Source organism: Pezoporus wallicus, unplaced genomic scaffold, assembly GCF_028554395.1.
Source record: "Pezoporus wallicus isolate ANWC-B61680 ecotype Strahan unplaced genomic scaffold, APGP_CSIRO_Pwel_v1 contig_6217, whole genome shotgun sequence".
NCBI classification, from domain to species: Eukaryota; Metazoa; Chordata; class Aves; order Psittaciformes; family Psittacidae; genus Pezoporus; species Pezoporus wallicus.
The window spans coordinates 1,632,543-1,771,994 of NW_026637336.1; the positions used below are offsets into that span (position 1 = coordinate 1,632,543).

Here is a 139,452-nt window from a genome sequence, read left to right on the forward strand (position 1 = left end):
TGGGATCCCCTCAGCCTGCTCTGCTCCAGACTAACCAGGCCCAGCTCCCACCATCTCTCCTCATGAGAGATGCTCCAGACCCCTGAGCATCCCTGTGGCCTCTGATAGACCCTCTCCAGTAGTTCCTGGTCTTTTACAGAGGAGCCCAGAACCGGACACGCTGCTCCACAGGTGGCCTCACCACAGCTGAGCAAGGGGGGAGGATCACCTCCTCTGCCCTGCTGCCACATTGCTCCCAATGCACCCCATGTATTTGCCACCTGAGTGAACTGAAACCTCTTGGGGTGTGACGAGAAACACCCGATACACTCAACCCTCCCAAACCCGGGTGCTGGCGTGTGTGGAAAGCACAGCTCAGCGCACAGGAGAGCCGTGATTGTGGACGGTGCCATGACTGGAGCGTGGCTCAGCACCGCACGTCTGTCCTGCTCCATGGCTGGGACGTGGGACTGTGCAGAGGCGGTCCCGGTCCACGGCTGGAGCGCGGGGCTCCGCAGAGCCGGTTCCGGTCCATGAGCGCGGGGCTCTGCGGACCCGGTCCCGGTCCATGGCTGGAGCAAGGGGCTGTACGGAGCCGGAGGCGGTCCCGGTCCATGGCTGGAGTGCGGGGCTGTACGGAGCCGGAGCCGGAGCCGGAGCCGGTCCCGGTCCCAGTCCACGGCTGGAGCGCGGGGCTCCGCAGAGCCGGTTCCGGTCCATGCGCGCGGGGCTCTGTGGACCCTGTCCCGGTCCATGGCTGGAGCGCGGGGCTGTACGGAGCCGGTCCCGGTCCCGCAGCAGGACACCTCAACCACGTGCCGCTCTCGCCACCGACACCGGAAAATCCCCGGTGTGGGCGTGTCCCGGCACGGGGGGCGTGTCCGGGGCGTGCCGGCGCGGGGGCTGCCGGGAAGGGCCGGCGGCGGCGGCGGTGGGGCGATGGCGGCGGAGCGCGGCCGGGGCGGTCGGCGGCGGCGGCTGTGGCTGTGAGCGGCGGCGGCGGCGATGCGCGGCGCTCCCGGCGAGCATGGAGGACCGGTCCCACAAGGTGCTGCTGGCGCTGGTGATGCTCTTCCTCTTCGCCGTGATTGTGCTGCAGTACGTGTGCCCGGGCACCGAGTGCCAGCTCCTGCGGCTCCGCGCGCTCAGCCCCGCCGCCGCCGCCGACCCGTACCGGGCGGAGGACGAGACGCCGGCGCGGTTTGTTCCCCGTTTCAATTTCTCCGCCGGAGACTTGCTGCGGCGGGTGGACTTCAACATCAAAGGGGACGACCTGATCGTGTTCCTGCACATCCAGAAGACGGGCGGCACCACGTTCGGCCGGCACTTGGTCCGCAACATCCAGCTGGAGCAGCCGTGCGAGTGCCGCGCCGGGCAGAAGAAGTGTACCTGCCACCGGCCCGGCAAGCGGGAGACATGGCTCTTCTCCCGCTTCTCCACGGGCTGGAGCTGCGGGCTGCACGCCGACTGGACCGAGCTCACCAACTGCGTGCCCTCCGTGGTGGACAGCAAGAAGGAGGTGCGGCTCCGGCCCTCCAGGTGAGGCCGTGCGGGGGGGAACCGGGTCTTTCCCCCGGGCGGGGGGGGGGGGGGCTTCCCGTGGACCCTCCCTCCGCTCCCCGTGCGGCGGGACGGGTGATGGACACGGCGGGTGCGGTGGTGGCGGGGATGATGCTGCGGTGTGCGGGGTGGGACGTGAGCCCCGCCGGTACCGGGCTGCAGCGGCGGCGCCGGGAGCCAGAACACCGCCGGGTCTGCCGCGACTGAAGAGTTTTAAACGATGTCCCATGGGCTGTCGCGATTGTAACTGCTGGTGGGGAAAGACCGGAGTGACAGAGCCCGGTGACACCGCACAGGCCTGGCAGCCCCATGGCTCCGGGACCCCGGTGTGGCTCTTGTCCCTCTCATCCAGAGGCGAGGGTCCCCCAGGACCCCTGCCGTCGTCCCCCCCCCCGCCCCGAGCTTCTCCATCTCTAGCAGGTACCGAGCTCCCGGGGTGTGCCGGGAATTAACGTTGTTTTTGGGGAGCGTTCACGAGCGGCTGCCTCTTGTTCCACCTGAAGTTTAGCTTACCTTGCCAAGTAAAGGTTAACCTTGTGGCTGAATTCCCTGCCAACATTTGCATTGTCCTTCAGCCCTAACCTTGTTTACTTTGTGTTTGCGCTTTGGGTTGTAGTCACACCGCATCCCTGCACCTTGCTTTTGCAGTCGCTAACCTCACCCGGCCGTAGCTGGGTGGTTGCCTTCATGCTGCCGCTGCCTTTCTAAAGCCCTTTCCCTAGGCAGCCAGGAGCCGCTGGCTCTGCTCCTGGAGCTGTTTGGTTACAGCCTGCCTTCAGTTGGAGCAGAGCGAGCCGCTTGTCCGCGGCGTTGCACGCAGAGGTACCCTGCAGCAGAGGTTTATAGTGCCTTTTCATACGGCTTCGCTGGGAAATGAGAAACTAGGGTATCACTCCTACTGCACCGTTAGACTAATGGCAGGTCCCCTTACAATGAGGGGACTGTGATACATCATGCTATCTGAAGTCAAGTCTAAGCACAGATTCACTTGAAATAGAAAGCAATTTCTTTCTAGAATTCCTTTTATATAGTGTGACACTACACTGCCATCTAGTAGAAAAATGGTTAGCGTCATTATCTGCCTGTAGGCCAGCAGCAGCTCTTTGAGACTTGGCTATTGTGATTCCTGCTCTTTTGTTTTCCCGACTGCTTTAAAATTTCATCGTCTCCTTTTTGTGACATCCCATTTGCAAACACCGGGAAATGATTCCAGCCCCCTTTGGGCCTGTTAGCCTCCCGTTTTCAGGCTGCCCAGCCTGGCAGGCTCCGGTGTTTATTTTACCTGTCCTATAAATATGTTGTTTGTCAGCAGAAATGGAAATTGCATAACGTGCACTCTCTTTGCGGAGCAGCTTCAAGTGATCCTTCTTTCTCTTCCCACAGAGGTGGGCCTGGCCTGCAGGGTTGTAGCTGTGGGGCAGGGATTTCCTTCCTTCCCCAGGGACAGGTCATCTGTGCTCAGCCTTAGTTGTGTCTGGAAGAACGGGAGACTCCTTGTCCTGATCCCACCACCTTGGGCAGGAGGGAGCGCCCGGTTTGGGGAGCTGAGATTTTAGTCCATAGCTTTCGGCTTTGTGGTTTTTGGTGTGTGTTCCCAAAACCTGCTTTTCTGAGTCAAAATCGAAGGGCTGCGAGTACCTGTCCGGGAGTTCAGAGCAATGCTTCCTTGTCCAGCGATGATGTATGTTGTCAAAGCTAGCTTCTGAGAGGTCACTGGGACTTGGGATTGGAGCCAGGAGAGAGGAAGCTGTGTTTATTCTGTCTTGGGTAGAGATCTACTCTCTCAAAGGCTTCAAAATGATGTTATACTTTTAATAACCTAATTACACAGCTTGCTTATTCTCCAAATAATGTCTTGACAAGCAGTTGTTTGAACTGCAGCTTCTAAATGTTGAAAAGTACAGGAAGAGAAGTTCTGAAATGAACAGTGGCCCTTCAAGTCTTCCTTGCCCATTGTCATACCTTGACTTTAATTTTGTGGTCCTGATTCAGCAGCATTCAGCTGACAACTGATAAATTAGAAACTATTCCTAGAGCCAGGCACAGGTGCTAATGTGGACAGAGAATAGATGCTTCCAGAGCAGGTGTGGGATGTAGGGGGTCTGGGTGGAGTAGGTGTGGGATGAGGAGGGCTGAGTGGAGACCAGTGGGGCTAGCCCCACTTCCAGCAGTTGGGTTTTGGGGGGACCATGCTGTGTGTGTTGCTGGTCAGCTACACGATGCAGTCTGTAGGTGCTAGCTGTGTAGCCTTGTCTGGTAATAGCCAAATCGGTGGTGGTTGTGCCAGCAAGCTTTTTAGCTTGTACCTGTGTGTGTGAGTACTTTGCAGGGGTTTGCCTTCTGGGGCATAGAGAGTTTACTTGTTAGATTGCTAGTTAGCTGGGGCCTTCTCTTCTGTTTGACAGCTGAGCCTTTGTTAGTCTGGAGAATCCCCTGGCCTGGACCTTGTGATGCTCAGCACTAGGTACAGAGCATCACTGTGATAGGATCTGGAGGCTATGCTCATGAAGAACCCTGTTGCCTGCAGCATTTATCCTCCAGTTTGTGCTCTTCATCCCATCACTGGTCTGGGTCTGTCTCTGTTTTCTTTGGAAGTTGCAGGCCTGAAGGCAGATTCCTTCACTGGAGCAGTAGAAATACTCAGGATGGCTGTTGTGATAATTGTCTTGGATTTAACCTAGAGATGTGTTCCTGAATATGAAAGCATATAGGTTCCTAAAACTTGCTTTCCTTTGTAGTAGTGGCTTTTGCTCTCTAAAAGCCAGCTAAATAGCTCTCCCTCTCCTCCTTTAGTCCTTTGTTTCCTAGAGAAGCATGAATCTCTGGGTGTGGGGAGAGGGATTTATTGGTTTTGCCTCCTTGGGGCCCATCCGGGTGTGCTTTATGCCCCCTTTCCTGCTTGTCTCCTGTTGCACCAGTGCTGCTCATCCCTGGGCATCTCGAAGTCTTAGAAGAGGAGAAGGTGCAGCATAGTTTATGCATTGACTGCTCTGGCTTTGCTGCTTGGGAGGTCGGTGGAATGTGCTGCTGGTGGTGGCAGAAAGGAGAGGTTTGTCTGGGCCGCTTGGCATCAGCGGTGAGAAAGGAGAAATGTGCCTTTTCCTAGTCATGAGTGACTGACTTGGGTCACTTGATTGATTGTGGAAGCCTCAAAGCTCTTGGCACACTGAACGGAGGCAACATCCAAAGGAATTGTGCATGAGAGCATCACAGAACTGAGGTTTCGCTTGGCTCTGGCTAATTATTATGGGGAGTATCTACTGAACTTGTCTATAGCAATAAATCCAGTGGCACCATCGCAAGAAACAAAAGGCCTTGGGGTTAGACTGGAAAATGTAATGAGACACGGGAGCAGATACAGATACCTACGTTCTGAAGTGGTGTCTTGTCTTTTAACCTTGTTGGGTGAGAGAGTTGGCTGTGGGTAAAGGTCGGGCTGTATTTGGGGTGCCTCCTGGCTAGCATTAAAGGGAAGAGATGCTCTCTGTTGAGAGGCGAATGAGCTTGCAGAGCAGCCCCTGGAGCCAGGAGGTCTGAGACTGGAAGAAAGCTTATGCTGCTGGTGGTACAAGCCTGTTGGATCGGGACCAGGGATGGTGCTTACTGGTTTTTGGGAGATCGGATGCTGGCACCATGTTGTTGTAATGGGACAGAAGCCCCTGGCGATACATAGGTGTTCTTGTCTTGTCCCTGCAGGTTAGTTAAACTCTTCCAAGTTAAGCCTTAAGAAAATCTGAAGAAAAGATGCATTAAGACATTTCCCAGCAAACTGGAAGTGTTTACTGTGTGTGGCTCTGTTGGCTAAACAGGTTAATCCTCATGCTTTTGGAAGCGTGGTGGGATTTGCATCTGCAGATCTCATCTGCTGTATTGCTGAGATGAAGTTAGTTCTTCCCCCGCCAGCCCTCCTAGTGCTCTGCTTTGTATTGGTAGCTGCAGAGGTGCTGATAACACAGCAGTGCTTTGGCTGCTGCTGAGCAGTGCTCCCCAGCATCAAGCCACATCCAGCCTGGCCTTGCACACTGCCAGGGATGGGGCAGCCACAGCTTCTCTGGGCACCCTGTGCCAGCGCCTCAGCACCCTCACAGGGAAGAGCTTCTGCCTAAGAGCTCATCTCAGTCTCCCCTCTGGCAGGTTAAAGCCATTCCCCTTGGCCTGTCCTTATGTATCCTTGTAAAAAGCCCCTCTCTGGATTTCTTGTAGGCAGGAGAGCTGCTGCACCCCAAGGCTTGAGGTGCATAATTAAGGCTTTGGCAGGAGGTGGACAGTTTAAACCCTCTGGATGTGCTGGTGGAGCAGACACCATTTCCAAGGATGGAGTCCTCCAGCGTGGCCAGGGGGGATGCTCAGGGCAGGGAGGGTACCATGACTGCTGCAGGGTGAGGGATGCAGTGAACATCACCTGCAAATTCAGCACCAGCCCCTGCAGGGCACCTCGTGGGACTGGAGCTGGGTCTGGTTTTGGGATGCTGGAAGCAGTGGGCAAGCCTGGAGAGCAAAAATAGGGGTGTTGAGGGGAAAGGCAGGGGATAATCTTCATGGGTACAAGTAATTCCTTCACCTAACTCCATCACAGGGCCTGACCTTGAAAGTCTTTGTTCTGAACTTCATCTCGTGGTTAAGTGTGGACGATAGGACTTGCAAAGCTCCCTAAATTGATATCGCTGCTTTTGCAGATAAAGTGTTGGACTTCTTAAAGCACATCTTAAAGGGATTAAAAAAATCACTTTCCAAATTAGGTCTCTTCAGTTCTCCTTTAAATCTTCGATACAGCACAAATGAACTTAGGGTTATTTAAAAGTATATGTTTCCTGCTGCCTTTTACTTTGCATGTGGAGATTTTTTCCCGTGGGTAGAGAGATATTAATTGTTGCAAAAATAAATCCCAGTGATCGCAGTAGAGCAAGAAATGAGGAACAGACGTTATCCCTTGCACTCTTTATTCCCAAGCGTCGGTCCTCTCTAAAGAAGAGAGTGGGAACGTGAGCACTGGGGCATGGTGCTGTTGTACTGAGATGTGATTGCTTTTTCTTCAGAAGGTGCCTTTCTGCTATCTTTTTTTGGGGGAATTTGTAAATATTAAAATGAAACTGTAAATAGGTGCTTTAACTGCATCAAAATAGGCACAGATTGTGCCTTGCAATCCCTCTTTGTCGGTTTATAGCCTTTAGTAGAGGCTAGTGAAGAGACTCGGGAGTCAGGCATTGCCAATAGGTGAGTTATTTTTGTTGGAAGGCAGGTTTTTAAGGCGAACAAGTTGAGCATCAGTTCCGAGGCGTGTTAACTGGCGTTAATTTGTACCTCATTTATTTAATCTGAATTGTCAGGAATCGTGTTCTCTGCTGATGGGAATGGCGGCAAAAAGGACTTATTAGTAGATTTGATTGCTTTTTAAATTTAACTAGCAGAGATGCGCTGGCGTGGCTGAGAGAATTGGTCTGTTTCTTGTGAACAGTTCAGTGCCTAATGAATCACTTCAATGTACTTTTCTGAAGGAAAGCAGAGCAATTTAAATGCGCAATGCATTGATTTACCTCAAATGGATTAGGCCTCTGTGTGCAGTCCTTTGCATTAATTTACTTTCTCCACAACTGTAATAATAAAGGCAGCGTTTCTGTTATGGCTTCAGCCCAAATGAGCTCCCGTAACTTGCTAGAAAGCAAAATAATTAATATGTGGCTGAAAATGGGCTGCGGGAATGGATCTTTCCGAGAGGACATGGGTCACGGGAGGTGCCGCTGGGTGCAGGATGCTGCTGGGAGCTGTGCCGAGGGCAGGAGCATGGCAGGGACCGGGCAGTGGCTGGCTGCGTGCCCTGTCCTCCCTTTACCTCTGATGGAGTGTCAGGAGGAGAGAATGTGTCTGCCCTACTGATGGTTTATTGCTGGACTTTATTGGGGGGGGGAAGTATTTGTGATTTGGGCAACTTTGATTTTTTGATTGATTTTTTTGTTAATTCTCTTTTTGGATGTGGCCAGGTTTGCGTGTTAGGGTGCCTGCGGAAACAGCACTGAAGTCTGTAACTGCAGCAGATTCGAGCGTCTTGTATCACTGTAGCAACTTTTCAGTCCCCTTTTCCTTTCCCTGTGACATCGGGTCTGCAGCGCTGGGCTGGCTCTGTCCTTGCTGAGCAGCCAGGACGCAAAACTGGGTAATTCCTTAGTTAACCACTTAGCCGCAGAAACGGCACCAGGCTTTGTTTCACTCTCGGGGGATTACTGTAGCCGAGCAGCCTTTCTGGAATTACCCTTGTAGGCTTCTTACATACTTGTGAGGATTAATTCCCCTATCCCTTCTCCACCGGTGCATTCCCATCGCTGGGCAGCTGTCTGCCCAGATGTAAACCTGCAGGGAAGCCAAGCGATGGAGCATCCCCAGCCGCTGCCTTCCTCCCTCGGGAGCCCATTTCCCTGCTCCCAGTCTGGAGCTGCTTGCCTGATGGATGGAAGCAAAGCTGGCGAGGGCAGGGATGGCGTTTTCACGTGGGAGGATGAAGGCAGGACGGTGACAGGGATGGGGAGGCAGTGCTTCTCCTGCCTCCTTCCTCCTCTTCATCTTCCTTGGCAGCTGGGACCGGAGCGTGGATCATTGTTTGTGATTGATTTGCTGATGCTGGCAGTTGCACGCTGTGTTCTGGGGCTAACAGGGTAGCACTGATTATTCAGGCGTTAGCGAAACGAATCACATTTGTGATGAGCAATAAGAAGCAGACTTTGGTATTTATGAATAATTAACACAGTAAAGTTTTTCTTGGACGTGAAGAAATGATTTAATTTCTGCTGTGAACGCTCTGTAAAATTAATGAAAGATTAATTTTGCCTTTGCTAATGTGAGCCTGAGAAGCCAGGTTTCAGTTTATACTGCTGATGTAAACAGGGAATGTGTGATTCCTTCAGTGGATTTTCCCTGGGTGGGACCTGTGTTTAGCAGGGTGGGATGTTTTCTGATGGAATAAAAGGTCTATTGGTAAACATTTCACTCGCTGTCACGCATTTCCATCCACTCACATTATCTGAGTGGGTACTGAGTGTATGTGTATAACAAGAAAGTGCCTATTAATGGGTGGCAATTAGGAGCAGCTTTATTTTTCTTCTCTGACTCGGATTTCTTCCTCATAGTTTTAAAGCGAGAATCCATTTATGATATTGCTTATATACAGCTTAGAGTGTAATCTGCGTTTATTTAGTCTTGGAGGAAAGAAAATCATTAGTCTTTAGAGACCTCTAAATCATAAGATTCATTGGGGTGAGACTCCAGCCATGTTACTCCTTGGTTTTCAGCTGCTTATCCAGCTCTAAAGGAGCCAAACTTCTGATGTGATATAGCTAAATATATAGAGCTATGAGGGAGATAATCTCGCAGCATTAAATGATTTTGCACATTTCCATGAAAGCATGAGGACAGCTCTGCCTTTCAGGAGATCCTTGTACCAAATGCGCCTCGTTTCCCATAGCCAAAAGGACTGTGAAGTTCTGATGCTTTTTCGAGCTCCAAGTTGCTGCATGAGCAGTTCTTCCTTCGCTCCGTTTTGTGTTGGGCTATATGGAAACGTTGGAGTCTGCTGTTTGAACCGTTTCAGTAAATGCCCAAATCAAGTGACCAAAGCACTCGCAGGCACTGATTTTTCTCCAGCTTCCTTGTGTCCAGAGGAAAGCAACTGTTTTAACCCGTGTCTATTCAGGAAAACATTTCCTTGGTCAAAGCCAGAGAAGCTGCTTTTGAGAGTTGCTTTTTCAGGGTAACTGAGGGGAGAGCATTTCCTTTGGCCTGTGGGAAAGCTGCTCCCTGGAGCATTCCCAAGCCCTTCGGAAGTTGGAAAGTGGCTTTGGTTTGGTTTGGTTTTTGTCTTGTGGGTTCCAAGGAGCGTATTGGGAATGTGCTTTTGTGTCCTGCTGGAGAAACGCCTACCAGGTACTGACTCCTTCCCTTCTTTGGCAGCAGCTAACTCATCCTGACAGGGGAGATGCTGCTGGAGTCATCCTCCCACAGTACTCATTGCCCAGGGGGGACTTAGATGGGGCTGGATGTGGGTGAAGGCATCTGTCTGTGTGATGCTCCCAGAGGAGCGTCAGGCTTTGCTCTTCCTGGAACTGATGTCACCAAGTGTGGATGGTGAAGAAGATGCCTGTGTGGCTCCTGCCTCTCGCTGAGCTGTTTGTTTTCCTGTGGGGGTGTTGAATCTAATCAGTACGGTGGTAGCATGGAGAAGTAAGACAAAAGTGCTCAAGGAAATGTCAGACATAACAGGATGCGTCTGCCTGATGATAGCTGAGTGACTTGCAGAAACATAGATGGCATAAATTAGGCTTTAACTCCTTCAGTTCTTGTGTGCTGCAAGTCAGTCCCTGGTGAGAGATAAAGCTTTAGTGCTGGCATGATCTCCCTGTGACATTTTCTCTTTTCCTAACCGTGCTTTGGTCTGGGCTTTTGTCAGGGCAGGTGTACCTATGTGAATAACATTCCTTGTCTGCAAGCATGGAGAAGAGTGTTGGACCTGAGGTTTGGTACCTGGAAAATCTGCCCTAAATATTTAATGTATTTACTGGGAGGTTGAATTGAAGGTGCAGAACTGGGAACAGGGCGGATATTTCTGGGAAAGGATTGGAAATGGGTTGCCCATCACTAGGTTTAAGATGTGCGCAAATGGTGTCTTGTCAAGCCTGAACTCTGTTGTGTGAACAAAAGTACTTAAATCTATTGCTTAAGCATATAGTTATGGTGTTTAAATGTACTGCAAAGCACTTTGCAAAATAGGGGTTGGTCTAATGGCATGAGCACCTTTTGTTAGCCTGTGGTATGACGTTTCCTGCTGTGCATAGCTGGGATTTCATGTGTCTTTGCTTTTGATCGTGTTTTCCCTGCTCTATTTCTCCTTTCCTTACAACCTGGAACTAGTCAGTGCTGTAGCTGTGTGTGCTCCAACGTGAGCAGAGGGTGTAGGGGCTAGAAACTTGCTGAGACAGGTGAAGAATGAGATTCCCTGTTCCAGGACCCAAAGACCTAGAGAGCAGCTTTGGGTAAGTGGATGCATCCCTGTGACAGTGTCTGTCCTGGCTCATGTGTCAGGTTTGGGCTGGGGACCTGGGGAGCCAGAAGCAGCATCTCTTTCAGACTGCGTAACAGCCAGGCCTCTGCAGGAGAAGACTGTGGGAACAGATGAGTTTCCTGGGTGGGTTTGGTTTGAGGATGTAGGGAAGAAGAGGGCTTTAGATCTCTTTTCCACCAGCGTTGGCAAAGCGCACTCAAAAGGCCGGCTCCATCTGACCTGAATCCGGACCTCCCGTCGGACAATCCCCGTTATAAAATTGGTCAGTGTATCAGGCAGCACAGAGGGGAAAACCAAGCACACAGAAAGGATTTAGGAATAGCAGAGCTCATGGTGAGATAAAAACTTCTCAGAGCCCGGATTACGGAAGGATCCGGCTATTCGTAAACTGTATAAGCAGATTCTGTGTTGGCTGCAGCGGCTCGGCAGTCGCTGAGGATTTGATCGGGTGCTCAGCCTGTCCTGCTGCTCTCCCACATCCAGCTCGGGTCTGGAAACGGAGGTTTAAGGGTGATGACAACTTGTGTATTAAGTGTTGCAAATTATCTGTGCTTTGGAAACCGCAGATAGGGGCTTTCTTAGGCAACCTAAGGCTCTCTTCTTTCTTGTCTAAAAGGTTGGTTTTGCTTCTCCTGCCATGGAATTAGCAGGGCAGTTTTGCTTCTGCTTTTGCTCACGTATCACCTGAAGTGATGAAGGTGAATTGCTCCCTGCAGTAAACCTGTGTATTTGTGGAAGAGCGTGAGGTACAGGATCTTTATTTAGTTCTTCCCTTAAAGTAAAAATATTTAACGTCCTATGTAACATTCTATCAAGGTAAGTGGAATTCTGGTCTCTTTACTCCTGTGATCAAAAGATCCTTTAAAGGATACTTGTATGTCTCAGTACATATTGGAATCCCAGTACTTGCTGCCTACAACAGAGGGTAGGTTGGTTAAACCCAAGATCTAGCTTCTGGTGATGGTGGGTACTTAAACTGAAATCTGGTCATTGAGAGAAACTAAAAGAAGCTGTGATGCGAGTTGCTCTCTTTGGCATTGCCAGCCTGCTTCCCTGTGACTCCCACCTCTCAGCTTACCTAGAACCTGTTTCCTTAATGAGGGCAGCTTTGGGGTGGAAACCTCATCTCCTCCCTCCAAGCACGGAGCAGGTAGAAGTCACTGGGCATGCGAGCATTTGCAGATGGCTTTTCCTGTCTAGGGCTGCATCTCTTCCAGTGTGGCAAATCGCTTTGGTTGTTGCAGGGAACTGACTTAATTTCCTATGGAGAGGGAAAGCGGGTGTCTGGGATCTGATGCCAAGGCAGCAATTGCAGTTCTGGGCTGCCAGAAGCCATTGCCTTTTTGTATTTATGGGAGTTTGTGTTGGGCTCTGTTACAGAACTTGGGAGACATGCTGTCTTTTGCAGGTGGGTTGTGGTAGGATGTAGAGATGCTGAAGAACATTTTGTGTACCAAGGGCACGACCTCTGCTGGTGTAAGTTGTCCTAAAATGTGTAGTGTGGGAGCCAGTTTGGGATGTTTGGAGAAGAGGGGAGCAAAACAGGCTTTTTAGCTCATACGAACACCACACTTTTACTTTACAAGTTGTTTTTCATCTTCATTCGAGCAGCTGAGATGAAACACCCCTTTCTGTTGAGAACAAAAGCAGAAGCCTTCTTCACTTTGATGCAGGTACCAGGGCTGCGATGTGCTGCAGTCACTCATTGCATGGCTTGGCTTTGATCCCTGGCTGTGCTGTTGGAGTGCACACTGCAGCTCAGGAAGGGGTTTGGAGTCCCTGGTCTAGACTGACGCCTTTGTCCCTGGCCCAGAGCAAGTGAGCATCACTCCAGCAGCACCATCAGCTCTTCAGGGTCACCTCCAGCAGTCGCAGGGAGGAATGGCAGGAGCCTGCCTGTTCTCTTCCCTGGTTGAAGACTGGACTCTTACTGGTCTGTATATTCTGTAGGTGTTCTGTGTTAGACAAAAGCCTTTTTGCAAGCTCCGCTGCTCTTTGGGCTGGGAGTATGGTGAGGATGTGCCTAGCAGAGATTTTTGTGGTGAAATTGGTTGTTGCTGCACTTGAACACTAACCTGAGGGTCTTTTTTTTCCCTCTCTCTCTTTAAAGAAGCTATTTTTTTCCCCCACTAATGGAACATTTCGACTTGTCTTCCACTTCACCACAATTGAGGCTTTTTCCAGGAAAGCAGAATGAATCAGTAACCCTTCCCTCTTCTGCTGCTTCGTGTGCTAAGCTAATTGTGCTGTTTTCATTGTGGGGGTTGATTGCATAAAGGCCCTTGTCTGTCCCCACCAAACTGCCACTGTTTTCCAGATGAGAGGACAGCCAAGATCAGGTGATGGGGCTGTGTTGCCCGCAGACCTTCAGACTTTGGAAATCATGGATTTAGAAGAGGATGAAGCTGAACAAGGGTGGACAGACGCTTCCTGCAGCACAGCACTGTAGTATGGGCTGAGGGTTTTCCATTCAAATCACAGAATTTCAGACTGGTTTGGGTTGAAGGGACCTCAAAGCTCCTCCAGCTCCAACCCCTGCCATGGACAGGGACACCTTCCACTAGAGCAGCTTGCTCCAAGCCCCTGTGTCCAACCTGGCCTTGAACCCTCACAGGGAAGAGCTTCTGCCTGAGAGCTCATCTCAGTCTCCCCTCGGGCAGGTTAAAGCCATTCCCCTTGGCCTGTCCCTACAGGCCCTTGTCCCAAGCCCCTCTCCAGGTTTCCTGCAGCTCCTTTAGGCACTGGAGCTGCTCTCAGGTCTCCCCTTAAGGAGCCTTCTCTTTTCTAGGCAGAACACAATGTGCAGGATGAGCATGCAGGAGCACAACCTGGATCTTACCATCTGATGCAGGGAAAGGCAGCTGCCAGGCAGCCTCCTGGTGCTGCTCAACTCCCTTGATGCTGCTCTCTTCTTGCAGCTGCAGCACTGGAGGAGTCCTAGAGGCTTGTTCTTGGTTGTTTCACCTTTCACATAGACTAGATCCTCTCTAGGCTGGTGTCTTGAAGCATAGCTTTAAAAATCAAATAGCAAATGACTGCACTGGAATGGATGTTACTGCGCTAAGTGTTGTGTTATAGAAGTCACTGTGGTTAAGTGGAGTATCTCTGAAATCTTGGTAAAAACAAGATGTTTGTGCTCCCCTCTATTTTTGTAGAGAGCCGTTTAGATGTTTTCCAGATTAAGGCATAATGGAACTGCTAGCTATAAATGCCCAGAGGAATCCATTACACATGGTGATTTAGTGGTTAGTCACAATTACTTTGGAGCCACAGTGTCACATTTAACACCGACCTTCAAAACCATGTATTGTTAAATCTGGTCATCCTTCCTGCGAGGTGCTCCTCCAGCCTCCCAGAGAAGGAAAAGACATTTTGTACAGCAAGATACAAAGGCAATTTGGAGGGGACCGGCTGGTGCTGGAGGAAGGACTCAGTGTAAGTGGAGGTAGCGATGGATGGAGCTCGAGCAGGACAGTCCATACGCTGCCAGCCTGGGTCTCCTCCTGCTCGGGACAGCAAAGAGCTGGTCTGGTCAAGATTTAGACTGGTGTTTTAGTTAGTGGAGGTGTTCCTGCAGGTTCACTGCAGGCACCCTCTGCTCTAGAGCTATAGCCCATAATTAGAGCAACTTCTGCATAACTGAAGTATTAGCAGCCATTTTCACTTACACACAGGCACCTGCTTTACCCACAGCCTGTGAGCAGAAGCTGGTACCCCTGCCTAGCTTCCAGAACACCACGTTTTCCCTGCGATACCTACCTGCTCGCTGTAGTTGGCTGCCCGTGCCCATGTCTCATCCAGTGGGAGTGATGTGCTGCACTTGAGCTGCACCTCCTGGGGTGGAAATTACTGCTCTGGATGGAGTGAGCCGTGTTTTGCTGGGCTGTGCTTGCTGAGCAAAGGCTTCATGCCCTGCAGGGCTGTGTGTGTTTCCTTGTTCTCAGCTTGTGAGTTGAAAGCGAGTTCATCTTCAGGCTCCTGTAGCACTCTGTGCCACAGGTTTTTAAGCCCAGGGTGGAGGCTGTCAGAATGGAATGTGTAAACCTGGGATTTAGAGGATGAGCGAGGAAATCCCGTTAAATTTGTGTGTCTTTGGAGACTCGGAACAAGATATGGATTAAGGGACGAGTGCAGGTTGGACATCCCAGAGCTCCTCAGTTGTCTTTATTGCCTGAGCATATTTGTTTCTGCAGTGGTTGGTGTTAGAGGTGCCTGCGGGATACCTGGAAGTGCTTCACTGCCAGTATTTCAATAGCAATGATTTAATAGTGCATTTAAAAAAGAACATTATTTGGGATTGCTGAAGCTGGGCCTTGGGTTGGTTTTCTTCTTGATACCTAGAGAAGAGATTGGATTCTAGGTTTATGCAGACTTGAAGGTGTCAGTGCCCTCATCAATAGCTGAGTTTACCAGTAAAGCCTTGTAAAACATCTAGGAATTTAGAGCTATTTCAGGTCAGGAACCCCCTGCTTCTTACCAGCTGCCCAGAAATGGGAACAGTTTAAAGCCTGTGTAACACACAGATCATCTAACCCTTCCATCCCCTTTGGTTTAGAATGGTCCTTTCATTCCTGAGCGCAAGGTAAGCTTTTAGAAGAGGTGATGTTGGAGGACTTGTATTTTGGGTTGAAATGAGAGTTTTCTGGGAGCTGCAGCGCAGCAGTGAAGTGAGGTTGTCGGGAGCCTGAATTGCCTGGGGAAGGAGTCTGGACTTGGCTGTCGTGCCTCCGGCAGCTCATAATATCATAGAATGAACTGGGTTGGAAAAGACCTTTAAGATCATCAAATCCAACCATTCCCCAGCACTGCCAAGGTCACAGAGACCACCTGGGCATTTTCAGTGCCCTCCAGGAGCAAGGCAAGGACGAGGGCACTGGAGCTGGTGCAGGGCCTTGTTTTAGCTGGCATCATTAGCAATTTGTTGGGCTTTGTTTTGGGGATGGGAGAGCGTTTTGTGATCTCCGAAGCCTTCTGTAGCACAGCAGTGTATAGAAGTGATAGTGCAGAAGCCAGATCTATAGTATTGCTTTCTCAGTGTATTTTCTTAATATCTTCTTCTAAACTGATTCCCCTTGGCATCTCGAATGAGCAGATGCATCATTGCCAACATTCCCTTAACACCAGATCTGGTACCTACAGTTTCTTACCGTTCCTTTTGAAGGACTAATGTAACTTTTGAGTAGACTCTGCTCATCCTGCTCTGACTACTTTTTCTTGTGTAATTGCTTTAGCATTGCACTGCATTCTGCTTCCACATTTTAATTGGCAATCAGATCATGCCCATGGTGGAGGAGAGAGGGAATGTCACCGTGGAATTGGAGGCAGAGATTTGGACCACTGTGTTTTCATTTAATGGGGAAGGTACCTCGTACTTCTCTATAAACTGTACCTACTACAACAACAAATGCTGTCTGCTGAAGAGAAGCCTGTCAGATGTATGATGCACACTTTAACTCTCTTTTTAAAGAGCAGTGTATTAGGGCATTGATGGTGACTAGTGAAGACTTTGTGCTGTGCACAGCCAAGGAGGAAGGTTGGTGCTGGTACCACAGTAGGGGTATGACGCTGTGGGTGGAAGGGATGTGGTCAGAGGAGCCTTTCCTCCTCTGGTTCCCAGCAGGGTGGGTGAGGAGGGTCTTATCTTGGCTTATGGGTTGTTCTGTGCTCTCTTCTGTGCCCATGGGCATGGCAAACCGGTCAGCCTGACATTGACACTGCAGTGAGATGAGTATGATCAAGGTGATTTCAAGGTTAAAACTTCTTTGCAGTGGGTTGGGATGCCCCCTCTGCACTTACATTCCCCAAGCGTGGATGCTTAGATGCAGCTTTCATGTATTTGTTTTGCACTGGGAGCTGGCTCAGTGTGGAAGGTGCATGTAAAACCAGGCAGCAAAACTGCCCATGCTTCTGCCAACTGCATAGAAACCCAGACTCATTTGTGTCAAAAGGACCTTAAAGCTCCTCCAGCTCCAACCCCTGCCACGGGCAGGGACCCCTTCCACTGGAGCAGCTTGCTCCAAGCACCTGTGTCCAACCTGGCCTTGAACACTGCCAGGGATGGGGCAGCCACAGCTTCTCTGGGCACCCTGTGCCAGCGCCTCAGCACCCTCACAGGGAAGAGCTTCTGCCTAAGAGCTCATCTCAGTCTCCCCTCTGGCAGCTTCTTGCCCTGGGTCCTGTTTAATCCACCCAGCCAATTCTGTTAGCAGATGAACGCTTCATCTCTGCTCAGTTAATATATAAATAGCTTTTGATATAGGAGTTTAGCCTGTGTAAATGCCATAATGTCTTGTCTGTGATGGTTCCTGCACTTAATATTTTAGGGTTCTTAGGGTATGGCACAGACTACTATTGATTGCTTCTCATAGGTGCCTGTAGTTAGCATAAAACAGGAAAGCACAACTTGTGGGCACTTACTCATAAATATCTTGGAGCATCCAAGGAGCCTTGGAGGGCACAGTTTGGGTCCCTCTGTGTGAGGGTCTGTCCTCAAGACATCCTAGTACGTGAATCGGGGAGGTCAGAGCCAAATCCTCTAGCCCTGCCTGGTCAGGAAGCACCTCTGGAGCTAGCTGCAGTGGAAAGGAGGCACAAAGGAACAGCAAAGCCACTTTTGCCTAACAACTGAGAAGTCTCATCCCTCCCAGGCATTGTCACTTGGAGGTCACATTGATGCAAATGTGCTGTGCCGTGTGCGAGGAGAGCATCCATCCTTCCTGCCACTTCCCTCTTTTGATATGCACGCTGCACAGCCCTGGAATTCAACTTCATTGGAGGCAGGAATGTTTGTACCGAGACTGGCTGATGTGTTTATTTTACCCAGCGTTAGTTTATAAACTCTGCCTTTACCTCGAGAAGTTTGAATAGCATTAGAAACCCAGTGCATGGTGGATACTGATGGAATTTGATGTGGGAAGCCGAAGGGAGAATTCCGATTGGAATTGCAAGGCTGCCTGTGGTCCTGTAGGAGCTGAAGTTGGGAACGTTGTGTCCCCTGGAATAATGCAGCCTAATTGGGATTTCATTTTTTACTTACTACAGGTATCCATGTTTTATTGACTACAGGCATCGAAAACATGCTTAATACAGCATCTGTATACGTCTTAATGGTTTAGAGGTGGTAACAATAAAAGTGCTTTCTTAGAAAAAAGGCATAAATTTTGTTGCTAAACTGCAGGATGTTTCCTAAAACCATGGAATTATCTCCTAAAGTGACCCATGGAAATGAAAATAGAATTCCCACCAAGCAGCTGGGATTGTGGATTTTCGTATCTGTGGTGCATAAGACTTTTAACACCCGTTAGAACCCAACTGATGAAACCATTCCCATGTGGATGTGTCCTGCAGGGTGATGTCTAAGATATGGTCAAGCTTCTTGGGGCCATCCTGCAACCACGAGCAGAGCTGCTGCTTGGAGAGTTTACTTGTGACGTTCAGAGTGCTGGGGTTTTCCTCCAAGGGCAGCTTAGGGAGCAAACGGAGATCTTTTCCTGAAGTATTGATAAAGTTTGTGATTGGAATTGATTGTGATGCTGACCTCTTTGAGGGCAAGGGGCGTTTGTGTGGAATGCTAATTGTGGTTTTCTGTGTTACTCCCAGAGGTGCATTGCTTGGTGCAGCTGCCTCTAGGATTTTGGAGGCACTGGGGAATGTACTGGTCTGATTTTGGTCGGTTTGCTTTCCTAGCTCTAAAGGGGTCTTGTAACCTGAATGGATGAAAGAAGGCAGCTAGAGGGAGAGAGGAAGAAGCGGGGAAGTATTTCACGCTGCAGTTGCAGTGGATGATTTTGGTGCCCGGTGAGGTGGCAGGAGGCCATCTGCTTGTTCCTTTCCAGTTGGCCTCAGCTTTGTTCTTGATGGGTTTCTCTCGGAGTCCATCAGAGTCATCATGGAGAGGGAAGACCTTCCCCACAAACTGACTCACAGGAGGTTACTCCCTTGTCTCTTACCTTGCCCTTCTTGTACCAGGTTGCTGAAGCCACTCTTGCATCATCTGTCCTTATCCCGGAGCAAACGTTAATGGACGCAGCGTGTCGGTACTGCTGACGCAGGCAGAGGGTCCTTGAAAGCAGGCAGTGACAGTGCAGAGCTGGCATTTTCCACTAGCTCTGCTCATTCATTAAGGTCACATGCTCCAGCTATTAGTTTGGCCATGACTTTTCTTCATTAAGCAGGCACTGAAACACCAGGGAAGGGGACGTGAGGAGTTCTCCCCTCCACAGAGCATCATTGTGAGACCCTGGTGATGGTGGCAGGGTGCTGTTGAGCTGTGGGCAGGCCAGCCTGTTGATGGAGCAGTATCATTTCCTGCTCCAAATGGCAGAATTTGCTTTAGGTGGCAGGAAATCATGAGAAATTGATGCATGCTGGAGTGTTTGCTTGATCTTTCAAAGGGTCTGCTAAAGTAAAAGCTTGCAAGAGAGCAAGGTGTTCCTGGCCTGACTTGGGAGGTGTATGCTGGTGATGCTGAGAAGCAGGTTTTGGTATCTCAAAGTGTCTAATCATTGCCTTGCTTTAAAAGAAAAACTAAAGAGGAATTTAATCTAGACTTACTGCTCAAATCTGGGGTTGGAACTAGGTGATCTTAAGGTCCTTTCCAACCTGAACTGTTCTGTGATTGTATGATATTCCAGTGCAGGCTACATCACCTCTGCGATTGTCTAGACAGGTTCCCCGTGTCCCTGTGAAGCAAGCTCATTGTTTATTTATAGCTATTTATTATAATAAATGTGATTGCCTGCAGTAAGATGCTAACTCGACTGAGTCATGTTTCAGTTCACACAGCTGTGTTGGTTGGGTCTTCAGGATAAATAACACATTTGCAGCTGCACCACGCAGCAGCCTCTGACTCACGGGGGGCTCCGGTAGATGTTGTTCTTGGGAGAGGTACAAGGGGAGGAGATGCTCGGGTTTGGAGAGGAGGAGGCGTCCTTCAAGCCTTCACACTGCCTGCCCTTGGATGACGTCCTTGTGGGGTGCAGGAGCTCTGGAGTTTGCTGTCATTGCTGACTTCAGCAGGGCTAAGGCAGTATCCCAGGTGCTGCATTTAAATGCTTTTAATAGTTAGGAAGCATCCAGTCTGTACCCAGCACCAGAGGTTTTATGGATTTGGTGTGTCACCACAGGGATCATGTTCTCTGCCATAGGCCCAGTGACTTTGGTAGAGTTATTTATGATTTGCCTGTCAGGGACTGTGATGAAAATTTGGGGGGGGGGGGTTGTCTTTGTTTTACCCTTTCCCTAGAGTTCTCTTGTGCAGAAGCAGCTTGTCAGCACCCCAACAGCTCTGCTTTACTGGGAGACACCAGAAGCTTGCAGGTACCTGACCGGTCCAAAGTGATGACTTCCTTTTTGACCGGTTACCCAAAACTTGAGGTCCTTTGAGCTGTTTGGCTGAGGAGAGACCGACAGTAAAGCCAGAGATGTGTGTCCTGTCTTCAACACAGACCCAAGCCTTATGCAGAAGACAGCCTTGTACACTGCCCAGGAGCGGTGGACAGTTTATCTAGTGGTGGATTTTATAATCCTGCCACTCAGAATACATGCGTGGTGGATCTGTTTTGGTAGGGTTGATCTGATGGCAGCATATGGTCAAAGCGGTTGGGCTTGGCTAGATGGATGTTTTCTTTCCAATAGAACTTAATTGTATGAAAGTGTGAAAGAACATTAAGTTGGGTGTTTTATGCAGTTACTTGAAGGGGTTGAAGTTGGTTGTTCCCTGTAGCATTTGATAGAATACACGGAGGCCAGAAGGAATGAATAATTTACTTCTCGACTGTCAGCTGTGGTGGAAAAGAGGAGGTGAAGCTGGATTTGTGATCTGCAAATCTGTTCCTCAGCACCGGAACGTGTCAAAACATCATTTCAGCTTGTGAAGTTTAGTGAGGTGTGGACTCCAAAGGAAATCGTAAAGGTTTGTGGAAGGAGAGCAAAACAGTGGTTTACAGCGAGTGCTTTAAACCTTGATGCCCCTTTTCCTTAAGGAAGATTCCCTGGAACTTCCTGCTGTTTGAAAGTGATCGTGCTCTTGCTCCTGTAATGGCTGCCTCGCTGCAGAAGTTGAGGTTTAATCACACACCATCAGATTCTATTCTCAAATTTAGAGTTAAAGCAGCCTTTCAGGCTTAAAGTTAACCCGCTCGCTTTCATTTCAGTGCACCGAGTGGCAGGTGATGATTGTGCGTGCTGGGTTTCTCTCATTAACATGAATAGGTTGGTACTGCAGCCTCTGCCAGAGCACATGTAATTAAGGGGTGCTTCAAGTGTGACTTTAAACAAAGAAATAGAGATTCCAAGGAACTGCACACAGTGGGGGGATGAGTGTCTTGCAGCAGAGACCAGGTAAATGACTGAGCGAGCCCACATCAGCTGATAGTCAAACATAAAACCTTTCCAAGCCTGTTAGCTAATCTCATCCATAAAACTAACTGCCTATTCTTCATGGATGTTAACCCGCTTATACTAATGTTTTAAGGTAAAAAGCCTACAAAAGGGGAAATGTTGCATTTGAAAAGGAATAATACATGAGCCTTTCTGCTGTAATTAAGCAGACCCATGGGCTGATTCAGACACCGATGTTCCCGGTGTACAACTGGTCATGATCAGTCACTGCTGTTGAATGTGGCTCACCCGCCGCATCCTACGTGAGCTGTTGGGATGGGGACTTCCAGATTTCTATGCCAGCATGTGTATTTTACTGTTAAAAAAGGAGTGGAGTCTTGGGATCCAGCTGTTCTTCCCGTTCCTTTTGGAAGGGTACAACATGGAGGTGCTTGTGGACACCTCAGGCCACTCTCACAAGTGTTCTTGTATAAGGAGGGAAGCTGCTTTTGACATGCTTTTCTTTAATGTTATGGAGGGGCTTGCTATGGGAGAAAGCCCAGATGTTGACTCTCATAGGAATCAAATCCCTGGCAGTGCTCAAGGGCAGGTTGGACACAGGGGCTTGGAGCAAACTGCTCTAGTGGAAGGTGTCCCTGCCAGTGGCAGGGGTCGGAGCTGGAGGAGCTTTAAAGTCTCTTCCAACCCAAACCAGTCTGGGATTCTATGCATGATTGGCTTCCTTGGCTTATGGATGTTGTGAGTAGATTAGAGGTGGGAGTCAACTCTTCCTAGCAGGACTGGGAGATGGCAGTCAGAGAAGTGTGGAAAGGGCCCTAATCTGAACCCAAACAGCTGGTTTGGTAGAGAAGCAGGGGTGAAGGAATACATGGATGGAGACATACATGGATGGAGGCACAGCTGAGGTTGCTGGCTAGGAGAAGGCCCTTTCTCCTCAGCATTCTGAGGGGGTATCAGCAGGGCAAGACGCCTTTGTCAAGGTCAAGGAATGTGCTGTAATTGAGTTGCAAGACGAGTGTGCCTGGGTGGGAGCTGCTGCGTGTGGCCGGGTAGGAAAGGCTGTTCTTGAAATGTGATGCAGGAAGAATCAGCAAACCTGGCTGCGAGGATCTCCAGTGGTTTGTTAAAAGCATGTTTGAGTGTATAGAGATGAAGGGAAGATGGGGAGACAGATGGGGAGGCAGCTGGAGAGACAGGCGCAGGGAGCCTGGGAGAGAGGTGTGTGTGCAGGGCAATGGGAGCACAGGGTGGGCAGGAGATCACAGGCATTGTGGTAATGGACCTGAAGGACTAATGTGCTGCATTGCTGGAAGGAACAAAATCCCAAGTAATTCCCTGCCTTAGAGGATGCAGGGGGCTTGCACAGAGAGCTGGGAGAAAGGCGAGGGCTACGCAATGAGAACTTGGTCTTCTGCTTGTTCCCTCCCAATGGTTTGCTGAATTGCAGGAGGGCTTCAAGAAGGGAGGAAGGAGATACTGGGATCAGTTTGCTTTGCAGTTATTTTGGAGCTGCTTTCTGGTGGCTGTGGCAGCAGCTGGGGTGGGTGGGAGCTGGGAGAAGGCAACTTTAACAGAGAGATGCTCTTTGGAAAACCAAATCAACCTCCCTGGGTGGAGCCGGCTCTTCCTCCCCGTGTCCCGCTTTCAACCTTTGATTGAACTTCTCTGGTTTTAAGGAGGAGGCGACTTCTCAAAGTGGTTGATGGTGTGTTAGTGACACCACTTGGAGTGGGTGTTTCTGCTGTTTGCTTTATCAGTGCTATTGAGATGGAGCTTTTCTGTGGTTTCCTTTCTCAGGCTTTGCATAGGAGTCATAGGAGCAGGGGAATTGTTCACTGCTTTGCTGCTACTTTACCCTGTAACATCTTCATGCAATTGCTACTTGGCAGGATCTTCAATATGTATAATCTCTCAAAGAAATACTCTTGAGTTGGAGGTGAAAAGCTGCAGTAGTAATTTGGGGTGATGCGTTTCTCCCTTCTGCATCCTTTTTTGTTGCTGCTGTTAAGATCAATATTGAGTAAGTGTTCTTCTGAAAAGATTGATGTTGAGGTGGCTAGAAACAGTCACCAGCAGACAGCAGTTGGAGCAGTCCTGACATGGCTGGGCAGAGGAAGGTGAGCATCCATCATGCTCTCAGTTCATTACAAAGATAATGTTTGAGGAAATTAAAGCGCGCTGCGGAGTTGCTCGGGGGTTCTTTCCCATGACCATGCATATGTTCATGCTTTATTTGCAATTACTGTGCTGTTACGTATGTTTGGCTCCTACCAAGCACATGAAAATCTAGTATCGAGCTCAAACTGTGCCTCCTTTATTTATAAACAGCTTTTCTTTTGCGTGATGCTGATAGAGCATGCGACAGAGACATCTTGCGAGAGACTATTTCAGGATAAGGTGCCAAAAATGAAGAGGAAACATTTCATGTGATTAAACAACTGAGACGTTCTGACAGATGTTTGCCTGACAGAGTTTGCTGGAGGAGCAGCGCTGCTCAGATCCCGTCGGTGCTTGTGCATGGCTTTGTGCCTCGGATGCAGGAGAGGCGTTAGCAGCTGCTGGCTCAGGCAGTCCTGTAGGACCCCTTCCCATATCTGTGGGCTTTGTGGTGTGCATTGGACAGTGCCTCCGGGTGCATTTCATGCAGTGATGGAAGGGTTTGTGTTGGAAGGGGCCTTAAAGCTCATCCAGTTCCAAAGTTCCAGGGATGCCTTCCACTAGAACCAGCCCAGCTCTCTCAGCCTGGCTCCAGAGCAGAGCTGCTCCTGCCCTCGCAGCATCTCCGTGGCCTCCTCTGGACTCGCTCCAACAGCTCCACGTCCCTCTTGTGGATGCAGGACTGCAGGGGGGGTCACCCCAGACTTGCTTTTGGATCTCTGGCTCATGGTTCTGTGTTTCGTGTTGTACTTCAGGACATTCGTGCTTGTTTCAGTGAAGGCTTTTAACATACAGCTTGCCAAAAGAAAATCACAGCGAAGGTCCTCTTGCCTTTGGCTTTATGTGTGTCCACTTTAATTCCCAGTCAGATGTTTCTGTGCTTTCAGGGCAGTTTATGTTGGGGCTTTGACAATTTTTGAGGATTAAAATAGCTTGAATTTGAAATTTGAATTCAAGATAATACAGGTAGGACTTGAAAAGTTGCAGTTGGTTATTGCTTATTCGCACAGAAGTGGCAAAAAGGCCCTAAATATTCTGAATTTGTATTTGGAAAAGAGAGAAATGCATTCAGACCTGTCCGAGCTGCTCTGTTGAGTATTTGTTTTTTTCTCTCGGATTAGTAGAGCAGGACGGACCCTTTTGTGGTATGTAATCAAGTTGGAAACTTCTTTTGAGTCAGACTGTAAAGGTGTAATCCCCTTCAGGGATTATGGTGCGCTTTGCATATTGCCTCCAAGTGCTTATCCAAGGATTCAATGGATGCTTTAAGCCTGCTGCAATCTATAGCACTTTGGAGAGCATTCATTCATAAAAATGGGTTTTAACAGCAGCTTTGCAAAGACCTGAAGGAATGCAAGAATGAGGAACGTCATCAATTGCCCGGGAAGACATCATGATTCTGGCATCTGCGGTGATGAAATACGACTGCACCCACCTCGTGTGCTGTACAGCCGGGGCTTAGCTCACCCCAGAAAGGAACAGCAGGGTGACTTTGAAGAACGACTGCAGGCTACTGAAGGTGTGGAACTTGGGCAGTTCTCACTCGAGTTTGCCCCCTTACATGGTGCAGGTTTGGAAACAGGGTGGGTTTAGAACCAGAATACCCAGGGATTGCATCCCACGACTGAGTCAAACAATGGAGTTTTCTCCTCCCCCAGCCTGTGCCTCCCTCGCCTCAGGAGCCTGAGCACTATTAGCTCTCCATAGACTCCCGCTGCATCCTTCTGTTAAGCCATCTCTCCGGCTCATTGCATGCCCTGGCACGAGTCGGTGCGCTGCTCAAAGAAGGAAGAGAGGGTGTATGTGTCATCCTGGAGCATCCTGCCAGCAACCTGAGCCTGGATTTTGCTGCAGGAGCACTAAGGTGAAGTCTTACTCCAGCAGTGTGTGCCAGGGATGCTCCTGTCCAGGAGGCAGAGCTGTTCTCTCGTGGCCCTGTTAAATTGCCAGCTGCATTGACACAGCAAAGTTCAATGCGTGTGATGCTGTCTGCCCATCTGCCCGGTCAGACCCCAGACCTGTTCGGCCCTGAAAGCAGATGTTTGGGGACAAGTATGAAAAGGAGCCCTGATCTTCTCCCTTCTATGCTTGACAAAAGTCAGCAACTCGGTGTAAGCTGTATGGCATGGCTGAAGTGCCTTTTGATATGTGTCTATTGGCAACTGTCTGATTTTCATCAATGGGACTCAAGATTTTAGCAATGAATGGTGAGATTGTGAGTCTTTGCTTTCCTAGGCCAACTCTCTGCTTGTAAGCAGCTGCTTCTGTTGAGTAAACCAATCATGGTTTGCCAGTAAATCTTATTTAGGTAACAAAAGGCAATGTGTTGCATTAGATCTATTTAGTCTTGTTTGCATGGGGTGGAAGGTAATTCCTTCTACATCTTACTTGTGCTTAAGAGGATTAGATGTGGCCCAGCAAAGGTGCGGGCAGGGTGGTGGGGAGCTGGGAAGGTGGGACAACGTGTGCTTGTAGCATTACTTATGCCATAAGCATTGATACAAAAGAAATCTCTGCCTTTATCCCTCTGTGCTTATGTTGAAGGAAGCACACTTGTTCTTTTGACTCGGTGGTGGGAGAATGCTGAATTATTGCTTCATCTTACAAAGGCATTTGGTGCTCAGAGTGGCGAGATAACATAAAGGCTAAACAAGTGTAAAAGATTTAAGTGTTTCTAATTTATGGCACAGTGCTCCCAGGGGAATGTTGCTCACAAAGACCTGCAGCATCTTTTCCTATTGAATGAACGGATTAATGATGGCCAATTCTGCCGTGGTAGGGACGTGTGTGAGGCCACTCCTCGTGGTTGGCCGGAGGAAATACTTCAACTGGAAGAAGCCACCGTTTCCTTGTGGCTGCTTTGGATTCTGCTTTTCCAGTTGAGAGAGCAGGGGCTTTTTCGGGAATAGTTTTGGAAAATATTTAATTAAGCGGCTCTAACGAGGGGCCGTTATAACTGCAAATGGAATTATTGTGATCATCATTTCAGCTGTTAACATTTTAAGGGCAGTTGTTCACAAACTGCTCAGTAATTAGGGCCCAATTCACTGTGGAAAAATCAGAGCTGAGCTGCTGCTGCTGCTGCTGCAGCAAGTGTAACGTGGAGAGGAAGTCATCATTCCCGGGATGGGCAGTGGACAGCTTTTCCATGACATTGGCTGCGTTCAGTGCAGGCTCCAAAGGCTGAGATCCTGGAGTGATGTGGGTTGCTGTGGTCTGTGTGTAATGGGCTTATTTGCCATCAGGAGTAGAGTGAGATTATGTCACGGTCCTTTAATTGTGCAGAGCAGAGGTTTGGGACAGAGCTGTGGAAACTTGTACTTGTGGCACAGCTGCTCTAATGGTCATTGTCTCCAGGAGTTCTGTGAACGTAGTGGTATCATTACGTTAATGGCCAGGTGAGCCTCCTAACCTCAGAGGAAATTAAACAGCACAAGGAGGGGGAAAGCGCAAATTGCCTTTCTGTTCTTGGTGAGAAGCAGCACCTTACGCAGCTGGATGCAAATTGTTTCTAGTTAAGGAATGTCTTAAAACGCAGCTCTGCAGGGTTGCTCAGCTGCACCTACACTTAGAGCTGCGGTTATAGATAGCATTACATTTATTTAAGTGCTAATAAAGTGAAGGTTGGCTTTTCCCCCCGAGAGTTACTTTAGAGCGAGTCCGAGTTGTTGCACAGCTTTGTGCACCTCAAGTTAAAGCTCCTTCGCAGTACTTAGGCTGGGCAGGTTAACGTGGAGCTCTGTCAGTGTTTGACAGAGCAAGTGCTTTGCTTCTTCAGCATCCCCTTCCATGGCAGTGGGTTAGAGCTAGATGAGCTTTAAGGTCCTTTCCAACCCAAACCGTTCTGTGATTAGAGCACAGACTGTTGAGCAGTAAATCCTCTTTCTAAGCCAGGGACGTGATGAATGTACAGTGCTGGACGTGCAGAGGGCAGGTTAAGAGCTTTAACTCAAGAATGGAGCTTGGTGCCAGCACAGAAAGAGCTCTGGGAAATGTTTGATGCCACATCTAAGCCCTGAGACTCTGAACGTTCTTGTATGTTCTCTTCAACTTAAGTAAATATCTTCTCAAATTGAATAGCTTCTATTGGATCTATTCTATTGGATCTGGGCAAGCCATTTCCTAGTTATTAAGTGGTTTGATCATGGCAGAGAACATGGTAGGAAATCATTAGGGGCCTCAGAAGAGGCTCTGCCAAATGGCCATGATGGTGATTGGATATCACAGCATCCCTATCCAGTGACTCAGTGGGAACGTGTGGTCCTTTGTTCCCTCTTGGAAAGCGGGCCTAGGGGTTGGGGTTAGGGTCAGGGACCCTAGGCAGGCTTCTGGCTTAAGGGCTGGCTTCCCACAAAACCCTGCTGTTCTGCAGAGCAGCTTTCCCATTTTACATGTAGGAACCATGGATAAAGTAGAAATCTGGTCTGGCCCCGTGTTGCAGCTGTGGGAGAGCCAGGTAGTGAAGTGGGCTGTAGGTTTGGTCTGGAAAACAGTGTTTTTATAAGGGCAGGGAAAGTTCATGTCTCATGCCACAAACAGTAGCTTGTGATGTACCTTGGGCTACTGCAGAGACAGGATTAATGATGCCTTTGGAGACCTGTGAGCCAGCCAGGGGTCATGGTGCCCCCAGGATGTGTGCTGGGGCATGGTGGAAGTCAGCAGTGCTCTGCCTCCTCGCAGGCTCATTCCTGGAGCTGTAAAAGCTGGGTCAGGTGGCACTTCCAGTCCAGGGAATAGCTGTCCGTATCCTGGAGCTAAAATCATGTTGCTTTACCTTTGGGATGGAGCTGGGACAGGTTGAACCCCAGTGAGCAATGCGTCTTCTCGCCACGGGCAAACTGTTGTTCCTTGGGCATCCCTCAAGCAAAGGGCAGTCTGAAGGTGCTTTTGGGATGGTTTGAACCTCAGCTCCTCAACAAAACGTGATGAATCACGTACATGCTCTGCCTCAGTTTCTCCCTCTTGCGCATAGAAAGATCTGCTTTTTGCCTTCTCTGCGTCAGGTGCAAGCAGACCTGCAGTGCCGAGATTCCAGCTCTGGAGAAGCTGATGCTTCCCATTCTCACCCTGCTACCAAAGGAATTTATGATAACGAAAATATTTCTTGTGCAAAGTGCAGTACCATCGAGCAATAAACCCCTGTAATTGCGGCAGGAATATTCCACATTAACCCAAACTATCAATTAGAGTTTGCATAGAGGTTTGCCAGATGAAAAAAGGTGGTGCTTTCATGTGAAAAAATATTCATTATCTTCTTTCAAACACACCTTAATTGCCAACATCAAAGTTATTAATTAAGCAATACATCTTGCAGAACTGGATGGGCTTATCCAGTGCCTGTGGAGTGTGGTAGGGAAGGTACAGGAGAGCACAGGAGCCTTCCAGATCTAGCAAGGGAGAGCTGGTTCGGGTGAATTCATTCCTTGTTCTGTGTACTTGAGGCGTTTGTATTTCTCTGCTGGCAGTGGTCTCCTGCTTGGACAAAATCCAATTTTAAGAGTGCAGGTTGAGACCTGGAAATTGAATTTTTTTTGGGGGGTTCTGGTAATTCAGTCCTTGCTCAGAAACGGCTCTTCTGGGTAATGTGGTTGGTCAGCATCAGCATCATATCTGATTAGTGCAAGGAGGATCTCGCATCACCTCTCGTGTATCAGATGCTGCTTGTTTTCCTTTTGTTTTTTCTTCCCTCTCCTTTGGAGACTGAGATGAGCTCTTAGGCAGAAGCTCTTCCCTGTGAGGGTGCTGAGGCGCTGGCACAGGGTGCCCAGAGAAGCTGTGGCTGCCCCATCCCTGGCAGTGTTCAAGGCCAGGTTGGACACAGGAGCTTGGAGCAAGCTGCTCCAGTGGAAGGGGTCCCTGCCCGCGGCAGGGGTTGGAGCTGGAGGAGCTTTGAGGTCCCTTCCAACCCAAACCAGGCTGGGATCTGTGATTCAATAACTCACCAAAATGAATGGTGAAAGCTATCACAGAGAATAGATCTCATGGTCCCAGGGCCCTCAGTGCAGCTGCATTGGTGGGTCTCCAGTTCGCGCTGTGCCAACTGCATCTTCCCCTCTGGGCACCTCAGTGCAGGGCAGAAATTCCTAATATGCTTAAAAGCCCTTTTTGTGCTTTACCCTGATTTGTTACAGGTGTGAACTTGCCATGATAACAGTGAATATCTCCCCCCCCCATGTGCTTTTAGAGAGTATGAAGTTCTGTTTCCCACTAGCTCTGGAGGAAACCATACCTCAAGCATTTTGCCTCATCAATTTGCAAAGACATCTTTATTGCCCTTGGTGGATCATAAAGACTGCTTTCCAAGAAGGATGTTTACTGTGTAAGCTAATGAAGACATCATTGCTTTCCGTGGCACCTCGTAGCTTGTTCTGCAGAAAGAGTGCTTCACTCGTTATGGCTGTATTTGAACTTCTCTGGGTGTGTGTTTCTGTGCATTCCATTCAGGTTGTTAATGGTGAAGTTGAGGGATCAAAGGCAGCGCTGTGGAAGCTGGCAGGGCTTGCTTGCAGCGGGCAGGGAGGATGCCTGGGAGCTCCGTTAACTCTCCAGGTTTTCTTCCAATATCGTGTGCATCACTTCAGATTAGACATTTAATAATGAAACCTTTTTCTGGGGGTGAGATTTCCTCTCCCTCACCTCGGTGCGAGGAGGAAGAGTGTTCCCAATTACTCTTTTATGACTATAGATTTTCTACCTTGTGTTCTCGGGAGCATGGAAACATGATTAATGTAGGAGATTGTCAAACAGCATTAATCACTGTTGATTTCTTATCGATTCCTGCCCTCCCTTGTACTCACAGAGCCGGTGTGCTTGCACTGGCCGCTCAACTTCTGTGCAGTGAATAAAACATTGCACCTTTGCTGGTGCCCTCTGGCCCTGTGGTTTGAAGAGCCAGGGAGCTGCTGATCTGGGATTATTGGGAAGCTTTAGTCACAGCAGAGAGAAATGATGGGACGGGAGGATAAGTGTATTTCATTTGATGCCGTTGCTTGGCCGTTACGTGCTCTAAACTATGCACGCAAGGCAAGTGGTTTTACATCTAATGTATGTCTTCAGCCAGGGTGGCCTTTGCGAGACAAAAGTGACATAAGGTGAACAAACTGCTTATTAAGGTAAGACAATGAAGGCCCAATTTTAAAAGGTTAAGATGTACTAGAAAGTATCAGTGCATCCTCCAAGTCATTAATGCTGTACAGAATGCACAGCGTGTGGTATTTTGAAAGGCCACTGTAACCTTTTCAAGCATGAAGCATGCTAAAAGGAATCTATTTCCTTACTGCCTTGAAAAGGGAAATCAGTCTTTAAAAGCTTTAGTTTTTATTTGTTTAAAAAGAAACCTTTCCTTGGAATGTAAAAAGAGAGGGAGGCTCCTTAAGGCAAAGTGAGCAGTGAGCTGTCTGCTGAAAAGGAGCAGTCCTGCACATCCGTAAGTGGTGTTTGGTGTGAAATTTGGGGTTTTTAAAGAGAAAAACCATCTTACGGTTACAGTTTTTCCCCAGAACCCTTACCTGGATTTTGAACTTTGCACGAGCTTGTTTTGTCTCTATTCAAACCAGCAAAATGCAGTGGGTGGACAAGTGGGTGGTGTGGGATCCCTGGGCACCCACGTGCAGCATTAGCAGCGGGGAGGAGACTGCAGAGCGGAGGAGCAGGAGGCAGCTTCATCCTGCTGCATGTGAGTGATGTCCTGGGCTGCAGTATCCCAAGTATTGGAATGGCAGATAGAGATGAACGTGTTTGGAAGTCTTGTGTTCAGTTTGAGGGTGAAAAAAGGAGGGGAGAGGAGGAATCCAACAGGCAAGTTTTCAGGCAAACAAGCTGCAAAGACCTGCAAAAGGGTTTCTGTATTCCTGAAAGCTTGTCGGGTATTTTGGGTTAGATTGTTTGGTCTTACCTAAAGGCTGACAGCTCCCTGCAGAGCGAGCCTTGCTGTCCTGTGCTGTCATGCAGCAGCACCACCGCTCCCACTCAACAGGTCGCTGTGCTTCAGAACCCATCACTTCTCATTACCTGCCAGTGCCTGAGAGCAGAGCAGCCTTCCCTCCTGCCCTGCGGATGCTGCAGCCCTGTGCCCAGCCCCTTGGTGCTTTGGGGGCACAGTAGCACCTGAACAGACAACAAGTGACTGACCTGCTGCCCCACATCAGGTCTGTTAAGGTAGGTTGGCCAGGACCATACTTTGAGCGCTGTGTGAGTCCAGTTGTGTCTCCTCTTGTTTGCATGGCACAACTTGAGGACTGTTTTTTAGGGGGTATTCTCTTGCATCTCCATTTAACAGAGAAGGTTGTGAAACCTCTTCAGACTCGAGGAAGCCCCTGCGTTGCCTTTTGCTCAGGTCAGCTTGCCTGTTGGATGGCATCACCGATAGAAGCAGCTGAGCTTTGCAGCAGGCATCTTGCTTCTGGTGCTGAGAAGGCCTTCATGAAACAAGTTAACCAGATGCAAGTTTTGATTTAAGCCCACTGGGAAGTATTCCTAAGAGAGCATCTTGCCGTAAGTTAAATATGAGCACTGTGAAAGAACAATGCAAGCGCTGCTCGGAGTCTGTCCTTGGCATCTGTTGGCTAAATGGCCTCTTCAGATATACACTACGGCTCCAGTTCCACTTAGCTGAGGCAAAGCTCCTAATTGCAAGATGCTTTTTGCTCCTGACTGTTCAGCCTTCGACTCTTGCGGTGTTGGTGGAATTAAAGAGCAGGGTTTTACAGTCAGTGCTGCTCCTTGTGAATCCTGAAAGCTGCTCAGGAAAAGGAGAGGTTTTGTGTGTGGAGGGAAGAGATGAATTCAAATATTCTGTCTCCTTTTGAATGCGGAGAAAGAAAGTCCTTATGTTTGGATGGTCTCATTCAGCGAGGGTCTGGAGGCTGGGTGAATGATGTGCCGTGTGCTGGGGGTTGCAGTGTGTGTGGCATGGGAGCCGGCTGGTTTGCTTTCCTGGTGGGATAGAGGAGATTTTGGTCTATCTGGGGTTTGTCCAAGTGTTGGATTTGATCCACAAGCTGGGTTGTGCTGTTGTTGCCCGTGTTGCTCCTTCCGGACATTACAGCTCCATCGCCCACCTTGAGTTCCCATTTTCCTGAAAACCAATGGCAATTTCAGTGACCTATTTGGGACTCCTGTGGGATTGCTCCCGATGTGACACGTTCAGTGATGGGATCATAAAAGGGGAGTCTAGAACATGCAAGGAAGGGACAAAGCAAGGATCTTGGCAGCTCACCAGCCTTGCTATCTTTCTTGGCTGAGGCTTGCAAGCATCGAGTTGCACTCCTGTGTGGAGGAACAGTGGTTTAATGTTTGATAGTGATCAGATCAGGAGGAGAGCAGAGCACCAGGCATCCGACAGGTTGTCAAACCTGTCACTTCCCAGCCTTTTCTTCCCCTTGACAAGGTTAGCCGCTGACTGACAAGGGTATTGCTTTGCCGGGATAGCAGCAGAGCCTTTAGGAGGAGGAAAAAAGCTCTCGGAAATGAGTTCAGCTGCTTTCTGTGTATCGTAACATCTCTGTGCAGAGCTGCATTCTCAGATGTGCCTTTGCAATGACTTTGAGTCTTTTCCGTTCTCCAATTCCCCGTTACTGGAAAAACAAGAGCACACAGCACCTTCTTCCCAGGCTGCAGTCTCTTGTTGTGTTAGACGTGGTTGGGCTGCAAGCAAGGGTCTGCAGCATCCGATGCAGTGGCTTCTGGAGTGGGATGGACATCTGCAGCCTGAGGTCCACGTACACCCAGCCATGCAAATACGCCTTTGGTGATGCTGATGTTACAGATAAGGAGACTTCAGGAAGGGATGAGTTTCATGGCTGGACTGGAGAGGTTTCTCGCTTGATCCCTTCCTCCCGTACCCACCCATGCCTCTCTCTTTCAGCATCCTAAAGGGGTGAAAGTGCCACAGTCTGTCCATGTGTTTGTTGTGTACAGTGCTGGCTGCTGTGTTGGTAAAAACAGTTATAGCCAAGTAACAAGCATTCAGTACCCCCTCACCAAGTGCTTGATTCCATGTGCCCTCCATGTTTGCTGCTGAAGGAGAATCTTTTCCCAAACCATGGCCAACCTCAGTCCTATCAAGACTGTAGGTTTTCAAACCCGTAGTGGAGTCTGCATTCACTGTAGAAGGATGTTTGTTAATCCTTTTCCCATGATGCACTTTATACTACCTTGGGTCTGGTATCGTTTTCACACTTTTGAATCAAAATCATAAAGATGATCCTCATAAGGCATAAAAAAGTTAACATGCTCTTATCTGTTTTAATTTGGTTTGAATGATGCCATCTGCTTTTCTGTGGCGGGGAGTTGGAGGAGGAGGATGTACCAGTTGGGAACTGCAGAAACAAAACAATAGGGTATTTCTGGTGGCTGATGGATTGTTAGTTTATCTTTCTTGTTTCTTTGAAACATGCTCAGTCATGAGTGAGGAAACAAAAATCAATGTTGGGGAGAAACAAACAAAGAAGAAGAATTGAATTATCAAATTAGTTTGGGTAAAGATCACAAGTGAAGAACTTGATAAAGGGAATGTTAAGCGAGAAAGCTTGTCCCTGTAGGTCCTGTGTGTGGAGTTCATGCATCAGCAGGTCAGAGCTCTGAGCTCTAATTGCAGTCTGGTTTCAATATCAAATTGCCAGGTAATTGTAGCCGTGTGTGCTGTTGTAAGATAGGTTAGCTGCACCGATTTCCCTTTGTGGGGTAGGTTATACTTGCACCCTTTGTTGGTTCCTTGGGAGGACGAAGGGATGAAGGCTGCTCACCTGCCCCTCTGCTGTGGGAGATGCTGCTGGGATGAAGCTGATGGTACTGCCTACCCAAGTGAAATAAGCAGCTTTGGAGGCTGAGAGGATACTGGGCCCTGGAAGGTGTTTGCCATGAAGTTGGGTAATGTCTTTGTGAGTGTGGAAAGCACAGGCATTTCAATGAGGTTCCTGGTGTCTCAGTATTGCTGGACTAAAAGCTCCCATGTTCTTGATGACTAAACGATCTAAGAGACTTTAGTTACGAAAGGAAAAAGCCATATTTCATCCTTTGACACGGTGTTGTATATCTACCATATGTCTTCAGAATGTATGAAGACGTTCTTTGACCTCCACAAATATCAGAGGTCCTTACAGTTGCTTTAAGGTCACTTGAATAACCCCATCGAATAATATGCTGGCATTGCCTTTGACAGATAGCCTGGAGATTTGCTCACTGAAGGCAGTCTTCAGAGCCGCGGTGTCTTGGTAGCAAAGACTGTAATAAAATTGTTTGGTTCAAAACAGATCGTTCTTCATTGTGACTCGTAATCAATAACTGTCTGTGGCTGGTGTCGCCTCGGACTCTGTCTCACGGGGACTTGGTGTGCAGTGAAGTCCTCTATGCTAATATATGGCTATAAATAAAGATCCCTGTCTGTGAGGTCTTCTGCATCCTTCTTAGGCTGATGGAGAGCCGGGGGCTGAGAGGGGAGCCCTTGTTGTTTGGGGGCTTGATAGACATTGGTTACTTTGGATTCTGGATCTGCTTTTTCCAGAAGAGACACAGGGTTTAGTATATTTAGCTGTTTGAGATTACCATGTCTTTGGCAAATGTCTTTGCGTTCCTCAAGGCTGAATAAACCGAGACCCGCAGTGTTTCTGGGTGATGTGCATGAAAGCCAAGTGGTGGCCAACCCATTTTGCTCATGATGGAGTAACAGCGTGCATGAGACTTGTGCCCGCAACCAGGGATCCTGAGTGGGTTGAGCCCCAGTGCTCATCTTTGGGTCAGTTCTTGGTGGGTGCACAGGGATGGGGTCTGGGAGCAGGGCAAGCCTGTAGCAGTGCTTCCTTAGCCCGTCTGCTTGACCAGGACCGTGTGTCACAGTGAGCTGCTGGTTGATGATGAGGCTTTATTTAGGGACGTGGTTAAGCGGCACAGGAGTCTGGCTGGTCCCACATGTCCCACTTTAGCAGTGCAGATGCCAGGATGGAGCTGTGGGCAGAGCATCCTGGTTGAAACTTGAGGCTGGTGTGGGATCTGCTGACTTAAAATTTGCTCCGCTCTGCTGGAATGGTGGAATCGGGTTTTTAAAGGATTCTGGCAGAGGGATCTGTATCTGGGTATCTGAGGGAGGGGCTGGTGGCACAGTGGGAGGATATTGAGTTCCTTGGAGCTGCTGTGGGATGCAGTGTCTCTGGAGCAAGCAAGTCTATTTATGTGAACAGCCGACGGTGGGTGTGTGAAAGCTCTGGGGCTTCTGCGCTAGGTGTTGTCTGTGCTGATGTGAAGCAGCAGATGGGTGCTGGGGAGGTCAGAAATGCTCTGCGTTCCCAAACTGGGGCTGGACGTCCTACCTGGTACATTTGCTGTCACGTTACTAACTCCTGCTGCAGCACGTGCAGGATGAGACATAGCTGCGGTATCGTTAACGCCATGGTACCCATTGGAGATGCAGAGCCGTGATGAGCAGCAGGAAAAGGGATGCTGGGCCATGGTGTGGGGCTGTTCCTGCAGCCGTGCTCCCTTAGAACTGTCTTAAAACTTCTGTCGAGGATTGCCTGGGAAGCAGAGGGGTGCAGGGGGTCGAACAGAGCCCAGCAATGGGAAATGCCATGTGCCAGCTGGGAGCTGTGCGCGGCTGAGCTCCAGGAGAGCAGGGGGAGCAGCGCGTTGGTGGCTGCTGCTGGATGATGATGAATATGAAATAGGAGCTGGAGAACATGGATCTAACTCAGTGCCTGCCCACACTGCTTCAGACCATGCCTTAAAGAGCATTTCTCTCAATCAGCTGAAGCTGCCTCTGCTCCACTGCTTTCCCCGCCGTGGATGGGTGGTGAACCTGGAGGGGACTCAGTGCAGGAGGAAAGCAGTGGAGCTGGGACAGTGTGGCTGTGGAACACCGTTCCCCACAGAGATGCTTGCTAAAGTGTGTCCACATGGGCACAGCAAGAACATGGCACGTTTTGAGTCTGAGGTGGCACACTGAAACCAGCCGAGAGCAGGTTTTGGTTTTATACTGGCTTTTGCTGCTGTTGGAATGCTTCTTCCTTTATATGAAGTGTCTTAGGATAGAGGAGAGGCTTCAGGCTGGTGTGTTGAGGTGTCCTGGCCCTGCATCGTTATTTTACCCTGTGGGGTGATGCTCCCAAATGTGCAGCTTTGGAGTCTCTCTCCCTTTGGCTATCAGCTTAAATTGCATAGCTGGCAGTAAATGCTGCCAAAATGTCATGCAGATGAAGCAGCTTCCTAAGAGCTTTAGTGCCACCACCTTTCCCAACCCCTGCAATTACAGTTTAATTCAATATTTCATTGGAGTTTTCCAATAATTTTAAATTAATAGGGACCAGATTGTAGGGGGGAAGAGCTGGCATCGCTCTCTGTTTGCTTACAGAGTCTTCTGCACTGCAGATACCTGATCAATACACACAGCTGGGAAACCAGGGTTGCTCCGAGGACACTTGATTCCTGGTGCAGTGAGAAACCAGAGCCCACCCAGAGCTTAAAGCCAAAACAGGTCCCGAGGGAGCTGCAAGGAGGAGGTGTTACACGTGGAGGGGTAGGTGAGGGGAGGGAAGGCAGAAAGAAAAGCGCTGTTTTAGTTCCCTCCTTCGTTTAGGAATGTCATTAACAAGCAGCAAAGCAGTTGGCACAAAAACCCCTCTGCTGTGGTGCCTGGCTTCAGGCTTTGGCGTTGTTGTGAGCAGGCACATAGCAGTCTGGGGGACAGCTTCGTTTTGGGTGCTTGAGGTAGGCATGAGGTGTGCGGTTGGCTCTGTGTTTGGAGAGGTCCTTGTGCATCCACAAGGATGTGGGCGGCTCCCCCTCTTCCTCATCCACCACAATGGCTCTGGCTGGCTGTGACAGCTTTAGCTTAAACCATCTCCTTGCCAAGGGGCTGTGTTCGTTCTGATGCCAGGGGCTGGCTGCCATCTGGGTATGGCTTGAGGCTGGGTCACCAGCTTCCCAGGCAGTCCTTGGGCAATGGGCAGGAAAAGGATGGCAACAATCCCACCAGCTCCTCCAGAGTCAGGATTCCACCCCTTTTGCTTAGAACCAATCAGGTGAGGAAAGCACAGCGATGATGGGCAGGCTCGCATCAGGCCTCTTAACTGTGTTAGGCTTGACTTAAGCCACTGGATTTAGCCATGGTTTAGATCCGCGAGCAGCAGCCCCAATATAAATAATTGACTGAATCTTGGGGTTTTTTGCATTTTTATTTATTAAAGTGATTTTTGTGAGCTGACAGCCATAAAATATAGAAGAGTGGCTGGGTCGCATTAGGCTTGGTGTTCCTTCTTTTTTGGATGGGAAATACTTGGGGTCCGTGCGTACATATGAAGTTGTATAGATCTGTATGTGTGTTAGGATTTGCAGTGTTCTTGATATATTAATTGCTGTTGCTTTCCTTGCGACTTTGTCTCAAACCCTTTTCGGAAAGAAACTGGAATTCAATTACTGTGCACAAACCAGCATTTTCAAAGCTCTACTGAAATATGATGATGTGAAGTGTATCAGATGCACAACAGAAATACTGTCCCTTGTGATAGGACTGCTCTGCTAATGAGAAAGTTTAGAATGTGAATACTTTGGACGGACGGCCTGTGTGTGCCATGCTGCTGTAAATCTGGGTAGTGGATTAGTGAATGTGAGAGAGCTGGGCTGGGTCAGCCTGGAGAAGAGAAGGCTCCTGAAGGGGAGACCTGAGAGCAGCTCCAGTGCCTGAAGGGGCCGCAGGAAAGCTGGAGAGGGGCTTGGGACAAGGGATGGAGGGACAGGCCAAGGGGAATGGCTTTAACCTGCCCGAGGGGAGACTGAGATGAGCTCTTAGGCAGGTCCCTTCCAGCACAAACCATTCCATGGCTCTGTGATTTCATTGTTCATAAGCAAGAAAACCCAAGCAAGGTCCCTGCTTTAGCTAATTCCGGGTAGTTTTTAAGTGTGAGAGGATGAAGCTGTTTTAAAAGCCTGGGTTTAGGGTAGTACATCCCTGCAGGGTGCATCTGCTGAGCTCCTGCCTGCAGAAATCGCCCTCATGGCCCAAGTCAGTGGCTTGAATGATGTAAGACTTTTGTCACCAAACCTTTAATAAAGACGTTTTCTCATTATATTTTATATACTAAAACTTGCAGTTATTGCGTTCATGGAGGAGCCCCACTGGAACATTTGTTTCCCGGATTAAGTGCAGGCTTTTAGCCGCTGAAAGTATTTCTAATAAATTCACTTTTGGGCAGCCAGGGGAACAGCAAGCTTATATTAATAATCTGTTATCTTGCAAAGTCAGTTATGGAGATACCATCATCAAAATGTGTAAAAACAAATTGCATTTTGAGCTTTTACTAAGGGCCAGAAGACAAATCAATGTTTCTTTAAGACGGAAAGACAGGAACTCTTGTTGTGAGAGTGAAGAACTGGCCATCTCTGGGCTGTTGTGGTTGCTGATACAGGAGGCAAATGCATTAAGTTCATTCAAAAGGGAGACTATTATGTTTTCATCCTATCTCTAAGCATTTTCATTAACTTCTCACAGTCTGTAGACTGTGAAAAAGAAACAATAACTGTGACTTTGAGGTCAGTATTGAGCTTAACTTCTGTGGGAATAAGGCGACTAGTTCTACGTTGATGTGGCTGGACATTAAGCCTGACATTGCCAATAGTATTCAAAAACCTGGTAATGTGATTAATGATTTAATGCTGACTTTACATAAAAGCTTTCTTAATATTTAATCAAGTTAAACAGAGCTTCACTCGTTTCCCTTTATGGCTTAATTTTCCACCCTGACATGGGCACTTTGCAGGCAGTGGTGATGCGAGGCCAGTGCGAGCTGGTGACAGGTCTGAAGGGGCACCTCTTGCTCCTGAGAGCTGCCAAGTCCTGGTCCTCCTGCAGTTTGGTTGAGCAAATGTGATCTTTGATCTCCATCACCATTAGAGATGCTCCATGGGCATCTTTGTGTGGCCCTTTCTGTGTCGGCTCTGCCCTGTCAATCCTTTCGGCTGCTCCTCCCTGGATGCTTCCTACCTTGATGGTACCTTTGTGATAACTTTTATTTGCACTCTAGCTGATCCATCCCATTTTCCCCCCTCATTCACTCCGTTTATTTGAGATCTCTGATGACTACTCAGATCATAGAATCCCAGAATGGTTTGGGTTGGAAAGGGCTATAAGATCATCCAGTTTCAACCCCCTGCCATGGGCAGGGACACCTCAAATCCACGTGAGAGGTTTTAAATCAATCTTTTTCAAACTTCCAAGTTAGGTGGAGTTTTATTCACTTTTATTGGTTATTTATTGATTTTTATTGGCTTTTATCGATGGGTAGAGGTATTAAAACATGCAGTTTACAGTTGTCAGTGCTCCACTTGCCTCACAGGTACACAGAGCACTCCGAGCTCACTACGTGGCTTAGCACACATCCTTCTGCATGTATTTTTATGTTGGGAACGGCAAATGCCATGGCTCATGTTTACCATGAGCTGCTTACCTTGGATGGGCACCAAGCTGCATTTGCATGGAGGTTGGAATTTCATTAATACGGAAACGTGGGCTTAGTTATTTGTTTCTAATTGGTGCAATGTCATTAGTGTGCTAGATGTCTTTACAAGTGTTTAACCATTAGTTTCTGCTGATTTCCTTAGCGAAGGAAAGATGGGATCAGAGATGTCACTGGAGTCGCTTCTCAAGGGACGTGGGTGCCAAGCCCTATTTGTTCCAGCTATGTGAGGACTGTAGAGTACTCCTCTGCCATTGGTCCCAGTGCTGGGTGCCTGGCTGAGTTTTAGGATGCTTATAAAAATCCACTGAGCTCCTTTTGACATGATTTGGATCTAAGATAGCTTTTAATGTTTCTGTGGCTCATGCTAGGTGCCCAGAATGACACAGGACTGAGGGACTTGTGTGTTTGGTGGTCCAGCCCTCTGCCCGCAGGGATGGAGACCAGGCTCCTCTGATGGTTTTCTTGGTGTCTGCTACATAGAATTCATGTGCTTGTCAGTTAGGCAGCAGACTTGAAAACCTGAGCTACCATTAGCACTGTAGAATCTTAGCCTGGTTTGTGTTGGAAGGGACCTTAAAGCTCCTCCAGGTCCAACCCCTGCCACAGGCAGGGACCCCTTCCACTGGAGCAGCTTGCTCCAAGCCCCTGTGTCCAACCTGGCCTTGAACACTGGCAGGGATGGGGCAGCCGCAGCTTCTCTGGGCACCCTGTGCCAGCGCCTCAGCACCCTCATAGCATTATATGTATTATATATATTGCTTAACTTATTACCAGCCAAAAAGTTCCCCGGTCGGAGTTGATTTGGTGGTGGGTATTCACATTTCAATATGAAACAGAATTTGAACTTGATTTTCCTCCCGGAGCTGCAGCTTGCAGTGGCCCTGGGGTTGCTGCTGTCTGAATGGATTCTCGCCTACATGGTGCAAAAAAAAAAGGTGTGTTTTTGAACTGAAGGCTCCCAGACAGTGGGGTGGACTTCCCTGGGATCCCCATGCTCGCTGTGTTTGTATCCGTGCACCATGGCGCAACGGGATGTAGCTGAGAAGAGAGCTGGAGCGGAGCATCAGATGCTTTAATATCCTACCTCTGACTGAAACAACCTCCCTGTGTGGGAGATAATAAACATTTCTTGTCTCTTAAGGGAAAAATCATGCACAGAGAGAGACAAGCACATATAAATAATTTACAAAGCTGTAATACACTGTAAATAACAAGCCTTCCTGAATAATGAATTAACCCAAGTGCTGATTCATAGGTAAATATCTCTTGTGAAGCAGAATTTTTATAGATTTTTACAGCTTAGTTAATATTCCCGTGTACTTTATTAAGGCTGTTCAGGTGAAGTGTCCTGGTAGCCACATCTATCACTCTGGAAGTGAGACGGTGTGGTTGCGGGCTGCAGTGCTGGCGGCAAGCCTGGCATCCCTCGGCACTGAGGATGCAGAGCCTTGCTGGGCCTGGGCTGGCTTTTGTTAGCTGGGGTTTTTCTTTCCCTCTCAAGCAGGCAGGAGGAATTTTGATGTGGCCAAAGAATTGGAGAGTTACAGGGAGGAAGGAGTCTCAGAGAATCTCTTGTTTTTTCCTAGTGATAAATAATGCATTTGTTCTACTTTGGCTGTGCTCTAGACATGGTGAGATTTCTCCATGCCTTCGAGGACAGGGAAAGCAGCAGAGCTGCTGGGCTGGGATTGCGACCTGCCAACTCCCAGCCCTGCCATGAACACGGCATCCTTCCTGCCTCTGCGTATCCTTAGCCCCTCTTGTCAGCCACTCGGGAAGAAGCTAAACGTGACATTTGCTTCCCCTGTGCTGCTTCATCCCCCTCTTGCCCCTCTTTCTCAGACGAGCCTTAAGAAATAAAAACAGTTGCTAAGCTACCGGATAGGGAACGTCGCAGTGGTTTTTTGCAGTCCTGGTATTAATGTGCTTCTCGGAGCACCGGGGAAGTAGGATGGGCTCTCTCATAGCTTGAATTGTTTCTCAGTTAAAGCGCTGTACTCCTAATGCAGATGATATTGAACGTGTCAGTTTAATTTATGCCTATCTAGATGGGGGCTTTTCTCCCTCCGCTTCCTCTTACTCCTGTTTAACGTAGGCTGATGGGGGGGAAAAAAGGTATTATCTGCTTTCTTTTTCATCTGTTTTAGGGCATGTCAGTTGTCAAACACGTTGCTGCTTTGTTTTATTTCTGGTAGCTTAAATAATTGCTTTCATAAAAGATAACTAGATTTCTTTCATCTGGAAGTGCATTAGTTGTAAATTGCATTTTCTGTTCAAGTATAGATGTCAGCAGTGTACAGCGAAGGTGTCTGTGGCAAGGGTGCATCTTTAAGGTTGAAGAGAATACTTTATGAATGAGACTTATTCCAGGATGATGTGCATGGGGTACCCACTTGTGCTAATCACGTGATTTTAGGGTGCTTCCTTCTAAAGATATGGACAATTTGTTCAATATGCCAGGCTTTTGTATAAAATAAGTCCCATACCAGTGTGAGTCTAGAGCTGGAATATGCCAGCATGAAAAGTATTTCCACCCCTTAAATGCTCTCAACCCTCAATTCTGGCCTGCATTAAGCACCTTTCCCTGTAAGAGGAGAGTAGATCCCAAGATGTTCATTGCAGGAGAGGATGCTGCTGCCCCTTCCTCTTTTAGGTAGCTCAGGATGGGACTATCATGGAATGGTTTAGGTTGGAAGGGACCTTAAAGCTCCTCCATCTCCAACCCCTGCCACGGGCAGGGACCCCTTCCACTGGAGCAGCTTGCTCCAAGCCCCTGTGTCCAACCTGCCCTTGAACACTGCCAGGGATGGGGCAGCCACAGCTTCTCTGGGCACCCTGTGTCAGCGCCTCAGCACCCTCCCAGGGAAGAGCTTCTGCCTAAGAGCTCATCTCAGCCTCCCCTCGGGGCAGGTTCAAGCCATTCCCCTTGGCCTGTCCCTACAGGCCCTTGTCCAAAGCCCCTCTCCCGGTTTCTTTTCGGTCCCCTTATTACATTATCCTATACCCGAGTTTAAATCTCGTTTCCATGAGCGCAGCTCTTCCATGCTAGTATTAAAGAAATATATCTGATGTTAAAAACCCAGCCAGTGTCGGGAGGGGCACGGTTTCTATGGCTTATAGTGGAAGTAAATCTGAAGTAGCACGATATTGTGGGTTCCCATTTCCTTTGCCTGTCAGAACACCCCACGCAGCCCTTGCCGCGCCTGGGCGGTGTATTTAATTGAGCCATCAATCCCGCTTCGCAGCGTGCTCGCTTCGTTCCTCCCAGCCCAGGGAACAAGGGGACACACTAATTGGTCACACACAGCTCTCCTCGTGCTGCCATCGGACCCCAATTAATGGCAGCGAGTTGGTGCCCGCGCATCCTTTCCCTTGTTGCCCTTCTGCCAGGAAGAAGCTGCTGGATCTTCGTGCTTAAGAAGTCATTTAAATAGCCTCAGTGAATTACTGGGAATGTGACTTGAAGGGGGGGGGGCAGTGAGGCTCATGAGGAGGTGCAGGTTTTCATGTGTTAAAGATGTTTGTGCAGTCAGGCTGGCTGGAGGATGTCGGCGAAGCTCCATGAGGCTTCAAGGTGCAGCAGTGGACATCATTTACGATGCAAACAGCTCCTTTTTTCTATTTGAAAGATTGGCAGAGCTGGATTTGGAGGAAAGAGAAGTGTGAAATGAGTTCTCTCACGTTTGTAGCTTGTTGATACTTAAGTTCTTTGTGATTAAGAGAATATAAAAGTGCTGCTCTAGTGCTGTGCTTATTCTTTTGCCCATGAAGCGTTTTCCTTTGTTCCTATTGTTCTGTATAGAGGGATTTACTGGGGGCTGAGGAAAACTTTGTTGTAAGGAAAAGAGAAAGAATAACTACTGTGAAGGCTTCCAAATTGCTGTGGAAAGACATAAGAGCGAAATACTATCTCATGAAAGGTTATATATATAATATAAACATACATCTAAATAAATATATATAATATATAATGATATATATCATATAAATAATAAATTATAATAATATATAATCTATGTTATTTAAACTGCTTTATATATATATATAACAGAACTGTCAATTGGGTATATTTATATTTCCATATGAAGAACACTGTGCTGGGAGCTCAGCAGAGGTCTGACTGCCCCAGCCCCAGCTGTGTAAGACCCATCATGCGGTGCTTCCCAGGAAGTATCCCGCAGAGGTGGAAAAATGCAAATGGTAAAGACCAAGTCATTAGTGGAAAATCCTATTTAAACCTTTGTTCCCACCGCTCTGTATTTCCTCACTGCCTTCTGTTTTCCGATGGAAGCACCGGACTGTGAGCAGCTCTCCTGGCATTATCTCTTCCATGGAAAGCCTTTGAGACCTGTTGCCTTCTCCCCTTGGGGATGTTCATGGTGGTTCCCTCTGCACAGTGGCTGCAGGTTGAGATAACCTGTTGTGGTTTAACCCCAGCCAGTAACTGAGCACCAGCTGCCACTGGCTCATTCCTTGCTTCCTCCCTACCCAGGCGGGATGAGGAGAGAGGCAAAAGAATGTAAACCCTCAGCTTGAGATAAGGACAGTTTAAAGTACAGTGTAATACTGCTACTGCTGCTACTAATAATAATGATAAGGCAGATAACGCGGAGGGAGAGCATAAAACTAAAAGGGGAAAGGGAAAACGAACACTGACCAGCAGTGGTGTCCACTATAATTGCTCAGCACCCACTGACCGATGCCCAGCCCAGGCAGTGATCGGTCTCTTCCAGGTGACTCCCCCCAGTTTCTGTCCTGGGCAGGATGTGCTGTGGTATGGAACATCCCTTTGGATAGCGTGGCTCAGGTGTCCTGTCTCTGCCCTCTTCCGGCTTCTTGTGCCCCTTCTCACTGGCAGAGCATGAGACTGAACAGTCCTTGATCAGGGTAAGTGCTACCAAGCAGCCACTGAACCCCTGATGCGTTACCAGCGTTGTTCCCAGGTTGAAGCCAAGCACAGCACTGCACCAGCTACTAGGGAGAACATTAACTCCATCACAGCTGAACCTGCAGGAAGTGGTTCCGGATGACTCTTTATCATTATGGGTGCTCGAAGTTTATAGGAGCTCAAAGACTGGACAGATTCACTTTAGGATGCTGGGCTAGAGAGATCTTTGGCCTAAGCAAGTATCACAGTGCTTATGTTTTAAAGAGGCCTTGTGCTGAAACCAGCTGTGCTTCCCTGAATCCTGCTGTGGGAGAGGCAAGCTGTGCCTTCAGTGATGTGCAGCTTCCCGGGCAAACCCAGGGATAAGAAGAGGTGCGTTTGTGTTGTTTCAGTGATGCTCTGCAGTCATGGTGGGGTCTGTCCCTGGCACATCCATCCCAACAGGATTTCATTGAGGATGCTGGTGCTGGGTTCAGAAGCGTAGTGTAGAGCTCTTGCACAGTGCTTTTTGTCTGGACTTCCAGTACTTATGTCCTGGAAAAGAGTGCATCCAAGTTTTGTGGCGGCAGTAAAGTAAGTTCAGAGACTTGCTGTGGTTTGAACTGGGTTGATGACAGAGCCAGGCTTCCATACCTCCTGGTTTGACTCCCCTTCAAGTGTATTGGAATCAAATGTCTTATAAGAAAACTCTGTTGTTAGTGCTGATGGACGAGAGGTTAAGAGACAAGGAAAGGCTGACAGCTAGGACTGAAAGGGTCAGCAATTGAGAGGTGCAGTTGGGTGGGAAAGGCTAAGTGTTGCTCTAGGCTTAGGCATCAACAGGTCAGCAGGTCAAATGGTCTCACAGGATCCTTCAGCCCTGTCTTCTCTCATTTCCTGCTGGAGGTTGCTTCTTCCTCTAATGAGAGGCTTTGCTCCCTGGGTGAGCTCAGGTCTAGGCTCATTTCTGTACTGCATGCTCTTGCCCTCTGAAGGTGATGAACAGCGAAAGTTACCTGTCAAGAACCTTAGCAGCTGGAAGATGAAAGGGGTGAAGAGAGGCGGGGTCTTTCCTTTGAGGCTTCAGACACTTTTTCAGCTGTGTATGCTCCAAAATCTCCCCTCTGATACCAGCTCAACCAGTGCAAATCAGGAGCTGCTTCACGTGCAGTTCGTCCACCCTTGGTACTCAAAGAACTGTGGGCTAAAGATGTAGCTATGGTGTCTCTGGGGGTGATTGTAGGTTGTGCCTGTGCAAAAGCTCTTTGATGTCACTGGGGAATGGGCATGGGAGGATCAAGCTGTTGCAGGGAGAGCCATGAATATGGGACGGGGGCACAGATGGGAGGTCTTGGAGCCTCTTTTCAAGATGAGGCAGAAGTATCCAAGTTGTAGAATCAGAGTGGTTTGTGTTGGATCTTAAAGCTCACCCAGTTCCAAACCCCTGTGTCCAACCTGCCCTTGAACACTGCCAGGGATGGGGCAGCCACAGCTTCTCTGGGCAAAGGTCCTCAGTTGAGTAACATTTCCATAGAGAGCTGCATTGGACCCTGGTATTGTGCCGTCTCCTGCTTCCTGTGTTAAATGAAACAAGTGGGCATTGCTTTGTTTGGCCTTTATCATGACGAAGAATGAGTTTTCATCTGTTCTTGTGGCTTCCACTTAGACTCTTCACCAGGAACTCACAGGGCAAACACTTTGAAGTGTCAGAAACCAGTGGCATAAGGTCCTGCTGCTTGGACACCCTAGCACTTGTCCTACAGAAGGGGGTGTGTGGAATGGAAAGGGAGCAGGAGGGAGAGCGCATCTCTTCACATCACTCCTTGATTCTGACTTCAGAGCTTGAGGGCTCCTTTCTCTCGATCACGGGATAATGAAGAAGTGTGTTGGGAAGCAGGCTGGTGCACGGATGTGCTGATGGATGTGACAGTCCATGGGAACCCCCTACACCAGCTTTCCACATGGAGTTTATTAAGTTTAACCTTGTTTAATGACCTTATATTGCAACTGACTTTAGAAAGATTAATGTGCTGTCTGGAGCCTCCTCAGCATCGTTGTTTATCTGCAGAGAAGCAGATGCATCATCTGCTAGCAAGGCTCCAAACCTGAAGCTGTATGCTTATGGGTAGCCTATTGCTGTGGAGATGAGCTGGCCAGAAATAGGTTTTAGTTAGAAACGGGGAGGTGGAAATGTTCATTAGAGCGAGCAGTTGTTCACAGCCTTCTGGGAAAGCAAATCCTGATTATTTCCAGGATAGGGCTTCACTGGTCTTAGGGGCAGGGATGAAGCCACGCAGCTGCCTGGGACAGAGATCAGTATATGAGATGTTTCCAGCTTGGTGACCCAGGCTTGCTACAGCATCCAGGGGCAGAAGGAGAAAGAAACAGGCGGTTCCTAAGGGTGATGAGGTAATTACCCCTTTAGTTGTGTATCATGGCTTGGCTGTGGGTGCTGCTGAGGGTGAGTGTGGGGGGCAGCCCCAGCCACGGGTGCTACCTGGGGCTCTGCCTGCACCTCACAAACCCCACAAGCCTCCTCTTTCCCAATCCAACAGTGGGTGCAGGGGGAAGCTGAGCAGGAAACTCATTTGAATACCACAGTGAATCTGCTTTTCATTTGCATCATTTTTAGGAGTTCCCGAGACTTTTCCAAATCCTCTTTATGTTGTTCATGACTTTTCTCACTAATTTGACACTCTGGGATGTTGTTTTACATTTTGGTTTAGCTTCTAATCACAGCAAACGATAGCTGGCTGCACATGCTGGCTTTGCATTCTTGCATCTTGTTTATGTTCGTCTGCACTAAGGGCCAGCACTCACTGGGGCTGCCCAATTTCTCTCCACAGCAGCAGGGATTTCCAATGCTCTGGAGCTTCGTTACCATGTGCAGGAAACTAAATTCCAGGTTATCTTATGTGAACTTTATGACTTCTCGGTGTACTACATGTTATTCATTTATTTATTGAAGGTTTATTAAACCTGTCCAAAAAAGCAGCCCTTTAGAAGCGTGTGATGTGCAGCTTCGGAAGAAAACTTCGAGATTTAAGGAGCTTGCATTATGAATGCCCCAAGTGTTTGATTTCTGCCCTGAGATATATGGAGGAGATGAGCTGTTGGAGCTAATACCTTCATTCCTGGTGTTAGTGGCAAGCATGTTTTCAGAGAGGGATGAGCACAGATTTCTTCTAATGGCTCTCCTTGGTGGTGCTTTTGAGGTCTCGCTTTAACAGTTGGGTTTTACCCCCTTACCTCTCAAAACCTCCCTTTACTGATGAGTAGAAGGTACAGATTTGTCCCCCCGCCATGGTTTGGTCAATAACCATTTTATGAGTCACCCTTCCTGCAGGCAGCTCTTGGCTGTGGGTTTATTAACTGAAAGCCTATTTCTTAATTCCAAACACACTTCTGGTGATCAGAACAACACCTCCAGGTATGTTATAGGCTTGTTAACACAACCTGTTGGCTTACAATGTGAAACCTCTTGGATGAAAATCCCCATGAGGTGGGTTTGTGCTGTAATGGTTTCCTTCCACAGGAGATGCTCCTTTGGCACTAGGCTTGCCTGGGAGAGCTGCAGCCTGGCAAGTGGCTTTGAGAAAGCAAATTAAAAGGTGAGGCTTCTGACTACAGGAGGTTTTCACCCATCCCTGGTGTCAATCATAGAATCACAGAATGGTTTGTGTTGGAAGGCACCTTCAAAGCTCACCCAGTTCCAACCCCCTGCGATGATCAGGGACGTCTCCAACTTGACCAGGTTGCCCAGAACCACGTCCAGCCTGGCCTGCAATGTCTCCAGGGATGGGGCATCCACCACCTCTCTGGGCAGCCTGTGCCAGTGTTTCACCACCCTCGTTGTAAAGAATTTCTTCCTCGCATCCAGCCAGAATCTCCCTTTTTTAGTTTAAATCCATCACCCCTCGTCCTGTCACAACAGGCCCTGCTGAAAGGTCCCTCCCCATCTTTCTTATAGGCTCCTTTTAAGAACTGAAAGGCTGCAATAGGGTCTCCCTGTAGCCCTGTCTTCTCCATCTGAACCACCCCAACTTGAGGGCTGTTGTACGTAGCTGTTTCCTTTCTCTCTCATCTAATAAGTAAATGGCAAATAGAGCACTGAATAATGCTGCTTTCAGAAGAAGCCTCCAGCATCTTCCTCCTCTGCAGGGATAATGCTGTCAAATATTCCAATGGATGAGTTTATTTTGGTGCTTTGGAAAATGACTTGGGCGCTGGCTGCTGGGGGGTTGTGCTGGAGTGAATGGGTGTCTTGTGGAGCCTGTTGAGATGGGAGCACAGGGACTGATGCCCCTGTGTCTGGACAGCAAGTGCAGTATGGGCAGTGGCTGTGGGAGTGCTCCCGCTCTCCTGCCGCATCATCCTGGGCTGGAAACACGGGTGGTTGGGAGGAGCTGGGAACAAATGGCCTGAGAAGGAGGGATGAGCAGCATGCTTAGACCCCAGGGGTGGGATTTCTGATCCCCATCTGGATGTATAGTTCCTGTTGGAGCTACTGCATAGAACCCCAGCCTTGTTTGGGTTGAAGGGACCTTAAAGCTCCTCCAGCTCCAACCCCTGCCACGGGCAGGGACACCTTCCACTCAAGCAGCTTGCTCCAAGCCCCTGTGTCCAACCTGGCCTTGAACACTGCCAGGGATGGGGCAGCCACAACAAGGTCCTGTGCTTGCGTTACCTTGTTAGAGAAGCCCCCAGCTTCTTTCCTCTGTAAAATAACCAGCCATTTCTGAAGGATTAGTGAGGGGTTTTAATTTAGCACAAATAATTGGATTAATTTGGAACTTGCTTCCTGTTGCTTTTAGATTAGCCAATACAAACAGCTGGAGCTCGACTTCAGCCTGCTCCACGTGTATGATGGAGCTGTTTCAGGAGCTGCCAGCCACTGCTGATCCAGCAGCTATTGGTTGCCTGATTTGTGTGGGGCAATAGTGGGTGGTTAGGGATGAATAGGATACCACGTTGTTCCTTGAGGCATACAGCCTTTGGGTGCACTTTCTCTTCATACTAATCACTGATGATAGTATATATTTATATTACTCAGATTATATATTATTATTATATATCATTATATATTATTATTATATCTGATATGATATTATATTACTATTATATTATTATTTATTATATTGTATATATGTATTTATATTACTCAGGTTCATGACTGTTGGTTTGAACTCCTAAGGAGAAGTGCCATGGATTTTTCTGGTGTTAATTATATTGCTCAGAAATTTGCTATTGGAGGGGCTTGAAGGAGAGTGGGAGAAGTGCTGGATGCAGAGGATTCCCATCATCCTGCCATGGCCCGCGGTGTCGGAAGCAGGAGGGGATTTCTGTGCTGTGTGAGCACAACCATCACCCCAAACATTACCATGCAGGAGCAGACGGGCTTGTTCCATAGTGCCGGGGATGCGGTGTGTTCATTAGTGGTCTGTTCGTGGCTATCTCATCTCTTTGCTGCTATCTTTCCTCTTCTAAACTTCAGTCTGCTTGAAGGCAGCTGTTGGGCTCTTTGTAGTACCACTGGGCTGCTAATTTTTGCTGAGCTGCTTCAAAGCTCTGCCTGGAACAGTCTTATTTGCAGTCCGCGTTTGTCCTAGGGAGAGATTTGTACAATGGGTGCTTTGTAAAACCAGCCAGCGTGTGGAAGGTCTTAGGTTTTTCCTTTAAATCTTTGTGATGCACTGCTTCATTTGGGTGGGTTTTTTCCTCTTATCATTCCTGCTGAAGGGTTTGTGAACTTATCCCTTTATTTCCAGAAGAGAATACCAAATAAACAGTGATTAGCATGAAATATGACTCATGGCTTCCTAAAGGATGTGCTTTACAACTGGTAAACAGTTGTAATTGCTGTTAGATGAAAGTAGCAAATTGAATACGTTCTCATAATAATTATGGAGATAGATAGATTATTCTTGCTCTCAAATCTAATTGGGATTAGTCTAATGCTCAGCTCTCCTTGTAGAGGATGATCTGTATAAAAGTTAAATCTAGTTAGAAATGTGCTCGTGAAAGCTGGTTTCTTCTCGGTGGAAGAAACCTGCTTCTCTCCAAAGGCCAAGGAAGCCTCTGTGCTGTGTTTCTTCTGAGGGCAAAGAATTGAATGTAATATCCTAAGGCCTGGAGACCATCACACATGGAGTGAGTGGTGTTACAGCTCTGCTGGGATGGTGCCGGGCTACTGAGGGTTTTGGTTGCAGGAGACCTTAAATGTGAGGCTCTGAAAACTCTTGAAAGCTTTTCCATTTCTGCCAGAGTCACAGCTGAGAAGGAGGGGGGAGGCATTTGGGGGATATCATTATGGAATCCCAGCCTGGTTTGGGTTGGAAGGGACCTTAAAGCCCATCCAGTTCCAACCCCTGCCACGGGCAGGAACACCTTCCACTAGAGCAGCTTGCTCCAAGCCCCTGTGTCCAACCTGGCCTTGAACACTGCCAGGGATGGGGCAGCCACAGCTTCTCTGGGCACCCTGTGCCAGCGCCTCAGCACCCTCACAGGGAAGAGCTTCTGCCTAAGAGGTCATCTCAGTCTCCCCTCTGGCAGGTTAAAGCCATTCCCCTTGGCCTGTCCCTACAGGCCCTTGTCCCAAGCCCCTCTCCGGGTTTCCTGCAGCCCCTTTAGGTATTGGAAGTCTAATTTAAACCAGAAACCTTAAAATATAATACTGAGTAATTCATTGCAGAAAATGTATATTTTGTTAATGCAGCTCCATACTATTTCATAAATCATTGGTTGCTTTGAATCCAGTTAAATCTTGGGGAGTAGCCTAAGGTACCCACGTAGTGTGAGCATGCATCCATCAGCATCTCTGCAGTGTGTGAGGGTCTGTCCAAGAGGTGCATTCAAGAGAAGCATTGCGTATGTTCACACTTGTCCTTTGGGCAGGACTTGTGGCCTTTCAGAACATGAGGGTTGGCTGGAGCTGGGATGCCCCATGCCACCCATGAGGGATGTGCCATGGGTGGGCCTTTGGGTTGCCTCCATCTCCCAGAGCTGGCAGCACCCAGCTTCTTGCTTTGCAGTGCCAAGCAGTGGCCGGAGGCTCTGCAGTCAGCTTCTTAACAAGGAAATGATTTTAAAAGAGCCAGTTTTGTAGCTAAACTTAGTACACTTGGATGTCATCCAGCAACCGCAGCAGTAATGCAGCAAATACAACTGGTTTAAAATACATTAAAGCCGCAGGTTGGCTCATGGTAGCTGAGCCCTGGCAGATGAAGCATAGGTGAAAAGCACTAACTCGTGTCGTCTGCGTGTATGGGATGCTTCATCGTTTGCAAATAAACATCCAAGAGGGGGGGAACAAAGAGTAGAGCAAACCATCAAATTGCAATGTCACAGGAATGTGTTCTTGGCACGAGCTCTTTTGGTTCTAAACTGGAATTCTTACTCAAATGTGAGCTGTAAAACATACCAAAGGAAAAGGGAAAAAAAAAAGCCTGTTTTAGTTAAACAAAAGCAATGGATTCAGCATTTACTGGAGGCAGATTTTGAAGAGAAACTCAGCTTGAAACTAGCACAGGAATCCTAATTAGTGCGTTTTCCTGACAATAGCATCGTCTTTCCAGATGAGCAGAGGCACATAAATGAGGAACTTTTAGCAGAGTGATGTGTTGGGTTTGAGGCCCAGTTTGATGAGTTGGCAGTTACAGTGTTCCCTAAAGTACGTCCTGATGTGGATTTCCAGATTTCACCTTCTTAAGTACATGTATAGCAATCCCAGAATGGTTTGGGTTGAAGGGGCATGGGGAAGAGCTTCTGCCTAAGAGCTCATCTCAGTCTCCCCTTGGCCTGTCCCTCCATCCCTTGTCCCAAGCCCCTCTCCAGCTTTCCTGCAGCCCCTTCAGGCACTGGAGCTGCTCTCAGGTCTCCCCTTCAGGAGCCTTCTCTTCTCCAGGCTGCCCCAGCCCAGCTCTCTCAGCCTGGCTCCAGAGCAGAGCTGCTCCAGCCCTCGCAGCATCCCCATGGCCTCCTCTGGCCTCGCTCCAGCAGCTCCACGTCCCTCTTGTGCTGCTGCCCCAGAGCTGGATCAGGGCTGCAGGGGGGTCTCCCCAGAGCACAGCAGAGGGGCAGGATCCCCTCCCTGAGCTGCTGCTCACGCTCTGGGGAGGCTGCAGTGATGAGCACTGATTTACCTGAGTATGCAAAAATAGCAGCAGCTGGGCTCAAAGTGGTAGCAGGCAGATGATTCATGTTTGGGAAGGTTATTTGTATGAGCATACATAATGTTTTTCATAGAGAAAACACCTCAGAGCTATTGGTCATTTCTGAATGTGGCTATTAATAGAGGTCTGAATGTATACTTTCTTAACAACATCAACAAAAACCCCACCATGAACTCCCAAAGAAACAGCCCCTCAGCCCAGCTCAGACATTGACAGGCTTGAGCTGAATGCAGTCTTTCAGATTGATTTAAGCAAGCAGTGTGCAGCTTTGCTGTATGCTTTTAATGGTGCTGAGATGGGGCACTGTGTTTTAATCAAACAGGGATGAAGCAGGAAAATAGATGGATACATTTCTAGGCCAGCTCAAACTGTGTAAATGGGAACATCTTGTGCAGATTTAGGTGTCTTATTTTCAGTATCAGCTGTGGGTTATTCTGGCATTTATGGTTTTATAAGATGTCATAGAGCTGATGGGTCAGGATCAGAAACTGGGTCAACAAGGGGATATCAGCAGTAGGCAGGGGCTGAAGAGAGGAGGTGGATGAAGCTTGCTCCTAGTTGAAGACTCCTTATTGCAGCCTGGGCTCTTGGTGGGGATTTGGAACACGTCAATACCAACCAGGCTGTAGTCTTCTGTAGTATCCTGGTAGCCAAACTGAGGAGATGGATGGACCATCAGGTGGAAAGGAGAGATGTTAAAGGTTCTGTTTGAGTTAGTGTTCATTGGCGGATGGATACAGGGACATTTTGCATCTCCGTGCTAATACGATGGAGATGTTTTGCATTGCCATGGTTATAGAGATGATGGAGGCGGGGAATGTTCTGTTCCTTTTGCCCTGGAGATCCAATTGCTTTAATTACCTTTGTCAGCTTTGCTAACAGGTACAGAGAGAACACTTGCTAGTTTGTCTGTTTGAAGTTAGGAAATTGTTTGGGAGCTGGGAACAAAGAGGGAGTTGATGGGGTGGTGATGCATATCCCTCCTCCAGCTCCTTCTCACAGCCTTGAAGGAATAAAATCGAGCAGCAGAAGACCCAGCCCGAGGCTCTGCGACCCAGCAGGAGCAGGGTCCCATCTTCAATGTGGGGATATGTACATTGACTTGTGGAGCAGTTGCAGTGGGCACCTAATCAGATCCTGTATCAAGCTGCAGCTTTACACACCTTTCATTAAGGCAGTGTGAGATGCCGGTATGGTGGCTATAAACTGACAGAGGAGAGATTTAGGTTAGATACAAGGCAGAAGTTCTTCCCTGTGAGGGTCCCCAGGTTGGATGGGGCTTGGAGCAACCTGCTGCAGTGGAAGGTGTCTGTGCCCATGGCAAGGGGCTGGAACTGGATGAGCTTTAAGGTCCTTTCCAACACAGACCAGTCTGGGATTCTGTGCTTTTGAAAGGTTGTGATTTGTGCTTTGCTAGGCTTCAAATTCAGCTGCCTTAAAGGATGCTGAGTCTGCCCTCTGCTATTAATAACTTGGCCAGTTGAAGCCGTTGCCTCTGTGGTTTCTGTGGGGTGACACAGGTTTGCTGCTGTTCCATTTTCTTTTTGGCCTGTGGTCGCACTGTGGCAGGAGCAGTGGTTATCAGCTGAGTGTAAGTAACGTCCCTTCTTGCTCCAGACCCAGTTTTCCAGGCAAAGACAGTTGCTGGTGGTGGAGCTGGGGTTTTGGGAAGGATGCCATCTCAAAGAGCCTGCACTGTCTTGTCCAAATGTGCTCTACCTACCACAGGGATGAGGACAGGGGAAAGGTAGCTTCTCAGTGGAGGTATCTTGCTGATGCTTATGCAGGTGCTGTGCTGCAGTATTTTGAGGCCTGAGTTTCTGACGTTTGTTCCAGGCACCAGAGAAATCGGGATGGAGCAGGCCATGGGTGCAAGTGCTCGGACAGGTCCTTCAGTGTGTTACTGGAAGTCTGGCTTATCTGTCGATGGCTTTCCATGCGAGCAGGTGGTTGCTGAAGCAAAAGGGAGGGAAGAGAAGAGGTTGACTGCCTAACTGCTGTCAGTCGCAAATTAGGGAGTTCATTCTGTACATTCAGCTTTGGGCTGGGCTTGGCTTCTGCTTTTCTGACACAGCTTTTCTGTGTCCAGAAAGAGACCCCACAGCAGTGGTTTCCCGTTAAAACGTTTTCATTTAGACAAAAAACAGTTTGCTTGCGTAGAAGTCAAGGTTTTGCTCCCTGTGGAGATGCCTGTTAACTGGTTACAAGATAATATGTGGTGGAGGCGTGCTAAATAGCAGTAACACAGTAAATGCTGCAGCTGTAATTGAACCGCACCAAGAGTCACCTGCTTTTAAGTTATTAATGAGTTTGAACTATTTATAAAAGAAAGAATAGTGTGAAGAGAGAGGGCTTGTTTGGTGTCTGGAGTAAAGCCCTTTTAAGGTCTTGGAACATGATTTGATGTTGTCTATTCTGACAATGCAAAGTATAGATGGGACGGCACCGTGGGCCTGGCACTCAAGCATCTGAGTAAAGCATCTGGCACCAGAAGAGCCCAGCATCCGTCGTCATCTGAGCATCCTCCTCTTCCCTCCTCGCTCCATAGGAGGACACACAGCCTTTGGTCATCTCATGCAGTGCTCAGATGGCCCCAAGTGGCTGGTGCAGGGTGGCCCTGTGTTCCAGTGGCTGTGGGAGCATCTCTGGTGTACATGTGTACTTCCACCTTCTGCAGCCTGAAGGAGCTGGGAGGGAGGCATTAAGAAATGCCTCTTCGTGTCCAGAACTTACCAGTGACACTTGACCAAGGGAGGAATTCACAGGTAGTAGTTGCAAAGAGTAGGTCAGAGTTGGCTTCCGAATGGGAAATCAAAGGGATGAAAAGACAGTGGTATGGATCAGATTCCAGGGCAATTAAACAGACTGCTGTCGGTGTTCTGGGATGTGGTTTGATCTTGAAGAAATAAAACAGATCTTCATCATTTTAAACCAATTTCATGCTCTGGCAGTTCTAGCCAGTTCTGTCACCTCAGCACCACGGGTCACAAATGGGACCTGTGCAGAAGCTGAGGCGTTACTGCACATACCCTTCCTGCACTCAGCCCCCTGGGTTCTCCAGAGCTCTGAAAGCCAGAAGAAGTTTCTTTTGATGTCCCCAAAATTGAGACCTTAAATTGGGCCGTTTGAAAGATTGCAGTGTCTTATAAATGATGTATGGGAGCAAAAATAGAGACTGCTTGTCTGACTTGGGGGATTTAACTGTGAGGCTGTGACCTCTAGAGGCTAAAAATGAGCCAGCATCTTTCCATCATTCTCCGCTCCGGCAGCAGTGTGTTCTTGGGGTGACACATTTCCATGGCATCTCGTGCGCTCCTGCTTTGCACGGTGATTCCTCTAGCTCTGGAAATGCAATTATAGTACACTGTAGATTTTTCACTTCTGGCAAGATTATTAGCAATGGACAGCTTGTTGGCAGGGGTAGTTTTTATAACTGCTCTTAAACTAATACCTTAAATAAGTAATGGACATCTAGGCTCTGGAGTACTTGTGCCTGACTCAGTAATACTTGTGCCTAAAATACCGCATTGATTTGGGGGTTTGCACGTGCATAGTTAAGTGCAATGTTACATTAGATTTAACTTTAACCCCTGCTACTGCAGTGGGGTTGCAGTCCCATGGCTAATGGCATTCCATGATGGGGGAAGCAGAGGATAGCTTCTGGAGTCAAAAGCACGATGCCCAGTGAGGCTTAGCTGGGGAAAGAAGCCATGTACACCCTAAGTAAACCAGCAAAGTGGTCTGCATGGAGTTGGAAGCTCACGGAGTTTGCAGCAGAACATTGTGGAGTTTCTCAAGCAGTGTGTAGTTTAATGTCTGGATCTTTCAGTTGTTTTCTATGTGTTATCAAGGTGTAAGTGGGACACCCCACGCTCACCCAGCAGTGAACAGAAGAATTGCTAAATAGGATCCCAGCCGCAGTGCTTTAGAGGAAAGTGTGGATAGACCATAGCCTAAACCAAGGAGGATGAGTTACAGGCGAGGTCTGAAAGCGCATTCTTTGTTGCCAAGAACATTGGATTTTATGGCAATGCCAGAGATGCTGGTGATGCCCACCAGTGGCACATCCTCCTCTCAGACCTGCCGACATCCCTGCCTCGCCTCTGCCTGCAGTTCCCCTGTAACCTTCACATGCTGCAAGGGGGAAAAGGATGTGTTTTCTTAGGGCTGTGGTTGCTCCTGGCTGACCTTGTTGCTGCCACAGGACTGAGCAGGATGCCTCTGAATGGACCCTGAGGCCGCGTTCGGTCTGCCCTCTTTGCGAGGGGGAAGGTGGTAGAAGAGGCGTTGGAGAAGGGACTCTGTGCCCTGGGGAAGCAGGGACTTAATCTTTAGTTGCTCTTCTGGTTCAGTGTGGGCAGCCCCTTTCCCTGGTGAGGTGGGGAAGGACCTCTTCCTCCTAGGGAAGGTGTGGGCTTCATAAGGAACCCAGTGTTAGAGAAGCCCAGCGTGGTTTGTGTTGGAGGTTGTGACTCTGGGGTGTAGGGAGCAGGACATGGGTGGCAGAGCGCACATTTTCCTTGAAACAAAGACTTCTCTTGCATAAGCAGTGCTGCGTTTGCCCTGTTGCTTCCTTGGGCCCCTGTTCTAGCAGATGGCTGTGCTTTATCATCTGGTAATTGTCTAGGAATGGTGGTGTTGATTTGGTGAGTGTTTCTTCTTCTCCTCTCTTGATTTATGCTTGTGAACCTCTTTTGCTGTCTGTTTCTTCTCTTTGTTAATGATCTTAGCCTTTTGTTCTCAGTCTATTTTAAGGCTTAAATTGTTCCGTGTGCCACGGTGGGAGTTTCACAGAGCATTGCAGCATGCTGCTATTTTCTCGACTCCCTTAGCTGAGATACAGAGCATGATCTTGCACTTCCATCTGCAGCCCCTGGCACGCTGGAGTGCGGGTCCCCTCCCCGGTGGGGCAAGCAAAGCTTTCCCGATGCAAGGGTTTGCTGCACAGTTTGCAGAGGGCTGCGTGGATCACAGGGGTGCTCTTGGAATAAGTGGGAATTATGGACTGAGCAGGTTTAGGAGAATTGGAAACCCCCAATGAGCATCCCAATAGCTTTGTGATACTGTGTTGCCATAGAAACGTAGTTCCTACAGCACCTCATCCTCGGAGTTGTGCCAATACTCTCTCCTACTTCACCCAGTTGTAGAGCTGTTTTAAGCAGCTGAGAGCCCTTGGCTGGAGTGCCATGGGGGTTTTCCATGCACGTTAGCAAAGCTAACACCCAGCTGGCCTGAAGTTAGCAGCCAACACAGGGGAGCCTCCGGGTGCTTCCACTGTGGGGCACTGGGGCTTTTGGACAAGGGCCTGTAGGGACAGGCCAAGGGGAATGGCTTTAACCTGCCCGAGGGGAGACTGAGCTGAGCTCTTAGGCAGAAGCTCTTCCCTGTGAGGGTGCTGAGGCGCTGGCACAGGGTGCCCAGAGGAGCTGTGGCTGCCCCATCCCTGGCAGTGTTCAAGGCCAGGTTGGACACAGGGGCTTGGAGCAAGCTGCTCTAGTGGAAGGGGTCCCTGCCTGTGGCAGGGGTTGGAGCTGGAGGAGCTTTAAGGTCCCTTCAACCCAAACCAGGCTGGGGTTCTGTGAGTGCAGGCACAGTGCAGCGAGGGCAGGGACCCCGCTGAGTGTTGCCGGTCCCCCCCGAGTGCAGGGTGGGCTGCTCGTGATGTGGGCTTCTGGATGGCTCCTTTGGTTCCCGGGACTACAAGGGACACAGCTCATCCATGGTCACGCTGACGCAGTGCCCGTACCTCAGAGCACCAGTGGCTGTCGTCATTACCACCGTGTGCAGACGAGGCTGGGCATTTTCTCTGTGCAAGTGCCCCCATGGAGCGATGCAGCTTTTAATTTTCCAGGCCGTGCTAAAATCATGTTGTTTTCCCACACCCTCCCTTGCTTCCCTGCCTCTGTTCGGGCTCGGCGCGAGCGGTCGATGGAGGAAGCAGCACGCAGCCCCGTGACAAAGGGGAGCATCAGCAGTCTGTGGAACGTGCTCCAAGTGCAATATTCAGCCTCCCAAAATAAACCGGGAAGCAAGGCGGCGAGAGCACAGCCCCATCCAGACATCTGAGGAGAATCAAACCGCTGCCTGCCGGGGCTGCGGAGGGGCTCAGCACCGCAGGAGCGGTGCCGAGCACCCAGGGCCCCTCTTTCTTCCCGAAAACCAAAACAACCCCCCCCATGGACCCCTATGCTACAGGGACTTAATTAAGCAGCAGCATGTGGTTCTTGTGCTTCCTGATGATAACCACGTGCCGGATGATGGGATGTAGCAGAGCTTTTCTCACGTCTGTACTAGTATTGTGCTGCGAGAATGAGACTGGCATTGAAAACAGTCCTCCTGGTTAACGCGGGAAGTGGAGTGCGCTGGGTTCTTGTGTATGAAATTAAACATTGATGTAAAATGCTTGCACGACAGGTAATTAATAACGTTAAAAACTAATTAACTGGAAGGCCCGTGTACCCGATGACGACTACGTGAGCAGACTTGATGTGCACATCGCTCTGGATGTGGTGGAGAGAAGTGTTCTTCTCTTACGGGCTCCTGCTCCCTGGGGACAGCCCCAAGCAGGGACTCGGTGCCATTCCGGGCTTGGCGTGACCCTCCTCTTCCTCACCTGGAGGCGTACAGATGAGCAAATAAGTATGTGCTTCCGTGTTTTCCCATCCGAGGGATGGGGATCCAGTGGGGGCTGGCAGCTGGGGATGAGGATGCAAGGCTCAGACTCAGCCTGTTAATGAGATGGTGCTGCCTCAGCCCGTGCTCCCCTGTGCCCAGCCCACGCCGGGTGACGTCTGCCAGGGCCAAGCTGTGCCTTGAGTCTAATGAGCCCCGAGCCCTTTCCCAGCACAGGGGTTCTTCCACTTCTCCCATGCTCCTGCCTCCATCCAGCAGCAGCAGCAGCAGCACAAGGGTGGACACGGGTGTTCTGAGGTAGAGCTTTCAGTGACCCCTTGTCCTAACAGCACCCTGTGGTCCCCGTAATCTGTTCCTGGAGAGTTCCTGCCTTGTTTCTCCATTGGGATCAGCACTGGTCAACTCAGGGTGGATTCTGGGGGGAAGAAAAGCCTGAAGTTGGCAGCTCTGCAGTCCAGCTGTGCTGTGTCCCTTGCCCCTTGCTGTTTGGCAGCATGGTTTAAAGACCAAGCCCAAAGGCTTGGACGTGGGCTTTTGGAGATGCAGTGGGTGGCAGCAGGGAGATGGAGGGAACAGGCAGCATGCTCAGGCTGTGGGATTTGGGCATGTTGCTGCAGGGGGGTGGCAGCAAGGGTTGTCCCCACCATCCTGGCTGCAGGTCCTGCATGTGGAGCAAAGATGCTTCAGGTGGAGGTGCTGCTTTTAATGCAGTGCCCTTCAATCTGAGCACATGGAAACCATGATGTAAGAGGGCCAGAGACCTCAAATCAGTGAGGCTATGGAGAAAAGTTTAAAGGGGGAAAAGTTTAAGAGCGAATTGTGTGTCTGCTTCCCTGGTGTGGGATGCTGTTCCAGCCAGGGGGTTACCACAGGCTCCAGCATGGAGCAACTGCTTGGAAGTGCTGTGGGTGAGACCCTTTCGTGCTTTGTGTTGCTCTTCTGACAGGGAAATTATTACTAAATCAACCCCCTACTGAACCCTTATGTGAAACCCAGCACACAATAAAATGGTTTATTTATTCTTTTAGCCCAGGCTCGCTGCAGCAGTGCTGGGTTTGTACATAAATGACATGAAATGCAGTGCTGAGCCACAGGCTCAGCTGCCTCTGGCACCCTGTGAGCTGCCTCACCCTGGGTGAGCTGCCTCGGGCACCCTGTGGTAGGGGAGCAGGGTCCAGCTCTGTGTGTGGTGTCGGGACCAGAAGTGCTGTTGTGTCTCTGGCTGTCCCTTGTCACTGCTCTTCCTTCAGGAGCTCAGGATCTACCACAGTGCTAAAACCCCTTTCCCTTCCCAAGAGCATTCCTTGTCCGCTTTGGAATGGGAGAGCAAGATGCAAAGGGTTTGAAGAGTAAAATGCTGCTTGGCAACACATCTTTGCCCACTTTGCAGGTGAAAAAGGCATGCTAGAGCAAGGAAAGCAAGTCACTGATGCTGCATACCAGGTTGGATGGTCCGGGAGGAAGCTCCTCAAGTGGAAGGTGTCCTGCCCATGGCAGGGGTTGGAACTGGATGAGCTTTAAGGTCCCTTCCAACCCAAACCAATCTGTGGTGCTGTGGTGCTGTGATGCTGTGCCGCTGCTCTGTTCATGGGCAGTCGGGGTCAATGGCCCCATGATGGGTTTGGTAAGTCGGGATGTCTGGAGCCGGTGGGACCAAGCTCAGCCCCTGCGCTGACCTGGGTCCGGGTGGTTGCACAGAGCGCTGAGGATGGAGGTGTTGCGTGCAGCGTGGCGCTTTGGTTGTCGGCGCAGCATTAATTGTAGCTGTTTAATGTGGTGATTAGTGTTGTTTGTTCAGATGTCTAATGTAGCAATTAGCCTCGTCAGGGTGTTCAGTGATAGGTTACGAGTGCTTTCTTCCTGCCAAGAAGTGCTCTGCGTCTCCAGCCTCCCCTCGCACCTCTCCTGGGTGCTGTAGTGCTCCTGCACCTCATCTCCCAGGCGCAGAGCTGTGTTCATGCAAGGAGACCTGCTGGCAGAGGGGTGCTGCTGGGCAGCCGTTCAGTCAGAGCCCACGTTGTCCCTGGTGCTGTCTCCTGGAGACCGTGTTGTTGTCCTTCTGGCAGCACCCTGCATGGCTTGACCTGTGTTGGTTTGTCTGATGCTTTGGTTGAACCTCAGCCTCCCAGCAGGGATGAAGTGAGGCCGCATGTGAAGTGCCACATGTCCTTAGCTGCTGCGAAACCATCACTGGTGTGTTATCTGGGATCATGTCCCTTGATTAAGACCCTAGGAAAGGAGACGAACTACATCCCCTGGTGCTGAGAAAGAAAGCTATTGATTTTCCTTCCAGTGAGTGAGATCGGTTTCTGGGGTTTGATGGATGACAAGTTGAAGTGTAACATAATCCCCAAGCTGTGAGGGTTTGGTGCCATCGTATTCCCAAAGCTATTATCTCTGGCAGGCTGCTGGTTATCGCTCCGTAGTGCTGCCCTGCTGCAGTGGGGAGGGAAGCATCCCAACAGCAGCTTGGCAATGGGTTGTTTAATTAGCAGAACACTCAAATGCAAGCATCAGATTAAAAGGCTGGGGCCGAGAAGTGCTGTGGCTCCCAGGGAAGGGGAGGAGGTACTGGAGTACAGCTGCTTGCTGTCATTTAGGGCTGTGCTGGGCAGCGATGCCTCTTGGCTGCACTTAGCTCTCCACATGGGCTGAAGACTGGGAGCACTGGGAGGCCCAGGGGAGAGTTTGCAGGTATCTGAGCCCCTGCAGAGGCAGCTCTGTATTTGTGCCTGATGCACATGTTCACTCAGGGTGCTTTCTGTGGGAGAAGGCACCAGAGGGTTGCTTCCAAGCCGGATGAACTCTGGTGGGGACAGTTTCCCCCAGTTCATTAGAAACAGACCCTGCAGACAGAGTTGCTTCTCAGACTTCCCAGTTTTTACTGGGAAAGGAGGTGAGCTTTTCCTGCTTGTAAAAGCAAAAGGAAGAAGAAAAATAGCTGCCGGCGGTAAGCTCGTGTCATGGGAAAGCAAAGCATAAAGGTGCAAGAGGCAGTGCTGCAGCGGATGTGTGCCAGGCATCCCTCCATGTCCAGCAGGCACAGGGATAAGGGTTGCTACCTCCTCACCTCCAAAAAGCACTGTCCTTTGAGGAGGGTGAAGCAGTTCTGATGTTGACAGACCCACCAGGGATGCGTGCTGAGAGCTGCTGTCTGTTGGCTGGAGATTGACAGAGCCACATCAGCTCCATGTTGGTTGCTGCTTCATGCCCAGAGGCTGGGAGCTTCAAAGTGAATTATGCAAGGGTTGCACGGCCATGCCGGGAGGGTGGCTGATGAAGAAGCCTCCTTCCACCCCCTCTCTGGCAGCCCTTAAGGCCAGAGCCGAGCTGGCTGTAGAGGAAGCACTGATTCAGCCCTGAGGGCAGCAGTGCTGTGGCCAGCAACAGCAGCTTGGCTGGGTATGCTTGAGTGGAAACACAGAAGTGTAAGAGAACAAGGGAAAACAGCGCACACCAAGATGCGTTCTCACTGTTGTGTCAGGCTGCCTCTCCCTGAGGGGGTCTCTTGGTCTTCCTTCCCATTCCTGCACGTGTTCCCACGCGTGTGCCCAGCCACCAATACTGTGTGCTGTTATTCCAAGGCTGCTCTTTTATCAGCCTGCTGTATAAAATCTCAGTGTTTCTCCTAAGGGTGGGAGAAGTCTGCGAAGGACATCTGGAGCCAGGGGGGGGGTTGGATGTCTTCCTGAGTGGTCTTTTGCTCTGGGCTGTTCCCAGGATGTTTATGGAACTGTAGAATCAACCACGTTGGAAAAGCCCTTTCAGCTCATCCAGTTAAGTCCAACCGTTCCCAGCGCTGCCAAGGCCACCCCTATCCCATGGCACTGAGGCCTCGTCTCCACGGTGTGTGAACACTTGCAGGGACGGTGACTGCAGCCCTGCCCTGGGCAGCCTGTTCCAATGCCTGAGCACCCTCTGGGGCAGGAATTGTTCCTCAGCTCCATCTAAACCTGCCCTGGTGCAGCTTGAGGCCGGTTCCTCTTGTCCCATCCCTTGTTCCTTGGGAGCAGAGCCCAGCCCCTCCTGGCTCCATCCTCCTCTCAGGCAGTTGTAGGGAGCCATCAGGTCCCCCCCTGAGCCTTCTCTTCTCCACACTGAACCCCCCAGCTCCCTCAGCCCTTCCCCATCACACTTGGGCTCCAGGCCCTGCACCAGCTCCATTGCCCTTCTCTGGCCCTGCTCCAGCACCTCAAGGTCTCTCTTGCAGTGAGGAGCCCAGAGCTGCACTCACTGGGATTGTCCTGCAGAACCAGGAGCAAGAGGCTGGAGAAGCGCTGCAGTGAAACCGCGTCTGCGGCGGCTCGCGGTGCACGCTGATATAAGCTCTTCTGATTTCTTAGTGAATTATTTAAAATGCAGGGCTGGCAAACAGAAGCCTGGCTGGGTTTGTTGTGTGCGCAGGCTAGATTAGAGCAGGAAGCTTCATTACAATGAGCTTAGAAGTCTTCAAAGGCTTTGGATGTATTTTCCCCTTCGTTGATAAGCAGTATTGATTTCAGCCGCCTGCAATGCTGTGGCCATGGGAGTGTGGTGCTCCTGCAGACCCACAATTGGGATTTAGCACAGAATTGTGCACTTACCGTTGAGCAAACTGCGTTGTTTCCCGCAGGCTGTGAATTCACTTGTGGGAGAGAGAACTCAGGAAACGTTTAAAGGGGGGATTTATACTTCTCTATGCCAGGTAAGCCCATCAGAGCTGCTGCACCGCACTGCTGCCCCTCGTGCTGGCTGCCAGAGTGCTGCTCACCTCAGTGCACAGTAAAGCAGGGTCTCTCAAACCTCCTCTGCTCCTGTAGGAAGCCCTCCCCACAGACCTTGTGGTCTGTGTGCTGACAAAGATGCTCTGGGTAACATGCTGTTTGCAATGAGGTCTTTCTTCTTCTTAAAGCATAGCATTTTATCACAGTGTGGTGCTGCAAGGGGAGAGAAAGAATGTGTTCCTTCTTGTAACTGGCCAACTAAATGCAGGATTTTGCTGTTTGGGAAAATGGGTTGGGCGTCCTGCTACCAAGATGGGCATCCTGCCTAGGTTGGGTGTCTGGGTATCAGTGACAGAAGAGAATATGATGGTCTAACAGGGGTTAGGAAAGATTGTAGAATCCTAGAATGGTTTGGTCTGGAAGGGCCCTCAAAGCTCCTCCAGCTCCAACCCCTGCCACAGGCAGGGACCCCTTCCACTAGAGCAGCTTGCTCCAAGCCCCTGTGTCCAACCTGGCCTTGAACACTGCCAGGGATGGGGCAGCCACAGTTTCTCTGGGCACCCTGTGCCAGCGCCTCAGCACCCTCACAGGGAAGAGCTTCTGCCTTATCTCCAACCTGAACTTCCCCTGTTTCAGTGTGAACCCATCACCCTTTGCCCTATCACTACAGTCCCTGATGAAGAGCCTCTCTCTGGCATCCAAATGGGGAAGATGGGATGGGGAAGACAGGGAAGGAAGCGCTTCCCTGGCCTGCACGGGCTCTTGACATAATTAGGGCAGGCAGCTGGTGGTGCTGAGCTCGTGGTACGGAATGAACCAGGCTGATCAAAGCAGTGGTTCTAAGTGTTGCTGTTATGCTGATTGATGTGCAAAGATTTCTCCTAATCAACTTTTCCTATGTCGCATCAGGGATGCTCACCCAGATTCAGTGCTACAGCCAGATGCTCTTCAAGGTTGGGGTCTATGTGCCTGGACACTAAGACAGATGTCTCCTGTGGTCCACACATGTTGCTTCTGCTTTTTGCCCCCTTGTGCTTCTGTACTTTTATCAGAAGCAAAATAGCAGGATAAAGGTTTTTAAAAGAAAGAATATTCCCGTTTCTTTGCTGCAGAATTTGCTTCCATTTTGCTGTGATCCAGAAGTTGTCCAGAAAAATATGGCTAAAATAAAGTAGACCCCATAATACTGGGTCATAAATACCTGCTTATGCACATCTGGATGGTGCTTAGTGCAGCATGGAGAGCTGTGGGAGCGTTGTCCTATGGGTTATGATCTGCTCAGTGCTGGGGCTGCAGGAACACGTTGGGAGGTACCTGATGATCCTTTGTTAATGGGTTTGGCCAAGCTGAAATTCAGCCTCTTATTTAATTGAGCTCTTGGACTATTCTCAGAGAGGTTTGAGTTCTAGGAGAATTTAAGCTTAAGTTGCACTATGATTTGCATGAGTAATAATGTGTGCATGATGCTCCACGTAGCAGCAGCCATGACCTGAGCTCACAGGGAGCAGCTTCTCGCTGTGAAACAGGTTTGCCTGAAACATTAAAGTCACAAGAATGAGGGAGCTTTTTGTATCTTGAGCTTTTTGGATGCGCTTCGATCACGTTGAATATTTGGTTTCGTTCTTATTACTCACTTCCAGAATGACAAAGACCCGAACGTTTTATAACTGGAAAGCCAGATGCCAAAAGCTGAAGCTAGAAGAATATGAAACATTGTGAGTTGTGTCATAAAGTCCCATGAATGTCAATGCTGATTCCTGGAGGCTTGCTTTTCTTCTTACTTAAATGCAAATTAACCCCAGTTCAGCTGCTTTAAGCTGGCCCTGAACTGGGTTGTTTCAGTCCTGTGTGGGTTCTCATGCAGAGACGCTTGAAAAGGCCACTCTCTTGGATGCAGTCATCTTCATCCCAGTCTCCTTGGCGCTGATCTTGCCCTTCTGCCACTCGGAGAGCCAGGTTTGGAGTTCCACCACTGGTTTTTGCTTAATTCAAAGTTGACCTCATCTGTGTGCGATCTGGAATGAGAAGCACAGGCACTTCATGGTCACTAAAGCTTTCATATTGTCCCTGGGTTTTCACCATGCTTTTAGCTTACCTTTGCACTCTTGTAACTTAGGTGATTAGTGACCTTTTCCTTCTCTCCCCTCAGCTGGTTTGCTCTTTGGAGTAGAGTTGTGAAGAGTTCTGCTCTTGTTCTGCTAGTAAGTCTCAACGAGAGTTGCTGATTAAACAGACTGATGATGATGATGAGACAAGTGGTGACAGCAGACACTGCACATGATGGCACAGATCTGTAGCAGCTGGTTTGAACCTGTAATGTGCTAAATCAAAAGAAATAATAAGGAGCAATTGGCCAGGTTGGATGGGGCTTGGAACAAGCTGCTCTAGTGGAATATGTCCCTGCCTGCGGCAGGGGTTGGAGCTGGAAGAGCTTTAAGGTCCCTTCCAACCCAAACCAGGCTGTGGTTCTGTGGTTTAAAGGGGAGTTGGCTGAAGCCAAGAGACCTTGAAGTCCTCACAGCCTTTTGGTGCCCTTCAGATTGGCTGGAAAGAGGGAGGCTTGCGGAGCAGAGGTGCAGGTCAGGTCGCAGGGAGCTGAGGGACAATAACTGGTTACAGCCTCACCTTTAGAGAGCTTTGTCTTCTGTTTCTGGCTGCTGTGTACCAAAACCTCTGCTTCAAAGTCCATTCTTATTCACAAATGCTGATGTGTTTGAATGAATGGTGCAGTGCAGTTGCTATAAATAAGTGGTGTCAATAAGAGGCTTCAGCACATGAAAGGCCCATTGATGGGAGCCAGCCCTCATAATGGCTCTGCAGGTTCCTTCAGAAGGCTGCAGGACACAGGAGGGGAATCAGGCTTGTGATCTCTGGTGAGAACTTTTTGATTTTGGTGGTGGTGCTTGCTCTGTGCGGGATGGGAAAGAGGGAAATAATGGAGAAACCGGTTATTATTTTTCTTGTGAAAGGATGGGGGAGGACCAGTGGAGGTGGCTCTAATAAACTGATGTTTTATGGGAACGCTTTCCTGTCTTAACCTCTCTCCTGCGGCTGCAGGAACCCACATCTGTCGATCCAAATCAGTCCTCTCAGCTATCTGCTTGGCATCCTGTGCCTGCAATCCTCTCTCTGCTTTTATCTGCACAAGTAAAGTAGCAGCAGCTATTCCAACCCCGTGGCCGCATCCCTCGCCTGTGGCTCTTGGGGGTAGATGTATGACACAACTCGTACCAGAAGATAAATGTTCTAATAACAGATTCTGAGTGTCTGCATCTCTGGGCATGGCAGGGAAGTTCTGAGTTTAATAAAGGCAGCACAGCCTCTGCCTTGCCGTGGCCCTACTGAAACTTGGGACGCTCAGTAGCAGAGCACTGTGTGTTGGCTTTGGAGGGCTGCTGCAGAAAGGGACCCAAAGGAAGGTGCTCTCCATGGGAAATCTCTTTTGCTGTCCCCTGGAGCTTCTTGCCACTCTTGGTTGAGGGTGGCTATAGCTCAGCATCATTGCAGAATCGGGCCCTACTTGGATCTGGATGCTGCAGCTTGTCTCAGATGACTGGCTCACACTGTGTGGTATCAAGGTAGATCTCATTTGGCCCTGTGTTTCAGGGCAGGCAGGTTTGGGGAGGGAAGGGACCAGCATGTGGCATCACTGTGGATGAAGGCAGGGGCCTGCTTTGAACCAGGCATCCTTCCACAGGCATATCTCACTGGTATATTTGTTGGGAACAAGTCAACTTCTATTGCTGGGAGCTCAAAGGAATTGGACAAATTGCTCAGGAAGAGACTTTCTCCTTTGGAGACAATCTCCCAGACTGGCTGGCTCCGGGCTGGCTCAGGTCTGTCCCCATGCCTGCAGAGGCAGCAAAGGCTGCCTTAGCTAGAGGAACAAATAGCTTGTACAAGGCATTGGCTTGAATTCGAAGGCTGTTTCCTGTGGGCACAGTGAACTTCCTCCTATGTGCAGTTGACGAGGGTGTAGTTTACTTTCCTGTCTGTCACCAGGCCAGGTGGAAGGCTTGATGGTGGTGCTTGGGTTCTCCAACCGGAGCGCAGGCGCTCCCGTACCTGGCGTTTCTAGGGCTACCTCCTCCGTAAAAATGCTGTTGGCATAGAGACAGATTTCCTTAATGAGGAAACTGGTCCCTTCTCCAGGCCGGGTTCTATTCCTGGTTACACCAAAGCAATTCGGCTTTGAATTAAGGAGAGACCGGCTGTTCTGGGGTTTGTGACTTGGCTGCCAGCACTGTCCATGGATGGGTGTAACGCGCCTCTCGCCGCTGCTGGATGATAGCAGGGAGCAGGCAGGCTCTTGTCCCTTCTCTATGGTGGCTGTGTTCTGTTTTTTCCTGGGCCACCATTGTACATCCTGTTCTCTATTGCTTGTGCTTATTTTTAACCCTGGCTTTTATTTTCAAGTCACTGGGGCTATGCTGATGGCTGTTTTCTCCCCCCCCCACTGTAATAATTGGTGCTTCAGGAGCAGTGGAATAGGCAGCCCGGCCTTCCTGCTGCACTGCTTAATGCATTTTAATTTAATTAATTAAATTGGCCATTTTGGTTACGTCACAGCCAAGGCACAGGAAGCCAGGACCTGGAGTGGAGCAGGCTGATGCAGCTTGCAGCACACAGCCTTTTAGTGCTATATAAAACCTTTTGTTAGAGGTACCTGGTGCTGGTTTTCCCCTCTGGAGTGGCTCCATTAAGGCTGTAGCTCTGTGGTGGGGCTGGGGCTGCTGTTCCTGCTCGGCACATTTGCTGTTTGCTTGTCCTTTTTACAGGCTTCTGAATGGAAAATGATCCTGCAGCAGTGATGGGTTCAGCTTTCAGAAGGTGATATTTGAGCTCAGCATCTCCGGTGCTGCATTGCTTGCTGGATGCTGGCATCACGGGGGTCTTGCCTTTATAGAGTCATGGGTTTGGGTTGGAAGGGACCTTAAAGCTCATCCAGTTCCAACCCCTGCCACAGGCAGGGACACCTTCCACTGGAGCAGCTTGCTCCAAGCCCCATCCAACCTGGCCTTGAATACCCCAGCTTGCTGCAGGGCGAGGCAGTGGAGAGCACAGCATGTAGCTTGCATAGTTTATTAAAGCTTTGAGATAAAGGATCAAACTTCAATTTAACTTTAAAATAGGATTCTGGAGAGCTGTTGGGGCCGGACTCGCCAAGTGATGCTGCATAATTCATTGCTGATTTTTATCACACCATTTAAACATAATGGTCAGCCCAGGAGAGGCAGCTGCTGACACAACCTTCTCCTTCCCTTGCCCTGCTCACAGGGCACCCCCAGGCAAGGCAGACCCCTGCAGTGGAGCCCCAGCAGGGCTGCGGTGAGGGAACATTGGTACCGGGTGGCTTTTGTGATGTAGCTCGAGCAGAGAGATGACGGGAGGCTTCAAAATGATGGTATCGATGTCAGCCTTGCGCCCTGCAGGGCAGAGGGCTGGGGTGCTCTGCGGTTGTCCAGAGAGGTATAAAATAGGGCTGGCATTAGCACATGATGGCCAAAGCACGGCCCCTGGTGCTGGCATTGTGCTGCTTCCCCTGAGGGCAAAGAAACTTCCTAAATCCTTCATTTTCCTGGTTTGCTTTCGTGGCCTTGATGCTTTTGAGAGGTAGCGCTTCTCCTCAGACCCAGGGACACCCAGGTTGTGGTTTTCCCCCAGTGAAACAGCTTTAAGAGGGAGTCGGTTATTCTTCAGCCCAGGTTTCTTGCTTAGCCACGGGTTGTGTGAAGCATTTCCAAAGTGATTCACAATAATTGTATGAGGGTTTTAAACTCTGCTTATCCCTGGGAAATCCACACAAAAGGTTTTGTCTGCCTTGGAGCATCCCATAGACAGAGGTGGTGTCTCTCTGTGTGTTGTGCTGATGCTGTTGGTTGTTTCTGGAGGTGAGGGACGACAATAGGGCCACAGAGGAGAATACTTGATTGCTGTGCTGTATAAAGTGTTTGTTCCCAACTCATTTAATAGAAGTTAATTGCGATCCGCCGTGATTTAACTTCAAAACCTAAATTGGCTCCGCTTGATGTGTTAAAAATAGGATTTCTAATTGTGATTGCATCTGGCAGAAACCCTTCTTCTGTAAGTCAAGTGAAGCTTCCTCCCACGCCAGAGGTGAGGTTGAGTCATGGGGAGGGGACAGGTTTCTATTTTAGATGAAATAAGGCATTTTCGTGGCTCTGTCAAGTCCTCCCAGCTAACGCCATGGCCCGAGGTAAAACGCTGTGGGTGAGAGGCAGCTTGTACAGAGGCAGGTCTGAAGAGATCGCACACTGGTTTGGGTTGGAAGGGACCTTAAAGCCCATCCAGGTCCAACCCCCTGCGACACCTTCCACTAGAGCAGGTTGCTCCTGAAACCCTGTAAATCCCTGAAGATTTTCCTGCCTGGGAAGGGCATCTCTAGCACTGTTGGTGAAACTTTGTTTTCATAAACTGCTGGTTGTTCAATAGGGCATAGAGCAGGCAGTGTGAGGTAGTTATTTGCTCTACAAAATCATTTTGCTCCCTAGCTTAAATTTTACACGGCGCTTACTGCATTTCATTTAGTTCTCTAAGAAATGTGACACAGTAGATTAACTATTGATAGTGAAATACAGAGTTTCCTGTATGACTGTCATTTACCTCCCTTCATCCTCTCCCTTTTAACCCCAGATGATCAAGTAGTGCCAAACCCTGTTGCTCCTACAAGGAAATAGGTTCTGAAATGCCTCAGGGAGGAGGAATTTGATCAGGATGTTTCATGCATTTCTGCTGTTTCCCATGTCTCCTCAAAGTTAGCATCAAACTGCCGATGTCTTTAATGGCTGGGAAGTGTTTTGCTCAGCCCAGAGAGTAGCATCTCTCTTGGTGACTAGGCAGCAGCCAGCACCTTCAGCACAGAGATACATTGCTACCCTCAACATAAATGACTATGTATTGCAACAGTAATGCATAATTAACATCATGGCAAGTAATTTATTGTACAGCCAATCAGGAAATACTCAAAGAGAAAGGAAAGGTAAATAGGTTGAGGAAACCTATTGGGAAATGTGGTTTGATTTATTTATTGATTATGCATTTCCCATCAGTTCAGGACACCCGGCTGCAGCGCTGCAGGAGGGCCCAGCCAGTGCTTGGGGGGGACAGCCAGCGGTGGCATTTGTAGCCCAGCCACAGGACCATGAGCCTGGCTAGAGGAGAGGAGCCCAACTGCCCTCAGCAGTTATTTTAGGCCAGGAAACATTTAAAGAGGAAAGGAAAATCAGTTGACCTTATCTCCATCTGGTTTTGGGCAGGGTGAGAGTCGTCTCATGCCCCGCAGCATTGGTCTGTGCTGTGTGATGCAAAGGATGAGGTGTGGGATCTGTTGGGGCTTGCTGTGCAGTGGGGAAGCACATTGTCCCATTGCCCACCGCTGTCCCATGGTGTTGTCCCACCGCCTGCATCATGGTGCTGTGGGGACCAGCTCCTTAAAAATCATATCCAAAGGGAGTGCTGCAGTGGGATACGGAATCATGGAACCCCAGCCTGGTTTGGGTTGGAAGGGACCTTAAAGCTCCTCCAGTTCCAACCCCTGCCACGGGCAGGGACCCCTTCCACTAGAGCAGCTTGCTCCAAGCCCCTGTGTCCAACCTGCCCTTGAGCACTGCCAGGGATGGGGCAATCCCAGTGTAGGAAACATCCGAGTGCAGACAAGTTACCTGTGTAAATCTCAGTGGAGCACTTGACTTGTAGAACATCTGCTACCAACAGTGATGAAAAATCGATCAAGCAATGGGCCAGGTCTTCCCCTGCCAACTGACTTCTGCAGCGGTGTTGTATAAAAGGGGTAAAAGCTCTATACGTGTGAGCTGAGCAGCATCACCAGCAATTACAGGCAATGATTTGGTGACTTTCCAGGGCTTTATTTGGAGTTTGTTTGAGCAGTGTCTTTTAGGACAGCACGGGCAAAACCTGGGCTTAGCAACTCAATGCTGCTCGTGGGAGAAGTGTTCCTTATGCTTTTTGGCATGGTGACAGGGAGAACCCAGCCTGCTCCTTGCAAGGCTGCCTCCACACATGACTTGACAGCCCCATGCTGGAAAAGGGATGCCTCATAGAGAGCAGGGAAGCTTCCTCTGAAATGTTGAGGTAAACTGTGTCTTGGCAGCACTTTTCCTGCATTCACCTCTCATGGGGATGGGTCCTTTTGAGCAGAAGTCCTTCCAACTCAGTCAGGTCTAGGAGCAACCTTAAATAAAGGTGAAGGCTGAGCAAGCTGGGGTTAGCCAGAGAAGCTGTGGCTGCCCCATCCCTGGCAGTGCTCAAGGCCAGGTTGGACACAGGGGCTTGGAGCAAGCTGCTCTAGTGGAAGGGGTCCCTGCCTGTGGCAGGGGTTGGAGCTGGAGGAGCTTTAAGGTCCCTTCAACCCAAACTATTCTATGATTCTATGATCTTTCCCAACCCCTGTTAGACATCATATTCTTTTCCATCACTGGTTGTTATTTGCAGGAGGGTTGTAGTCCTGGTTCAGCAGGTGGGTGCCTGACAATGTACCAGTGGCTACACATCCAGGATTTGGGCATTCGCATGCCATCCTGCTGCTGTCTGCCCCACACAGAGCTCAACCTGAGCCCCAAGGTGAGGAGAGCCCCCAGTTCCTGCTGGGAATCGTCCTCATCAGCTCGTTTCTCACAAGCCTCCAAGCTAGCAGTTTGAACCCACTGTAGCTGAGCGAACCTCAGTGGTGCAGGGAGGTGGGAGTGTTTATTTCACATGGATTTTTACTGACATTGCCTCCTGGACTGTGGCTCAGCATCAGCATTGAGCTAAAGGACCCCTGGGAGTGTAATTCCCAGTCCTTTGCCCTAGAGCTGGCTATCGTTAGCTTGCTGTCTGCAGCTTGTGCTGACACAAGCCAGGGTGGGAGCAGTTGTCAAGTCATGCTGGCGACTTGACGTTAGCTGGCCTGGAAAATGTGGAACCATTGGGTTTTCAAGGCAGGAAGCTCTGAAGTTTGCTTTCTGGTTTTTAGGGGCCCTTGCTTCCTCCTGAGAGGGCCAAGTGTAATTTCAGGTCGGCTTTGCTTGACCTTTCAGCTCGGAGAAAGGCAGCCTTTATACATGATGCATGAGCAGAGTTCTTTGAAACCTGCAAGAAACAGTTTGTTCATTGAGCATACAAACAAATCACTTGCTCTAGCCTGGAATTTAAGCTGACATTAAGCTCAGAGAACACCTATATTTAATTATGTATGAGGGCCACAGAACAATTTATAACCTTAAAATGGTGTAGTTAAAAGTGAAGCCCTTCCTATGGAAGGAATTCATCCTAATAAAAGCCTAGGTCTTTGCTCCCTGGAAAAGCAAAGAAGCGTCAAGTAAAGCCAAGCATTTTTAGCACAACAGGTTTCTTGGTTGTGTTTTAGGACTGGCTTTGGGTCTGGTCATTACCATCTGCAGGAGGTGGTGTGGAAGTGTAGCAGGAATTGGCTGTGTGCCTTGTGTGGGGTTTCTGCTCTCGGAAGCACCCATGGTCAGTACACGGTGGATCTCCAGGGAACCCAGGCAGGGGACTGACCCGGAATGTTTTCCTTTACTGTTCTTTGCATCCTGCTTTTATTAGTGCAAATCATCTCAGGCTGGGGTGGGCACTGACTGGGGGAGGAGCGGAACGGTTTCCTTTTGTCCTGTTTGAGGAATTCGGAGGGATGGAGACTTCTGAAGTAACCATAGAACCCCAGCCTGGTTTGGGTTGAAGGGACCTTAAAGCTCCTCCAGCTCCAACCCCTGCCACGAGCAGGGACCCCTTCCACTAGAGCAGCTTGCTCCAAGCCCCTGTGTCCAACCTGGCCTTGAACACTGCCAGGGATGGGGCAGCCACAGCTTCTGCTATAAATACCTGCTTAGGTAATTCTTTTTAGCAGTCCTGGCCGAAGGATGCTGCTTTGCTTCGCTTTGCTTTTTGCGGTTCTTTTTGCAGCCCATTTTGTCCTCCTTTGCCCCAAACCACTGCAGTTCCAGGGGAGCGGTTGGAGCATAAAAAATTATGGACACAATCTAGTGGTGTAGCCCTTTGCAAAGCTGCCTGCGAAACGCTGGACCGTAAAAGCCTTCCCTCCTTTCAGAAGCGAGGCCGGGGTTATGAAACACAAAATACGGCACATTAAAGCAGCATTAATCAGTTTGACCGAAAAAACTGTCCCGAGGAATCTTGCGGAATCCACATCAGCAGCGAGGTTGTGGCTTTGTCCTTGGCTTGCTCTGCTTTACTGCGTGCACAGTTCCTCTGCGCTCTCAAGATGCTGCGAGCGCAGGCTCTTGGCTGGGAGAAACCACTCAACGTGGAAAGGATTCGGGCTATTCAAAATGAGTTTAGGCGACAGTATTCAGTGAATACCTTAAACAGTTAATATTCACATTTTCCCTTAATATTCTTTCCCCCCACATACACCTTGTCAAATGCAGTTTATGCTTCTGGAGAAGCTGATTTTGCAGAGGAAAGCTCTGTAGCGCAAGCTCTGCCCCATGCCCAAAGCAAGAGCGATGGGTGATTCCGGAGCTGTTTGGCATCAGGGGCTGTGCCAGGAGGATGTGGCTTTCCACAGAGGCTGCAGAGATGGCAAAATAAATGGGCTGTGTCGGAGGAGCCTGCCTCTGAAATGGGAATATCGCACTGCTTGTGGTGTGTGCTTGCAGCTGCCTTCAGCTGGTGCCATCATGCTGCACGGGCAGAGGATCGCACACTGCTGTGGTTTCTGCAGGCTGGCATGGGCTGTGCTCATGCATCAGCATGGAGTTGGGGGCTGGGGTAGACTGGAAATGCTCTCTGGCCTTGTAACAAGAACCTTTTCAAGGCCAGGTTGGATGGGGCTTGGAGCAAGCTGCTCTGGTGGAAGGTGTCCCTGCCTGTGGTAGGGGTTGGAGCTGGAGGAGCTTTAAGGTCCAACCCAAACCATTCTATGATTCAGTGGTAACTCTTTGCTTGCAGCAGAGCCAGCTTTGAAGTCAAATCAGGTGGCCTTCAGGAATTGCTGTTGGGGGAAAATCCACACGTGCCCATGGGCATCCCATGCTTGGACAACTCGCCCATCACTTAACCATCATCAGAGAGAAATTACCTCAACCCTTCTGCCTTGAGAGGTCCCTTTCTAAGGTAGTCAGGAAGCACTTAAGGAAAACCCGCTGCAGCACATAGGACTCCTTAATCTTGGCAAAGCTTCAGTCAGGAATGTATTTCACGGGGACGGTGGACTCGGATGTCTGCAATGCAAATTGTGGCGGCTGGAGGGTGGTGGGAGGCGATGGAAATGGCCAGGCTCTGCTCAGCTAATTCCCGCTCTGGAGCAGGAGAGCTATGCCTATAAATACAGGGAGCTGCCTGCTTTAAGGACCTGTATATCAGCTGGCGTGGCATGGTTAACATTCACATAGGCAATAAACACCATTTGCTGAAGATTTGTTCAGCAGTTCTCATCATCAAATCCACTTACTTTAACAAATGTGATTGGTGCCCTGGTGAATGCATTGCTGGGGAAATGTGCCTTCCTTCTCAAAGCAAGTGGAAGAAATATCCGAGCCGCTGGTGTTTATCAGTGCAATCCAGCAGTAAAAACAACATTTGGGGCAAACATGACACATGAGCATTAGCAGAATGCGTGTTTATAGTTTAACAGCTTCTGCGAAGGAATAATTCGAAATGTAGATTGTTAATGGCTCTCAAATGTCATCTCTACCTTGCCTTTTGGTTGCAAATAAGCAGGTTTAAAAGAAGGGGCTACCAGAGGTTTAGTCTGCTTCATTACTGGTTGGAAAGCACTTAACTTGCTTTACAGTACAACCTTTATTTTGATTCAGTGGTTCAGTTTTATTTCCTCTCCCCTCCTTTCACGCTCTGCAGTCACTGTGTCCTTGTTTTTCTGGAGCTGTATCAGCTTCCATTTGATCCACTGAGATGTCTTGTTGGGTCTTTGGAAAAAGCCATTGTGGAATGGTGGGTGCTTTGGGTGGACCCCTTTGCCATCCTCCTGGGCTGTTGGCTGGCACTGGGCAGCTCCTCCTGATTGACAGTTCAGCCTCATTAGAAACAAGAAGCAGTGGAAGAAGGTGGTGGTGCTGAGTGCGGCATTGATTTTCCTGTTGTCAGTGTCTGCTTGCAGTGACCCTTGGGGAGATGCTGAGCCAGTGAATTCACATCTGAAGCGTGTCGGTTTTGAGCAGTGTATGATTTGATGAGGGGGAAAAACTAAGACAAAGCCATGTTAAGCTAATTCTGACATCTTGCTAATAGTCACTTTTTCTTCTTAGCTGATACGAGCCAATAGGTTGGTTGAAGCCTCATTGGGCTCTTCAGTGTCTGGTAGACATTGGAGCAAAATCCTTTTCATTTTTAAACTTCTCCCCCAAAAAGGCTTCAAAATGCAGATAGTTCCTGATGTTCTTTTGCTTTTCAAGGTTGAAACTGAGGCTGTGATGAGTTGGGGTTTAGCGCAATAGCAGTTGCATAGGGTTTGTCCCATTTTAAGCCGTGCGGATTTGAAGCAGCACAGGTGTGGAAGCAATGTTGAAGGCACTGAGAAACCTAATGAAACAGAGGCAAATGGCAATTTGGGGGTTGTCTTTCATGCTATGTCCTGCCCTTCCAGACTCCCACCCTGGGACACGGTGGGGGGTGGTCAGTAGCTGCTCTGTTAGATCCCTTCGCCCACTGGAGCTCCGCAAAGACCTTTTCCCCTTTCTAAAAGCTGCTGGGTAAATATTTGAATGCAAACACATTAAGCTCAGTCCTCAGTGTTTAAATTAAAACTCGGGAGCCAGGCTTTCGAGAAGCTGAAAATACCATTAGGTTAAGGCTTAAGACCTTAAGGTTTTTTCCCTGATTGGGTCCCACAAATCTCTCGTGTGCTTGGAGTTCTCTAGGAGCTCTCTAAGTCCCATTGATTTTGCAAAGCTAAGCATGTGCTTAAGTGCTTTGCAGGATCAGGGCCAACCTTGGGGTTTCTTTATTTGCTTGTAGCAAGCCTGTCAGAATCCCATTTCAAGCTTTTCCTGGTAAGCAGGGAGCAGAACTCATCAGCGTGTTCTTTACGACAGCTCAGGTTCTGATTTCACAGCAGTCCAGGAACTGAGGTTGTTTGGAGCGTAATCGAATGTAGAGTTAGGAATGCCGTAGGGAGCTATCCGTAAGGAGCAGTATGTTGTCCTGTGTTTCTTTTATCTTGGAAGTATCAGTTCCCTTATTTTCCTTAATTTTTAAAGGAGGAGGAGGATTAAAAAACCAACACAAAACCTGCAAGAAGACAACAACAAAAAATACAAATTTCTGTGTAGCAACATCCAGCCTGTTCTTTCCTAAGGGTGATTCCTTTTCCTTCGGGAAAAGGGAGATCCCTCTTCCTGCTGAGATGAGAATCGCTCCCAAGGAGCAAAATTCCCCCTGGAATTTGCAGTGGCTGGACTAGATGGAAAGCAGAATTCTCCATCGAGGTTGGAGGAGCTGCTCAGCTGTTGAGATTTGTGCTCAAGTATTATAAAACCATGTTTTACAGAGTTCTTTTATGACAGCTACAGGAGGCTCGATCACATAAACTTATATGGGCAGCAAACAGGCTGGTGCCGAAATGAAGTTCTTATGGCTTTGTTTTGATTTCCACAAGGAAAAAGAATGAATTGGAAACGCGCCTTCCAGCTGCAGATAGAAGTCTTATTAAAAAGCAGAGCAAAGGCTGAATTGGAAGTTGTTGGCTGCAGGGTAGGAATCACAGCTGTCCTCTTGCTGGGTCTTTATTGGGGGGGGGTGTTTTCTCTTGGCTGGGGGACCAAGGCCTTCAGGCTAAGCTTTGAAGAGCTTTTCCTTGTCTTGTCTGCAGTCCCTTGTCTGCTGTTGTGGGAGCTTTGCGTGTGTGATGGAGCCCAGCCTTCTGAAAAATTCTATCAACCCAGCCTCAAATACAAGCAAATCCATAGGAGAAAACTGGGATGAGGATTCTTGGTGCCTACTGGAACTGAGAGCGCACTTAAGAGGGCTAAAAGTGTGTTGAAAACAGTGTATTTGTTATGCTAATCCGTGTCTTTCTGTTTCTCTCCTAATGCTTTCTACCTGCAATGATTTGGCAACGCTTGAAATGGCTGGATACTGGATATTGGGCATTTTCCATTCTTCATCACAACTCTTTGGGAAATTCCTGCTTGAAGGTAAGGCCGTGTTTATTGCAGGTACACAGATATGTATCATTGGGCTGGCTGAGGTTTTACCTTACATTTCTGGGAGGAAATTGCCAGCAACTGGAGCCGATCAGTCTATGGTCTATTCCATTCTGTCACCAAGGATTAGGGATCAGTGCTGCAAGATGCTCATCAGACAGGGTAGCATTGAACTTGGTGTGCCATGTTAGAGTCAAACACAGTATAACCCACTCAGGAGCCTGCCAAACGTTGACAGCACTGAGGATCACCTCTTGACATTGATGTGGGGTTTTCAATGGTTCTTCTCTAGGAATTGAGATTGTACTTGCTGTGATTCTTCTGCTCTGTGTGCTGGCTGAGACCACATGAGCAGGAGCTGCTATGGGTGAGGAAGGTTTGTGATGCAGTCTTCCTTCTCTCTGTTTTGGGGTTTATTTTTGTGGTGACCGTTTGGTGTCTACAGCAAAGGAGTGTCAAAAAGCTGATAGTTTTTATGAAATGAGGCTTAGGAGAAGCATTGCAGTTCAGATTCCATGTGTTTACTTCCTTAGTGGTAGGAGGATCATCGTTTTGGGTAGCTCTTAGTCATTTACCTTTAACCCCATGGAGTACATCCCAGAAAGTGGACACTGGGAATGCTGACCATCTCATTTACTGATGTCCAAAACACACTGGGTCAGGATTTCGGGTGGAACTTGACCCAGTGGTCCTGTCGTGCCCCAGTTGCCCAGGGTTTGAAACCTACCACCACGGAGGAGTGGCTGAGCACCTCCAGGAACTTGGCTTTCAAGGGATGAGTTCAATCCAGTGGGGATGCTTTGGCACCCCATCTCCCATTTATTTCCCTCAGGGGTACCCAGACCTTTTATTCTGTGACTGTGTTATTTTCCAGTACATTAAACCTTCTGTTCTGTGGCCTCCCTGCATCCCCTGTGGCTGCTCCTGGGCTGGAGCACCAGGCTGCAGTGCCGTGCGGTGAGCCAGCCCATCGGCCTGACATCAACAAATGCACTGAGGACAATAAGGCAACTCTTGCTTCAGCTATCCCTGTTGTACATGTGGTTGCATAAATGTGCTAGATTATGATTATCTCTGCCTCATAATTAGCAATTTGCATAACTGCTTGCTGTGAACAAGAAGTCCCATCAGTGTTATGAAGGATTTATTTAGCTGTCTGAATATATTTTTGTTATCCAGTGCAGAAAGAAAACAATCAAAATGGAAGCAGTCCCAAATGCTTGGTGTTATTTCTAACCCGCACGCATAATTAACAGGAGTACTAATTGTTCAGCACCAGAAACTCATTTGTTTCTCTATAGACTGGGAGAACATTAATTCTCAGAGTGCCGCTCTCTTTCTCCCCATAGCCAGCGGTGTCATAAGCTCTGCAGTCGGTTGTAACCAGATTATATTTGTTGTGTTTGCAGTGTAGCGTTTGCGATAGTCTTGTCTTTTCCCCAGCTCCTGTCTAAGCAGGGAAACGTATGTAAATGTTAGCAGTCAGGGCTGTGTTTCAGCCTCCCAACAATGGATCCTTGTATCTGCTGTTGCCGCATGAAGCGAGGGCTCAGCCAAGGTACCAATGATACTTCAGGCCCCTGCACTTTGCTGGAGCATCCCGAGAGAGTGCCAGGGGATGAGAGCTGCCTTTGCTGTCTGGCTGTTCATCTATTCTTACACTCCTGGAGACAAAATATATCCTTGGAAGAGGGACTTTGCATGTGTGGGTTTCATTTTGGAGCGCTGGATGCAAAGTTGGTCTTGCCTGTGTGAAGGAGCAGACTGACCCCATTCGTAATCATAGAATCATAGAATAGTTTGTGCTGAAGGGACCTTAAAGCTGCTCCAGCTCCAACCCTTGCCACAGGCAGGGACCCCTTCCACTGGAGCAGCTTGCTCCAAGCCCCTGTGTCCAACCTGGCCTTGAACACTGCCAGGGATGGGGCAGCCACAGCTTCTCTGGGCACCCTGTGCCAGCGCCTCAGCACCCTCCCAGGGAAGAGCTTCTGCCTAAGAGCTCATCTCAGTCTCCCCTCGGGCAGGTTAAAGCCATTCCCCTTGGCCTGTCCCTCCATCCCTTGTCCCAAGCCCCTCTCCAGGTTTCCTGCAGCCCCTTCAGGCACTGGAGCTGCTCTCAGGTCTCCCCTTCAGGAGCCTTCTCTTCTCCAGGCTGCCCCAGCCCAGCTCTCTCAGCCTGGCTCTAGAGCAGAGCTGCTCCAGCCCTCGCAGCATCCCCATGGCCTCCTCTGGCCTCGCTCCAGCAGCTCCACGTCCCTCTTGTGCTGTCACCTCAGAGCTGGATGCAGGTGGAGAATGCTGGAGCAGAGCAACTTGCTTATGGAACATGGGTCATGCGATGGCAAACATTTACCGTGTCTATACCGAAAGAGGCACCGCTGCTAAGGAAGCTCTGAAACACATGCCGGTGAAGTCATGAGGCCCAAGGTATGGGGTTGAGAGTGCTCTTCATGGCCCTAATGCATGCTGTCTGAAAGAGGAGAAGAGAGCCTGAAGAGAACTTGCTTGAAACAAGATGATATTATGTAATCCAAGAGCCAAATGATTTAATATGCAGTGAACCCAGAATCTCATTTAAAGAAGTGAATGTGCAGGCTTGCACCAACGTAATTAACTTATTTTTATGAGGATCTTCTGTGCACTGCTAATAAATATGAACTATTAAGGGGTTTTTAATCTGATTCCCATCTATTAAGGTTGAGTGTGAGGCTATAAATAACACTTGCTTATTGCATGAAGTGTGAGTGGGTCCTTCCCCGTTCCTGGAGCCCAGGCTGTCCTTATTTGCAATGCTGATCAGCAACCAACTCAGCAAGGCATTTAGTTAATTCATCAGGCAGGGTTTCTGCTTGGCTGCAAGGAAGCTCTTCTGGAGCGTTTGCACCACCGTCCCTTCTGAAGCAAGGTCCTGCTTTGACTGCATGGGTTGAAACGGGTGGTTTAGGGTATAATTGGTGTTTCTCTGCTCAGTTGGAAATGTCAAACTGCTTGTGAAGGGGAAGAGAAGGCATGGAGATACTTACTGCTGATGGTTTCCAGTCTCCCTTGCACTCATCTGTCCTTCCCACCCTTCCCCAGCCATCAGGTAATATAAGTAATACATGCTCACAGAATCCCAGCCTGGTTTGGGTTGGAAGGGACCTTAAAGCTAATCCAGCTCCAAACCCTTGCCATGGGCAGGGGTGCCCTCTGATAGAGCAGCTTGCTCCAAGCCCCATCCATTGGAAGAGTTGGGCATAAATGATTGTTGGGAAAGGGGAAGACATCCTCAGGGCTCGTGTGCAAGGCTGAATGGTTTTAGTCCTGGCTTTTCTCTCCTTCCATGGACCATTTTCTCCTACAAGCTTGGCTCCCCAAGCAGATGTGCTTACTGGAGGAGGGACAGGGGGTGCAGGTTGAGTAAGAACAACATGAAAGTTATTATTGGAATGCTCCCTGTTTCCAACTGGGTATTTTCAACTCGGGAAAGGGAAGAAATGAGCACCTCTAGCATCCCAGGAGAGCGATAGCTAGGGCAGGTAAGAAATGGTTGTGCATTTCCTGCTGGGAAACTTGGCTTTTATCGAGGAGGAAATAAAAGCCAGGAATTGCAGAGAGGTTTTGCATCCCCTTTGCACTGCAACAGGGGCGTATTTAGTCCTGCACTGCTTGCCCCTTGTGTCCCAACAGAATCCCTCTCCTGGTGTGTCTGTGTGGCCCCTCGTGCTCAGCTGCTGCAGGGGCTGGTGAGAAATGAAGTCCGAACCAGGGTCATTTGTCTAGAAAGAGGGAAATTCAGGGAGGAGGCAGCGCTAGGAGTGCTTGGGGAGATGGCAGCATCGCTTCTTATCATGGCTGGAAGCTTTCTGTCTCAAAGGTTCACCTTCCCGATCCGCAGCAGCTCCCTGAGGAAAAGAAGCCCTACCTGACAAATAGTTTTGTCAAAACCCCAATTTTCCCTCAAAAGCGTTCTGAGGGAAACTTCCTACTAACATGCGCCCTTGCTCTTACCTCTGCCTTATTTGCACAAGCGGGTTTCATTTATTTTGCCCTTTGATGTATCGTGCAGCTCCCACTGAAAGCAGCTGTGGTTGTGAGGAAGATGTGGGAGTAACTCTTGGATGGTTCCCAAGGCTGCATTAAGGAAGAGGGGTGACCCGCAGTCTTGGGGACAGCCTGATGGGATTAAAGCTGGCAGAAATGAGTTTGTAAGCATCAGTCTAAAGTACACAACGTCATGGGCACGTTGCAGCTCTCACAATGGCCGTGTTCATTGGTGCATTGTGCTTTTCACACTGGTTTCCATTCTGTTACGTGGCTGATGATAACATTGCAGAGAGGAAAGGAGAACACCCTGATCTGATGAGCAGAGGATGGGGGTTTTCTTCTGGGGGCCGCGCTCCTCAAAGCTTGGCAGCTTCGTGTGCCTTCAGAATGTGCACTTAGTGCCTGCAGTGTGGGTTTAGAGGGCAGGTCACTGCCTCTTCACCTTGTCTGGTGGAGCCTTAGGGGGCTCATTGGTAAGAGCGATGGCGTGGCTGGTCCAGTGGGCAACAGGCTGCATGTAGACTCCTGCAAGAGAGCTGCAGGGAGGAACATGGGTGTTCATCTCTCATGTGGCACCTCAGCATCCAGCTGCTTCCCACTGACAGATAGGTGCCTACTGAAGGCAGCCTCTATCCCAGGCTGACTTTGCTGCCCAGGTGGTGCTAAGCGAAATGAATTTGCAGCACCCGTGGTGGTGTTTGCTGCTTTGTTACATAGCCTAGAGTAAGAGCAGGTCAGTACTGCATTAGTTCTGGCTTGATGTGACCTGTCTGAAGCCACCAGAGTAAATTCAATTTGTGTTTATTTCTGTGCTGGAGTCTGTTCTTCGTGGGCTTGACAAGGAATTCATCTTGCCTTGGTTTTACTCTTGAAAGGAAGAACAGTGGAAGGACTTCATCCTGGAAAGACTTCGTGCTGGCTTTCAAATGCTCCTTGCCTGAGGTTTCTGAACAGCTTTGGCCTGGTGATGCTCTGCTAATCCATCTGATCGTAATTCTCACAGAGTCATTTGCAGTCACTGCTCCCCTGCCTCCGATTCCCAGGAAAGGTTTCTGTGGCTGAGACAGCGCTGTAAATACTGCAGGTCTGAGCTGGGCTTTTTTGCTCTCCACATAATTCATGGACTCCAGTAATGTGCCATCCCCCTGTAAGGGCATCTATAGAATTCACTTTCTAGTGCCTGATCCGTGACCTGCTGCAGTCAGCAAATGTCTTTGTGCTGACCCTATCAGGCTTTGGATCAGGCGATAGGGAGCCTTTAGAGGGAAAGCTATCTGTTCCTTTCTAATGGCTGTATCATATGGCATGGATTTTTCCTGGTTAGAAAAGGATATAAAAGCTGTGATGTTAGAAACCATAATACTTTGTTAATTGGATTGCATTAAAGCATGTTAATCAAACTGAAAGGCAACATTAAGTGGATTTTCACTTCTGCTAAAGAGCCTTGTGCAAAGACAAGGACCTGTTTGGTGATGCTTGGGGGCACACGAGTCAAACCAGCAATGCCTTGCAAGTTGCTTTGTGGCTTTGTGCATGTGGGAGTTACTGGTGAGATGCAGGATCCCCCCCTCGTGATCCCCAACCTTCCTGTGTGTTGGCTCAGCAGCCTCCAGAGACCGGAGTTCATCAAACCAGTTGAGGATTCAGATTGATTGGGCTCCTTAAACATGAGATGCAAAAAAAATCTTAATGTAAAGGAAAATCCTGGAGCCTGCCCATCAGCCTTCCCGGGTTTAGAAGCGGTTTTTCCTGGGTCTCTCCTTGTATAGATGGCTTTTTCTCTCTCCACGGGAAAATGCACCAGGCAGAAAGAGCAAAGCCAAGCCTGTGAACACATGGGCATCCTCCCACATGTGCCAGCATCCCAGCTTTATGAACTGGGGCTCGTAGGTTTGAAGTCCACTTTTATGCATAAATAAAGATGTCAAAAGACCTGTGGGTCTTGCTCTAGGATGAAGGACCACGGATGAGGTGATAAAGGTGTTGCTTTGCCTATTAGGCTTCTCTTCTGGGCATCTTTCTGTCCTCGGGGAAGCCTGTTGGCGGCACAGTTGTCACCAGCTGCTCGAGCACAGCAGTGTTTGTTTGCTGGGGTGGATATCAGTGAACTATTTGCCATTTCAGCGGCAGATTCTCCTTATGCAAAAGGAGAAACAGCCAAGGCAAGTGTTTAAAACTACTTGAGATTTAGACTGTATCATTAGAAAACTCTGCTTGGGTCATTGTTCAGGTGCAGCTTTGCTGCTGTGACTTTGGAGCATGCTCACAAATCCTTCCTGATTGCTAAACCTGGTGTAAGCTAAACCTGACGTAGGCCTTGACGTGCTATGGGACGTCCTGCTCCCCAGCACGTGGAGTGCATCCCTCAGAACCACAGCAAAGGGATCGAGCTACAGCTTGATTTCCCCCAGTACAAGGCCCCCCCCCAGGTAAACAGCTATTAATCATCCACCCAAATGAACTGGTCTTCAATTGAAAGTGGTTAAATTCCTGACTGTGATTTGCATTGCCAAGCAGCACCGAGGCTTTAACCAATCAATGTTCCATTTTCTTGTTCTGTTTCCATGTGCTGGCTGTCGCCCCAAAGGGAGGCTGGGTCTGATTGTTCAGTACCTCTTGCTACCCTGGGACCCCTCGTGTTACCTTTGCAGCTAATTGCTAGGGTTTCTTTTTGATTCACAGTTTGCCTTGAGTTGTAGCTGGGTTGAAAGAAGCATTCTAGGAAGTAATGTATTAGAATGTGGTGATAATTGACTAAAGGAACTCAAAGGTAGGTGATATGTAGAAAAACCAGCCAGTTTCTTGGCATGTTTTTGCTTGCATTCAGCATTGACAGGGAAATGAAATACCCGCAGTTCCGGTCAGACCTGGTGAGCTCTGGTCACCCCATCCTTCAAGATGAGCAAGCAATTTCCATCTTCTCACATCTTATTTTTATTCATAAGCTGACAGGAGAGCAAAAGCTGTCATCTCCTGCCTCTTCTTGTTCTGCTTCTCAGCTCTGAATGATCCGGTCATTAACGGCCCTACCTGAGTGAGGAACTGAAGAAAATACCATCATTCTCAGCAGACTGTTCCTAGGCTGGCCTCATTCCGCCCCATCCAGGAGAAGCTGAAGGGTGACGAGAGCATCATTCCCGTAACTCTGGTCCTGGTGCAGAGGTGTGCCCCTCTCCAGGTTTCCTGCAGCCCCTTCAGGCACTGGAGCTGCTCTCAGGTCTCCCCTTCAGGAGCCTTCTCTTCTCCAGGCTGACCCAGCCCAGCTCTCTCAGCGTGGCTCCAGAGCAGAGCTGCTCCAGCTCTCACAGCATCTTCATGCAAAATAAGCAACAAAGCACTATGGTTGTCAAGTATCGAAGCCAGGGTTTATCAACAAGGCGGTGTTGATGGTAATTCATCACATTAGTGAAATCACTGTGTAAAGATTGATTAATTTGGGTACTAATTTGAAGTCTAAGAGGGTGGCTTTCCGGTTGATATAGGTGGTCTTATGGGATTTCCAGTAAGTCGGTCAAACCTCTAATTGCAAGCTGGCTAAATCATATGGAAGGTAAATGACTGACAGTTGGGCCCCTTGAGCAGAGCCAGGTGACACGTGTGGCATGGGAGGGCTGGGAAGGGCTCTCAGATGCCCTTTGGCTCATCACACACTCTGCCCAGCAGTGGAGGCAGCGGAGCTACGGAGCAGGTCTGAAGTTGTGGCTCTCCCTTGTCTCTCAGGGAGCGTGGATGCGGGTTGCTTGTTGGCACATTCCTGGCCATGTGGATGTGTTTGGTTTGATGAGAGAGGAGCTAAAAGCCCTGCTGCAGTTTTAGATGTGTCTGAGGTGTGCATAGTGCTGGACACAAGTTCTGTTAATGTAGCTGAAGGAAGAAAGGGGAGATAAAATGGGACTGTGGGTGTCCCAGGGGAGGATGAGCTTACAGCATCCAAAGGGAGCCAGCCTGGACCTGCCCTTCCTGATTGCTGCCATACAAGAGGCTGTTCACAAGGTTGTGGGGCAGGTATGGATGAGCCATGGGGTACTCAGTGCTGTCGGAAACCATGCAGGTGCCCAAGGTATAAGCCCCGAAGTGGAGATATCCAGCTATACAAGTGCTCCTCTTTGCAAGCGTAGACGGAAGCCGGTTTTGGGAAGCCAGCCTCAGTGTGTTAAGCCCGGGGCTGGGTTTCCGAAAAGCCCATTCCCTGCGGAGACCGATGGCATCCAAACGGCTGCTGCCAGGAAAACTCCGGATGGAAAGCTGAGAATTGCTTCCTCTAATGGGCTTTTTATCCAGCAAATCGTTTTGTTGCCTTATTTATGACTTCTTCCGTAACGCGGGAGCCTGGGATGAAAAGGCTGAAGGCTTCCTTCTATTTTTGTCTGCCAACTCCCTCTGGCTGGCGCGGATTTGCAGGCTCCTGAGCAGGATGGAAGTTGGGGCTGAGCAGGCCTTCCTCGGAGTTGGTTCATTGTGCTGTTGACACGAACACTAAATCCCGCTTCCCTTTGCTGCGTGCTGAAGGTCACTGCTGCAGTAGGATCATAATGAGCCTCATAAGGCAGTGCCTCATCTCAGCAGAACTCTCCCCAATAAACCCCAACCACTTTACTCTTTAAGCTGAGCGGTCGACAGATGCCGAAGATGTCTTGTGAGCTTAGAGTCTTGGAGCTCATGGATGTTGGATGGTGCTTTGATCTCATGGGATGTGGGGGGCAGCAGGAGGGGTAAGGCAGTGGATACCAGTTGGCAAGGTGTTAGGCAGTAAGTGCAAGGCACAGCGGCTGAGTGACCACACTGCAAGCGATGCTCCTTGTGCCGTGCATCCTGGATATGGAATCATAGAAGACCTTTAAGTTCATCAAGTCCTGGTAGGAAGCGTTGGGTTCAAGCCCCCCCTGACCCCCTGACCCGTGCTTACTTGCTGTGCATGAGGTGTGTGTGGAGGTGTCCTCCAGCACAGAGGCTGTGCCCGCTTGCTTCCGCAGGATGCAGTTCCCATAGAGAGAAGCTGGAAATGAGCCATTTAAATAAGTGTACCTGCTGCTTCTCCACCCTCCATCTGATCGGTTTTCAGATTAACACCTGCACATTTAGATCCCATTTAAATAATAATTTCATGCTCTACTTCCTCCTCTGACCGTTACAAATGGGGAGGGATGGCTCGGGAATACCCGAAGTATATTCTTGTAGGGGTTGTTGTTGTTGCACAGATTGACATCACAATGTAGTTGTTTGTAAAAGTGTCAGTTATGTTATTTAATAGATTAGATTGTGTGAGTTTGCTTTAAGTAACAAGAGAAAGAGATGGGGGAAAAAGATACCTGGAATTTGGCATAAAAACAGCCAGCAGAAAGTGGTTATCAGAGCCTTTAATATAATCTAGACAAGCTATATAGTTATATTTATCAGAATGGGAGTTTTGTTTCTTTGGGTCAGAGTACGTGTGTTGGAATGTTTGTTGGCTGTGGAGTACTCAATGGCATGTCCCTGTGAGGAAAGGTCCCCAGTGGGTGACCAGGCACCCCTGTGGATGGTGGCAGGAGTGTTGGCTTTCCATGCATTGCATTCCTCTTGTCATGGCTGCACCATGTGTGCAGATAAAGAGCTTTCAAAGGCTTGGGGACTCACTGGGCTCAGCTCTGTGTGTCTGCCTTTCTGGACACAGCTCCTCTTCCCGGCTTCATGTCCTCCCCTTGCTCACCAAATGAGGCTGAGCTGAAGAAACGCAGACATTTCAAGTCCAGCCTTTCCCCCAGGAGTGCCAAGTCCACCCCTAACCCATGTCACTGAGGGCCTCATCTGTGTAACCCCGGAAGAGTTAACTCAGTCTTGCTCAGCAAACTGCAGCAGGGTGAACTGCACGAGCTGTCATCACAGCGTGGGCATTTTCCTTTGGATTTGTAAGCCAAAATGAGGACTGGGGACCTTTATGGGGCTGTATTTAGGGCCGTATTTTCTGCTCGGCATAGTGCAAAAGAGGTTGCTGTGAGAGGCGAGGGAAGGCACTCATCTGTGATACAGACAGCGTATGACAGCTGATTCAGCCCAAATGGGCCAGCCGAGCATGCAGTGTGTATCCTTGTACATCCTGCTCTGATTGCTGTTACAAATAGTCCTGGGTGAGCGCTGGTTGCTGACGATGCAGACACCCTACAGGGGAGCGAGCGACGGCGGAGCTGGTGCTGTGCAAAAGCCAATTACCAGGACTCGCTGTTTGTTCAGCAGGAGGGTCTTTCCAAAGCACGGGAGCAGGGAGGATTTGCAGCCTAGAATACCTGCCTTATGCCCAGTTTTTGCTTTATTTCAAAACTACATCTGCCTTGCTTAGAGACCTGACTTTCTTGCTGTCCTCTTGATGTGCTAAGAGATACCTTAACTTCAAAGGGCAGAAGTTCTTCCTCCATCACTGTTTGTTGTCCATCACTGAACCTGCCCCCAGACATCATTTAATACTGTATGAGTGAAGGCATAGATGCACCCTGCTCGGAGAGGTGGTGATGCTCGTGCTCGGAGAGGTGGTGATGCTCGTGCTCGGAGAGGTGGTGATGCTCGTGCTCGGAGAGGTGGTGATGCTCGTGCTCGGAGCATCACAGCAGCTTGCTGCAGTGGGCTGGCTTTGCTTAAAGCTCATTTCTGTTAGTGGTCCCTGGTCGGTGAGCAGGGCACTAAGTCACAGTCTGACTGCAAAATGCCTGAGTGATCAGAGTACAGGGTTATTCCCGCTGCTCCCCATTTCCCTCTGAAGTGGCAGTACTGTTTTGGCACTCGGAGCTAAGGTTGGTTTCACTGTGACTGTGTATTACTGCCAAACTCACGTTCTTTGACATTAACTTGGCTAATTTTTTTATGATGATGTTAATTTGTCCCATGATGGGGCTGGGAGCAATCGGGTCTAGTGGAAGGTTGCCCCCATGGCAGGGAGTTGGAACTGGATGAGCTCTAAGGTCCCTTCCAACCCAAACCAATCTGCAAGGCTATGCTGTTGTACTGCAGAGCAGCACCCAAGCCTGCATGATGTGACCCACTCAGCATTCAAGATTTTCTCCTCTATTTTCTTTGTGTTTACTACTTAAATTGTCATCTGGACAAAGTAAAAGTACATTTTCCATTGAGTTAGTTAATGAATGGCACATGTTGGTTCTGGAGCAATGCCTTAGAGTACCTGTGATGCTTTCTGGATGGGAAGGTGGCCGCCAGCAGCTCCCTCCTGCTGGCACCACAAGCTCTGTAGGTCTGTGTGGTTTACAGCGAGGCTTTTAGTTGCTACCAGCATTGAAATGTTAAGGCAGTCACAGGTGTAAAATCAGCTGAGGTTTGGTGCTGAGTTTTTGCAGGCATCTACTTGGAATAAAGGGACTGCTTCTATCATTTGGTCTTTGGAAGAAGAATGGGCTGACACAAAGCAGCAGGCAGTTTTCTGGCCTCCTGCTGCTTAATAACACATTCAATATTGATTAACTGTAGTTTTAAGCCCGTTTGGACAATTCAGCCACTTGACTGAGGTGTTGAAACACAGTGGAAGAAATGTTAATAAATGTAGTTCCCTGCTTGATCAGGAGTTTAGAGTCCTGTGTGTATGAATCGAGTTATTGTAGGCCCAGGGAGACACCAGTTTGATTTATGACCTTTTAATGTCCCGAATGCAATTAGCACTCCATCAGTATGCAGGTACTGTCGTGGGGACCGATGGCTTGAATGACTTCCAGTTATCCCTGTATCAGGAAGAGGTGTCACAGCTAATGGAATTCTCTCTGAAAAGTATTGATCCGTTAGACAACACAATCCTTTGACTGTCCTTTGCCCGGTGAACTGTCAGGGAGAATGCATCTGGGGGTGTCAAAATGTTCATCCTGTTTCCACTGCAGTTCCTTCTCCTCTCTGACACGTGGGATCACACGCGTTGTAGGCTGCTCCTACTAACACCCTGGGGTCTTCTGAGCATCCAAAGGTGTGTGGCCCAACCCTCTGCCCAGGTTTGTGCAGGGCTGAGTGGATGGATCTCCTGAGTCCAGGTACTGGCACGGCCAAATCCAGGCTGAAAAGACAGCAAGTAGGAGGATGTGGGGCGAAGGAGGTGGATTTGCAGAAAATCTGGGAATGCCGATGTTTAACTTGGCACCAGTGGTATTCCCAAATATTTAAAACATCTCTTGGTGACAGCACTCTGACCTTATGTTAACTAAACCTCTTCCCCGTGACCCTGCAGTGCGTTAAGGCACTATTAATGCTCTTTTTTAACATGAGGGGTATGGAGAATGCAGAGCCGCAGGGCTTGGCCAGCGCCGCCGGGAGCAGAACTTCGTGTTTCTGCTTTCCTTTCTTTACGGATGCACTTCGGGCTGTTTTCCCTTCATTTAATTACCTTGATGATAGCTGCAGCGTTTCCAGATGCTTTTAAAATCCATTTCCTCTCCCAGACAACCCCTGGAATGGCAGGAAACGTTAAAATAGCAGCAGAGGAACAGGGCGATGCACATGTGAAGCCAGGCTCACGGACAGCTTGTGCCTGCTCTCGGGTAGCACGGAAGTCTTTACTCTCCCCGTATCCGGAGCAAACGAAATCCGATGAGCTTTCCGCCTTCCCGAGGGGCCGTGGTTGTTCTGCCCTCTTCACACTGCACCAATTAATCCATGCTAAAAGGACTTACAATGAGCTTGTTATTCCGTGGGCTCACGAAGTGGCGGCTCGCCAGGTTCGAGCTCGTTTCAGATGTTTCATAGATAGAAAGTTGATCGCTTGGCAGCGGAGCCAGCACCCTGGGGACTCTGCTGGGGCTGGAAAATGCTGTAGGATCCAGCAGCCTGGGGAAGGCCAGGTATTTATGAGACAGGATAACTCTCTTAGTTAGCCTAACTAACAACAAACACATGGATACCTGCCCTAGCTCCGGATTATCTGAGCTCTGGCGTGGCTTCCCCTCTGCTAATGCGGTGCTGTCCTGTTCCATCTCCCCATCAGTAGAGGCAGCGATAAGCAAATAGGAAGATAATGAGGGCCAGATTAGTTGTTGCTGTGCAAGATTATACTTCAAAGTGATGCAAATTCTGCTCTCCTCATTGAATCCAGCGCACGCGTAGGGCTGAATTTCCTTGCTTTATTGGCCTTGGCTGTAATAAATAAAGCCAAGCTGAAAAATATATCTGGAGCCTATAAATATGGATTTGTTTGAGGCAAGATGCTTCCCAGGCAAACTTAGAAGCATCCTTTGCCAGTGATTTATGAGGACAGGCTTGAGCGTGATCCCAGGAGAATATTTTGCCATCAACGTCTGCTGGCACCTTAAAGGACAGCGTGAAAGCTTGGCAAAGGGCAGTTGTAACCTAGGCCAGGAGGAGATTTGGGGGGGGGGGGGTTGCAGCTTTTGGATACCCCTTTTTTAATCAAATTAGGAAAAAATAAAAGCCTCCCAAGGGCCGTTGCTTGGGGAGCAGGGGTTAGAGATCATCCTGTGCTCACAGCAGAGACAGCGTCAAAGCAGGCTTGCTGCAAATGCTTTCTGTGTAAAGCTTAAGGGGGTTTGTCCAGGGAAGGAGTATGAGCAGTAAACTGCGTGTGCAAGTCTGCAGACTGCAGGGTCTCTTGGTAATAGCAAATGCGGTGCAAACCAGCCTGTTCCAGTGGCCCAGAGGTTATGCCAGAAAATCAACAAGGCAGCAGCAAATGTAATGAATTCTGTGGTTGAAAAGAGCAGAGGGAGAAGGGTTTGTGCTGGGTTTAATGCTTTCCTCCAGATTTCAACCTTTTGGGTCTTCTGGATTGCCATGCGCTTTAGTCACCAGTGGACTTAGGCAGTTTGAGTATGGCTGGCCAGGGTTTGGAGCAAGCTGCTCTAGCGGGAGGTGTCCCTGCCCATGGCAGGGGTTGGAGCTGGAGGAGCTTTAAGGTCCCTTCCAACCCAAACCATTCTAGGATTCTATGATGGGCTAAGTCAGGATTCGCAGACCTGGCAGGCAGAGGTGCTTCTGGTTCTCCTGTCATTGCAGAGCCCGCAGAGAGCCCCAGGGATGGGTGGAATCCCTGAAAATTAGGTGCTTTATAACACTGTGAAATCCTTTCACCAGCCTTTGGAGGATGGGAAACCTGCTCCTTTCTTTTCAACTTGCCTCTCTGGCTTGGGCTGCCCTTAGATGGTGTTGCCAAAAGAGACCCCAAAAGAAACGTGTGTTGGTTTGTGTGTTAGGGAGGCTTCCAATTGGGGTGGGGTTTTAAAACCCTCATTTGATGCCTCGGTGCCATCAGGGAAGCTGAACCCACTGCAGTTGTTCTTGGTCAGAATCATAGAACAGTTTGGGTTGGAAGGGAGCTCCAAAGCTCGTCCAGTCCAACCCCTGCCATGAGCAGGGACATCTTCAACCAGACCAGGTTGCTCAGAACCACCTCCAGCCTGGTCTGCAATGTCTCCAGGGATGGGGCATCCACCACCTCTCTGGGCAACCAGAGACGAAGCTTCTCTTGATGTAGTTTATACCCTGATGTCTTTGGCAAGGATGTTGCAGTAGAAAACCTTTGATAGTTCTGAAGATGGAAGCGTTGCATGTGGAGACTGTCACTGGGCAAGTCCCAAGACCTAATGCCCCCATTTATCAGCAGAGGTGATGTGCAGAGAGTGGAAATACAGTGAAATGGGCAAGTGCCCGATCAAGGAGGTCCCTGTGTTGGGATTGCTGAAGAAGAAATTGATTCCTTCACAGATTAAGCCCCTGCAAAGGTCCAGTGTGGGTTGGCCAAAGTGATGTGGTCCCTTCCCTGAAGGAGGCAGCAAGCATCACTGCTAGTACCTTGATGAACCCAAACATCAATATCTAAGCAAATGAGGATGGGAGTGCAGCAGAAGGTGGGATTAGAAATGAGTTGGTTTTCCTTTTTTGAAAGTTTAGAATGATAGAATCATTAAATTAATGGGTTAAATGAGGGGTAAAGCTGAGTCCTGGTGTTCCACAGCTGCACCAAGCCCAAGCTGAGTGTTGGACCTTGGGGATGCTCTGCTGTTCCTCACCGTGGTGGAGCCCTCTTCAGTGGCTCAGTCTCTGCCACAGCAGCACATGGAGCAGTGCCAGGTCCAGCCATGGCTGGTGGCAAGATGTGCAGTGCTGCGGGCTCTTCTCTGGCAGCAGATGGGCTTCTCGGTGCATAAATGCTCATCTCACACCTCGATGCTCAAATCAGCATCACAGCAGGGCTCGGGAAGGTCCAGATGCGCTGCAGAATTAAGCAGTGGTTTGGGGTTGGTGTTCCTGCAGGCCGGGCATGCAGGAGGCTTTGCCTTACCTGTTGGAAACGCCTGCGTGTGCAGCTCGGGTCCCTGCCCTGCCTCGATGGGCTGTTTTGGGATTGCAGCCCAGGTGACGTGCCTGGGAAGAGCAGCGCTGCAGCGCTGGCCATGGCTGCGGTGCCACCTTGCTGCTCTCTGAAGGGAAGGGTTTAATGGGTGGCTGCGCTGTGATTTAGTGGAAGTTTGGGTGGTTTGGCCAGTTCTCAGCAGCTGACAGGGAGAAAGGAGGGGGGAAACAACACCCCAAGACAAAACCCTGCTAGGAGGGAGGCCTGAATGGCATGTTACATCCATTGCAGCCTTAGGTATAGGGTGGGAGGATCAGTATACTAGTCTGTGTAATGAAGTCACCACTGTGGATACGTTGGCTTTCCAAAATGCTAATGATGAAGTAATGATTCCTTTTCTCCCTCCAGCATCCTGCCTATCGAGTAAGATACAGCAGTGGAGCGTTTGATTAGCACCCTCTGCGCTCAGCTCGGTTAAACCTCCTCTTTGAGGGCTGTTCCTGAAAAACACTTACAAATGGCAAGTTATGTCTTACTCCAGATGATGTAAGGCCTTTTATTTAGCTGGGGTTTGTTATGTTTAGGGGCAGAACAGAATGTGATTTGCTTATTGAGGCTTTTATTTCCCTACAATCACGCTGCAGCTGGATGAGCATCCCACACCCTGTCCTGTTGACTGGTGTGTGTTTATTCAGATATTACATTTACTTGGTGGCTCTTTAACAGCAGAAACTAAGATGTTTCCCACTGCGTTCCCCTAAGTTGTCTCAGGCGAAGTGAAGCTCGCAAATGATGTGCCGGAATTAAATCCCAATTACGTTAATAAGCAGAGAGCAATTGCAGAGGTGCTGCTGGGGTAGCGAGGACGTGGTGTGGTAGCAGCTGGCGTGGCACAGGGCAGAGGTTTGGGAGAGCCCTTGAGCATGCAGAGCTGCTCCCATCAGTGCTTGCAAGAACGTTTGTCCCTTTGCTTTATACTGAGATAACAGGAAAAGCCTGAAATAAAATGGCAAAGCAGCCGCTGGGCTGTTACTGCCTTAGTGTGGCAGCAGAGAGAGTATCCCAAAGGTGCCGGCGTGGCAGCAAACCGCATCTGAAGGAATCTTGGAAGCAGAGGGAATGTTTGGAACCCTGTGCTTGGTGTGAGTTTGTGATGGGATTTCCCTCCCTCTTGCCACGATGTCATCTCCCTCCTCCACTGCAATCCTGAGTTACTCCTCTCCAATGACTCCATCAACGTGGCTCAAGCTGTTCCGGCTGCAAGTCCAAAGCCTGGCGAGTGTGTGTTTCCTGGAGCAGCGCAGGGAGCCCATCCTGCCTGGTGCTCACCACTGCTCTCCAGTTGTGAGGTTTTAATTGCGCCAGATCATTGCAGTAAATGGGACTTCAGGCTCAATTAGGGCTGTCAGAGCCCATTTTTCGCTCACCTGCTGTTGAGCCCGGCCTGTGTTGTTTGCGGTAATTGCCAAATCCACAGGACGGATGAGCCGAGCAGGAGATGAATGTCTGTGGCGTTTCCCATTCTCACAGCCTCCTTCCGCAGCGTCAGGAGCACTCGATGCTGCGGAAGAGAAAGTCTTTGGAGGAATGTTCTGGCTGTTGAGAAGAGAGGTATTTTGCCCAAAGTAGCAAGACTACAAAGTCTGGTCTTTGTATGCATCAAGGCAGCTCCGTATGCGAAGTACGAGAAGCTGTGTCTTGAAATCAGACCATCTCCTGCAGTGTGAATGCAGTTTTGCAAGGCATGGATCTGCTGCAGGGTCTTGGCAAGGGACATCTCTTTGGTGGAGGTGTGCTTTCTCCATGCCTTTCCTTCTCTCCAGCTTGCTCTAACTGTTGCTCTACAAAGCAAAGTCAAGGAAGATGCCCAGAAAGCAAAAAATGCTGCCTTTGCTCTGTAGACTCGGGCACAATCTGGTTTGGAAATGAATGGGTATCTTTGTATGCATTGATCTGGAGGAGGTTTCTGTTCACCAGACTGGAGCTCCTCCTGCTCCTGGAGCACCACAGAGCCAGGGATGCACAGAGCATCTTCTGAAGCAAGCCCTGAGCCCACAGGGTGCAGATACCTGCAGGGAGGCCCCTCTGCTCACCCCAGCAGGGTTCAGGGCTGTATCCAGACCCCCTGGCTGGGTGCAGGGCATCATGGAGAGGTTTCTTTGGGACAGCAGACAGCACACAGTGGGTTAACCTGCTCTGCACCGGGGTGCTTGGCTCTTTGTGACCAAACTCACCAGGGCTCTGCCACACTACTTAGAAGGTTTCTCTCTCTTGGATAATAGGAGTTCGTGGCCAGATCGGCCAAAGAAGTGTTTGAATCCAAGTCCACAACAGATGCTAAATGGTGTGGTGATGTCTGCTGCATCCCTCAGCCAAAAGTAGCAGGGGGCCGTGCTGGCTGTGTTGTTGAACCCCCTTTGAAGAACAGAAAGGCTGTGGATGAGTGCGTGCCAGTCTTTTTTCACTTAAATCCTAGAACAGAACGCAAGGAATGGCAGGGAAGGGGATAAAAGAGAGCTGAAACCAGCCTCTGAGTATGCCAAGTGCCTGTCCTTGTCTGCTCCTTAAGGGAACTGGGCTGCGGAAGGAAAGGGATAGGGGGTTTTGCTGGCAAAGCCTTTTCCCAGGGAGCCTTTCCCAGCTATCCACTTTGCCCACGCCGCTGGTGGGGCAGAGATGTGGCCCCATTGCTGAGCTGCCTGCACTGAACTGAGGGCTGGCTCTTAAAGCAAGAGCATCCATATGGATCGCTCTCTGCTCTGCTCCCTGCTGATAGCAGCACTGGCTAATGGAGCCAGCGGCATCGGGCTGAGAGCCTCTTTACCCAGCCACTTCCCTCAACTCCAGCAATGGATCTTAATACCACTAAGCCCTGTGGATACTTAACAGTCTGCAGTCTCTCCCCATCTTCTTAGTAAAACGCTGGCACAGGTGAAGGCTATGCTAACTGGGTGAGGGAAAACCTGCTTCTCCCAGCATCAGTGGTCTGGTCCCTGCTCCAGGCACTCTCCGGACAGGCAGCTGCGTTTTGTGCCCCTCAAATGATGGGGAAAAGCAAGGAGAGGAGAGCAGAATGGCACGGAGCTGCAGGGAGCCTGCTGTGGAGAGAGGAAAGCTTGTGCTCTGGTTGTAATTGAAATGGCATCTCCAAAGCCTCTAGCAAAGTAGTAACCCAGCACTGCTGGCAGGGCGAGTGGGTGGTCTCATACCAGTCCACCCCGTGTGTGATGTGGGATCCACAGCACCTCAGATGACCACAGGAACTGGGCACCAGCTCTGCAAGTGCAGTGGGAAGTGGGGAGAAAGCCGTGGCTTTGATTTCTCTGTGTATGTGGGGCTAAACTACAAAATCAGCTGTGTGGTGCTGCCTCGGCCTCCTCTTTGATGGAGATCAGGATCTGGAGAAGTGTGGAGTCGGTCAATGGCTTTAACCTGCCCGAGGGGAGACTGAGATGAGCTCTTAGGCAGAAGCTCTTCCCTGGGAGGGTGCTGAGGTGCTGGCACAGGGTGCCCAGAGAAGCTGTGGCTGCCCCATCCCTGGCAGTGTTCAAGGCCAGGTTGGACACAGGGGCTTGGAGCAAGCTGCTCCAGTGGAAGGTGTCCCTGCTCTTGAGAGCAGGGGTTGGAGCTGGAGGAGCTTTGAGGTCCCTTCCAACCCAAACCAGGCTGGGATCTGGGGTTCTATTCTATGAATGCATTTACTGATTTTAAATGCCTGGATGTCTGCGTCCTGTACAACCAGTGACCACACGTCCAGCCACGCAGGGACACAGCATCCTCTGTCACCTGTACCACAGTGGTGCTGTGTGCTTGTAATGGAGAGCTTAGGAAGAGCTGTGCTTACCACCTCAGCCTGGCAGCCAGGCAGGCGTGCAGAAGAGCACTCTGCTATTAATTAACTCGTCCTGCCAAGAGCAGGTATTGATTTGCCTTTACAGGGCTTCGATGAGGCTTGATTAGGATTCCACAGAGGTAGGAAGGTTTCCTGCCCTCAGAAGGCTGGAGCAGGCATAATTATGAAATAATTGTGCTTGTTTTTGTTTAAAGTAGCCTTTTATTATTTGATAAATCCCTTGTTTGCACGGAGTCGGCAGCATGACTTCACAAATCACTTGTTTGCTGTCATGCCTTGATTTATAATTCTCCCTTCAGTTTTTAGAGGGTGGGTTTTCTTCCCTGAGATAGGCATTCAGATCACTGCAGAAGCAGGTCACAGCAGCTGTGTGCAGATGCTCGCCTGCCCCTCTCGCTCCAGCTCTCCATTGGTACATGGGCTGATGCTACCTTTGTGCTGATGACCACGGAAGGTGAACCAACCTCATAAATCTTTCACTGGGATCCTGCTGTATGTTAAAGGCTTAGGCGTAGTTTGGAATATTAATTAAAGACAGCTAAGTGGCTTTTTTCTTATGAACCATGTCCTTAGTGTCTCCTTATTCGGTGTTTGCCTTGCATGGTCCCATGGGTTTGGGGTAGCGTTGCTGGAGCAGTGCTCACTAAAGACCGGTGATGGGGGGTCCTCTCCTACTTCCTGGCTCCATTGGAAGCCATTGGGGGAGAGTATTTGCTTGCTTGGAGAAGGGAGGCAAAACCAGGGTAGAAAGCCAAGGAGGGAGCTGGTCTGGCAACTGTTGTTGAGTGTGTGAGGGAGGTCAGATGTAGCAGAGAGATTTACGCTGCTGTTTCCTCCGCACTAAGAGTTTTCCCTTAGGAGGTTTTTATGGAGAGGTGCAAAGAGCTGTTAAGTCATTAGTGCAGTTTCACATTGTGGCAGCGTTATTCCTTGTTGTCTCCTCTTTATGGCTTCTCTTTCTCACCAGAAGCTACTGACCCAATAAATATTTGTCCTGACTGTATTATCTGCATCCCAAATGCTTACCTTGTCCTTTTGCATGTAACTTCAGGACACCACAGCACCTTCTTCTGCCTAATAGGGAGAGCCTAGGCTTCAATCACCAACCAGTGCTGCTAGCACATGCCTGACCTGGGGAACTTTCCCCCCAGAAAAGCACTTTTATTCCTTCAGCTCTTAAACCCTTAATATCCAAGAGGCATCCTTGATGCAGGAGCTTCTAAAGCCCCCTCCCTGGTTCACAGCAGCAGCTCTTTGCCTTCCCTTTTTCTATTCCATTAACTCAGTGGTTTGCAGCCAACACTCCTGTTAATTAGGTGCTAATTTATTATTCCAGCCAGCTGTTATTGCTGTGTAACATCCCCACCCCAGCCTGGCTCAGGTCTGGGTACCTGGTGTGCTTCCAGCTGTGGATCACTATGGACTGGGTGAGCGGCACCACCAGTGTGGCACCTAAGGGATGCACCAAGGCTGCCGTGACTGTGAAAGGGGAAATGAGGTCCCAGGGTTTCCTTTCCCAGCTGAGCATCACACCAGTGCACGGACCCTTCCCAGGTAAACCATCCCCATGGTCAGCAGCAGGACCTGCCTTCGGGGGGGGGAGTTATGTCTTGTCAGTTGGTAGCGCTAACTGAAGCAAGTGCCATCCCTCTCCCATGTGGACCCCTTTGTGTCCAGTAAAGCTGTCAGTGTCAGAAGGATGGGGGACACTGGGGACACTGGACAGGGGGTTTTTCACTCTATCCTTATAATGTTTTTTCTTTAAATATTCATAAGAGCTTTTTTGCTTGAAAATCAAACCAGTAAAAACACCTCAAAGAGAGCAGTCATTTCCCAGCTGGCTCTTGTTAGTGCATCTCAGGCACCAAACCCAATGTTTTTCTAGCTCCCTGCCCTTGCTCCAGTTCATTAATTAGTGATATGAATTGGTTGTATTAATTATAAGCTGATGCTTATAAAAGAGGCTGAGTGCAAGAATGAGCTTTGTAAGCTCTCTGTTTGTGGGTGAGTAGGGTTTTGTGGATTGCAGGGTATATACACCTGGAGAGGTGTGTTACTTGCCTGGTGACGAATGCACTGGATGCCTCATATGATCTGGAGGTGAAATACTGGTTTCAATGGTGTGTGGGTGACCAGGGATGGGGCTGCTGTGCTGGTGCCTTCCACCTCGGTGGATGTCATCCACTTCTTACCATTGTGTTGAGGACATTGCTGTTGCTTAGCATCCCAGTGTGCTGCCATGCTCCAGAGGCACTGCCTGTGTTGGTGCAAAGCAGCATGCCGTGGTGAGCTCTTGGGTGGCTTGAGGGCTCTGCAGAAGGTGGTGAGTCCCGTGACTCCATGTAGCTGCCCCAGGAGATGTCTGTGTGCCTCCTTCTAAGCTATATCAGGTAAAGAGTGTGCATCAGCCCCCGTTTCCTGCGCTAATGCAAAGAGCAGATCTGTTGCTGCCCACCCGGAGGTCCCCAGCTCGGTCCCTGGTTCCTTAGCCAAAGCAGCAGCCTCTCTGCAGCACTGCAGTGTTGAGAACATGTTGTGGGGTGGCATTGAGCCCCACAGAGACTCAGCCTTAGCAAGGTGGCTGAGGTCATTGTACAGCCAGACGTGCCAAGGCTTTAAGACAGCTGGCACTTGACATGAAGGCATGAGGATGTGTCGTGTACTTGAGGCTGTCTTTCAGCTCTTTTGCATATAATACAGTCACTTACGAGACTCTCTTGAGGTCAATGAGAGCAAAGCATTGCCATCAAGGAGGAGAGCTCATTTCTCTGGGGACGAGTGTGTGGGGAGGAAGGTCACAACTTGGTGGCAGAAAAGGTTGAAGCTGCAGGTTAGCAATAGATGGTTTGACAAAGGAACTGGAGTCAGTAAGCCGGTGGTGGTTGTTCACGCTGTGGTCAGTTGGCTCCCCTGTGGTACCCCAAGCCTCATAGGAGCAAGTGAACATCCTTTGCAATGCATACAGCACCAGCTTCCAAGATGACAGCCAAGCAGGGTGCTGTGGAAGAGGGAGTTTGGTGCAGGGCAGTGCCAGGGTGGGCAATCACACAGCCCATACTCATATAAACCTATTGAATCCCAAGGATGCTTAGAGACGGAGTAGTGTCAGTGTCATTGGGGAATCTCTAGATTTGGGAATTGCCAGGCATTGTCAGCTCTTGCAGGATACCGAGCTGGTCGGTGATTTTCCTTTTTTCCCTCTCCCTCATTTTAAAGCTGGAAGCGTCACTAAATATTAGTGGAATATTTTGGACTGGATGAGCCATCAAAGCAGGACCATACAGTCCAGTCCCATTTGGAGCATGGGCTCTCCTGTCATTGCTGCTTTCCTACCATGGGAAGCTGCCCCGTTCCCACCATGTTTATAGCTTTCTGTGGTACAGTTGCCCTCAGGAGCTCAGTGCAGAAGCAGGCAAGTTAGGGGTGACATGGTGCTGCTCCCACCCATGAGGCAGGAGAAACGCACTTGGCTGAAAACAGGGTGCTGGGCAGTCCCAAGGAGTGTTTGTTCTTGTAATAGAACCCCAGCCTGGTTGGGGTTGGAAGGGACCTTAAAGCTCCTCCAGCTCCAACCCCTGCCACGGGCAGGGACCCCTTCCACTGGAGCAGCTTGCTCCAAGCCCCTGTGTCCAACCTGGCCTTGAGCACTGCCAGGGATGTTCTGCACTGGGCTCTCAGGGCATCTTGAGGATGGAGCTGGGGCATCCAAGGCAGCAGCTCTGGGCTGTCTCGGCTCCCACTTCCATTAGTGCTGTGTGTGTCCAGTGCAGGTGCCAGACTCCTGTTTGTTTATATTCAGTGTGAGGGGAAACGCTGTCAAATGACCAAATTACCTCCAGTGGCCAGAGCACACGGAATACAGCACACAGCAGGGGACAGGTGTTAGCTACCAACCTGGCTCTGCTGCACATCAGTGCAGGTGGGAGCCAGCTCAATACTGCCTCTGTGCTCCCTGGGTCTGAGCGCTTTCCCCAGCGGCAGGGCAGGATGTGATCACCCAGCTCCTGCTCTGCACTCCTTGCAGGAGAGACCCCCAAATGTTGTACCTCTAAACCGATAAACCTGTGCGATTGGTGGCTGGTCTAAAGGGCCATCAATGCGTGTAGGCAAAAGAACTGCACAAAGAAGAGTTTTTCATCTATAGCTCTTCCCTGTGAGGGTGCTGAGGCGCTGGCACAGGGTGCCCAGAGAAGCTGTGGCTGCCCCATCCCTGGCAGTGTTCAAGGGCAGGTTGGACACAGGGGCTTGGAGCAAGCTGCTCTAGTGGAAGGGGTCCCTGCCCGTGGCAGGGGTTGGAACTGGAGGAGCTTTGAGGTCCCTTCCAACCCAAACCAGGCTGGGATCTGGGATTCTGTTTGTACATGGAAATACCCTGGTGAGGCTTGAAGAGCTGTATTAAGGGGGAAAAAGAAGCCTCTAATTTTGCAGTAGCATTTAGCTGATGAAATGTAAAGATGCCCTGGGCTGATTAGTGATTCTGGTAATGTAATTAATGCCTCTGTTCTTTCCTACATGCAGAGCTGGAGGTCGAGCGGAGCGCTGAGTGAAAATCTGCCCTGAATGTGCAGTTCAGTGAGCTCAAAGTTATTGCTCCCTAGTTAGGATTCCTGCAGTAATTCCAAATTAAAGTTGATATCCTTGTAAACGAAAAGCAGGGCATGCTTATGAATTGCAGGGGCTGGGGAATTTGCTTGCAGTATGTGAATGTTAATGCAGCCCAACGACCGCGGGCCGGGCAGGGAGGCACTGGCAGCAGAGAGAACACGTTGGTGGGTGTCACTTCTTCGACGTGCAGGGTGGGTGGAAGAGCCTGTCTGGAGACATCTCCACTTCTCTGGCTGCTGCAGGCACCCGGCTCCATGTAGTTCTGCTGTTACATCATCTTCATAGCTCAGCCATCATAAACCATTAACACAGTTCCTAGTCTGAAAGCCAAGGTGAGCTCAGCTTTGCAAGCGGCGTGATGCTGGCACACCTCACATGGGACTTTTCTCCTTTTCTTAGTTTTCTTCCTCCCCCATTATTAACAGGCATCCCATTATCAAAACAGTAGTGACACGGGATTTGCTGCCATTGCTTTGCCATAGATAACAGCACGGAATGCTCTTTCCGTTTTGATTCAATAGTGCATGACAAGGGAATCCAATTTGTTCAGATTTAGATGACATGCCTCCAATTATGTAATTCCATTAGGAGGTGCCTGCAGCCGAGTCTGTGCTCACAGTCTCCGCAGACATAACTCTAATGGGACGTGTTGCAATATCGCTGTGTGGTGAGCACAACTTTGATAGAGAGCATGACCTGTCTCTCCCAGTTGTGTCTGTGGGAATGGGGAAGGTGAAAAATGGCCTCGCTGTACTTAGGGCTCTAATCTGGCAATCAGTTATGTCACTGCAGGAACAAAGCTTTGCAATGAAAGGTGAATTTGTAATGGCTATAGATTTTATGTATTCAAAATCAGACAGTAAATGCAGCACTTTGAATATGATCTCAGAGTCGATTCTGTAAATGGAAGATATACTGGTTGCAGTTCTTCCTCTTGAACACCACCTCCGGTTCCCATATACTTGGGAAGGTTGGATATTTATGAGAATATAAAGCAGTGATGAAAACATAAGACTAAATCTTAGCGCAGTTACAACTTGCTTTAAATTATTAATCTTTAGGAAGCATGATAGAAACTGCTATGCAAATTCCACAGGGCTCGGGTCGGCACACGTACACATTGCCATAGAGCTATCTAAATAATGCCTTTGAAATAACTGGGTAATGGTGATGCAGACTTACAGTTCCTGCAGGCAGGAAGAGGCAGTTCTAGTGGCAGATCTGTCTCTCCAAGAAGCAGGATGCAACATCACTCGGATCTAAAGCTGTTTAGATGAATTTAGCATCAGTTGCAAACCAGAGGATTTCTGCAGCACCTTTAGGTAGCTCAGACAGGGCTCAGCTGGGTCCAGCTCTCCAGGGCCTGGATGGGGATGTGGTTTTGGTAGAGGATGCTCAGACCTGTAGAAACTGCAGAAATTGAAATGTATTTAATAGCTATGAAAAGGTCAAAGCTCTGACAACCATAAGGTGTCTCTTGTTCAGTCTTGCCTTGACTGGTTTGGACCTGCAGGCAAGTCCATTGCACATAGCTGGGATGTGAGCTGTACAGCCGACCTCTGTTAGCCAGTACTAACAGAGATACTAAATACTAGGCAGATAGTATTTAAGTACATAGCTTTTATTGAGAAGAAGAGCTCCCTGGTCCTCACTCTGGGGAAGTGTGAGTGATAGCATCTCTCCTTTAAGTCTTTTTCAGCTCTCACATGAATATATGGAAGAGTTCAATAATATTCTAGGTTAGAAAATGGGCATGCATATATATACATACATATATCTTTAAAATCTATATTCTCTCACTTTCTTTCCCCTTATTTATGTCAAGAGAGGAAGCCAGTAACTGATTTCAGTGTATGGTGCATCCAATATCATCTTTCGCATAAACAGAAAAAATATGCTTCCTCCATTGGTGTGATGAGACCAGGATGCATTTAAGTGTCCAGAGACAATATCATTTTGTTTAAAATCATGGCAAGAGAAGCCTAGTCTCAGTATGTTGAAACGATTGGGGGGGGTGCTGCTGTTTTAATGACAGGATGGCAGAGATGCAGCCAAAGATGCTGCTGCTGTGCCCGAGCCCTAGCCCAGATCACCCCTATTGGGAGCCCACGCTGCTCCTGTCCCCATCCCTGCTTGGATGTGGTGCCAGGAGACCCTGCTCAGGTGGCATTTGGCTGTGTGTTAATCTGGCCCCTTGGTGGATGGCTCAGCCTGCAGATACAGCACAGTAGAACAAGCTCAGGTTCAACACCCAGTGTAGTTTCATGGGAATGAATTGTTCAGATAAATTGGGTAGAGCATAGTATCCTAATGTGCTCAGTGGGAAGAGGCACCGCTGCCTGGGTTTGATTGGATTGTGTGCAATCTGGGGAGGAATTAGATTGGTTTAGATTGACCCCTCTGGGATGGGCACTGAGGAGGAGGCTGCTGGCACTCAGCTGATTTTCAGGTTTATTTATTGCAGCAATCCAGCTGCTGGTGTACCTGAGAGCAGAGCCTGTGCCGCTGCAGTGCACTTCATGCTCTGGAGCACCCCTTTGCTGAGCTCAAATGAGAAAGCATTGATCTGCCACAAACCAGGCTGCACACCCCAGCAGCCGGCTGGGGCTTTGGCTTCTCCCCCTGGTATCCAAATACCCAGGCAGGCTTCCCTGTGTGTTCAGCGGCTCCCTGGAAAGGGTTTGTGAAGGCACCCATGCTCTCCAAGGCAAGTTCTGCCCTTGGGCCCTGCCAGCTCTACAAGTCCCCTGTTTGGCTCCCTGCAGGAGGAGGTTCCCCAGATGGGCTCAGAGGACCACCACAGGTCTCACCACCTTCACCTCTGGATGCCAGCGTGTCGCTGGGTTGAGTGACAGCAAGCAAATCTGCATGCAGGAGCCAAAGCCCACGTGGCAAAAGCTTTTCTGGCCAGCAAGGCTAGCCAAGCATCACTGTCTGCAAAGCTGGTGCCACCCCCTCCACCTCTGATGCTTGACTCCTGGACATGTTTCAAAGCAAAGTGGGAAAAGTTTGGGGTCCAAAGGGACTGTGCCTTGGCCCTTGTAGCATCTTCCCTTGTTTGCCTTTGCAGGAATACGTTGACATGTAGTGACATGTGATCATTTATATGTAAGGACATGCAGTGATAGGACAAGGGGGAATGGCTTCAAGCTCAATGGAAGGTCAGACATGAAGAAGAACCTCTTCCCTGTGAGGGTGCTGAGGCGCTGGCACAGGGTGCCCAGAGAAGCTGTGGCTGCCCCATCCCTGGCAGTGTTCAAGGCCAGGTTGGACACAGGGGCTTGGAGCAAGCTGCTCTAGTGGAAGGGGTCAGGATTGGAGCTGGAGGAGCTTTGAGGTCCCTTCAACCCAAACCAGGCTGGGGTTCTGTGATGTGACATCCCAGGGGTGCCTGCACAAGGGTGAATCGTGGGAGCTGAGCTGGTGTTACCAGCACGATGAGGGGGTGCCTGTCCTCACAGCCCTCGCTGAAAGCCAGCCTGATGCTGACACTGGGAGAAGAGGGTTATTACTCAGTACTACGAGCGGTGAGAGGAAACGTTCAGCCTATTACACTCTGGGACACCTTCCCAGAAAGCATTTCCTTGCAGTAATTACAGCACTGATGCCGTAAGCCCCAGCAGTGGCTCCCCTTTGCAGTGCTGGAGATGAATGGAGCAGAGCATCAGCAAAGCTCCCCGCCGCTCAGTTTGGCCATAGCCTCTTAACTCAGAAGCCTGTTCACCGGGGGCACTGTGTGCTCCTCAGCCTGACGTGGCCACACACAGCAGGATGTCAGCCCAAAGCTCGCCGTGGTCACTGCTGGAACTCCAGGGATGCTGCCGCAGCTGAGTCACCCAGAAGGGACCGATCGCTGCTCGGGTTGGGCTGGGAATCAGTCAGCGGGTGCTGAGCAGTTGTGTTGGGCATCATGGCTGGTCAGTGTTTGTTTTGCTTTCCCCTTTTAGTTTTATGTTCTCTCCCCTTATTTCCTTTATCATTATTATTAGTAGTATCATATTGTACTTTAGTTATTAAGCTGTTCTTATATCAACCTGTGGGGTTTACACTCCTTTCTCTCCCCATCCTGCTCAAGGAAGGGGGAAGCTGAGCGAGTGGCTGCTGGTGCTGAGCTACCATCTGGGTTAAACCATGACAGTGCCGAATGTACCAGAGGGGAAGAGGAGAAAATCTGGGGAGTTATAACTGATAAGAGTGGGATTTGCTGGGGAAGACAGTGATAAATCCTTCGCTGAGATGGGGCAAGGTCACCTCTTTGCTCCCTCAAGTAGGGTAGTTCCTCCTCATCCACCTTTCATCCTTTTTCCAAGGCTGATGCTTTCCTACCTCATATCTGCCCTGCTTTTGGGGTGTGTAAGTTGAGCTCTGTTTTGTTTCCTCTGCATTTGCTTGGGGGGTAACTTGCACTGAGTTTCTCCTCCCAAAGCTGCACAGATTGCAGCGGTTCCTATGGGATGGGGAGATGCGGTAGAGGCAGGACTTGCTGATTGCTGAACTGTAAATTTGAGCTGGAAAATGTGGCTGTACTGTAAAATTCAGGACACCATCTGTTTCATTGCTTGCTTGCAGTAACATTTGTACTTGATAATTAAAATGTCACACACATTTTTAGCCAGAATAATCCGTGGAGGAGCAGAGCTGTGTCTCCTGAAAATCATTCAGGAGATGCTCACGGATAGGAGCGATGATGTTTTGAAGCATCTCTCGATGCTCATAGGAAAGTTTTGCTTCTTTTTAGAATCATTTCTGATTCTGAGGAGGAGGATACAGTGATGGAGCAATGGGCAACTTCGGAAGGAGCTGTGAATCTCAGAGAATAACCCTGGATATAATGTGGTTAATTTTGCTTTAGGTTGGTCATGCTGGGGCTGGGCTCGTGGTGCCTCTCCTGGATTCCTTATGGCAGTGGTAGGTTAGCTTTGGCTTGAAATCCATAAACACATACTGTGTCCTAGCTGATACCTGTGCTGAATGCGTCGTCACTCACCCCCAGGAAAGCATCCGATGAGGTTTTGGCAGCTCAGTCTCTGGTTCCCAGGCACACCACATGCTTGGACTGTGTAAATGGTCCTCCAAGCACAATGCAACGGACGCATCCCTGCATGGGTTCAGGGTTGTGTAAGAGGCAAAAGTGTCATTTTCCGTAAGTGTGGCTTTTCAAGGACATCAACCTAACAAATTCAGAGTGAGTAACACGTGCTTTTGCTGAATGTGTGAGGAGGCACTATGGGACATGGGAAACGGGAGGTTTGGCCTCTCTTTAATGCTTGCAAAGCCTGGCTTGCTTACCTGATATAAACCCCCTCCCAGCTGAGTTTTGACACAACGAATGCATCTACAGGGTTTTATTAGGAATGCTCTGTGCTATTCCAGGAGCACTTTCAATCCAGTTATGTCAACTGCGTGCGAATGAGGTTTTTAAGGCCCTGGTCTGCTGGGAGACATTTGAAGCTCGCCGCTTTACGGCGCATCAGTGTGTGCCATCAGTCAAGATTAAAGATGAGGTCTGTGGAGGAGCTGCAGTGAGCACTTGAGAAACTTCAGTGAGTGCTTTCCGAGCTGTCTCCTGCCCTAAATCAAACATTTAAGGGCATCCCCCATCCATGCAGACCTTCTTGTACATGAGAGCTCGAGGTGCGTCGTGACAGGGCCGGGTCCTGTGCTTCTGCCAGGAGACCGCGTTGTGGTGTGGGAGGGAGGGTTTGAAATACTCGGATTGTCTGCTCTGGAATTGCAGTTTTGTTCCCTGGAGTAGAAAAGTGAGTTTAAATCATGAGCGCCACGAGCCTCAGTGATGATTACGGGAATGTTTGCGAGTGACTTAATCAGTAGAGTTTGTCTGAGTGGCCCATTTTAATATTATTGCACTGATTAAGTTTTCTTAGCTAATGTGTTTCATTTCCAATTCAATTAAACGAGAATCCCCTACCATTACATGATATTACTGAAGTGCCCTGGTGGGGCCGGAGCACACTTGGTGTTTTCAATTGATACAGATTTCTTCATTATACAGTCTCATGGTGCTGAATGAAATCAATGAAAGCTTGAAATTAAAATTGCACCAAGTTGCAGCTGTAAATATGGTGCCTGCTCCTCGGTCCCTCTTTCAGCAGTCGCTGAGAAGGTTTTAGTATCAGTTCATTCACTGCATCTCAAAGACGTTTTCAACAGATGCTGCCTCCCTTTGACAAACTCTTAGAAAGCCTGGGAAGAATCTTCCTCGGCTTTCTGTGTGCCCAATGACTGTGATAAGCAAAATAGAAGTTGCATTAATGTGCCTTTTTTGTATGCTGTATATCCTCGCTTTAGCTTCTGAAAGCACTTTTGTGCAGCCTATCGTGGGATATATTAACCTGCATATGGGAGATTATCTGCAGAAAGCTTGTGAAGGAATTAACATCACATGTTTTCATGTGAGCCAAACCTCCTCCTTTTATGTATTACGGAAGAGAACTGAGTGAGCTCTGATATAGTAACAAGTGATTTTATAAAGACCTCTCTGGAGTGAATTCCATGATGCAGAGCCCTTGGAGGTGATCATCTGCTTTCTCCAGCGCCGACGTGGGATGTTCAATGGAACACACTTTCTTCTGTGAAGGAGCTGGGAGGGGTGTTCCTGCAGTTCAAGCAGCCATTAGGAACCTGCAAGGAGTGCTCAGGAAACGCAGTAAATCACATCTCCTAAACACGCATTCCTGCCTTCATACAACAGACAGATGTGTGTGTGTCACGCAGAGCCAGGAGCCCTCTGCACCCCTGTGCTTCTACCTCCTGGTAACAACAAAACCCGCGGGTGAAGTGCACAGGGTTCAGCAATCTGCTTCTTGTGCACGCTGCGGGTGGCTGCTGGTCCCCAGCCCCGGGGGCATGGGATGGGGCAGGGTCGGTGCAGCAGCCCCAGCCTCACGTTTCTGTCCCATGCTGCTCCCCATGGCCGTGCAGCAGCTCGTGCCCTCTGCTCATGTGCTGTCTGAAGGATTGGGTTCATTGCATTATTGCATTGCATTATTAAAGCGTTTTCAGCTGGTCAGAGGTACGTGGCTCAGCTCATTTAAGACATAGCTAAAATATACATGGGTAGAAGGAGAAAGCTTTTTTCTTTAATCCTAAATATATGGGTTTTATAAACAAGACCCTGTTTTTTTAATTTTATACATATATATATAAAATAAATATTTTAGCATAGTTATTCTGGCTCCGTAAGTGCAATGAAAATGTTAGCCTTGGCATATCAATCGTGCTTTACAGATGACTGTAATTTCCTGAATGTCAAAACTCCAAATTTTTCTACTAAGCAAACTTTTCAGTGGCAAAATAGATTGCCTCTATAATACATCACTGTGTGCAGGGAAAAATGAAATCTTTATGTACTGTATTATGAATCAATGAGGCATTAAGATTCTTGGAAGGGTGAGTGGACTCTGGAAAATGAAAAACTGCCACTATTCCCTCTCTGTAAACCTCTGCTTATGGAGTGTAGGCTTTGCAAACCTCTGTCTTCTCTGCCACAGAAGTATCAGTTACAAGTTGAAACCAATTCCTGCAATGGCGTTTAGCTAGGGTAAATACTGTTGTAAATATCTGATGTATAGCAACATCCTGTGGTTATTCACCAGCTCTTCTGCAGTGGCCTCCTTTGAGCTCTGGGAGGTCTGCCCTGCTTTGTAATGAATCCGCCAGAGCTCTGCAAAAGGGGAGGTGCTGTCCCGTGCCAAGGACGGAGACGCTTCATGGACCCCCAGCCTGGTTTGGGTTGGAAGGGACCTCAAAGCTCCTCCAGCTCCAGCCTCTGCCTCGGGCAGGGACCCCTTCCACTGGAGCAGCTTGCTCCAAGCCCCTGTGTCCAACCTGGCCTTGAACACTGCCAGGGATGGGGCAGCCACAGCTTCTCTGGGCACCCTGTGCCAGCGCCTCAGCACCCTCCCAGGGAAGAGCTTCTGCCTAAGAGCTCAGCTCAGTCTCCCCTCGGGCAGGTTCAAGCCATTCCCCTTGGCCTGTCCCTACATCCCTTGGCCAAAGCCCCTCTCCAGGTTTCCTGGAGGCCCTTTAGGCACTGGAGGACTGTTAATAGGGTCTCCCCTGAGACCTTAGAGCAGTCTTGCTAGGGGATAATTGCCCTTTAGCAGGAAAAGCACTTTTCAAAGCCATTACCTTGCATGCTGCTGAGGCCAGCATCACAAATCCAGCATCAGCTCATTATCTAGCAGTATGGAAACCTAATGTGCTCCTATGCTTCTCTGCCACCTTCTGTCTCCTGCCCTTGGCTTTTACCTCCCGTGTGCAGCTCATTCGCTACCCTCCATCCGGTTACCTCTATCACGTAGTTATCCCAATGAGGTGGGAAGCTTTGCTGCTCTGGGTAGGTTATGGTGGGCGATAGATGGTTCCAAAGGGCACTTCAGTCCTATTCCCAGCAGGCTGGGTGGGTGGGAGGGATGGGTCTGGGCCCCTCTGCCCAGCGCTGCCATCCCTTCCCATCCCAGACTCCCGGCTGGAGGCGGCGGACTGGGGACTGAGTCACTTCTGTTTGCTGAGTCTAAAAACGGAAACTTGCTTCTCTTTTTATGCACCACTAAAAAAAACAACCCAGTAAGTAGAAAGGGCACTGTTCTGCTGAATTGGTTTTGAGCAGGAGCATCCTGCAGAGAGCTTAATAATACAGGCAATTATGAAATTAATGCCACTCTGGCGAAGCTGCAGGGCAGCTTTCCCCTCTGCAGGCACTGCTGTGGACAATTAGTTTGGGGGTGAGGGTGGCTGGGAGCATCTGCCTGTGTGAGGCTGCAGGGTTGGTACTTGTTCAAAGCCTTGTTTTCATCATCTTTGTGTGCATGTGCCCTGCTTGCACATACATGCACATGTACCTCGAGCTGCAGAACCGCAGTGTTACCATCCTCTGTGCCTGAGAAACGCTGCTTTCTTTGCACATCTCTCCTATTTGATTGTTTCATGGGCAATGATGGGCTGGGGAAATTGCCATTCTTGAACAATCCAGCTCCTTTTTATAGGTTCCTCTGGCACTTTTCTCCTGCTGCCGTTACTATGGGTAGGCTGCTGGCTTCCTACCCCCACCATTAGTGTTTCTAGACAAAACATCTCTGTGATTCATTGGGTGCTGATAGAAGTGAAAACATAATGATTACTTAGAGGAAATGTAAATTTACGTTTGCCAACGACTTTAATTCACAGTTCTGAAATGCTTCTCTCCTCCCAGGCCCTTGTATGGAGCTAATGCATGACTTCGATGAGACATTAGGCAGAAGCTGTTCCCTGTGAGGGTGCTGAGGCGCTGGCACAGGGTGCCCAGAGAAGCTGTGGCTGCCCCATCCCTGGCAGTGTTCAAGGGCAGGTTGGACACAGGGGCTTGGAGCAAGCTGCTCTAGTGGAAGGGGTCCCTGCCCGTGGCAGGGGGAAGCCCATGGGTGATGCGTCTCAGCTGCTGCTGGTGCCATACACATCACTGCTGCGAAGCATCTGGGGCCGATCTGGAGGAGATGCAAGCACTCGATTCCCAGCACTGCATCACCAAGCTTGCCAAATATTTTGGCCTCATCTCTGTGAGCTGTGCTGCGGGAGCAGCTCTCGGCAGGGAAGCTGTATTCCCGTTTCAGGGGGGTTTCCAAGCGTGCAGGGTTGAGGCTGGAGAGGCTGCCCCAGGATGCTCACCCCTGTCCTTTTAATTGTGTCTCTAGGTGACAAAGTTCATTAAGAATCAGGGTGAGTCACAGGATTTAAATGAGCGCTTTGCCCCTCTCTGAGCCATCTCCAAACAGATGCCTGCCTCCAGCAAATGAGGCAGCAGGGGTGTTTCTCTTGGAGGAACAATTTGTGGTATTAGAAAATCGTAGTCTCAGTGGGCCACTCATGATGGGCTTTAACCTCAGCTACTGGGAGCGGAGCCTCCCAGCACCCAGTGCGGTGCAGGTGAGTTTGACTTCTCGTAGGGATGCGGTGGGCACGATGGATCGGCAGGGAGAACCCTCTGCCGGAGGTTAAAACCCATGGGCAGCTTCGGAGCCGTGCACAGAGGGGTTCGAAGAGCAGAGCAAGGAATGTGATTCGTGCCCTCCGTGTTCCCGACCTCCCATGATTGTCCATGACTTTGCTGTCAAATTACACAGAGCAGGGACGTTCCGTGAGCAGTGTGGGGTGCAGGAGGAATGCAGGAGCCTGCCTGCAGCAGAGGTTCGGTTCAGTGCTGGAGTGGTGCAGGAGGAAGGGATGAGATCCAGGACACGGGCACGGGCCCGCTGTGTAGGGAGAGCTTCCTGTGGTCGATGAGCTGTGTGGGAGAAGTCCCAAAAACCCCATTGATTGCTCAGCTTTTAAAAGAACGACTCTTGACTGCTCCTTTATGAGTGCCCTGCCCGTGGCAGGGGGTTAGAAATCAATGATCTTAAGGTCCTTTCTAACCAACCCATTCTATGATTCTAAATGAACCCAGTGGGGTTTTATTCAGTGGCATGAGTGGTTTATGGGCAGGGTGGGAAGGACACAGCCTTGGAACACAAGGAGGTCCTTGTGCTGCTCGCTGGTTCTGGTGCCTTGTTTCTGGTGCTGAAGCACCAACCCTGTGATTACTTTTCTGGTTTTCATAGCTCCATCCTTAATCCTTTGCATCGCATGCAGAATCTCTGCTGCAGGCATGTAGTTCCTTTGGTTGGCTCTTCTGCTGGATGTGGTACACATCTGACCTGTGCCTTTGCTCCTGCCCCCTCGGAGAGAACTTTCCTTTCCAAATGTCCATCTTCACCGGGAGCATAACTTGGTTTCACAGTTGATGTAATGCAATTGTCCTGTTAACGTACCACAGACTCCATGGGACTGGGGGGAAAGAAATCCCCCAGAATAGGAAACATTCCCCCATCTCCACCCAAAGAGATGGGCACACTTGTGTAAAATTGCCTCCCATTCACTGCTCAAGCTTGTCTGTGACACTGGACCGTGCTAGCCAGGCTTGCTATCTGGATGGGCTTCACCTAGATACAAGCCAGCTGAATGGGTAGCCTTAACTTTGCTGTGTGAGGGGGACTGCCCCAGTATGTTCCTGGGGGTCACATCCCTGTGTTTTCCCAAAGCTTTGGTTTGGGGATGGAGGTTGGGATGTTCTGGTGGCTGCGGTGCTCCTGTGCTGTAGGATTCTCACCCCCTGTAGCCTCAAAAGCCCTTCTTGCTAGAGCTCATTTCTCAGTAGGGATGGGAAGAGGTCCCTCGGTCCCTCACCTCCTGATCCATACGCTAATGGATGTGATGGTGAGAGGATGCTCAGCTGTCAGCTCCTTACCTCATAGCTCCATCAAGCCAGGCTCAGGTTTCCAGGCTGAAGGCATGGCAGGGTCTGACCTCCAGCCTCTGTCCCCCAGCAGGGATCAATACTGCTCAGCCTCAGCATCAGCGGGAGCTGAAGCCAGCCCCAGCTGTGGTGTTCAAGGGAATGGTACCTGTTTGAGCCCCACAGCCGGTGCTTGGAGCCCCTCCATTGGGGTTAAAGTGCTCTGGGAGCACACACAAGAGTTAAGCCACCAGACAAGAGTTTCCTGCTGAGCCCGTTGCCACTGGCATGCAGCCCATGGCTCTCAGGCCTGGGGGATTGCTCAGAGAAGCTGTGGCTGCCCCATCCCTGGCTGTGTTCAAGGTTGTTGCTGCTTTGCAGTCCTGCTTTGCACAGCTGGGGCAGTTGGGTTGGGATGAGATGTGTTCTTACCTTGAGAGGTTCTCACCCATTCTGGTGCCTAAGCAAAGTCGCCCCTTCTTCACCTCATTTCAGCACCCTATGGGCCTCCTGAGCACCCATGTGGGTAGCTGCGCATCCTTTCCCAGCTCTGAAGTCTCTGTCTTTGTGCTGCCATGCCCTGGGGTTTCACACTGCCTCCCTTCGACTTCACGTTATATATATTTCGTTTTCTTTAATGTTACTGGTTTAGAAGCTTGCTACAAGGATGCTTTTAGAAAGAAATCATTAAACTCGAAGAAAAGCTTCTGATTCATGCCCTGTGCTGGGCGGGGGCTGGGGCTGGCATGGATGCCCTGTGTGACCACAGAATTACCCTTCAAAGCGAGCAGATGGCTCAGGGTCAATAAACCCCTCAGAGAAATGCACAAAGGACTTTGAGGTTCCAGTTTGCTTCATGGGTTCTCTATGGGCTGAGCAGGAGGGAGAGAAGGGACCTCTCTGGGCTGGGGCACTGGGCAGGGGAAAGCAGGTCCGGCCGCTGACAGCCGCACATTTCTTGGTCCCTTTCAACAAAAACCATCTTAGAATCGTAGAATAGTCAGTGTTGGAAAGGACCTCAAGATCATCCAGTTCCAACCCCCCTGCCATGGGCAGGGACACCTCACACTAAACCATCTCACCCAAGGTTTCATCCAACCTGGCCTTGAACACTGCCAGGGATGGAGCATTCACAACCTCTCTGGGCAACCCATTCCAGTGCCTCACCACCCTAACAGGAAAGATATATCCTATCTAAACTTCCCCTGTTTCAGTTTGAACCCGTTACCCCTTGTTCTATCACTACAGTATCTTATCTTAGCAAAAGTCATCTCATGGCCAAATGTCAGGCAGGGGCCTTGTGCTGGACCTCCCATGTGAGGTCTGTGGATGCTGCCATGGGGCAGCACCGCTTGTGCAGGAGGAAGAGGGTAGAGCATCTTTATGACCACATTGGGTATGGAATGCCCTGGGACCAGCTGTGGGGCGCTCACGTGGCAGCAGCACCACCCCAGAGGTGGTGCCTGTACTGGGTGAGCCAGAGGGAGCTGGGTGAAACGTGGCCTTCCTGGTGGTGCTGGTGGGCCAGGTGGATGCAGCATGAGGCCTGGCATCGCCACAGCTATGGGGAGGCCAGGGACCTCTCTCCTCTCTCCATCCCGGGCTTGTAGCACATCACCCTGCCTGTCCCTGCCATTTCCCTTCTCCCACCCATGGGTAGAAGCATCAAAGCATGAAGAGAGCGCAGCTTTCACACCCCAGCAGATGATGTGAACCATTAGTTTGGTGTTTATCTGAGGGGAGCTTCTGGCTTTTCCCGAGCTCCCCAGCGGTAATGGGTCGTGCACAGATAATTCACAGCTCCAGCAACGCTCTGGCTTCAACCTTGCAGCGAGGCGATAAATGGAGCGGGTGATGCAGCAGCATGGGAGGATGCAGCGTGGGGAGCAGGCTCTGCGCTGTGGGACTCTTTGGTTCACACCTTCCTCGGGGAATAGCTGCGCACAGGGAGATACCAAAGCAAGTGATTGTCACACCAGCTGGCATGGCTCCAGGGTCAGCCTGCTTTCCGAGCTGCCCCCGAGCTCCTTTTGTTCTCTGCTTCACAGGCATCGAGCTCGACTTTATTGGAGAACCCGTGTTTCTGGTAAGTGCAGCTCTTTAAGTTGGAGGGATGATTCACAGTCAAGTTTGAGTGCTACCTGCAAACATGTTGTTTCAGGCTCTGAAGCACTAGCTTAAGGAATGGGCAAGAGCTCAACACCCCCTTGTTAAGACAGCAGAAAGAACAAGCTGTTAGGTACAGAGCTAAAAATAATTGCAAAGCTTTGAGTCTTCCTCCCAGTTGCAGCAGGAGGATGCTCTAAGTGCTGATGGCCGAATCCATCGCTGGCACAACTCTGACTGGATGATGCACTAAAGCTCTGGTGACTTTCTGAAGCTTAATTCAGATACCCACGGAGTAATGTGGCTGCTTTCCTGGAGCCACCCTGGTTTCTAGCTTGGATGAGAGTGTCTTGGGGCAAATCCAGAAGGTGGTGTTCCCAAAACAATGGTATGGTGTTCCCAAATGGCATGGTATAAATCACAGCCGCAGGCCTGTTTGCAGGGAGCCATGCTCCAGCCAGTCTGAATCTGGGTTCCATCTAGACTGAGGCATCCCATACGCATCTCTGCTCATGGCCTGGCTTCCTGAGTGTGGGGTGCTGGGGTGGGCCCAGACACCTCCGTGCTCACTGCAGGGTCCAGTGAGCATCTTTACTCAGGCTCCTCCGTCTCGACCGCAGCTTTCTTCCCTGGCAGGCTCTGATGGAGATATCTGCCTGGCTGAGGCCGCCGGCCACCTGGGGTGATGGTGATCCATTACTACGCAGCTCCTTCTGCCAGCACACAAGTTTTTAGTCATCCTTTAGTTTTTACAGCAGCAGCCAAGGGAGGCGCTTTGTCACTGCCTGTGACCAGTGCACAAAGGCACAGTGGCTGAAGAGTTTGAGCTATAATAAAATGCTCACTGTATCGATCTTGGCTCAGGATTTGTTTCCCTTCTTGCGTTAACTCCCCATTGATTTCTGTGGTGACCTTAGAGCACACGGTCTGGTTGGCCTTCTCCCTCAGCCGGGAGCGTTCCCATGCCTGCATCCCACTTCCCTCCCAGCCTCACCCAACTGCTGATGGGCCAGGTTGTACCAGGTGCTCTGGGGTAAGCAAAGCTTTGCTTTTGCCTCCTTGGTTTTCAGAGGTTTGTTGATACCTGTTAGTTGCTGTAGTTAGTACAGGGGTTGGTGCTGTATGGCATTAACTTGTTATAGCTTGAGGGTTGGGTCATTATTTTAGTGGAGAATCCCAATAAACTGGATCCAGGGGTGAGGAGTCCTGGCAGGAGTTCAAGAAGGGGCTTGGGTTTGCCCTGGAGATGCTCTGTTTCCCCATGTTGGGGGCCCCAACGAGGCTGTGTCGTTGCTGCATCGAAAGAGCCTGCTGCACAAGCATGACCGGGGACAGCAACTGGTTGGGGTGATGGTGCTTGTGGAAAGTCCTTTCCCTTTGCCAGGCTGGGTTCTCCAACACTGCTGCGATGAGGCAAAGATGAGCAGTGTGAGGTTGGCAGCTGCCAATTGTACGTATGATGTGAAAGCGAGCTTTGTCCTTGCTCCCTCTCAACTCCAGCTCTCAATGTGAAATCATTTAGTGGCACTTATGGGGAAAAGAACCTTCCTGTGGGTCATGGTGGGGCTTTGGCCCCCGTTTCCTGTATGGATCTGTGGCCAAAGCCCTTGGAGCCAGGCGGATGCAGTGGCAGCAGTGCCTGGGTGAGCGCAGGGACAAGGATAGTGCTGACTGCAGTATCCAAGCTCTCCAAGCAGGAGGAGCCGTTGTGTCCGGCTGCTGACACTGTACTGAGCTCCTTAGCTTTGTTTGGTCTTGCAAGTTTATTGTACTTTCTACTTGCTTAATTATTTATGAGCTTGGATGCTCTAAATGGGAAGAGGAATGGCCGCTCTCCAGCCTTCCTTTCTCCTGTGCTGCTGGATGCATTTGGTGCTTGTGATTCTCCTTTTAGTCCACCCAGAGACAATTTTCTGTAGCACATTGACATCTAGTGGCTTTTCTGCTAAAGGAAACGAGAGGGAACAAAAGCCTGGCTGCAGGGTGCCTGGTTGTGATGCCACTTGGGAAAGCAAATGAATGTCCCTTCTCCTCCTTACGCAGCACCAAGGACGTGGCATTACCACTCTGGGGGCTCGGGGCTCCTGAGGTCCTCATCCCAGAGGATTGGCCTTCCCTGGCAGGACAATTTGCTTATTGAGCTACTTTAGATTCTGTGTACTTAAGCAGATGGCTGGTATCCTGCCATCATTATATCCAGCATCATTGCTGAGGTCATGGTCATATTAAAGGAGGTGCAGAAATGATGCTCAGTGGGTATGGCTTTAGTCCCACCCAGTGGTGGACAACACAGTGTTTGATGGTGGATATTAACATGCCACACAGAGGGATCTCTTAATGCTGTAAGGTTGAGCTTGCAGCTTTCCCAGCTGCAATGCCTGATGGGCTTCCCTGCAGCAGCAAGGGCCATTTTTCTGTTGCACCAAAAGCCAGCACCTCCCTTTGAAATGTTTTCTCTAACAAAATGCCGTAACACATCCCTTAATATCCTGTTAGTCGCTAATCTCTCCTCTCTCATTGATGCAGTCCCTGTGTCAGGTGAAGGCAGGCAGGTAAAATGGGATTTTCCAGGGCTTTTCCAAGACCCTCATTTCAGTGCAAGAGGGCTGGGGCTTTGGGGCACATCCTATTTCTCTGGCCTGCAAAAGGAAATGTCTTGTAGGAAATGTCTTCCTCCTGGGTGTAAGTGCTGCTCTGGGGCTTGTGCTACTGAGACCCACGGCTGCTCGCTGGAGCATGAGCAGCCTTTTGCAGACTGCATAAACTTGTCAGCGCAGCTCTGTTGTACAAGGAGAATAAAGAGGCAGAGCTGTTCCATGCCCTGCTTGTGCTGGGGCTTATATCCTGGGAGAGATGTGGATCATTTTCCCAAGGTCTGGGCAGAGCATCAGTTGAGGCATAGGCAGGAGCATGGGCAGCCCAGCATGGAGCTGGTTCATCTCCCTCAAGTTCTGTTCTGTAGAGGCAAAGCCCCTTAAGCAGGCACAGATGTGTGCAGGTAGGTAAGCCCCTTCCCACTCCCCCCAGGCAGTTTGTTCTGCCATCCTTCCCCCTGCAGCGGTGAGCACACTGCAGCAGGGCTCCTGCAAGCCTCTTGAGTGCATCTCCAGGTTTCTATTGATTCTGAATGTTAATGCCCTGTGTGCTGGAGCCACATGGGAATAACGGCTCTGCTTTCCTCTCCCCACGGCAGGAATTTCTACTACATCACCATCCTGCGTGACCCCGTCTCCCGCTACCTGAGCGAGTGGCGCCACGTCCAGCGAGGAGCCACGTGGAAGGCATCCCTGCACGTGTGCGACGGCCGGTCCCCCACCACCGAGGAGCTGCCCAGCTGCTACACGGGGGACGACTGGTCGGGCTGCTCCCTGCAGGAGTTCATGGATTGCCCTTACAACCTCGCCAACAACCGCCAGGTCCGCATGCTCTCCGACCTCAGCCTGGTGGGGTGCTACAACCTGTCTGTGATGCCCGAGGAGCAGAGAAACAAGGTTCTGCTGGACAGTGCCAAGGAGAACCTGAAGCGCATGGCCTTCTTCGGCCTGACGGAGTTTCAGCGCAAGACTCAGTATCTCTTTGAGAAGACTTTCAACATGAACTTCATCTCGCCGTTCACGCAGTACAATAGCACAAGGGCCTCCAGCGTGGAGATAGACGAGCAGACTCAGCGGCGCATCGAGGCTCTCAATTTTTTAGACATGGAGTTGTACGACTATGCAAAAGACCTGTTTTTGCAGCGGTACCAGTACATGCGGCAGAAGGAGCACCAGGAAGCGCGGCGGAAACGCCAGGAGCAGCGCAAGATCCTGCGGGCCAAGCAAGCGCTCCTGAGGGAGCAGGGCGAGAACAGCTCCAGCACTGACTACATTGGGAACGTGGAGCGGTGGCGGCGGTAGTTGGGGGGCACGCGCCAGGCACTGGAAATGAAGCAGAGCCCGCCCCAGCCCGCATATGGGACAGGACCCAGTGACGCTTCTCGAGGGTTTGAAGCAAAAAAGAAGGTTAAAAACGTTGCCTTTGCAGTTGCCTTTTTGTTGTACTGTATGTGGAACACTTAACCTTAGTGTGTGACTGAACTGTCCTTTTTAGGTTTCGGTGGCAGGAGCCAAGCAGGCTCATCGGAAATGGTCGCTTGGACGTTTATTTAAAAGAAAAGGGAATAAAAAGAAAATCCTGACGTGAGTTCTGGGTACAAAATGGGATGCTGGAAAATGTGTGTGATGCTCGGCTGAAATCTCTCTGGAAAGCAAACTCATTTCCTAATAGCGAGCATTTAGCATACTCTCACAATACAGTATATGAGCAAAAGCTGTTCCCTTTGATTTTATCTTCATTTTCTTTGAATAATGTGCTTTCAAGGGCACCGACTGCTTCTCGTATTTACCAAGTTAATGAATGGACAGTGAAGGGGACAATAATGGTCTAGAGAAAATACTGACTAGTTTTCTGTATAATATTGGCTTTTAAAAGGAATAGAAGTAATTTCTCTAGTTATATAAATCTTGGAAATTTTAAACTTTTTCTACCTACTGCTGTTTAGAGTTTTAAGCTTGGTCTATCTCATATTAATACTAATGAAGACATACATGCTTTTCGGAACTCAATGCCAATGTTAAAGACACTGTTCCCAGCGGCTTTCAGGCCAGTTTGATTTTAACCATTCTGGAAAAGTTACAGCATATTTTCATGTTCGTTTCATAAAGCCTCTTCCAAATTCGAACCCTATGGCAGTGTCTCATTTTAAGTCTTTCTTACCCATTAGAATGCATAATGCTGAATTTCTCGTTCCTTAATAATTGGTGGTATAAGCTAGATGGAATTATGTTGCAGCTATTTGTGTAGTGTCTCTAAAAAGTCATAAACCTCTCCAATCCCAGCAATATTCCGAAGAGAATTGCTCAATGAGGGAAGTAGATTTACACTTGAATTAGGATTTACTTCCAGTAAATCTTTGCTACACCGGATAAGAACAGGGCTTTTTCTTTTTTTCCCTACGCTCTTAAGCCCTTCTTAGCGATGAGAGGCGGGTGATGACTAAAAATGATGGAAACCAGTTTTACCATAGCCATAATTAGACAGGGTGAGAAGGTTGCACGGGGGATGCAGCAGCTTCCTACCCCTGAGCAGGCTTTGCCTGGGGCACAGGGTGCAGAGCTGGAGGTGGACCTGCAGCCCTTCAGCCTCACCAAGACAGAGCGGGAGAGGAGAAGGGGCCGGAGGTATGAGGGGCTCCTATAAATCTCTATGCAAAAAAACACAAGGAGGAAAACCTCTATGAGGCTTGTGCTCTGCATTCAGCAAGTTCAGACGTTCTGTAGTAGCCTGCAATGCTCCTCAGCTTGGCACTAACTGGCAATCTCGGTGTGGGCACATGGGGATGGAGACACCCCAGCTCCTTATCCCGACGCACATGATGCTTACAAGGCTCACTTGCACTATTGCCTTTTGCCTGTAATATCCTATACACCAAGAGGAATGGGGGAGGCATAAAATGAGGCAGAAGGCTTTAAAAACACCTTCATGGCTCCACGGCTCAGTTATCTGGCAGTGGTTTCATATGTGATGTTCTGTTGTGACCTGGGAGGCAGCGATGCTGCCGGGGGCAAGCGATGAGTAAAGCAGCAGCAAACCAATACCCTGCGTTAGCAGCTTGGAAAAGAGAAATAACTTCATGTACAGCAATTTCTATTTAGTTTTTTTCTTAGGTGAGAACTGCAGTTGCCAATATGATGTCTGGGTTGTACTTTGGTTTTCAAAGGGGGGAAACAAATCGCTGTTCAAACGGAAAGGCACTGCTGTAAACAGGATGAACAAGCTGGAGGGCCTGTTGCAGAAGGTGCATTTTGGTTTTATGCTGTGGTGTGCATGGTTTACAGAGACTAGTTGCATTTTCTTTGTGTATACTGTTTATTGTATATAGGGGATGTATGAATATAAGGATACCATTTTGTCAGAACCATATCAGATTCTACTGATTTCCACTGTAGACGCTGTCTTATTGTGTAGATTTGCAGGCCAATCCACTGACTTTGATTGTGTAATTTAACAATAGAACTGATAAATAAAATTTAACTACAGACTCGTGATTTTCATGTGATTATTTCCTTATCTGACAACACAGAATCCTAGAACCAACCAGGTTGGAAAAGCCCTTTCAGCTCATCCAGTCCCACCGTTCCCAGCACTGCTAAGGCCACCCCTAACCCATGGCACTGAGGCCTCGTCTCCACGGGGTGTGAACACTTGCAGGGATGGTGACTGCAGCCCTGCCCTGGGCAGCCTGTTCCAATGCCTGAGCACCCTCTGGGGCAGGAATTGTTCCTCAGCTCCATCTAAACCTGCCCTGGTGCAGCTTGAGGCCGTTTCCTCTTGTCCCATCTCTTGTTCCTTGGGAGCAGAGCCCAGCCCCTCCTGGCTCCATCCTCCTGTCAGGCAGTTGTAGGGAGCGATCAGGTCCCCACTGAGCCTCAATTACCTGGTATTCCTGGCTGAAGTTTAAAGAGGAGATGTATCAGCTTGCCTACTCCTTCCCTCAGTGATTGCTGAAACAGCAATTGCACCGGTAGCTGTCACATCTTATCCAGGCTCTGATCACTTTGGATAATGTGTGAATTAGAAAGATGACATCAAAAAGCCCATCAGTTGTTTTTTTTACTCAAAAATAACATAATTGGAAGCAAACACATATTACAGCATTACTAATACCGTGCTATATAAAGAGGTTGCGAAGTTCATTGACAAAGTGGACTGAGCAATAACAAACCAAGTTGTGATCCCAGGAAAGGTGGGATGCAGGTTCTGTGCCTGCACAAACCCTTCCTGAGCAACTAGCACAACTGCTGAACTCTTCCCTATGGAATTCAGTTCTGGGTTTCCTCAAGCACTCTCCCTGTTCCAGGCTCATCAGGGAAGAGTGTAATCTCCTTTAAACCATTCCTGGAGTCCAGAGTCAGCTCAATGCCATCGTGCTGATATTGCTGCTCTGCTGCCTCTAGAGACCGAGTGGTGTTTTCAGAGCTGAAATCGAATTTGGGTCTAAGCTTCCAGAGGATCCATCAGCCAAATTACCCCAGAAACCCTGTCATGTGGTTGAGCTCTGCGAGGCTGCATTAGGCCAGGCAGGTGAGGTTCTATCGCTGCTCCTTTGGGGAGCAATGAAGAGCTGAAACAATATATATGCAAAGCAGTTATAATACTAGCAGAGGGCTGAGCGTTCATTTGCAGAACGGCTGCCATCCCTTAGTATTCCCAGCTTGTGGAATTTGTATCTTCTTTGTATGACTGCAATAAGGTTTCCACTTGCAAGCTGATATAAACCTCTATATAAACTGTATGAAGTACAGAGGTTTTTCTGATGGGCATTCATGGATCAAGGGCTGCAAACCATTGCTGGCACAACATTTACTCGAGAACAGGGTTTCACCATGGCACACTTTTGGTGCCCAGTGGCACAGCTTTAAATTTGCCACTGAAAAGTATATTTTCTGGTAAGTGAAGTTTGGGAATGATGAGAGCTGTAATGAAAAGGGATACAGAGTTCAAGGGATATAGAGGCCAAATGATTTAGGCCAGTTTCCCAGGGAAGGAAGGATGCTCCTGGCTTTTGAAGCGGGGTCTCCACTGACGTCCTCACAGCAGGAGCCTCAAGGGACCTCTCTTCCCCCATTGCAGTCAGTGTCTAATGCTTGGAACAGCAACAGCTCTGTAATGTTATTAGGGGAAGCACATGGGAAGTATTATTTTGTGTGATATAAGCAGGTGGATAGGGGGGTAACACCATGTAGGAGATGTGTGCTCCACAGGGGGAAATTGGGAATATCCCCTCTGGGCATGGCAAGCTGGGAAGCGTATTAATAGACATCATTACATTAGAATAATTGCTGTGGAATCAGCAAGTGCGTTCATAATCTTTAATGCCTGAGAAATCTCACACAGTTTCAAAATAATTAAAAGTGGGATTAATCTAGATGCCAGACAAGGCCTGCCTAATTGCTAATGAATGGAGCTGTTGGAATGGCTGCAGCACCCTCAGCAGCATCAGCGACCCCAAACTCAACCCTGGCAAGGTCCCCCCAGGTCCAAAGGGAACGTCTCGGCCAGTCCAATCCAATCAACCCAGGGCTGTGAACAAAGCCCCAGGCCCGGCCCCTCGCCCGGGAATTCCTCGCCCTGCTCAATCCTATGGGACGCACCTGATGCCGGCGCTTGGCCCTGCCCGCCCCTGCCTGCACCGGGCAGGATCAGACCCGCAGCGGGATGGATCCTGAGCGGATGGGCAGCGCCCGCAGCCCATGGGATTTCCCTCTGGCTGCCCCGGGAAGAGGCGTTTGGGATCCTGAGCCCCTGGCGTGGAGCAACCGCGTGGAGCCCTTTGAGAGGCAGGAGGGAACCTGCACCGGAGCCAGGTAGGGCTGAACCCAGCTGGGAACTGGGGAGCACGGAGCCGCTCGCTCAGCCCCTGTGCCCTGCGGGAGGGATGGGAGGAGAACGGGAAGAGTGGGAAACACAAGTGGTTGGGAGAGAACAGTTTAATAAGTGAAGTGCAGCAGAATGCTGCTGCTACTAATAGTAATAACAGTGGTAATAATAGCAGTTTAATAAAGTACAATGGAATACTAATAATAGAATTATAAATAACATAGAATGGAATACTACTACTAATAACGGAAGGTCAATAGAATACAACTACTAATAGTAATAACAACAATAATTGCCAAAGTAAAATAATACTGCTACTACCTAGTAATGTACAGCGGAATACTAGCACTACTACTAACAACAGGATGCTAATACTAAGAATAGTAAGTAAAGAACAACATAATACTCCTCCTACTACAATCTAATACTAACAACGAGGGCAGTAACAGTGGGAGGGGATCTAAAACTACACCAGGGCTGCTGCACCCTGGTGTTCTCGCAGTTCTGGGCGGTGGAGCTCAGCCCTAGGGTGCTGGTTTTGAGATAGGGGAGTCCTAAGCTTTAACGCTTGTTGCTGGTTGGGTAATTAGTTGGCACTGTTAATGTAATGAGTGATAATACACCTCGGTCGCATTGGCGGTGCAACCTAAGGGTTAAGGAAGCGCGGGGAGCTCACAGCTGCGCAAAGTTAGCTAGGTCTGTACCTTTTGGGGTAAGATCAGCCAATCCAAGGGGAGGCTGAGCCCCCGCGAGAGAAGAGAACCGGTGCAAGGCGGCTCTGTGGCTTGGACACGACCCTGCGCGAGGCCAAAAGGGTACCTGCGATGAGGAAGAGCTGCCAGCCTTCATCCGCACCACTACCAAACCGCACTGCGCATGCGCAGTGGGAGGAGTTTATGGCGATATTAATTATCATACGAAGCGGGGACGGGTTATGAATATGTATAGAAGCTCTCATGAATATGTAACCCCAGCACTACATACGTTCGAAGGGGAGGCGGCCGCGGGGCGCACGGCTTTGGTGGGATGCCGTGGTGGCGCTGAGGCCGGATAAGCATACCTGCAACTCTAACGGGCTGATCGGCTGTAAAGTCCTTCCTGCGCGCGGGGGTCTGTGACTGCTCCCGACAGCTCCAGCGCCTCCCTCCGCCAAGCTCCCGCTGCGGCCCCGGGGAGGGCTCCAGAGCCCCGCGGCCGGCGGCTGCGTGCGCAGTGCGCCGGAGCCAGGGCTGTAGCTGCCGGCGTGCCGGGCGCGGGGCGAGCGGTGGGGCCCTGAGGGGCCGAGGGCGGCTGCGGAGCTGAAGGCTGAGGGAGCCCGAGGCCGCCCTTCCTCAGCCATGCCGGCGCCTGCGCTGCCTCTGCTCCGGACCGGGCCTCTCGGCTCTCTCCTGCGCCCTCGGCCGCTGGTCAGCACAGCCGAAGGGCCGGCTCTGGCCTGTTCCGTGGTGCCACACTGCGCCGCTGTGGCCGCCCGCCTTGCTGCTGTGCTGTGAGGCAAGCTGCGGGCTGGCTCCATCCGCCGGGCCCTGCCTGCGCTGCGGCTGCTGGACCCTCTGGTGGCCGCTGGCTGCACCACGTTGGCGTTTCAGAGCCCGGCCAGCCCCTGCCTGGTGCAGGAGATGGTGACTGGGTTGGCGTTCTGAGTGCCCTGCAGTCTCCACTGCCCGGCCTGGAGTTCTCCAGGGCCAGCGGCTGCTCTCCGAAGCCACGGCCACGTTTTGCCCAGCGCCTGCGGGCTGCCCTGTTCATGGGACACCCTCAGCCAGGAGGAGCTGGTTTCATGTCACGGTCCTGCTGCCTTATTGGCGGGTGTGGGATACCAAAATGGCAGCAGCCCCTCACTGACGATAGGGAAAACACTTCCCAGCACATAGGCAGGGCTGGTGCAGGTCTGCTCAGGAAGGCCACGCCACAGCGGGCAGTAGAACTCAGGTTCATACTAGGAGCCGTGGAGGACGGCAGCAGCCAGAGAGAAGCCGACAGCCAGCTCCAGGCTGACCAAGAGCCCTGTGGGGCAGAAGAGCGATGCAAGGCAGGACGGGGTGGATGCTGCCAGCCCCAGGTCTCCTCTGGGCTGAAGGGGCTGTTCATGAGCCCCACAGGCTGCCCCCCAACAGTTTCTCATTGGGCAGGGTGGGACACGAGACCCCTCAATCCCGGGGAGCACTGAGGCTGGTCCCTGTGCAGCTGCAGAGCCCAGAGCCGGGCAGCGGCGTGCACCAGCAGCCTGGACTTGCGAGCACCGGGCAGATGGAGCAGGCATCAGGCACATCCCAGCCGCTGCCTGGGGCAGGGCACAGGGCACCCCCTGGGGAAACTCCTTGCAGGCAGGAACAGCGGCCGTGTCTCCTGGCCAGCACGTGCCCGTCCTGCTGCTGGGTCGTGGCCTTTTTCAGATTCAGTGGGTGGGATGGGAGGAGAATGGGAAGAGTGGGAAACCCAGAGGGTTGGGAAAAGAGCATTTAAGAAGTACAAAAGAATGCTACTCCGAATATATAGTGTATGATGGAGTATACTAATAGCAATACAAAACGTACAATGGAATACTACTAGTAACAATAACTATAGGCCAGCGTAATAATATCTAAAGTATAACATACTACTACTACTAATATACAGCAGAATACTAGTACTACTACTAACCACTAAAGCACAACACAGTACTACTACTAATAATAATAACTGAAGGACAAGGTAATTCTATTCCTTCTATAATGAAATGCTGCTACTAACAACCACAACACGAACAGCAGCGTGGTGGAGCTCTGCCTGCGCGTGGTTGGTTCTGCTTAGGGTGATGGATCTTCATGTCGGGGTTCCTGCCCTGAGTGGTGTTGAATGCCTGGAGGTTAGAAAACATGCAATGATTTGTGATTCCTCTTGACAATTCCAGCACCTCCCTCAAGCCAAGCTCCCGAGTTTCTGATCTGGGAGGGTTTGGGCAGGTCGGTGTTTAAACAAAGCCCATGGCTGGGGTGGAAGCTGGCTGTAAAGGTGCAGCTCAATCCAAGTCCCTTTGGCACTCAGGGCAGGGGAGTCCACTCCCGTCACCGCCGCCACGGGGCTGCTCTGGAGCCTGGCGCCGGTTCTGCTGCTCTGCTGTTAGGTTCCAGTGTGGCAGAACGCGGGGCTGCCAAGGGTCTGTAAACCAGAGAGTTTATTGCCTTGTTCCTTCTGCTTCCTCCTCTTCCCAAAAGGTGGAGGAGAGCGGAAGGGAAAAAAGAGCTTAAAATGTCTGGGAAGGGCCCGGGCCCGGGGGAATGTGTTACATCCAGCACAAAGGCCAACTGTCAGCCTGAGCCTGCCCCAGTGAGCTCCCCTGAACACCGATGAGCCCAAAAGTGCTTTAATGGGATGGTGAGGACGGGCACGTGGCAGAAACCTGGGATGACTGGGAGTGCTGGGAGCGGAGTCACCCTTTCCTGTCCCAAAGTAGCAAGTGGGGAATAACTGAGCACCTCCTCTTCAGCCTCCTCCACCTCCTGCAGCAGCCTCTTGGTCTTCCCTCCCATCAGTGGAAATCGGTTGCAGCCGAACTGGATCTTCTTAAATGTGTAATAGCATTCAGTGCATTCAGACAGTCTTAGCTGGAATCTCTTGTGAGCAAACCAGAAGCAATCTGCAAGGGCGATGCTGGAGGCGAACCCTGAAGGCACACGCATACAACAGGTCCATCCAGTGGCTTTACCTCCTTCTGCAGCTGGTGGAAATTGTTCTTGTATTGGCAAAACGCTTCGTCAAAGAGCTGCTGCTCCAGCGGGGTCCACGTGTCCGTACCTGGGAATGACCCACGAGGTACAAATGAGGAGATCACCGCAGGCAGAGAGATGCCAGCACAGCTCCTCACTGCCCTGTCGACATCTCTGCTCCTTCAGAGAGCAAGTGCCCAAGCCCAGAGCCCCACACTGGAGGTGACCTGAGTAATGGTCCCCAGCCAGAGGATGGTGTTTACTTGGCTGGGGACCCCCCCGGCACAGCAGCTCCAGAGCCTCCTGTGGAAGTGAATGGAAAAAGACATTGCTCAGCCCCATCAGTGCTTGGTGACAGCAGCTCCAGGATCCCCTTGGCCATGGGAGGGTGTGGGAATGATCCACACACAGAGGCAGGTCCATGCTCCACCAGCCTTTAATGCGACTGAGGCAACAAGAGCTGGGCCCTTGAGCCAAGAGCCCAGATTGCAAGGCACGGAGCATAGACCTGGGAGCACCTCCAGCTCATCCCAGGGACACAAAGGCCATTCCAGAGCGTTGTTAATGATGCCCAAGAGCTGATCTTACCAGGATATCACCGCGCCCCTCATGCAGGCAGTGCAGGGCACACTCAGTGGTGTTCTGGCACATGGCACGTCACTGGAGCTGGCCAAATCAAGGAGCTTGGTCACTGCAAGCACTACAGGAACAGCAGAAAGCTGGGGCTCTGTCCAAACAAGGGGCGACTGGAGATGGGAGGAAAACAGACCCAGTGCAGCAGATGGATTATGCGAGGGCTAGAGCCTGCCCCTGGGTCAGGGCCATGCCAAGCACAGGCACAGGCTGGGGGAGACTGAATGGAGCACAGGTTGCCCAGAGGAGCTGTGGCTCCTTCCTTCTAATGCTACCACATGTGGAGCTCAGGAATAGCAGGGAGAGGATCCAATGTCCGAAAGGCTGCTGTGAAACTCTGGACTTTTGGAACCCTTGTACCTCGGGGGCTTTGGAAGAAAAGCATTAAAGAAACTTCTATCAGGTGTTGATGGGTCCCAGACCAATGATGCCTTCTCTCTTTCTACTCCAAATGTGATGGATCTCAGAGCTCTAGGATCTCTGCCTAGTACTGGGAGCCGATGCTGATGTGCCTGTACTAAGGAGAAAGTGAGGAAGGCAAGTGGTGAAGAGATGGCCGCACACGGTCCATGGCACATGCCAACCCTCGTAGCTAAAGCAGGGTCACCAAAGCCTGCTGTTCAGGACCATGTCCAGACTGGGACAGGAAAGGGGTTCCAGTGCTGGCCCATGTACCCCAGCAGCCATGGGCAGCTGCTCGGCTGGGGACGACGTTTGCTTTGGTGTGCACAGTGCAGGGGTTGGGCCTCTGGAGATCCCCCAGGCTGGTGGCTGTGCTGCAGAGGGCGCCCTGATGTGGATGGGCACCCCGTGACTGGGGATTCCCTGTGCAACTGTGGCTCTCTGCAGTGCATCCCGCTTGCTTTCCATAGGGAGCAGTGGCAGAGCTGACAGGAGCTGTTCAGCTTGGGAGCTGGGGCTCTTCCTTGAGCAGCAGGATGCCTGTGCCGGCAGTGCAAGGTCCCACAAGACTGTTTAAAGAGGGTGGTGGGAAAGAGGGGCCTCGCAAACAGGCCATGACCTGTGTGCCTGACCAGCCCATCCATGTCCCATTATGGGACCTGCTGGACACCCTTGAGTCAGGGTGATCATTCTGACCTGTTCAGGGACCTGCGCCAACAGTGCTGATCAGCCCCCTTACTGCAAATATTCAGGTCTCTGGAGACTTAGACAAAACAGATAAGATACAAGATATTACACAGTGATGTATTTATTATACAGAACATACGGGACAGTGGCAGTGACAGCTCAGTGCCCACGTGCTAAGGGTGATGCCCCATGTCCCCAGGGGCCATGGCTGGGCCGCAGCTCAGCTCCTGGCACCAGCCCCAGAGAGGAGATGGCAGCAGTGGCCGTGTCCCTGTCCTGTCACTGTGACGCTAGGATATGGGTGCCTGGTGGCCACAAAGCTGGGCTGCTCCGGAAAGCTGGGTGCTGCTGGGCAGGAGCAGGGAGAGTGACACCGTCGCCGTGTCGTGTCCCCGCCGCGGGACAGGGGCGTCTGTGCTCACAGGGCCCCTCACACCCGGTTGGTTCCTCACACAGAGCTGCAGACATGCAGGCAGAAGGGCTGAAGGCTTCCACCCTCTGCTCTGGGAGCGCCTGGCACAGGCTTCTGCCGAGGCACAAGGGCACAAGGAGCTGCTGCAGTGTCGGTAGGTGGCTGGGGAGTGCTGAGTTCAGGGGGAGATGGCTGAGCTTTGAAGGCAGCTCTGGAAGGGAGCTGCAGAGGAGACCCCGATGTGTGTTGGCACTCCATGATGGGGATGTCCTGTGCCACCGTGGCTCCCTGCAGTGCATCCCTCTTGCTTTCCAGAGGGAGCAGTGGGCAGAGCTGACAGAAGCTGTTCGGCAGCAGGCTCAGGCCAAGAAGGTACTGGGGACACGAGGGACCTGGGCTCCACTGCCTCCAAGCAGGCAAGGGCATGGGCTCCTGAACAGGCACTGTGCTTGTCCAGCTGCTCAGGCTCAGGCTCCAGCTCCTCCTGAAGAGATGGGAACACCTCCAAGAGCCAACGGCTTTGAGCCCAAGGAGGAATAAGTTCACTTCTTGGCTGCAAGTGAGTTTGCTGGGGGCTTAGGTGCTGGGGGTGCTGGTTCCAGCCTGGCACCCCTGTGGCCACCCAGCGGGTTGCTGAGCTGGCCCAGGTCTCTTCTCACACCTACAGCCCCATGGTGTCGGTGGCAGGGGGAAGGCAGAGCGGGCAGATGAGGCAAAGCCATCGCTGCTGGAGGAGATGGTGGCCATGCGGCTGGTAGGACACAGTGGGCCTTGGGGAGGGAAGGGTCTGCCCTGTGCTGGGGCATGGGAACACTGAGCTCAGTGGGGACAAGGGAGGGCTCTGAGCCCCCACACCTCATCTTCTCGCACACCTCAACGCAAGTCCCCGTCTGCGCTAGCTGTAGGATGAGCAGCTGGCGACATGGAGGAGCAAGATCACTTCTTGGCTGGGGTTTGTTGACGTGGGGGCTTGGGGGCCAGGGCTCTGCCTTAAGCAGCAGGATGCCTGTGCCGGCAGTGCAAGGTCCCCCGGGCTGTTTAAAGAGGGTGATGGGAAAGAGCTGAGTCCAGTTTGGCCTCTGCTCTGCCTGAGCCCTCTCCCATCCCACAGGAGACTTTGTGTGTTCCTCCTCATGCTCGTGGTGGACATCTTCTTCCTGGTCCTGCTGAAGAGGGACACCCTTAACTGGGTCCTGCCACTGAAACTGGCGGCCACCCTTGGGAGCCCCCCGGTGAGGACCCGTTTCTTTTGACATCAAAGAGATGTCTCTTTGACAAGAGAACAAAGAGATCTGTGAGTGCAGGAGACATGTGTCTCCTTGTCGGTGGAGACCCAGATGCAGAGCAAGAGTTTTACAAACCCCAGGGGTCTTCCTTCCATGTAGGCATGTTAGCTGGAGTCTGCCTGATGTGTCACACACACTGCAGGTCACACACACTGCGTGTCACATTGCAGGTCACACATTGCATGTCACACACATCGCATGTCACACATTGCAGGTCACACAGATTTAAGGTGAGTCATTCTGGCACCCTCTGCAGGCTGCACAACAGCCTCTCCTTGAGGATAAATACAATGCCTTTATCTGTACACTCAGCTGTTAATGCTGCAAAGGATGTACAATGTGTTTCAGAGTGTTGCATCGCTACTGTCACTAGAACAAGCAGCTCAAGCAGGCTCTCAAGCAGGAGAAGAAAGAAACCATTAAGTTTACATTACTGGTTCCTACCCAGGTTTCTGAGCAGGGGTGGTTGCCTGCTGGAACAAGCCACCAAGGGGAGCAGGGCACCCCCCGGTCCCTGCTGTCCCTAGAGGGAGGTTGGCTACTGCTCTGCCAGGGATGCTTTTGACAGGCAAAGTTGATGTACTCGGTGCAAGTGCAACCGGCTGAACAGCAGTGGGAGCCCACCATGTGCAGGGGGCCAGTGGAGACGATCAGAGCATCTCAGCCACCCTTAACAGTTGTGGCATGATCTTAAGGTGTTGCTGTTAAAGCAAGTTCTGAATAGTCACTGGTCGTGGAATCATAGACTGGTTTGGGTTGGAAAGAACCTCATGGCTGCAGGCGGTGGAGAGGGGGAGCTCTCACATCACTGACTTGAAGCCATTGACTTCCCAGCACAGTCATGCTTTTGGCCTTAGAATAACTGCAAAGATTTAAACCAAACCAAGCTACAAAGGGAAAAAAAGATATTGAAAGGATTCAGATGTGCTGGGCCAATTCTGCTTGGTATTCAGAACCAACAGGGAGAAATTAGAAACCTTGATGTTTAACATCCATGACAATTTAGGCTTTAATTGAGGTGATATAATGCAAATCACTTTCTCTGGGGTTTAATAGCTTTTCTATTCTCTTGCTTCACGGCTACTTGCAAATGTGAGCTCCTTGACTCTGCGACTACTTAGACCACTAAAAGAGCTATTTACTTACACACCAGTTTGCAGGCAGCCTTCTGCTTGTGGAAGCTGCCTGCTCCCTACGCCTGTGGGGATGGAGATGCACCATTAATAATGTTTTGAGTGTCTCAGCTCTCCTTGACCGAGAAATTCCTTCTCTCTCAGACCTAATGAAAAGTTTAGACTTTTTAATCTATTTTCTTATATTAGACTCAGAAAATAACCTTATTATTCTAATGGGTAGCTCAGTCCCTGTGGAAGAGATGGATAAATGAAAAAATCATAGGTGAAAAATAGGCCAGAGCTGCTATTACAGCAGTCTTCCTGACCTTTTAAGTTTTGGTTCAGAAGCAAGGGAAATGAGACTGTGAGGCTGCAGAACGCAGCAGCTGAGCATGCAGCACCCATGCTGTGCAAAAGAAGAGAATTCCTACATTTTCCCTGGAAGTTTTAAGTGCCTGCTCTATTATTCAATCTATTTTAGCCTGCATCTGTTCAGTGCGTGTTCAATGAGAGTGTTAAATCATATTCTGGACTGTACACACTAGAGGGAGCTAGGGAAAAACCAATCCCCAGGCTCCTGCCTGCTCCTGCCCTCTCCCAGGGGAAAATGGGTGTCCTTGAGGAGCAAATCCTGACAATAGCTGTTTGGGGATGTCGGAGGAGCAATTCTGTTGGAAGTGCAGTGCACTGCTTGAATACACTGATGGTGGTCAAAGTTTTAGGGGGGAAAAAAGGCTTTCCTTTCATTCACATCAAAATCACAGCATCCCAGCCTGGTTTGTGCTGAAGGGACCTCAAAGCTCCTCCAGCTCCAGCCCCTGCCACGGGCAGGGACCCCTTCCACTAGAGCAGCTTGCTCCAAGCCCCTGTGTCCAACCTGGCCTTGAACACTGCCAGGGATGGGGCAGCCACAGCTTCTCTGGGCACCCTGTGCCAGCGCCTCAGCACCCTCACAGGGAAGAGCTTCTGCCTTAGATCTAACCTGAACTTCCCCTGTTCAACCACCTCCATTTTCCTGACCACCATGAGCCTTGTTTATAAAAGCTGACTTATGATGACAGAGAATCGTTTTTCCCCTCCTCTGGAAGCTGATATTAGGAGCTGGAGATCTAACCCTCATACACTGGCAGAGCCTTGAGGAGGTTAAGGCATGGTGAGGCCAGGCTGTGCTGTACCACTGCTCTGAGGGCTGTGTTTTCACTACTTGCACTGGTGGCAGAGCTGGGGCAGTGACTGGAACAAGGCTGAAATCAATACAGAGGTGTGAGAACTGCCCCTGTGCTGTTATTAATGGTCTTTACAGTGCTGCATATGTGAGGCCTGACTGATAACAGGCGCAGGCTGTTTGCTGTGCTGTGTTACAGCACAAGGGCACCATTGTTGCAGTGTGGAGCTGTCTGTGCTGCAGCTCGGGCGAGGGCTGCTTCTGTCTGCAAGGAAACATCATGTCCTGGAAGGCAGAGATATTTCCTTCGGGATGACAAGGAAAGGGAAGCTGAGCAGTGCTCTTGTCAAGTGCTGTTCCACTGATAAAACAGAGCACAGAACAAAAATTTTCTGCCATCAAACAGGGTTATCCTCAGCAAAGGGCACACAACATTTATGTATTTATCACCTGTTGCTCCATTGGCTTTATTGTGCCCACAGCTGTGGAACATTTCAAAGGGGTGTGGGCCTAACACTGCAGTTTCCCAAAGACCTGCCACTGGGGATAAAGGAGTCCAGCAACAGGCTGGGAGAGGGAAGCAGACACTGGCTAACCAGCCAGGGAGGCTTCCCAGGCTTTCAGCTGAGCCATGGCACTGCAGTGGGTGGGATGCTCTCCCTGTTCCACGTTGAGCAGAGGTGGGGTGAGGAGTAACAATGCTTCTCAGCCTCTCCCACAGCCATTAGAGCACCTCCTGTAAATCACAGGGGGAAAAGACTGGCTGAGTAATGCTTGGAGATAGCAGCTGTGGCTTGGTACGGTGGGGGGCATGCGGGCTGGGCTGCTCGGGATTGAGTCCAGAGCAGTTTTACCTTCTAATGAGTGCACTTCAGCCTGGAGCAGTGACACTGGAGGAAGCAATGGAGACCTGTTTGGGAAAGGAAGATCCCTCCTGAGTATCAGTCACATCCCGAGTCCACCCAAAGAGGTTTATTTACCTCAGAGATGCAGACATCATTCCAAGGTGAACTGAAACGTGCACCAGACACAGCATCTGTCCGCGCTGTGATCTGCAGGGAAAGGTCTCCAGAGGGGGATGAAGCTGGCTGTGTTTGGAGGTGATGCCACGGTTTGGAGGGACACACCAGGGACAGTGTGCACTGGGGCTCCCCTGCATGGGGAAGTACTTCTTGGATGCTTCTCAGGCTGTTCGAAGGCAGAGCTGAGCACTGAGGGACACAGTCGTGTCCTGTGTGTAAACTGCTGTAGCTGGTTTCATTAGAAGCAAAGGCAGCAGCAGCTGAAAGTAGAAACCCTGCTTTCTGTGGCTTCCGTAGGAAGGCTTCCCATGGAGCCCAGGAGCAGCAGCTGCTCTCCCAGTTTACACCACACAAACAGACTGCCTTGTTTCATGATGTGCCCTTTCCCCGCAGCAGATACTGGATGGGCAGCCAGTGAGAAGCAGCAGGGGAAGCCCAGCCTGGCAAAGTGCTCCTCTCTCAGCGTGCATGGCAAGGGGCAGAGCGTGCAGGGGGGTGCTGGCAAGATGGGGGTCCCAGAGGAGCCTCGTGTGCATGGGAAATGCCCCGTGAGCTGGGCAAGAGCCAAGCAGCCAGGTTGGCTCTGCATGGCTGGCACGAGCGCCGCATCAAAAGGGACTTTTATCCCGCGAGTCATCAAACATGACTGTGCTAACGCGAGGGAGCAGACAGCTGAGTAGGCAGGGGCCATTTTAACAGTGCGGTAACAGCTTTTTGTTTCTTAACCAGGATCATACCTGCAAATGGCTGAACCGATCTCTGCGCCTCGGGCTCCTCTGTGTCAGGTGCTCAGGGAGCGATTGCTTCCTCCGCTGATCCCTCTGCAGTAGGCACTGGGGTTTGAGAGCTTCCTCAAGCCCATTTACCCTCCCACTGCTCCCCTGGTGTAGCAAAGCAAAGGGGCTTCTGCCAAAGCTCTGCGGGGCTCTGCTCTGCCCACGGGTGACCCGAATGCCTGAGCACCAGCGGGTTATTAGCCCTGGCTGGAGGCAGAGGCTGTGCCAACACGCGGGTTCCTCTGGCGCATCGCTCGGTGATTACAGCTTGACTCAGCCTCACGGTGCTTCTGCTCTTCCCATCCAAGCCTCTCCTGGGAGCCAGAGGTTCTGGCAGGCTCTTCTCCAGCGTAAGGCAGTGTCATTGGGACTGGGGTTCATTCACCACCCCTGTCTCCTGTGTGCCCAGACTGGCTGCAGGCTCCGGCCATCCAGGGCGAGAGGAGCCAGTGCCAGCAGCGGGTGAATCAGCTCCTTGCTATGTGCTGGGCTTGGGTGGGGTTCCTCACAAAATGCCAGTTCACTTCCAGAGAAACATAAATCAGGCCGTCGAGACAAGCTCCAGCCCCGCAGATCCCGGCCGAAGGGCCAGGATGGGGCTTACAGCTAATTAAAAAGGGAAAGTCGAGGGCATGTGAAAGCAAACCCCAACTGTCTGTAACAATTATCCCAGGAGCAGAAACTTTCCCTCCTCACTCGGCTGATGACAAACAGGGGCGCAGCCACCCCCGGGAGCTCGGGCCCCTCCTGCCTCCCCTCCCTTTGAAGCTCAGTTTCCTTCCCCTCGGCAGTGCGGGACGTGACTGGGGACAGCGTGTTCATCCCGTGCTGGTGCTCGGGCTCTCTGCGGGGCTGCTCGGTGTCCTCCCTGCAGAGCAGCTCCTCTGTGGCTGCTCAGGAGCGGAGGGTGACAACAAGCTGCCTTGTTCCGTTCAGCTCTGTGTGGGTGACTCGTGTGGGCTGGGGGATACAGGAACACTGTGGATGGATGGAGGGACCGAACGTTGTCCTGTGTGTATCCCAGCGCATCGGCCCGCAACGCAAAGCTCCCAAACCCTCTTGTTTAAAACAGCCAGACCTCCCTTCTCTGCTCCCACAAACAGAAAGCGTCTCCTCCTGCCCTCTTGTTGCTGATTCAAGTCAGCTCATTTACAGGCCTGAATACCCAATGGCTGGGGTCTTGTTTGCTGCATCTACCTGATGCTCACAGCCACCCACAGCCCCCTGCGAGCCCTTGCTCCCCTCCGGTGTTTCTACCTCTGACGTTCCACTCCTTCTCCTGCAAGCCCTGAGAACAAAGCTGTCCTCCCCACGCACTCAGGCGCTCCCTTTCCCTAACCCAGCTCTGCAGTGCACAGTTATGAATAAGAAATGACAACATCGCGTTCTGCCCGCACCATCACATCTGTCACTGTCACCACCGCACTGCTTCTGCCACCTCTCAGTGTTCCAAGAGGGAAGGAAAGGTGCGAAATCCCTCCCTACCTGCCGGAAGGAGGGAGCGATGATTTCCCTTGGCGGGGGGGGGGGCAGTTTGATATCGTCATTCCTGGTGATTAAAAACTGCTATTTGTGAACATTCGGCTGCTAAAAATAAAGGATTTCTAAGACTCCACTGGGTTTTCTCTTATGGAAGGTGTCAAACTCATCCCGGCTTGTCAGCCTTTATGTAAAACGTCATTTCCTAAGCAGTGCTCAAGGCCTGTGTCTCTGCTTACCCTTTGGTAACACGTGTAAGGTTAATCCTCAGCAGTGGCTGTTAAAAGCAGCCTCTGCTTGAGCAGGGCTAGTTTTTGAAGACTCATTCTCAGCGTTCCCCATAGCAGGCACAGTCAGAAGTGCAGGAACACAGTGAAGGGCCCTCCCGCAGCAAACACCGGGTCTTGTGCTGCAAGGGGAAGTGATGTGCAGAGGTGAAACCCTCTGCCTGGTGCATTGAGGAGCTCAGGACAACCTTCTAAAGAGAACTTTGCAGCAAGAAAAGGCAACACAACAGCAAGTTAGAGCTGGAGGCAGGATTTTATGGTGGGGTCCTTCCTTCTGTGTTTCCCCTGGGGCTTGTCGCAGCAGGCATGGGAGCTCTAATGGGTTGCTTCTCCCCAGAGAGCAGCAGAGGGGCAGAATCCCTCCCCTCAAATGCGCAGTGTTGTGCAAATCCCAGACCAAGTTACCCAAGGACGGACACTCCAGGCCGCATCCTGCGCCTGCTGCAAGCAGATCACACGCTTCTAGAGTGTGCAGCCAGGTGGAGATGTAAAGCACCATCTCCACAGAGCCTGCCCCGCACCAAACACGGGCCGTGGCATGAGTCAAAATGAGGGACACCAGCAAATAATAGACTTCACCTGCAGAAGAGCACTAATTTGCAGCTGTAAATCACCTTTCATCTGCAGATCACAGAGGCGTCTCCAGCAGTGATTAACGCTGCCCTGCAGCATCCCTGCCCCATCACCAGCGCAGGGCCATGGTTATTGCACCCGCTGGCACGCGGCCACGTGTCCTCGCAGGCACCTGCAGGAGGGACCTGGCTCACAGGGCTGGTCCTGCTGCACTTCCCGTGGCCACGGGCACCAAGGTGTCCCCAGCGTGAGCAGTTTGGGGTCTGCTCCCACAGCAAGGAAGGATGGGCCGTGAAGGGGTGCGGGAGCAGAACCCTCTCTGAATCCAGTGCACTGGTGCCTTGGGGTTTATTTGGTGTTTTCCATGTGGACATCACTATTTTGCTCCAAGCAAGCTGGAGTGAGGAAGGTTAAGCCCATCCAGCAGCAAATCGCCCTGGCAGGGCTGTCAATAAAGAACGGCAGGAAAGTGTCTAATTCCTAAAGCTTTCCTATATGTAAGTGTGTACATGTGTATTTAAATATATATATATATATATATATATATACAGAATATTTTCAAAGAAGCCAGGGGTCTTTAACCTCAGAAGTTACCTAAAGGAAGAGACAGGCACCAAGCACTTGTTACCTCAGGCATGGAGCGCAGAAGACAGGTTTGCAAGGATCCATGTGTGGGGCTGTTCCTATCCCAGCCTCAGTCCCCTCCTTCCCTGAGGTGAGGCATCTTTCCTATGTACAATGAAATAAGCTTTTCTGGGAAGAACTTCAGTGTGAAAGGGAAAGATGAGGAGTGGTATGATCAGAATTCCCTGCCAGCTGTAGGTGTACCACACTCGCCTTCCCTCCCCCTGGACCAGGGATGTACAGCACACACCCTGCAGCACACCAGCGCCGGAAGGACACAACGTGAGACTCTGGGCTACAAAACCTGTCTGTTTTCAGTTTTCAGTGAGCAAAATCAAGCAGAAGTTACTGGGCTGTGTGGGGGAGTTGAGATGTAAGGCTGTGACATAGAGGAGAGGGGAAGCAGGCTGCAGAACGTCCATCACCAGTGCTGAAATCCTGCGTGCGATCACTTTGCATGGCTGAAAACAGCTCTGCAAGGTGCCAGGGGCCAGTGCAAGCCGGCCCCTGGCACCGCGCAGCTCCCAGCACTGCTTTACTGTCACACCAGGAGTGTTGCTGCACCAAGAAATTACAACTGGACTCTGCTGCTTTGTCCGTGCTACAAGCAGGTAAATTAAAGGTTAGGGAGATTGTAATTCGATTCAGGACATAGCGAATGCTGGCGCAGGAGTGAGCTCTGCAAGCCCCAGCTGCCAGTGCCTTGCTCCGACTGCTGCACGGAGTGGGATTTGTTTCCCTCGTTAAAAATAACCTTGTTTATAACCTCTGCTTCATGATTCAGCTCTGCTGCAGTCAACAACTGATCACCATCAGAGCAGGGAGCATCACGTTTCAGGAGGAAGGTGCAATGGGCCGTGGCAGCTCAGGGATGCTCCCTGCAAAGGGCAGTTTGGCTGAGGAAATGAGGGTGCATTGACAAAGGGCTGCTCTTTTTGAAGAGCAGCTCTCCTGTCTGAGGTCGCTGTGCCAGATCCTGACCTGCCTGGAGCTCCTGCTGTGCAAATCCCCACTCATGGCTTCTGTCCCACCTCATCACCATGAACGTGGCCCTGTGCAGGCCCAAAGGTACAGACAGACGTGGTTTTCCTGGTTCCTCTCCTCCTTCTTGCCTGTAGGTCAGAGCATCAGACATGCATTGCTCCTGATGGGGCAACCCGGAGCCCTACCAGTGGCACAGCTACCGGTTTTACGTCTAAAGCAAGGCTCATTGCCAAGAGAAATCTCCTACAGAGCCCCCGAAGCTTTGATTCCTGGCATTGTGGTGTGATGTGTCTCATGAGCAGCACGGCTCTCCTGCCTTTTAAGGGCCATGTTGTCAGGGTTTGCTCGTTGCTGCAGTGTCTTGCCTGCAAAAATCAGGATTGCAGCTGCAATCCTCATCCCATTTAGTGACTGGAAACAGAGGTGCAAAATAAGCATAACCAAGCTTTTCCGAAAGCATCTGCTGAGAGCTTTAAACTGTCAGAGGGGGAGTTGAGATATAAAGATGGAACTCGATGAGCTTTAAGGTCCTTTCAACTCAAACCAGTCTGGGATTATGATTTTTGGCTAACACTGGAGTAAGGTTTTGCTTTCAGGTGCATCAGCAAGTGATGCGCCCATGGCCACACAGATCATCAGTAGCAGAAATCGTAACAGAAGCGAAAGCAAAACCCCTGAGACACAATCTGGTGATGCAAATTTGAG

General features: G+C 50.1%; 1 protein-coding gene and 1 long non-coding RNA gene across 2 annotated transcripts; both read left to right on the forward strand.

The window, feature by feature from the left end:
• Window positions 1–944: 944 nt before the first annotated feature.
• On the forward strand, window positions 945–121,274 carry HS6ST2 (heparan sulfate 6-O-sulfotransferase 2). Its single transcript, XM_057404904.1, has 2 exons — window positions 945–1,518; window positions 118,389–121,274. Exons 1-2 carry the CDS (start codon window positions 1,007–1,009, stop codon window positions 119,089–119,091), a joined length of 1,215 nt encoding a protein of 404 aa, XP_057260887.1. The 5' UTR covers window positions 945–1,006; the 3' UTR covers window positions 119,092–121,274.
• An 8,778-nt stretch (window positions 121,275–130,052) lies between these two features.
• On the forward strand, window positions 130,053–130,646 carry LOC130596880 (uncharacterized). The gene is made up of 3 exons (XR_008971633.1): window positions 130,053–130,190; window positions 130,342–130,388; window positions 130,548–130,646. It is a non-coding gene; the product is annotated as an uncharacterized LOC130596880 (long non-coding RNA).
• The last annotated feature ends 8,806 nt before the right edge of the window (window positions 130,647–139,452 follow it).

Bases quoted from the DNA above. Each gene is read 5' to 3' on its own strand.
- HS6ST2 (XM_057404904.1), top strand. From the start codon at position 1,007: ATGGAGGACCGGTCCCACAAGGTGCTGCTGGCGCTGGTGATGCTCTTC. The intron at 1,519-118,388 runs GTGAGGCCGTGC...TCCCCACGGCAG, and splicing joins GTGCGGCTCCGGCCCTCCAG to GAATTTCTACTACATCACCA.